General features: G+C 43.9%; 1 pseudogene; it reads left to right on the top strand.

The window, feature by feature from the left end:
- Positions 1-6,800: 6,800 nt before the first annotated feature.
- On the top strand, positions 6,801-6,918 carry LOC124555695 (annotated as a pseudogene).
- Positions 6,919-144,179: the final 137,261 nt, after the last annotated feature.

Below are 144,179 nucleotides of genomic sequence, written 5' to 3'. Positions count from 1 at the left end.
GAGGCCTGTTCGTATGGAGAATGTTTGGAACATGGTTGTCAATGATGAATATAAAGAGGAGTAGCAGGTTGAGAAGGAGCAGGTTTATGGTGCAAATGGTTTAAATGGTTCTGAGCACTATGGGACTTAACATCTGAGGTCCCCTAGAACTTATAACTACTTAAACCCAACTAACCTAAGGACACCACACACATCCATGCCAGAGGCAGGATTCGAACCCGCGACTGTAGCGGTCGCGCGGTTCCAGACTGAAGCGCCTAGAACCACTCGGCCACTCTGGCCGGCCTAGGTTTATGATGATGATGGAGAAGGAGGAGAAGAAGGGGCAGAATTATGATGATGACGAGGAGGAGGAAGATGATGAGTTTTGATGATCACGATGAGGAGAAGGAGGATGGGGAAAGAGATGGGTGATCAAGATTATGATGATGATGAAGAGCGGAAGGAGAATGATTTTAATGATGATGTAGAAAGAGGAGGAAGAGGAAGAAAAGTGGAGAGGGAGGAGGAGGAGGATAATGATGACGAGGATGATGATGGTGATGATAAGTACAAGGTACTCTCGACGAACCAGGTGGAGGTTTGTTAGATGTCGCCTGAGGAATTTGGAAGCGACGGGAGCCAGCCGCCGTTCATTCGTCGCTAGCGCAGAGCCGGCTCGTTACCGTCTGGTCTCGCCGCGACGCTGATGGATGGCAAAAAACGAGCAGCAGCGCTCCCTGCCAGGGGTGCGGGAAAAAGGAGCGCGGGGCGGAAGAGGAGAGAGCGCCCAGCACAGCCGGGCCGCGCGCGTGACGTATCGCAGCGCGCGTCATAAACCCGCGCCGGCGTAATTTTCTCGTCACTTTAATGTGGTGTTAAATGCAGTGCATCTGCCCGCCGAGAGATACGGCCGCCCATCGTCGCCGCGTGGGAAGCTGGGGCCAGCCAGCTACGCGCCGCGCCGCCGGTATATCGAGCCGTGCGATTGTTATCTTTGAACCGCGTCCGTCGCTTTGAAGTTACGCATCGTCGCGTCGTCGCGACCATAACGGTAATCGCCGGCATCGGCGTCGGAACATCTGTACGAGCGCGGCGGGCCTTCACACGAACGCCGTGATTTACGATCTGTGCTGAGACGTGTCTTCTGAAGCACGTGTGTCGCTCTGAGCGATCTGGTGGTGTGGTAATTTGTAACCTAAAGGAGCCAGGTTACGATAATTCACGCTACCAGACACACAACTTGGTCAAGAACTAAGCGAGGTATCACAGCGATTAACTCATTGTATTCACATGAGATTAGATCCCGTTCATATTTGCCTTGAAGTTATCGAATGTTTTTAAATTTGGAATGTGCAACTACCAGAAAATGAGCAAGTGAAAATCGAAACTAGCCGTTAAGTTGACAACACTAAATACACATAAACACACAGAGAAACTTTTAGCCAGAAGAATGTTAAGTAACGCTTCTGATGCTAGACTGTGCGTATTTCACATCAAGAAACATAGTGCTGAAAACTTACGTCAGAGTAGGCAAAAATATCAGAGCCAAACGAGGGAATACATCAAAAATGTGCAAGCAGACACATTTTTCTGGTATAAGCGGAGATCGGCAATAAATGCCGTGCCGGCCGGGGTGGCCGAGCGGTTCTAGGCGCTACAGTCTGGAACCGCGCCACCGCTACGGTCGCAGGTTCGAATCCTGCCTCGGGCACGGATGTGTGTGATGTTCTTGGGTTAGTTAGGTTTAAGAAGTTCTAAGTTCTAGGGGACTGATGACCTCAGAAGTTAAGTCCCATAGTGCTCAGAGCCAGCCAATAAATGCCGTAAGTAAAAATAAACATGTCAGCATACGCTGATAAGCCAAAGCAGTATGAACATTACCTACTGCGAAGTTGGATGCCGCTTGATAGCTTTGCGGGCACGTGACGCGGTAACAAATGTATGTAAGCGGAGAGACACGGACGGAGCATCACCCTAGCGATGCTATGGGCTGCAAATGGAGAAACCCATTGAGATAAATGACTCTGACAAAAGGCAGATTATTATTATGCAGAGCCTGTGAACGAGAATTTAGAAAACGGTGAAACTGGCCGAATGTTCAGGTGCTGCTGTCGTGAGTATCTACGGGAAGAGGTAGAAAGACAGTGAAACTACCACTAGGTGCTAAATCGTTGGACGTCCACAACTCTTCACAGAACGTGGGATTCCGAGGCTTGACTGCTCTGCAAAATCGGATAGATTGTGATCTGTGGCATCTCTGCCGATAGAGCGCAATGCTGGTGCATGCACAAGTGTTTCGGAGCTACCGTTCGTCGTACATTGTTGAACATGGAGCTCCGCAGCAGACCACCCCTAAGTGTTCACATGTCGACCCAACGACATCGTCTGTTATGACTGCTGTGGGCACGAGACCATCGAGATTCGACCGTCAGTCAATGGAAACCTGTCGGCTCTTCGGGTGAATTGCATTTTTGCTACACTAGGTCGATGGTCGTCTCCACAAGCGCCGTCATCGAGGTGAACTGCGGTTCGAAACGTGCATCACTAGACGAACACAGGCTGGTGGGAGCAGTATTATGGTATAGGAGACATTCTACTGCGATTCCATGGGACCTGTGGTAGTAACCGAAGACATGCTGATAGCTGCGAACCACCTGCATCCCTTCGTGCTTGATGTCTCGCTGATGGTGATGTCATCTTTCAGCAGTATAATTGTCCACGTCTCGGAGCAGAAACCGTGCTTCGCTTGTTTGAGGAGAAATACAGTAAACTCCTGTTGATGTCGAAGCGACCGAATTCGAGTGATGTAAATCCGGGTGGAATCCATCTGTGCCGTTAACGGGCGCCATCACTGCGTATGCTAATGAGCGGCCCGTTACTTAAGCGAATTACGTGACCTAATACCACATACCACCAAAAACCTACCAGCAAACTGTCGGGTCTCTGAGACGCAGAATCAGTGAGATGTTGCGTTCCAAAGAGGGACAAACAAGCTATTAAGCAGGAGGTCATAATGTTTTGGCTCATGACTATATTTTATAACGAACTGTTTTAGATCTAGTAAGCAAACCAGAATTGTCTCATTTCTGGCAGCTGAAGATGTTTTGCGTCAAGAAAACAATTCACCTACGATGATACAATTTAATAGTATTTTGTGGTAGTGATACAAACACAATTTAGATGCCCTTAATAATATATTTTATAGATTACATATAATTTTATACGATTAACTTATAGTGGGGACATCTTCAAAGAAATAAACAAGAAGTACATAAAACATATTTAAAAAAAGAAGAGATACGCTATAGTTTTTTCCGCAGATGCTAAGTGAACTCGTCATCATGGACGTGGACTAAGAGAAAAATAATTTTAAACATATTTATATTTAACGGATAAAAACAATACATTTTGTCAAGGTAGTGCTCCGCATATAACTGAGAAACGTCATTTTGAAATCGCCAAGAGCTGCTAATAAATACTTCGTCATTAACAACCGTTTGAGTTATAGATCATTCTCAAGTATCTTTAGGTTGTTTATTATGGCTTCTATAGTGATATTAAAACTAGGGCGTCGAATGAGCTACGAGCCATCTCACGTCGCTATCGCCAATAGTAAAATGCATTACACAGTTATTAGCAAAATGTTCCTCATTGTTGACCTTCATCTACATATGACATTCGGCTCCACCTTCCAGGGTAGAGGCACTTTATTCAGTTATTCGTTTTCTGTTTGGAAGGATATCCTTGGTTAAAAGTGATCGTGCACCCCCGTGGTTCACAAAAGGAGAATTCACTTCCCATCCGTATTCTTCCCCGTGGGGCCTCAGGAAATAGTCAGTTCGCAGAGTTTTTGGGAGGATGTACTGGGACGAGGCCCTTCGTCGTTTCTGTGACGGGCTCGGATATGGATCTCCAGGATGCAGATTTGTAAAGTCTACCTGAATAGGTCATTTGTGCTCTATCTAAAGACAGCAAACAGCTATCCGGGGCGGTAGAGTACGGCACCTCTGGAACGGGCGTTTGTGTGTGTGTTTAGGATAGGGAAACTAATATCCCCAGTAGAGAAACCATCTTCAGCTAAACCAGTTGCTACATAAGAGACGACAGCAAATGCGGAGAGTGTGTATCTTAAATATTGGACGTTAAGTGCCATAGCATTAGTGGCGAAGTCGTAGAGTTCATATGTCTCGTAGAAAGAAGGTCCAGAAATTCTCTAAACGCGGCGGCAAGCCTGGTGACTATACATCGCCTATACTGGTAGCGACGATCAGGGAACTGCGATATCTGGACAGATTCAGCAGTGGGACTGACGTTCATGCGTAAACTGATTACGTGTTGAACAGTCCCCGGCTCACTACGTGTCCATCACTTTCTTTCCATTTGCTGACTAAAGCTGAAGTGGCTGTCTGCAAGTTCAGAACTCGTGTAATTATATACGATGGCGAACATTTCTCTGCAGAAACTGATACCTTTCGCTGCAGGCAACGATTACTGCGTAATTACTGATAGTCACATATCTATACAATGCATTTTCATTTCCATAAAATTTACTTCATCCAAGGATTTTTTCTTTCACTTACCACTCCTTCCGCTTCTGGCAACGAGTTGTGTATGTGTGAAATATCGAGTTGCACGGTGGTTCGGAGTCCAGCAGTCTACGTCACAGTGACTAGATAAGTTGTTTCAAATTCCACTGCAGAGGCCTTCTCAGAGAAGTAATTCATGATATAGTTTTTATCCGATTTTATGACAGTGGGGATGGGAGTGTTCCGCAAATATATCACCAACATCAAAGAGGTGATAGGAAGCCACAAAGAACTTGCACCCTATTTATTTCTTGAGCGGTTAAAGGTGTAGAAACAAAATCGTCCACAAATGATGAAAAGCAATGGCGTATAAGCGACGTCAGCGCCTTAGCTGCGGTGGCAGATTGAACTAACAACAGTAAACAGCAGATGTGCTTCCGGCCAGTCAGCTGAGAGCAGGCAGTGTCAGGTAGTGGAGGTGCGACCGTAGTGTGTTGACGTTGTTGTGGCAAAAATCACGGTGAAACAACACTTTCATATTAAGTGTTCAAGACTTTCTCTGCGATGTTTTGAAGAAGAGAAAAAAGTGTGCGAATTTTGTCCCGTGTACCTTGACAAGAACAACGACGCTCGTGGGCAATTACCGAGCGAGGTGGCGCAGTGGTTAGCACACTGGACTCGCATTTGGGAGGACGACGGTTCAATCCCGTCTCCGGCCATCCTGATTTAGGTTTTCCGTGATTTCCCTAAATCGTTTCAGGCAAATGCCGGGATGGTTCCTTTGAAAGGGCACGGCCGATTTCCTTCCCAATCCTTCCCTAACCCGAGCTTGCGCTCCGTCTCTAATGACCTCGTTGTCGACGGGACGTTAAACACTAACCACCACCACCACCGTGGGCAATTCTTGTCTGGAAAAGCTATCATGGGTGTCGAGACTTTGCGTTATCAATGCCATCCTACTACAAAATGACGAAATGCAGCAATTTACGTAAAGGGTCAACACTTTCGGGACACAACCGACACTCAAACCAACGTGGCGGGCGAGAGTTGAGCAACTTCCCAAATAAAGACCTTTTTTTTTTTAAGAATTTCACATGGTTGCACGAAAATTATTTGCATTGTACTCAAACGGGGAAAACTGTCGTATTGTCCAAAGTTTGCCGTGCCACACCAAAATCGCCAACGCACATCGATATCACAGTCATCAGCGATGTCTCGTCGCAATCTGTAACGTCGAATGGGAGAGGATAAAGAAGAGACAGGCTCTATTTCAGCACAGCACTGCCCTTGCACAGAGATCAATACAGAGCCGAGCATGGAAGTTCTCTGCTCAGTTTCTGATCTCAGCTGAAGCAGTCAGCATCATCGAGTAGGATTAAAGAGTGAAATTTCAGATGGAAATGTGCTTTGTAAATGTTAAACATAGAACTTCAAGAGAAAGTTTGTTAATTAGTGCATCAAATGATGCTTAAATATTCAATGACAGTTTAAATTATCAATCACTCCTGTGGCAAGTAAAGTAAATCTTTCTATTCATTCGTGAAACAAAAAAATTATATTTCATATGTTGTAGTACCAGTGAGCCATCTCCCAGGCCAGTCAAAGAAGCCACAGTTCTGGCCGGACTATTGTAGTTTGTCTGGTCACAAAAAAGACTATGTAGAACACTTGATGCACTAAAACCACCAGTTTAACCTTTCTCTATTTTATATACCTGCAGTCTCAAAACTTTTAGGACTGACAGGGCACTCTTAAGTTTTGTATCAACTAAGATATTGATACAAATATTGATATTTAAAAACGGAATTATGTATTTTTTAAGGTATTCGAAAACCCTTGAAAACTCGACTACGGCGATGTTGTTAATTTTATCGCTCAAGCTTTCGCAAGGATATTTTTAAAGGTATTCGAAAACCCTTGAAAACTCGACTACGGCGATATTGTTAATTTTATCGTTCAAGCTTTCGCAAGGGTTTACGAGAATTGTGTCAAAATTTAAAGGCAAGGAGGAACGAAATCCGCTATTGCCTTGTAAACATCGCAAACCAAGGATCAAATGCCACCCTCCGCCGAAGTATCAACCCTTTCGGATGCTTGCTACTTTCTATAAATGCTATACGCTTATCCATGAGTAATTTACATGCGTTTGATAGTTTTCCTAGGCCCTTTCTGATACTCTGGAAGTTAGCATGTAATTATGTTTACAGCAGTCGTAGCTGGCCTTGAACCCATGTCGTATAAGTTCGGATAAAGAGGAAATCCGATGTAACTGAGTAGCGTAGATCTATCATGGGCAACGGCCTTGCCGCAGTGGATACACCGGTTCCCGTGAGATCACTGAAGTTAAGCGCCGTCGGGCGTGGACGGCACTTGGATGGGTGACCATCCAGGCCGCCATGCGCTGTTGCCATTTTTCGGGGTGCGCTCAGCCTCTTGATGCCAATTGAGGAATTACTCGACCGGATAGTAGCGGCTCCGGTGAAAGAAAACCATCATAACGACCGGGAGAGTGGTGTACTGATTACACGCACCTCCTATCCGCAACCACAATTGTTCAAAATGGTTCAAATGGCTCTGAGCACTATGGGACTTAACATCTGAGGTCATCAGTCCCCTAGAACTTAGAACTATGTAAACCTAACTAACCTAAGGACATCACACGCATCCAGGCCCGAGGCAGCATTCGAACCTGCGACCGCAGCGGTCGCGCGGTTCCGGACTGAAGCGCCTAGAACCGCTCGGCCGCACTGGCCGGCACCACAATTGAGGATGTCACGCGGTCGGTTGGTCCCGATGGGCTACTTGTGGCCTGAAGACGGGGTATTGTAGATCTATCTTCTTGCTGTGTATAGTGATGAAGCAGGGCGTGACAGCAGCAACTTGGCTGTATTTATAATGCACCAGCAAATCAGAGCCACCTTACCTTTCAACTTACACACATTTTTCGGATATATCTGCGCCAAAATTAATGAGCGTTTTATCACTGTACTAGTGTTTGCAAGAGCTCTTGAATGCTTCTACGACAAATAAACGACGATCTACGAAGGAATTATCCGAATGGTGTGGAAATCGGTAGATGTTATGTGCATGAACAGGCAAACAAATGATTACAGTTTCAGAAAAATTGGATTATTTATTCAAGAAAAAGAACTTCACAAATTGAGCGAGTCAATAGCACGTTGCTCCGCCTCTGGCCCTTATAGAAGCAGTTATTCGGCACGAGACTGACTGACAGAATTGTTGGATGTCCTCATGAGGGATATCGTGCGAATTTCTGCCCAATTGGCACGTTAGATCGTCAAAATCTCGAGATGGTTGGGTGATCCTGCCCATAATTCTCCAGACTTTCTCAGTTGGGGAGAGCTCCGACGAACTTGCAAACCAAGTACCACTGTATTGTAAGGGTACTCTGGATGACAACCAAAGGGTTCCTGCTATGAAAAGAAATGCCACCGCAGACCATCACTCGTGGATGTCAGGCCATATGGCGGGCAACAGCCACCCTGATATTCCACAGCTGTCCAGGACGTCTGCAGACCCGTCTTCGCTGGTCACCAGGACTCATTTCGATGTGGGACTCATCAATGAAGGCAGTTCTACTCCAGTCAGTGAGATTTCAGGCCGAAGACGTGTCTGGAGACGCCCTTGACGTGGTGGCATACCAACGTGAGTGTCGCCCACCATATGCCCCGACAGCAAGGAGTGACTCATAGCAGGACCCCTTTGGGTGTCATCCGCGGTACCTTACAGTACAGCAGTATGTCGACGATATTCTACGACTCTTTTATTGCTCTTCATGGTAAGCCTTGGCGGGCTTACGTTTAAGCATCATAATGCCCGCATGCACACGGCGGGAGTTTCTACATGTTGTCTTCGTGCTTGCCAAACGCAGCCAGGAAGGTCGCTGGTTCTCTGCCCAAATGAGAATGTTTGGAAAATTAGGGCGAGGTTCTGCAGAGAATTTTGAGATTTTGACGATCTAACGCTCCAATTGGAAAGAATGTGGCCCGATATCGCTCAGAAGAACATCCAACAACTCTATCAATCAAAGCAAAGGTGATTAACTACCTGTAGAAGGGCTAGAGGTGGACCAACGTGTTACTGAGTTGCTCAATTTGTGAAGCTCTTCCTCTTGAATGAATCATCCAGTTTTTCTGACATTTAATCTTTTATTTCCCTGTACATGTACACCACATCTACGTAATCCCGTCACATCCGTATAATATTTTAATCTTTTTCTGAGCATTTTGAATGTGTGAATACAACATTTGTTTCACACCGCTTCAAAGGCAGCAAAAGTTCTGTCGAACCACATCTCAAAATCTGCGTTTCAGATTTTTCCTTTTTTTGCTAGAGTTGATGGTACGGTGTGCAGGTGCGTAACGTCACAAATCGGGCACTAAGATATATATAAGGTGACGGTTATTGAAATATATGAAAAAAAACGTAAATCAGTTACATACTACGCCGTTCACACACTTTTATCAACATGTGAACGTCACTATAGATATTTGGGTCTAGGTTAAGACATATTCGATATGTCTGCCATCATTGGCGATGATGTACAGCAAATGAATACCGAAATTCTTCATGACCCGCTGAAGTGTCGGAACATCGATGCTGTCGATGACCTCCTGAATGGATGTTTTCAGCTCAGCAACGGTTTGTTATTGCTGTTCACCTTTTAATCTAGTCCCACAAAAAGGAGTCGCTTGTGTTCAGACCCGGAGAATATGTCTGCTAATTGAGGCCCATACCAGTGAACTCTGGGTATCCCACAGCCAGAATGCGGTCCCCAAAGTGCTCCTCCAGGACATCAAACACTCTCCTGCTTAGATGGGGTCACTTTGGATAATGGGGATGAAATCATCTTCCAAAACCTTCACGCACCACTAGGTACTCACCGTGCCATCCAGGAATATCGCACCAATTATTCCGTTGCACATCAGACAGTCACCCGTGGAGGGTGAAGAGACTTGTCGATCGCCAAATGCGGATTCTCAGTCCCCCAAATGCGCCAATTTTGCTTGTTGACGAACCCATCCAAACGAAAGTTGGTTTCGCTGCTAAACCAAACCATATTCAAATCAAAGTTCTGTTCCTCAATTCTGTGGACAACAGTGTTGGCGAAGCATAACCGCTGTTCCATCGCCGAGGCTTAATGGCTGATGGTTTTGAATTTTATATGGGAAGAGATGCAGGTCTTCAACAATAATTGGTCACAGTGTCTCCACGTTGATACCAAATTGTTGAGCAGCTCGTCTGATCTATTTTCTGGGGCATGTTTAAAACATAGCGCTTGTCTTCTTGATGTTTTCAGGCGTTTTCACCGTTTTTGGACGACCGATATGGCCAACACTGTCCTCACGAACACTAACTGTTCTCTCAAATTCTTGATTGTAAGCACGCTTGAACCGTTTGTTTCACCTTGAACTCGTTCGCAAACTTCCTTTGAGCCGCAGTTGGGCTGTTATTGCTCGCCAAGTAGGTCTTCACAAGTGTTATACGCTCAGGTACGCCATACCGTGACATTTTCACATGGAAGTGGCCGACAACAAGGCGAGTGCGCTTGTGCATACTAATTCCCATCATGCGCCATGGCCAGCCGTGTAGTTTGAACGTCCCGACGCAAACCGTTCAGAACTTATGACGAAACTGGTATAGGCGTGCGTATTCAACTACAGAGTAGTGTAAACAGGCAAAATACGACGCTGCGGTCGGCAAAGCCTGTATAAGGCAACAAGTGGCTGGCGCAGTTGTTAGGTCGGTTTCTGCTGCTACAGTGACGGGTTATCAGTTTTTAAGTGTATTTGAATGTGGTGTTACAATCGGCGCAGGAGCTATGGGACGCAACGTCCCCGAGGTAGCGATGAAGTGGGGATTTTCTAGTACGACAATTTCCCGAAAGTAACGTGAATATCAGAAATCCGGTAAAACATCAAAACTCCGACATCGCTGTTGCCGGAAAAAGATCCTGCAAGAACGGGACCAACGACGACTGAAGAGAATCTTTCGGCGTGACAGAAGTGCAGCCCTTCCGCAAATTGCTGCAAATTTCAATCCTGGGCCATCAACAAGTGTCAGCGTGCGAATCATTCAACGAAATATCAACGATATGGGCTTTCGGAGCCGAAGGCCCACTCGTGTAACCTTTATGACTACATGACACAAAGCTTTATGTCTCACCTGAGCCCTCAACAGCGACATTGGACTGTTGATGACTGGTAACATGTTGCCTGATCGGACAAGTCACGCTCATCTAGCGAATGGATGTGTACGGGTAAGGATACAACCTCATGAATCCATGGACCCTGCGTGTCAGCAGGAGACTGCTCAAGCTGGTGGAGGCTCTGTATTGGTGTGGAGCGTGTGCAATTGGTGAGATATGGACCCCTGATACGTCTAGATACGACTCTGACAAGTGACACGTACGTAAGCATCCTGTCTGATCACCCCCATTCATTCATGTCCATTGTGCATTCCGACGGACTTGGGCAATTCCAGCAGGACAGTGCTACACCCCCCCACGTCCAGAATTGCTACAGAGTGGGTCCAGGAACACTTGTGGGTTTAAACACTTCCGCTGACCACCTTGACTTCCGGAAGGCGCTCGATACAGTTCCGCACTTCAAATCAAATGGCTCTGAGCACTATGGGACACAACTGCTGAGGTCATTAGTCCCCTAGAACTTAGAACTACTTAAACCTAACTAACCTAAGGACATCACAAACATCCATGCCCGAGGCAGGATTCGAACCTGCGACCGTAGCGGTCCTGCGGTTCCAGACTGCAGCGCCTTTAACCGCACGGCCACTTCGGCCGGCACAGTTCCGCACTGTCGCCTGATAAACAAAGTAAGAGACTACGGAATATCGGACCAGCTGTGTGGCTGGATTGAAGAGTTTTTAGCAAACAGAACACAGCATGTTGTTCTCAATGGAGAGACGTCTATAGACGTTAAAGTAACCTCTGGCGTGCCACAGGGGAGTGTTATGGGACCATTGCTTTTCACAATATATATAAATGACCTAGCAGATAGTGTCGGAAATTCCATGCGGCTTTTCGCGGATATACAGAGAAGTATACAGAGAAGTTGCAGCATTAGAAAATTGTAGCGAAATGCAGGAAGATCTGCAGCGGATAGGTAGTTGGTGCAGGGAGTGGCAACTGACCCTTAAGATAGACAAATGTAACGTATTGCGAATTCATAGAAAGAAGGATCCTTTATTGTATGATTATATGATAGCGGAACAAACACTGGTAGCAGTTACTTCTGTAAAATATCTGGGAGTATGCGTGCGGAACGATTTGAAGTGGAATGATCATATAAAATTAATTGTTGGTAAGGCAGGTACCAGGTTGAGATTCATTGGGAGAGTACTTAGAAAATGTAGTCCATCAACAAAGGAGGTGGCTTACAAAACACTCGTTCGACCTATACTTGAGTATTGCTCATCAGTGTGGGATCCATACCAGGTCGGGTTGACGGAGGAGATAGAGAAGATCCAGTGAAGAGCGGCGCGTTTCGTCACAGGGTTATTTGGTAAGCGTGATAGCGTTACGGAGATGTTTAGCAAACTCCAGTGGCAGACTCTGCAAGAGAGGCACTCTGCATCGCAGTGTAGCTTGCTGTCCAGGTTTCGAGAGGGTGCGTTTCTGGATGAGGTATCGAATATATTGCTTCCCCCTACTTATACCTCCCGAGGAGATCACGAATGTAAAATTAGAGAGATTAGAGGGCGCACGGAGGCTCTCCGACAGTCGTTCTTCCCGCGAGCCATACGCGACTGGAACCGGAAAGGGAGGTGATGACAGTGGCACGAAAAGTGCCCTCCGCCACACACGGTTGGGTGGCTTGCGGAGTATAAATGTAGATGTAGACGTAGATACTCCCCAGACATGAATATTATTGAGCATATCTGTGGTGCCTTCCAACGTGCTGTACAGAAGAGATATCTCCTCTCCTCGTACTCTTATGGATTTCTGGACATCCATGCATGATTCTTGGTGTCAGTTCCCTCCAGCACTACTTGAGACATTAGTCGAGTCCTTGCCAAGTCTTGTTGTGGCACTTCTGCGTGCTCGCGGGGGCCCTACGTGATATTTGGCATGTGTTCCAGTTTCTTTGGCTCTCCAGTGTATATCGTTCTATATAAAAAAAAGAACATAGTTTCTTAATTATATCGGTTGATACATGAGATAAGATTAACCATGCCAGAAAACCTGTAGCTAGTAGTATGTGCCGAAAATGCCTTTTTTCTATATTCACGTGTTTCGAGGGCCTTTGGTAAACATAACGTAAAGATGAATTCGAGGTTAGCGGATGTCATAACAAGCCAGAGCTGTGTTAATTTAGCAATAGAAACCGTTCTTCTCTTGTTAAAATTTCAGAAAAACCAAGTCGTTCATGTTGCCGCTCTACTAAAATACACCAAGACAGGTTTCATGTATTACTCTAAAACTTGGAAGTAGGTGCTCATATCGTGGAACTTTACCAGTCTAGGGTTTCTTCTTCTCTCCTCAGTTAATTAGGTCGCTCTTTTCCGGCAGCCCTACTGCAGGAATTGGCAGTTAAGGAAGCTGCAAGAAAGCCGAGCCAAAAGACGCGGGACGCAGGTGGGTCCCGCCGGGCTCTTGAAAGCGGGCCCAGCAGCGGCATACCGCTACGCTACCGGCATCGGCCAGGCGTAAATGGAGCCGTGCCATTCCGTTGGCCGTCCCTCCGTGTCAGTGTCGGAGAACAGCAGGAGACTCGGACCTGCTGCAGGCGCAGGGAGGCTGCCATTACCTCTCAGCGGGGTGGTCCGCCGGCTAAGAGGTGGCCTGTTTCCGCGACAAAGGCGGCCGGCCGGCGGGAACGTGGCCATTGTCCGGCCGTCGCCAGCCGAACGCCTCAGTCGTCGCTGAGCATTAAGACCGGCGTCGCCGCTCAACCGTCACCACTAGGCGGGAAAGGGGTGGCGCGCCGCAAAGCGGTACCTGACAGGCCCCTCACCGCTCCAACATCGTGCCTGTCCACCCGCTGCGGCGATAAGCTCTCGCCTGAATTCTTCATACGCAGTCAGTAATCAAAATGACAATTATCGAAATTCTCCGTGCCTGGATATCAGATCAAGATATGGCTCCAAGCAATGCTGAAGAAAAATCAAACACGTTCGTAGGATTTTTCGAATGGAGAAAGCATTCGACAGTGCAAAATGGTGCAAGATGTTAGAAATCCTGAGAAAAATTGGGGTAACCAATAAGGAAAGACAGGTAAAACAATATATGTACAATAACCAAGAGGAAATGATAAAACAGAAAGACCAAGAACGATGTTCAAAAATTAAAAAGGGTGCAGGACAAAGATTTAGTCTTTCGCTCTTGCTGTTTAATCTATATGTCGAAGAAGCAATGACGGAAATAAAAGAAAGCGTCAAGGTTAGGATTAAAATTCAAGGTGGCAGGATATAAATTTAAGATTCTCTGATGGCATTGCTATCTGCAAGTGAAGAAGAATTACAGCACCTATTGAGTCGAATGAACAGTCTAATGAGTACAGAATATAGAGTGAGAACAAATCGAAGAAAAGTGAAAGTAATGAGAAGTAGCGGAAATGAGAACAGCGAGAAACTTAACATCGTGGTTGGTGATGATCAAGTAGATGAAATTAAGGAATTCTGCTAACTTGGACCGAGCCAAGGAGGTCATCAAAGACAGACAAGCACAGGCAAAGAGGACATTCTTGGGCAAAATAAATGTACTGGTGTAGAATATAGGCCTCCTTTTGTGGAAGGAATTTCTGAGATAGTACGTTTGGAGCATAGCATTGTATGGCTGTGACGCATGGACCGTGGGAAAACCAGAATAGAAGAGATAGAAGAATTTGAGAGATGGTGTTACAGAACAATGTTTAAAATTTGGTGCACTGCTAAAGTAAGGAATGAGGAATAGTCGAGGTAAGGAATATACGGAAAACACTGACAAGAAGAATGGATAGAGTGATACGACACGTATCGAGACATCAGGGAATAACTCGCATGGTGACAGGGGCAGCTGCAGAGGGGAAAAAACTGTTGAGGAAGACAAAGACTGGGATATACCCAGCAGATAATTGAGGACGTAGCCTGCAAGCCCTGCTCTGAGATGGAAAGATTGGCACAGGAGACGAATTCGTGGCGAGTCGCATCAAACCAGTCACAAGACTGTTAACTGAAAAAAGGGATAATAATAACTTAACAAATAATAATTATTTATTTGAAAGTGTGGTGTCTCTTGTTTCGGATCTTTTCGAAAGAACAGACACCACGCATTCGTGTATCTAATTCGCTTCGATAGGCAGCCCTCAGTGCGGGAGCATACTTACGCTACTGGCCACTAAAATTTCTACACCACGAAGATGACATGCTACAGACGCAAAATTTAACCGACAGGAAGAAGATGCTGTGATATGCAAATGATTAGCTTTTCAGAGCATTCACACAAGGTTGGAGCTGGTGGCGACACCTACAAAATGCTAACATGAGGAAAGTTTCCAACCGATTTCTCATACACAAACAGCAGCTGACCGGCGTTGCCTGGTGAAACGTTGTTGTGATGCCTCGTGTAAGGAGGAGAATTGCGTACCATCACGTTTCCGACTTTGATAAAGGTCTGATTGTAGCCTATCGCGATTGCGGTTTATCGTATCGTGACATTGCTGCTCGCGTTGGTCGAAATCCAATGACTGTTAGCAGAATATGGAATCGGTGGGTTCAGGAGGATAATACGGAACGCCGTGCTGGATCCCAACGGCCTCGCGTCACTAGCAGTCGAGATGACTGGCATCTTATCCGCATGGCTGTAACGGATCGTGCAGCCACGTCTCGATCCCTGAGTCAACAGATGAGGACGTTTGCAAGACGACAATCATCTGCACGAACAGTTCGACGACGTTTCCAGCAGCATAGACTATCAGCTCGGAGACCATGGCTGCGGTTACCCTAGACGCTGCATCACAGACAGGAGCGCCTGCGATGGTGTACTCAACGACGAACCTAGGAGCACGAATGGCAAAACGTCATTTTTTCGGATGAATCCAGGTTCTGTTTACAACATCATGATGGTCGCATCGGTGTTTGGCGACATCGCGGTAAACGCACATTGGAAGCGTGTATTCGTCATCGCCATACTGGCGTATCACCCGGCGTGATGGCATTGGGTGCCATTGGTTACACGTCTCGGTCACCTCTTATTCGCATTGATGGCACTTTGAACAGTGGACGTTACATTTCAGATGTGTTACTACCCTTGGCTCTACCCTTCATTCGATCACTGCGAAACCCTACATTTCAGCAGGATAATGCACGACCGCATGTTGCAGGGCCTGTACGGGCCTTTCTTGATACAGAAAATGTTCAACTGCTGCCCTGGCCAGCACATTCTCCAGATCTCTCACCAATTGAAAATGTCTGGTCAATAGTGCCCGAGCAACTGGCTCGTCACAATACGCCAGTCGCTACTCTTGATGAACTGTGGTATCATGTTGAAGCAGCATAGGCAGCTGTACCTGTACACACCATCCAAGCTCTGTTTGACTCAATGCCCAGCCGTATCTAGGCCGTTATTACGGCCAGAGGTGGTTGTCCTGGGTACTGATTTCTCAGGATCTATGCACCCAAATTGCTTGAAAATGCAATCACATGTCAGTTCTAGTATAATACATTTGTCCAATGAATACCCGTTTATTATCTGCATTTCTTCTTGGTGTAGCAATTTTAATGGCCAGTAGTGGACATACGACCTCCATACGAGCATGGAGGACATCGAAGGGGCCTGAGAATAGGCGCACAGAGTGGGAATGTGGGCCGGCCGCGGAGCGTATAGAGATAGTCTACGCATTTACAATAAACGCTGTGTGTGGGTGGTTCAGCAGTTAACACAACTGCCTAGCAAGCGCGATATACCAGGTGTGAGTCTCGGTCGGGCACACATTTTCACTCATCGCCGCTGATTCCGCATCAAGTCCCGATGTAGCTGGTATAATAAGTTCCTTCCCTTTACTTTTCTTTTTTTTCCCTCCACCTTCAAATTGCGTAATAATAATTATAATAGTCAGCGAACTATAGAACGGTAAAAAAAATATATTTCAAATTTGGTTTTCTCAGTGTGTAGCTGCAAAGACAACTCTGTCACTGCATGCTATAAGAACCTGATTGTCGCAGTTAACTTCAGATTCTGGCAGACAAGGGCATATTCTTGTTTGTGGCAGTCCGCATCAGCCATCTCGATGTAACCGCAATGGCTTCTCTTCTTGAAACTCCCGTCGTCAGTCGGCTAAGGACCCTACGAGAGAGATACGGAACCTAAATGCCACCAAAGGGAGCCTCCAGCAGTTCCAGCAGTGTGGCTGGTTCTTACTCTCGCAACAGTTCCACTCTGTGAGTGGCTGCGTCTCCTGTCTGCAGTGGCTCAGTTGTTGAAAAGTTTTTCCTTGATGTAAATATGGATGTTGGCATATCATGGTCGAGCAGCAGAAGGGGTATATATGCAGTTTACATTTTCTCCTAAGATTGTAGTAAGCAATCGGGCTTACCGTGGGCAACGTTGATCCATTACCGAAGTCTCATCATTCTAAAACGTGAGCACAGAGAGAAAATAACAAAATAAGTGACAGCAGGGTAGAAAATGAGCTAAAATCGCCCAACAGAGGAAAAATGATTAGAACAGATGGAGATCCTAAAACATTGCTTACTCTTTTTCTAGAAGCAATGTACCGTAGGGTAGGTCGCCGGAGGAATGGAGCGTTCCTAGTGATTGAAGAAATGAGCAGGACATTCCCTTTTACAAGAAGCGGCGTCGAACACACACGCACACACTTATCTATCGCTGTCTGTTGTGTAACTTTTGTGCTCACTTATTACGATATTTCTAGAGATCGAAGATCTTCCCTGTCGGAAGTAACAAGGCTTCCACAAGGGACAATCGCTTGAAACCCTGCTCGCTCTCTTTGTCCACGAGATCCCAAAGGCAGGATGCACCATGTTGATGCAGTCATCCCTAACTGCCAGAATGCGTTATATACAGTTCCGAACTGTCGTCTAATGAAGAAACTACGGACGAGTGGAATATCAGAACAGCTTTGTGACTGGAATAAAGAGTTCCTAGCAAACAAAAGACGGGAATTACTTAATAAGGGAGAGTTACACAACCATTACTTACACAATGTGTGAATGACCTAATGGATAGTGTCAGTGGTTTCACTAGACTGTTCGCTGGTGATGCTATTCTGTACAGAGAATTCGTAAAGCTTCGATTATTATATGATTACACTGTAGCAGAACAATCACTCGAAGCAGTCACATATATTAAATACCTTGGAAGATGTGTACAGAGTGATTTCAAATGGAACAAGCACACAAAGGTAATCGTAGGAAAGGTAGATGCTAGAATGATGTTCATTGGAAAAATCTTCAGCAAGTGTGGTCCACTCACAAAGGAGCCAGCTTACAAAATCTGCACTCGACCAACACTTGAAGGTTGCTTAGCACTGCGGCACGTTTACCAGACAGAATTGATAGAGGAAGTGGAGAAAGTCCAAAGAAATCAGAGGTCGCACACAAAGACTTATGTGTTCATTTTTACACACAGTGTTCGAAAGTGGGAAGAAATAGTCTGAGAGTGGTTCTAAGAACCCTCTACCAAATATTTAAGAGAGAATTTCAACAAAATCATGTAAATGTAGTGAGCTGTGTTGCAGCTCTCGTTGCCATTGGTAGGTTGGCATCGTGTAACAGGGATAGTGGCGTCTCGTTTTCTTCTCGTGTTCACTGGCGCCACTACGTTTGCTAGCGTTGTCTGCCCACGAGTGACAGCAGTAGCGGCTATCGATATCTAGTATCCTAGTACAATCTTTGGAAGGACATTAAGATTTTTCCGGATCGCAGTGTGTTGGTTAGTTTGGTTGGGACGGAGCACCAGTGAGGTTTGGCAGCACGCGGAGATGCCGGGACTGCTGCCGGCACTGCCGGATCGAGGGGCTGTAGTTGCGAGGGCGACAACCTCGTTCTCCAACGGACCCAGGACGTTTGAGTTGAGTGAAGACTAACCCAGTAGTGAAACCTCCACTATTTTGAGATCACGCCGTTTGTTCACGCATTGCTGCTCGCAGGGTTGCTGAGACAGAGAGCAACGAGTGGAGTGTTTGGAGTTGGCGAAATTAATTAGCCATCTTCCACCTTTTATTATTAACCATTGAATGCGTTGTGTTTATTAATGAAGTTCAACGAGCGGTATTTTTCTGCCTAGTGGCCGCTAACGCCCCAGTTACTCACCTTAGAGGTTAGCGTATTTTCGCGGCATGGTACCTTTCCTCGCCTTGCCGCTGATGTCTGGTAAGGCGTGTAGTTCGACGGCCTCCTTGATTGGGGTTCAGATATTTGTTTCTTTTGTACTACTTTGGTCATAGTGGTTCCTTCTGCTTCTGGATGTTCTAAACACAGGATTCTGAAGACGCAGTGCTGTCAACCGGTTCCGCCTTGCCTCGGTTATTCCATCGTTGTGTTGGTTATCAGATGTTAGATAGATGTTGCAAGAGTGTTGGCCTGTATTTAAACTGTAACTAGTTTGAGCTGCCATCCGGTTAAGTGAACACAACACTTGGGTTCCTGTCTCATCGTTACGAAGTTGAGTGACTTTCGCAGGTCGATCCTTGGAACACTGTCTTAGGCCCACTTCTCTCTTGATTTGGTCAGATTGTGATAATAGTCACGCCGGCCGCAGTGGCCGTGCGGTTCTAGGTGCTGCAGTCTGGAACTGAGCGACCGCTACGGTCGCAGGTTCGAATCCTGCCTCGGGCATGGAAGTGTGTGATGTCCTTAGGTTAGTTAGGTTTAATTAGTTCTAAGTTCTAGGCGACTGATGACCTCAGACGTTAAGTCGCATAGTGCTCAGAGCCATTTGAACCATTTTTTTGTGATAATAGTCAATAAGGCCGTCGGTGCAATTTGTCTTAAGATTTTTTAATTAGGTATTGTCTCTTAATAGTGAAAATTTGATGATTGTCCTTTTAATAATATTTTAGTATCTCTTGGAGAAGTTTAATTCGTTCTTAAGAATTTGCAATCCAGGCCTTCAGCCGTCAAATTGATTTTTGAGGTATTACTATTGGGGCCTTCAGCTGACATGTAAGTTGAATTTCTGGTCAGTAAGGCCTTCAGCCGTGAGTGCAACTTTTTTAAGAAATTTTTTATTAGACATTGTGTCCTTATAGTCAGATTTGATAATTGTTCCTTATCTTATTTGAAATTGTTTTCAAATAAAGTGTACGTGATTAGAAAAAACTGAGAAACCAACGGTAACTGAATGCAGCGCTGTCCGCACTGAATACTGCCTTTCCCTAAGTACCACGTCTCATGTAGGTATAGAAGAAGAGCCACACGTTTCGTCACAGGTTCGTTTAATTAGCTGAGATGCTCATCCAACTACACTGGCAGACAGTACAAGAGGGCCGTTCTGCACCCCGGTGTGATTTACTCTTAAATTTTCTAGAGCGTTCGTCCCTAGAAGAGCCAACCTAGATGTAGGATCCTCCTACGTATATCTCGTGGAAACACAGTGAAGAGATCTGAGCTCTCGGAAGCTTATCAACGATCGTGCTTCGCGCGAAGAGGAGAAGGCGGAAATGACTGCCGGGACAAAATACCCTGCGCCACGCATCGTAAGGTGCTTGCGGAGTACACACTACTGGCCATTAAAATTGCTACACCAAGAAGAAATGCAGATGATAAACGGGTATTCATTGGACAGATATTTTATACTAGAACTGACATGTGATTACATTTTCACGCAATTTGGGTGCGTAGATCCTGAGAAATCAGAACCCAGAACAACCACCTCTGGCCATAATAACAGCCTTGATACGCCTGGGCACTGAGTCAAACAGAGCTCGGTTGGCGTGTACAGGTACAGCTGCCCGTGCAGCATCAACACGATACCACAGTTAATCAAGAGTAGTGACTGGCGTATTGTGACGAGCCAGTTGGTCGGCCACCATTGACAAGACGTTTTCAGTTGGTGCGAGATCTGGAGAATGTGCTGGCCGGGGCAGCAGTCGAAGATTTTCTGTATCCAGAACGGCCCGTACAGGACCTGCAACATGCGGTCGTGCATTATCCTGCTGAAATGTAGGGTTTCGCAGTGATCGAATGAAGGGTAGAGCCACAGGTCATAACGCATCTGAAATGTAACGTCCACTGTTCAAAGTGCCATCAATGCGAACAAGAGGTGACCGAGACGTGTAACCAATGGCACCCCATGCCATCACGCCGGGTGATACGCCAGTATGCGGATGACGAATACACGCTTCCAATGTGCGTTCACTGCGATGTCGCCAAACACGGATGCGACCATCATGATGCTCTAAACAGAACCTGAATTCATCCGAAAAAACGACGTTTTGCCATTCGTGCACCCAGGTTCGTCGTTGAGTACACCATCGCAGGCGCTCCTGTCTGTGATGCAGCGTCAAGGGTAACCGCAGCCATGGTCTCTGAGCTGATAGTCCACGCTGCTGCAAACGTCGTCGAACTGTTCGTCCAGATGGTTGTTGTCTTGCAAACGTCCCCATCTGTTGACTCAGGGATCGAGACGTGGCTGCACGATCCGTTACAGCCATGCAGATAGATGCCAGTCATCTTGACTGCAAGTGACGCGAGGCCGTTGGGATCTAGCACGGCGTTCCGTATTATCCTCCTGAATCCACCGATTCCATATTCTGCTAACAGTCATTGGATCTCGACCAACGCGTGCAGCAATGTCGCGATACGATAAACCGCAATCGCGATAGGCTACAATCCGACCTTTGTCAAAGTCGGAAACATTTCTCCTCCTTACACGGGGCATCACAGCAACGTTTCACCAGGCAAAGCCGGTCAACTGCTGTTTGTGTATGAAAAATCGGTTGGAAACTTTCCTCATGTCAGCGTGTTGTAGGTGTCGCCAACGGTGCCAATCTTGTGTGAATACTCGGAAAAGCTAATCATTTGCATATCACAGCATCTTCTTCCTGTCGGTTAAATTTCGCTTCTGTAGCACGTCATCTCCGTGGTGTAGCAATTTTAATGGCCAGTAGTGTAGATGCAATAGATGTACGCTGTGGTAAGTCAACACTACCAGTCATTTATATCTCGTGACACATCACCATTATGTTGTATGCAAAAGTCAAGCTCGATTCTAGGATAAACAGCATTTAGTCGTAAAGTTTCTTCAGACATCTATTAGTTGTATAAACAACCAAGTGACTAAAAGCCTTCAAAGGCTTGGAGCGCCCATGGCAGCAAAAGAATCCGCGGCCAGAATCCACGCAGTCTTAGCAATATATGTGAGAATATACGCGAGAGGCAAATTACGTGACATTAACTAGAGAATCGTTACTGGTGGAACTGCACTGCTGCTCGTATGCAATACTCTTAACGAGGGTCTTCAGCCTCATTTTTACCCGTGACACAGGGTTAAACTTACTAGCACCAAAAAACCATTTGTTAACGTCCTGTAACTTTCTAACGATATTCAGAAAAATCCGAGATTCAACCACTGGTGTGTAAAGTTTACACCACTAACAGACAGTACACTGCCTACAGCTGGTTCTTAGTCAATTTATGCACATTATCTTCACGGAGAGAAAACAGGATAACAATTCAAAGTCAATAACTGAAGATTCGCAGAAGAAAGTCACGCTTCAAGTTTCCACGGAAACATACGTCATTTATTGTCTTCAGATAATCCCCGTGAAGCTCATTTCTTTCGTGAAGTACCACCTCCAGTTAGCTAATGGCTCCACCCTTTGCTGTGAGGCCTTTTCTTACTAAGCATGTACATGCTCCCTAAATCACTGAACTCGCCGAAAAAAACCTGAAAAATACCTAATCAGAATATAATGTCCTCACACGGATACGCAATTTCGACTCAATAATATGGAGCTCTGGTGATTGTGGTGGCCAGGGGAATAGCGACAATTCATCCTCGTGCCCACAAAACCAGTCCTGGGCGATGCGAGATGTGTGGGCAGCGGCACTGTCGTCTTGGAAACCAGCTAATATCGGATGGTCCTGATCAGTCAGAATGGTCACATAATCCTTGGCAGTTATGTGACCTTGCAGAGTAACCACGGGGCCATGGAATAATACTGTATGGCTGCCCAAATCATCATCGAACCCCCGCTATAGTTTACGCTGGCGGCGAAAACTCAGTCAGAAGTTCTTACACAGTCCAGGTTTTATGGCTATGGTACTACCTTTCCCTGTTACAAGCATTTGCATCACTGACGAGTGGTCTTCGAATTCCAATTCGCCCTACAGTTTCAAGCTTATGGAGCTCCCTTCGTATTGGTTTGGTGCTGACAGGATTAGCGAGTGCGACATTCAGTTATACGATTACTTTTGCAGCTGTCGTCCTTCGATACGACGCCTCTTGGAACACCGGACACTTGGCCTCCCTTGGTTACGGAAGCACCCACCATACGAGCACCGAAAGTTTGCCCACGTTTGAGTTTAGTTATCTTCCACACACAGAACTCGCAGATACAAAAGAACGCCGTTCTGACTATGAATGACACTTGCGACGTATTGATGACATTGTACAGATGCCGCTCGTGATCAAATACACACATCAAAACAAGTATTACATCGCCCCAGTACCAAGAACTCCTGAAGACAGACGTTTACTGTGGATATTGTATCACATACACAGTCCCTTTGACTGTTCAGAGACGTCACTAAACCCGCCCAAAGATGTAAACAACCAAGTACGAGCAGCGCCTATTAGACGGAGGGGGTCCTTTCAGTCGATCAGTTCCAGTCATTCCACCAGGAAGGAGGTACACTGCTCGTGTTGTCTGTAGTTCGATCATGCCTAGACGATCAGTACCGCGGTTCGATCGAGTCCGCACTATTACTTTGTGCCAGGAAGGGCTATCAACAAGGGAACTGTCCAGGCGTCTCGGAGTGAACCAAAGCTATGTTGTTCGTCATGGAGGAGATACAGAGGGACAGGAACTGTCGATGACATGCCTCGCTCAGGCCGCCCAAGGGCTACTATTGCAGTGGATGACCGCTACCTACGGATTATGGCTCGGAGGAACCCTGTCAACAACGCCACCATGTTGAATAATGCTTTTCATGCGGCCACAAGACGTCGTGTTACGACTCAAACTATTCGCAACAGGCTGCATGATGCGCAACTTCAATCCCCACGTCCATGGCGAGGTCCATCTTTGCAGCCATGACATCATGGAGAGCGGTACAGATCGACCCAACAACATGCTGAATAGGCCACTAAGGTTTGGCATCACGTTCTCTTCATCCAAGAGTGTCGCATATGCCTCCAACCAGGAAATCGTCGGAGACGTGTTTGGAGGCAACCCAGTCAGGCTGAACGCCTTAGACACACTGTCCAGCAAGTGCAAAGGTGGAGGTTCCCCGCTGTTTTGAGGTAGCATTATGTGGGGCCGACGTACCCCGCTGGTGGTCATGGAAGGTGCCGTAAAGGCTGTACGATACGTGAACGCCATATCGGCAGCATATTGACGGGGCATTCGTCTTCATGGACGACAATTCGCGCCCCCATCGTGCACATCTTGTGAATGACTTCCTTCAGGATAACGACATCACTAGACTAGAGTGGCCAGAATGTTCTCCCGACATGAACCCTATCGAACATGCCTGGGATAGATTGAAAAGGGCTGTTTATGGACGACGTGACCCACCAACCACTCTGAGGGACCTACGTCGAATCGCCGTTGAGTTGTGGGACAATCTGGTGGACCAACAGTGCCTTGATGACCTCGTGGATAGTATGCCACTACGAATACAGGCATGCATCAATGCAAGAGGACATGTTACTGGGTATAAGAGGTACAGGTGTGTGCAGCAGTCTGGACCACCACCCCTGAAAGTCTCTCTGTATGGTGGTGGAACATTGAATGTGTGGTTTTCATGAGTAATAAAAAGGGTGGAAATGATGTTTATGTTGATCTCTACTCTAATTTCCTGTACGGGTTCCGGAACTCTCGGAACCAGGGTGATGCAAAACTTTTTTTGATGTGTGTACAACAGCGAAACCTACAGGCTTGGCTAGAATCTACGTGTATGTCCAGTCACATATTTCTCACGCTGTTTATCCACATTTCTGTCCAACCCCTGTAAGTGCTGTTGGTTTGTGAGCTTTTAGCTGGCACCCAATGGCATTACAGATATATTCCATAACGTTCAGATTAGGTTAATTTGGTGGCCAATACATCGACATAAGTTCATTATAATAATCCTGAAACCACCTAAGCCACATTTTGGCCTTGTGAAATGGACAGTTATCCTACTGGAAAATGCCGTCACCGTCACCGTCGGGGAGGACAACAAGCGTAAAGGGTTGCAAATGGTAGACGTGTTCGTTTCCGGCTTACCGTCCACTGCATCACTCGACTGACGCTCTCTTCACCGGAAGCTCAGAACCACATTGCCTTAAAGGCAGCGTAGAACAAACGTCAATTTAGCAATTGAGCGCAGCCGCAGAGATTACTGGGTAGCTATAATTAAAGTGCAGCTCCTGCAGGGTATCATTGAATAACACCTCCTATGATTGCGAATACTGCTCCTATGGATAACACATAATGGAAGTGGGCTACTACATAATATGTATCATGTAATACGATGTCAAGTGATGAGTTTGCTAATACTAATCCTGTTAATCCACCAATTGTGAATAGAAAAATAAATCCTAAAGCTCATAATAACGGTGGATTGAATTTGAATTTAGTTCCATATAGTGTAGCTAATCATCTGAATACCTTAATTCCTGTAGGTACAGCAATAACATCTATTCCTACTGTGAATATATGATGTGCTCATACAATAAATCCTATTAGTCCAATTGATAATATAGCATAAATTATACCTAATGTTCCAAATGATTCAATTTTTCCTCTTTCTTGACATACAATGTGAGAAATAATTCCAAATCCTGGCAGAATTAAAATGTAAACTTCTGGGTGCCCAAAGAATCAGAATAGGTGTTGATATAGAATTGGGTCACCTCCTCCTGCAGGGTCAAAGAATGATGTATTTAAATTTCGATCTGTTAATAGTAAAGTAACAGCCCCTGCTAATACTGGAAGCGATAAAAGGAGGAGAAGGGCTGTAATAGCTACAGATCAGACAAATAAAGGTGTTTGATCTAGAGTTATACTTTCTGATCGTATATTAATTGCTGTTGTAATGAAGTTTACTGCACCAAGAATAGATGATACACCTGCTAAGTGAAGTGAAAAAATAGCTAGGTCTACAGATGCTCCCCCATGTGCGATAGCTCCTGCAAGAGGAGGGTAAACTGTTCATCCTGTACCAGCACCGTTATCTACTATAGAAGGTGTAAGAAGAAGGGTTAGTGAAGGCGGTAGTAATCAAAAACTTATATTATTTATTCGTGGGAACGCTATATCTGGTGCACCAATTATTAATGTTGTTGCAAGGATTATAACAATTATTGGAATAATAAATCTAATAAAAATTCTTGTAGATAAAATTAGGATTGTTTTTCTTGATTTATATCAAGCTTTTTGATTGGAAGTCAAATGTACTATTTATACTAGAAAAACAATTATCTACCTCATCAATAAATAGAAATGTATAAGAATAATCATACTACGTCTACAAAGAGTCAGTATCATGCTGCTGCTTCAAATCTAAAGTGGTGTCTTGGTAAGAATTGGTTTATTGAATGTCGAAGTAGACATGCTGATAAGAAAATTGTTCCGATAATTACATGTAGACCATGGAATCCTGTTGCAACAAAGAATGTTGATCCATAAACTGCGTCTGCAATGGTGAAGGGTGCTTCTCAATATTCATATGCTTGAAGTATAGTGAAGTATAGTCCTAGTAGTACTGTGAAGAATAGTCCTTGTAATGCTTGAGTATGATTAGATTCTATTATACTATGATGTGCTCATGTTACTGTTACTCCTGATGCTAAAAGAATAGCTGTATTAAGTAATGGAATTTGTATAGGATTGAAAGGTTGAATTCCTATTGGGGGTCATAATATCCCTAGTTCAATAGTAGGTGCTAGTCTTCTTCTAAAAAATGCTCAGAAAAATGAAACAAAGAATAGTACTTCTGATGCAATAAATAAAATTATTCCTCATCGTAATCCAATTGATACAAATCCCGTATGTAGTCCGTGGTATGTTCCTTCTCGTACTACATCTCGTCATCATTGGATTATAGTTAGTAGGGTAATTTCAAATCCGATTATAAATAAGTTAATGTTAAATAGGTGAAATCATTTTGCTAATCCTGATACTAGAACTATTGCTCCAATTGCTCCTGTTAATGGTCAAGGTCTGTAATCTACTAAGTGGAATGGGTGGTTTGAGTGAGTTGTTAACATAAGTTTAGTATACTTCTCTAGAATATAAAGTTCTTAAAATTGAGAAAACATAGGCTTGAATTATTGCTACTGCTGATTCTAGAATTGACAGAAGTATTTGTCCAATAATTAATAGTGAAATTAAGTTTATTGCTATAGATGGTCCTGTATTTCCTAGTAATGTTAATAGTAAGTGTCCTGCAATTATATTTGCTGCTAGTCGTACTGCTAGCGTACCTGGTCGAATGACATTTCTAATTGTTTCAATTAATACCATAAATGATATTAATGCAGGTGGTGTTCCTTGTGGAACAAGGTGTGTAAATATTTGATTGGTATGATTAATTCATCCAAATAACATAAATCTTAATCATATAGGTAGAGCGATTGCAAATGTTAATGCTAAATGTCTTGTTCTAGTAAAGATGTAAGGGAATAATCCTATGAAATTGTTAAATAATATTATAATAAAGATTGAAATGAAGATGAATGTTGTTCCATTAAATGATTTTGGTCCTAGTAATGTTTTAAATTCATTGTGTAATGTTAAGTTTAGTTTATTTCAAATAATATTAATTCGTGATGGTGTAAGTCAAAATATTGATGGGATTAATAATAATCCTAAGAATGTTCTAGTTCAATTTAATGATAAATTGAAGATATTAGTTGATGGATCAAATGTTGAAAGTAAGTTTGTTATCATTTTCAATTCAAGTTCTTTATATCAATTGTTCTTTTTTCTGCTCTTTTAATAAGGTTTGGTTTAAATGAGAAAAAATTTATTTGATTAAATAAAATTAATGTAGTCGAAAATATAATAAATAGGGAGAATCATATGAGAGGGGATATTTGAGGGATTTGGATTAGAATTTCCCCATCAGAAGTAGTCGTTAATTTACTATTTTTTTGGTTTAAGAGACCATTACTTACTTTCAGTCATCTGATGTATTTCAAGGTGTACTAATTATTTAGTTATTTTAGCAGGCGCTATACAGCGTCGCGTTGACATCTTCGGTGCTCTCAATGAACAAATCGCGTAAGCAGCTGTTAATAATAGAATTAACATTATGCCTTTCTTGCTTATTTGACCTTTTCTGACCACGTCGTGTGCCTAATGGGTTACATTTGGAAACATTTCTACACGTCTTTATTGCATTCACAGCGCCAGATTTGCATCTCGTGGCCAAAATTTCAACAATTTTTTCCGGCGTAAATCTGTTTGGCACTAAAGCATAAGAATATCTACCAAGTTTCGCTGCCATGTGATGACTGCAGCCCACTCTGGACCTCTAAGAGTAGCTGCAGTTTAATTATAAGCACGCAGTACGCAGAACGGACGCCATCTGTATTCCCTGTATAAGAAAAGATTACTCAAAGTATTACACAGTCAGACGTTGCATTTGGTTTTTGCTTTTTTTTTGCCAGAAAATCGTATTATGCCTCACGTCAGAAGGAGAAATTCACGAGGAGTGGGTTCGTGCCCAATCGAGACTGTGGTTTATCGTTCCGCGATATTTCTGATGCGTCGGCCTGGATCCCGTGACTGTCATGCGAATATCGAACCTATGGATTCAAGAGGGCCACACTGAAAGCCACACAGGATCTCGGCGGAGTCACGCGGCTAGCGCCCGAGAGGACAAAAAAATGGTTCAAATGGCTCTGAGCACTATGGGACTTAACAGCTATGGTCATCAGTCCCCTAGAACTTAGAACTACTTAAACCTAACGAACCTAAGGACATCACACAACACCCAGTCATCACGAGGCAGAGAAAATCCCTGACCCCGCCGGGAATCGAACACGGGAACCCGGTCGTGGGAAGCGAGAACCGAGAGGACATACAGGTTTGTTTGCAGCAAGACAAGTACCCACAAAGGCAGTGGGACGACGTCTGGAGCTCCACGGACTGCCAGCACGATGACGCAGCTTCAGAGCGAAGGTCGCACCGACGGAGGTGCGCCTGATGATAACACTGGACACATGAGTGGCGCAAATGCGTCTTTTCAGATGAATGCCGGTTCTGTGTACAACATCACAGTGGCCATATCTATGTGTAGAGGCTCCGATGCCAAACTGCGTCCGTCATCATTATATGGGCCCAATATCTGGCGTGACAGTTATCGGTGCCATTGGGGACACCACACTATCACCTTTGGTTTGTATAGGCTGTAATTTGAACAGCCGCCATTGCATTTTTGATGTGTCGAAGCGGTGGCTGTGCATTATCTTCGAGGTCTCTGAGACTTTAAAATTCGAAAAGATAACGGGAGACCACATGTTGCCCATGCTTTCCTGATCTACGCCGATGCGGAGGGTGTTCAACACGTACTCCAGACTGAAAGCCTTTGGCCATGGGTTACCGAGAGACTAGCACTGTACCTCTTGTCAGCCACTACAGTTGATGAACTCTGAGAGTTAAAACAGCATGTAACGGATCTGTATCTGTCATCCAAGCCAAGTTAGATTCGATGGAGAGCCGTATTAGATCCATTGCGGGTGCCAGAGTATGTAATGTGCAAGAAGGCACCAGCATCTTTCCACGACCTACAAATATATGAAAAGCTCTTTCCTCTTTACATCAAAAAGGAACTTGTACAAACACGTACGCTTCCAGTTATTGATGACAGCGATGTCATCCAGCAAGGCTTTCCCAGGAGAGCTCACTGCACCTTGAACTGGTGTTCGTTATATCTGTGACGTTCGACTCTTTAACCACATTACACCAACATATGCACAGCTATCCTGGCTGCTTGAAGACAAGTGCAGAATTTCCATATCCTCTATCCTCACGGCAGAAACACCCGTTCCCACCACAGCAAAATCCTTTCCGTTCCGCTGTGTCGGTGAGCCACTTTCTCCACGTCCTCGGCAGCAGGAAGCATCCTGCATTATATTAGAGAACTATGTAGTATCTCCAGCTTCAGAAGGAAGGTAAAAATATATCTACTAGAGCAAAACTAAGGACTGCCATTGACCCTGTACGCAATCGTTACCCTTACACATCCCACTTTCCAATCTGATCTTTCTCATTTCCCAGTATTCTTAGCTCATGCAGCTTCCTTAAATTTCCTTTTCTCAGAACTCACAGTATCAGAAAACACATATTTTGTACATCTACAATTTCTTCTCATATCTGCCACTATAATTATTCTTAGTAATGTCACAATTATTGCCATTATTATTATTATTATTATTATTATTATTACAATTATCACTATTAGTAACAGCAGCTGCAGGAGTGCACGTAATGCCATTATTAACTTTATTAGTTCATAGTCAGTGTTATTTACTCAGACTGCCACTTCAGACACTCAGATTATTGTAATACCAGTTGTCATCTTCTTTTTCTTCTTTCTTCAGGTGTTATGCAGGTACCCATCTTTGTCGGGGAGTTCCTCTATCTCTTCTTCCCTGGCACTTACAATTCCTAGGCTTTAAGGAGAGTCTGCTACTCTCCATTCTTTCTAGACGTTCGTTCCATTTTCTCCTGTAATCTAGAATTTTATCATTTAGATGAATGTTTTTTAGCTCTTCTCTAAGGTCTTTATCCCTTAGTCTGTCTTCTATAGTGCAACCTAAAACTCTTCTGAGGAATTTCATTTCTTGAGCCTGAATACGGCTTTTTCCTTTTGGTAATCACCCAGGTCTCGCTCCTAAATATGTAGAACTTAATTCGAGTGTCATTTCTGGTTTTATTGTTAAGGTTTCTGTTAATTGTTGCCCACACCCTGCTGAATTTACTGGGCTGAATTTCTACTTTTTTTCTGTAGCCATATACCATCTCATATACTATGTAACTGAAGTGGTTTGCTTGCTCTAAAATCTTATCTTCCATTATTATGGCTGTAACATGTTCTTTCCCTATGAAGGCCAATGTCTTAGTTTTTTTCTCTTGAGATCTCCATGTCAAATTTATCACTTACTTGTTTCAGGAAGATCGTCTTCTTGATCTGCTAGGATCACTGCATCATCAACATGTAGTAAGTTATTTCAATGAGTCCTCCTGTCTAGGTACATACCTTTTTGAAATACTGATTTTCACATGTGTTCTATGTTAAATGTTCTATGTTAAATGTTAAATAAAGTTATGGAGGTACAATAGCCTTGTCTACTCCTTTGTTAGTTGGTAACTCTACAGTAATTTTTCGACTGAGATATAGAGTGATACTCGTCTTCTGTTCCAAGTTTCTTATGGCATTTATTAGATGTTTCGTTTGTCCACTTTTCATTATTATCTTCCGAAGTTTGTGTCTATTGGCACTGTCAAAAGGTTTTTTATTTTTAAATCGATGAAAGCAATGTGTGTATATTTATTACATTATCTGCATTTTTGTATTATAAGCTCAAGCGCCAAAGAAACTGGTGTGGGCATGCGTATTCAAACAGAGAGATACGTAAACAGGCAGTACACGGTGCTGCCGTCCGCGACGCCTGTATAAGACAACAAGTGTCTGAGGCAGTTGTTACATCGGTTACTGCTGCTACAGTGGCAGGTTATCCAGATTTAAGTGAGTCTGAACGAGGTGTTATAGTCGGCGCGCGAGTGATGGGACACAGCGTATCCGAGGTAGCGACGAAGCGGGGTTTTTCCCGTATGACCAAATCACGAGTGTTCCGTGAATATCTGGAATCCCGTAAAGCATCAAATTTCCGACATCGCTGGGGCTGGAAAAAGATCCCGCAAGAACGGGACTAACGACGCCTGAAAAGAATCGTAAAACGTGACAGAAGAGCAACGCTTCTGAAAATTGCTGCAGATTTCAATAGTGGACCATGAAGAAGCGTCAGCGCGCGAACCATTCAACGAAACATCATATGGGCTTTCGGAGCCGAAGGCCCACTCGTGTACCCTTGATTACTGTACGACACAAATCTTTACGCCTCGCCTGGGTACGTCAACACAGATGCTGGACTGTTGATAAATGGAAACACGTTACCTGGTCGGACGAGTCTCGGTTCAAATTTTATCGAACGGATGGACGTGTACGGGAATGGAGACAACCTCATGAATCCATGGAACCTGCATAACAGCAGGGGGCTCTTCAAGCTGGTGGAGGCCCTGTAATGATGTGGGGCGTGTGCAGTTGGAGTGATATGGGACCGTTGATACGTCTAGATACGAACAGGTGACACGTACGTAAGCATGCAGTCTGACCACATGCATCCATTAATGTCCACTGTGCACTCCGACGGACTTGGACAATTCCAGCAGGAGAATGCCACACCAGACATGTCCAAATTGCTACTAGGAACGCTCTTTTGAGCTTGAACTCTTCCGCTGGCCACTAAACTCCCCAGGCATGAACATTATTGAGAATATCTGGGGTGCCTTGCAATGTGCTGTGCAGAAGAGATCTGCAGCCTTTCGTGCTCTTACGGATTTCTGGACAGCCCTGCAGGATTCATGGTGACAGTTCTCTCCAGCACTACTTCAGACATTATGGAGTCCATGCCACGTCTTGTTGCGGTACTTCTGCGTGCTCGCGGGGGCCCTACACGATATTAGGAAGATGTACCAGTTTATTTCGATCGTGAGTGTGTATTGTAAAACAAAAACTGCATCTGTAGTAGACTGTCCTTTCCTGAAATCCAGCTGTTCTTCATGCAATACTACTCCTGTTATTTTGTACTGGAATTGTCGTATTAAAATTGTTATTTAAGGTAACAGTGATGCAATAGGTACTGTATGTATGAAAACCTGGTCCGAAGAAAGAGAGGGCCTGATTGCCCCAATCAGATGATGTTAAACAAATGAATTTAAAAAAAATTATGGACCTTGAAATGGAAGTTGCGCATCGATACTTGTTTGTCTCTTAGTGGAAGCCAAATCCGTGTGCTAAATTTATCACCCTCTCCACTTCCGAAATCACCTACAAATTTATCGATGTACTCTACCCGGTATATCAGTACTGTTATACACAATAAGTAACATTTCGTTACTGCCTATACTCTCCGATGTAACAGCTTTAATGACCAATGGTGTACATCGGTTGTCCCGTGGTCGCAACCGAGCTGTCTTCTCGAATGACTGTACCATTTGTTTTCTGTCTGCTGTGCCACACAGAAGAGTCGGCGAGATCTAGAGTAAGAGTATCATTTCGGTGTTAATGAAGCTGAGACGCAGTCAGTGTAACGGTAGGCCGCTGTCGCCGCCGGGTGGCGTCCCGATTAATCCTGGCTGCTCGGGCTGCGTGCTCGGCCATTCGTCAAGGGGGCGAGCCGGGTAGCCGCCGGCGTCTGCTGTCGGCGCCACAGCCGCGGCCGACACTCTCCAGAGACACGGGTACCGCGCCGGCTGAGAAACTTTTTTTACGGCCGCCTGCGGGAGGCAGAAGACGCCGGGCTGGGTGATGCGCGCTGTTATTGTCACTTGCGATTGTGGGACCAGGCGGTAATCAGTGTCACCTTGCCTCAGCACTGCGAAACCTCGCCTAGCCCGTTAATGAAAATGTTCGGACTAGGACTGTCACCTACTGACTTTTCTTCGTAAACAAACTTTTAACCTTGTGAGATCTAATACAAAACACGCATTTAGCATACTGTAATGGCGGTCCTATGGTTAGTACTCAAACCTGAATTATATGAATTCGTTATGCCTGTTCCTTCGGACATTGAAGGGGGATCGGGGAGAAAGGAAAGGAAAGGAAAGGAAAGGAAAGGAAAGAACTAATGACAACAGCAGCACCTGGACTTTACATAATATGTATCAAAGCTACGGATTCCGTGACGTGTCTGTTCTTTCGGACATGTCCGAAAGAACAGTCACGACTCATTCATATAAGTGATTCGCCTCGGTAGACAATGAATCCACAACCTTGACTGCGCATGCACAGTTACGTTCGACCTCCAGCGGGAACCCAAAATTAGGGAGGATAAAGGACATGGGTGAGGACTGCAGATGGGTGGAGCTAGGTAGGATGGTGAGCTGGGCGGGGAGCGTGCAGAGATATTCCGCGCATTTGCAACAAACACTGTATCCGGTTGGGGCGGTGGTTAACGGAAGTGCTTGGTCAGCAGGAGATCCCGAGTTCGAGTATCAGTCCGGCACACATCTTCACCCTCTCTGCTGATTCCGCACAAAGTCCCGATGCAGCTGATATTAGTTTCTTTCCTATCCTTTCTCCTCTAAAAAATGGTTCGAATGGGTCTGAGCACTATGGGACTTAACATCTGAGGTCATCAGTGCCCTAGAACTTAGAACTACTTAAACCTAACTAACCTAAGGACATCACACACATCCACGCCCAAGTCAGGATTCGAACCTGAGACTGTAGCGGTCGCGCGATTCCAGACTGAAGTGCCTAGAACCGCTCGACCACGCTGGCCGGCTCTTTCTCCTCTCCCACCTCCTTTAAATACTTATTATATATAAGTTTATAAGTACTTAAAGCTGCAACATTATTAATCCTTTTTAAGAGTAAGACATAACAAATAAGTATCAAATTCTGTACACGCACAGTTTCGTATTCTGAAAGTACGCCCCGTCTTAGTAACAAGGGTACAGGTCATTTGTAAATGGCAGCAAATAAATAAATTCATATAAAACTACAGATCATCATTTTTGGGAAGCAACTGAGACGTTTGAGGGACTAGGAACTTCATCGTCGTTACGCCTTTTCTCTGTCATAGTGCTCATAAGATTCCTCTCTGAGTTATCCGGACTGAAAATTTCAGTTTGATATTTTTCATGAAAGTCGAGAAATATCTTTCAGAAAAGGTGGTGCATGACATTCAGCTTCCAGTTTCCTTCCCGCCGATTTATTGTCGATTGTTGCGCGTGCTTGTAGTGAAAGTGTTGCCAGCAAATTGTATTAGAAAATGAGTGAAATTAGTGAATCATAGTCAGAAAATAATTTTTTAAACATACTAAGAAGAGAATAAATGATGGTAATATTATAGAAATAAGAAAGGGATAATTTTTTTTCAATTCGTTTCGGCCTAATGGAGACCACGGGGCTCGTCTTAACTCTCAGCTAGTGTTTTCTGCTTTTTCTCGGCCCAGTATGCCTTCGTCTTCTGGCTGTGAGCCTGCTTCCTGCCATCCGTCCACTTAGGTCTGGTGGTGCCTGCGCAGGTCTTGCTTGTGAGAGACAGTGGAAAGACCCCCTGCAGGATGGCCTGTCGGTACTGAGTTCGGTTCTCGGTTGTCCTTAATGGGATCTGCAGTTCCTTTAAGTCTAACAGAGATGATCCACTTGCCTTTGGAGGCCTTTCCCCTACTGATCACTGTGAGGATTCTGTTGGTGAGCCTGGAGTGATTCAGGCGGGTCATAGAAAGTCAGTCCCCTTTCCCTCATACATGTGACTATGTCTAACTGATGTTCGTAGAGCTCGTTATTGTGCCCGATCCTGTAGGTACCGTCTTCCTCTCTTATGGGTCCTAGTGTTCTACTCAAGATATTCCTCTCTTTAAGTTATAGTTTCCTGAGTGGGCCCTTTCGATTCATCAAGAGGCTCTCAGAGGCATAGAGTGCAGAGGGTTTTACTACCGAGTTGTAGTGCTTCAGCTTTGTATTCTTGGATAGGTTCTTGAAGGTATAGATGTTCTTACAAGAATGATAGGCCCTCTCTAACTTGGTGTACCTGGCGTCAATGGTCAAGGTTTCGCTCTCGCTTGCTGAAATTCATTCTCCCAAGTACTTGACTGCAGGAACTTTACATACAGTATTGTTTCCTAGTGGGATTGTAGAAGAGGCCTGCTTGATATTGATGATGAACTGTCTTCTGTATGTTGACCCTCAAGCCGGTTTTTGCCGTAATACTTTAGAGGCTCTGCAGCTGGTGGGTAGCCTCCTCCATGCTGTTGGCCAACAGGGTGAGATCATCAACCAAGGCTAGACAGGGTACACTGAGGTTGTCTTTCTTGTACCCAAGCTTCAGTCCTGCTTCTGGAGACAATGTGGAAGTCCATTCTCTGACGATTTTCTCCAGAACACAGTTGAAGAAGATGCAAGAGAGGCCATCCCCCTGCCTGACTCCTGTCTGGATGGGAAAGCTCGTGGAGAGTTCACCCCTGAACTTGACTTTGGAGGTGGTGTCCTTCAATGTAGCTTGAACCAGTCTGGTAGTCTTCCCATCCAGGCCTAGTTCCTGCAGGGTAGAGAAGAGTGTCTGCCGATCTATTGAGTCATATGCCTTTTGGAAGTCTACCATAATGGCTACCCAGGGGTGTCCGCCTCGGCTACTGTATGAGAGGACGGTCTTGAGCTTTTGAATCTGTTCTGTGCAGGACCTACTTGCACGGAAAAATGGTTCAAATAGCTCTGAGCACTATGGGACTTAACTTCTGAGGTCATCAGTCCCCTAGAACTTAGAACTACTTAAACCTAACTAACCTAAGGACATCACACACATCCATGCCCGAGGCAAGATTCGAACCTGCGACCGTAGCGGTCGCGCGGTTCCAGGCTGTAGCGCCTAGAACCGCTCGGCACTTGCACGGAAGCAAGCCTGGTATTCACCTAGTTGGGAGTCTAGCTGTTTGGTGACTATTCTGCAGGGCTTTAGAGAAGAACTTGTAGGTTATAAGCAACAAGGAGATGCCTCTGTAGTTGTTGAGGTCGGTCTTACTTCCTTTCTTGTGTACTGGATGGATCACAGCTTAGGTCCATCGCTCTGGCAAGACCTTCATTCTCTAAATGTCCTGAATGATCTAGGTGATACTCTGCAGGGACTGGTCAACTACATGCTTTCACATTTCTGCAACTATACCAACTTCACCTGGGCCCTTGCTGTTGTTCAGGTCTTTGATGATCTTCTCTGTTTCTTCCCTGTTGGGTGGTATAGAGTCCTGATTCCTGACAGCAGGCTCGGCGAAAGCAAGTATTTATTTCTGTTGTTCTGCACTGAGGAGTTTCTGGAAGTGTTCTACAAAGGTTTTTGTGCAGTCCCTGTTATTCATTTGGAGTTTCCCATCAGGCCTTCTGAGATGTAGGGTTGGAGCCATGTATGAATGTTTCTTGAGTCGCTTGCAGATACCTCGTGAACAGTTTTTCTTTAAGTCTTCTGCTGCCTGTAGTATTTGAGACTGTTGCAGTTCATCTTGATTTTACGGATGATGCTTGCTGTCGTTTTTCTTTACACCGTGAAAGTCTGATGGTTGGGCGCATCTTAGCGTTGATTCCACTTGATCCAGGCTCTACGCCTTTCGTCTACAGCTTGACCAGATCCTGTGGTCTACCAGGGTTGCTTGCCTCTGTTCAGTGAAGCAGGTATAGTTTCATGAGCAGCATCCAGTAGAGCCTTTTGAAGAGTAAGCCATCCTTCTTTCTGTCTGTTCTTCTCAAGGGTGGTCTGGAAGTCGCAGTCCTTATTACTCAGCCGTTGGGTGTTAAACCTTGGTATTCTCAGAAACCTTTGGGCTACTGAGTGCTCTTCTCAAAGGTTGTGGGTTGGTCTTAACTAGGGAGAGGTAGTGGTCAGAGTCGATGTTTGCTCCCCTCAATATCTTGACGTTTTGTGTTTCCTTGTGGCATCTCCTGTCAATATCCACATGGTCTACCTGAAATTCAGCCAGCATGTGAACTTTATTCCTCCAGGTCATGGCCTTCCTTGGTAGTCGCTTGAAGGCAGTTGATTTTAGGACCTGGTTGTAGTTGTCACAAAGGTATATGCGGTGGTCACCATTTTTGTTAGTCCTCTTGTGGACTGGGTAACCGCCTACTATGCTGCAGTACTTCTTTTCCTTGCCAACTTGTGCACTGAAGCTACCCATGAGTATGATGGTGTGGTGGTTAGGGATCTTGTTTAGAATCTCTTCACGGGTGTTCCAGTAGTTTTCTACTGCTTCCAGATCTTCCCTATTGGTGTCATTTGTAGGTGCATGGAACTATTGTGTATGTTCTATGGTGAGACCTCAAGGATAATGAGGAGGTTCTGCCATTGGAGGATTGAAATTCTAAAACATGGTAGACTATTCTATGATGAACAGCGAAGCCAGTACCCACGTGTAGAACTGTCTTCATCACTCTCTCACCTGATTTTCCTTTGTAGGTCCGGTATCCTTGGGATTCCATTGCATCCACATCTGGGAACGGAGTCTCTTGTAATGCCGATATCTTGATGTTATACTTCTCCAACATATCAAGTTTGTGTTTGAGTTTACCAACATTTAACAGGGAGTTCATGTTCATTGTAGCTCGGTAAGTGATGTTTCTTTTCTTTTTCTGCTCTTGTTTATGCGAGGTCAATAGTGGTGGAGTACATGAAGGTTCAGGCTGCCCAGAATCCAATGACCTGCTTGCCCATCATGATTGGGATGGATTGGTTCCCAATTGGGGTATTATTTCTGTTAATATTTTTCTTCATGTTGATTCTAACGAGTGCGTGTATGGGGTCACCCTAGTGGATTAGGAAGTGGAACTGATGCTGTTGGCGTACCGCCACTGACATGTGGAAGCGCCATGCCCTTGGTACTAATTTTGGTCCACCCCAGGTATTTTATTTCCTCCGTGCCCGCCATATCTGATGAGCATCTTCCTATCCACCACCTGGGGAGGCACTCGGTAGGAGACTAGCAACTCCCCCCAGAAGAAAGAGATAGTTGTAATAAGAAAATTTCAGTATGTCATTCACTGCTGTCGAAAGGAGTGTAGCGCAGCAGTGACTTCCGATGTCCAGGAAACTATGTTTCATCTGTGATGCGTACAGACCGTCTGGGGCAGAACGGCTCGCGTATGTCATATTAGGTTTAGAGGCTCCGGCTTGGACAGTGGAACCGTGACAGAACAAACAAATTAGTGACACACAAATATACACTTTACTGCCCTGCGATACTTCAGTTGCGCAGCAACTCATTCGAGTGTCAAGGCGTGCGTCACTGAATACAAAGTCAATAAGACTATGTCCGTCCTGGTAGCCACACTGTTAATGACTCTGGTAAACACCTGTCCCTATGCGAAGGCGATAGGCGACTCGATTTGTGTAAGTCTTGCAAGCTGACCTCGACTACGAACTACAACGCTAGAACTCCGTCTTGAACTGTCGTATGACAGCGCCGAACATGAACAGTCCGTTACTGCCTGTGGGCGCCGCTTCTCACAGTACCGAAGTCCATCTCATTGGCGGCGGCGCGAACGTTGTTGATTGGGCCACGCTTGTGATTGGCGGTGAACCTTAAAGCATCGCCTGTGATGTCAGTAGGAAACTGTCTCAGCGCACCAGCTCTAGTTGCGTTCATTGTCGAGGACACAACAGTCAATTTTATAGTTCAAGTGCAAACTCAACAGGATACATTTATATCAGAGTGTTATCAGAGAAAAGAAATTAAAATGATTATTTTAACTGCACTCAACATATCAGAAATGAATTTGAGAACTGTCCAGGAGAAGAGTATAAACAGGTGTCTTTGAGGACCCAAGGGGTAAGCATGAAAACAAGCCCTATAAAATAAAATATAATATTTGGTAGTGTGTAAATGAGTGTTTATTGACTATTACCCTCACAATTGCACATTATTCTGCTACTAAATCAAGCAAGTTGTACTTCGATAACCAAGATTTAAATGTCAATATATTGTTTACACTCTTTAAGGAGTACTACAAGTTAAACTATGGCCGTAAGGTCAATATCAAATAATATGCATACTTTGAGTTTCTTAAAACATTGAACTATGCACTGAGACGACCAAGATCTGACATTTGTGACTGTTGCTGTGAAGTGGCTACAAGGCTTTAACTGAAAGAAAATAAGGGGACCTAACATAAGTCACAGTTTCACAAAAGATCTGCCGAGGCTCATTTCAAAGGAAAAGTAGGATATCATTGTACAGTGTAACATAGCTCATAGTTTACTATGCTTGGAGTTTGACTGCGCCCAAAATTTGCCATTTCCAAAACTTGTTAACGCATAGATGCATAAAAGACTCCATTGGTGGATTATTTTCAATATATACTGTCATAATCATGGTCCGAGTGACTCATACTATTTCACGGAATTTGATGGTCTGATCATTCCTCCATAACTTCATATTAAACAAGCTTCAAGAATCACCATATGTCAAGAAAATAAGTCTTTTTTTACTGATGCAGCATGAGGCCAGGAAAAAATTTGTTATGATTTCCTTCTGCACTTGGCTAGCAAAACAAAAATTATTACGATAGAATAGATTTTTCAAGGGTGTGGTCACTATCATAGTCAGTGCAATACAAACTCCGGCATTTATCGAAAAAAGTTAAAGAAGACACTTCAGAAGCTCCGACAGGCACTGGTGCAAGAGTGGGAGGCTATACCCTAGCAGCATCTCGACCACCTGATCCAGAGTATGCCAACCCGTTGTGCTGCCTGTGTACGTGTGTATGGTGATCATATCCCATACTGATGTCGGGGAACATGAGCAGGAAACAGTGGCGTTTTGTAGCACATGTGTTTCGGGATAGCTTTCTCAACTTTTCACCAATACCATGGACTTACAGATCTGTGTCGTGTGTGTTCCCTATGTGCCTATGCTATTAGCGCCAGTTTTGTGTAGTGCCACGTTGTGTGACACCACATACTGCAATTATCCTTAATTTATGAGCGTGAATGTATTTCGTACGAGCTGTAAATAAATAGTTACCACTATTAAAGTTCCAATCCTCGTAAAAACCTTAAGATCTTGTGCTGTTTAGGAAATATTACAGAGTATGAAGCCTTTGTCGTGAAACTTCATTACGACGAATTTTCTAGACTATCATATGGCGTACGACATGTAACAAGGAGAACTTAGTTGAAAGAAGCTTTATTACACAAGTAAACGATTATACCGACGTACACAAAACATAACATAGTTACAGAAAATACGTAAAAGTATGTAAACCAGTCTCCAATCTTTTTTCGAGATACGTGCACGCAGTTATACCCTGAGTACCCGGCAGCCACGACCCTGAAAAGAAATTCAGCAGCCCAAAAAAGCGCTAGCAGAACCACTACAGAACGTCTGCACAAAACAGGGCTGCCAATAGTATGACGTGGCAACGGAGGAAGCACTGAATTACGTGCCACAACATCTCTGTAGGTTCGTTCGAGATACAGTTGCAATCGTTCGAAACATGCGAACGTAGGGATTCTCCCAGTTCCCGTGGTTTGTGACTTGGTGAAAGCTGTTCGAGTGGTTGCCAACTGACGCTTGCAGCTAGTTTAGACTTATCAGAAAAAACTTTTCTGACTGGCTCCAAAGCGTTTAATAAGCCTGTTCCAAAGAGAGCGCAGAGCTTTTTGTGTTCAATCGCGCAGCATTCGCGTCGAAGAAAAGAAGTTCTAGGATTCTGCTAGCCTTTTAAAGGAACGAAACATCTGAACCTCGTGAAAATTTAATACATCCTAGTGTAATTTTATTCCCTTGAGGGATTGTTCTGCAGAAATTTTGTGGTATCAAAGCAAAAAGATCTCACTATCCTCTGTTTACTTTCAAAATGAATACATTTTCTCTCTTCCTACAAGCATCCGATCATAAGAGCCAATAATTGAGAGTCACACACTATGCTCATTACTATAAATGACTATATACTTTAACTTGGTTCACATCAGAGACGAGGTGGCAAAGACAAAAGTAAGCATGCTATGCTGTTACACTTATATAAGTGAAATTAAGATGGATACCAGATTTATAACAGTGGGCACATTACAGCCACTTCCTACCGAGTAAACCAATGATAATTTTTCTTCAAATGGGACAATTTCCACCATTTGTCATGTTTGGACATTTACTACATTGCAGTTTATTAACTTCGGTACCAATTATCTGCAGTGTATTGCCAATCAACAACAAAATTTGTGTTGCGAAAATCAGTGAGACAAGCTTATATAATTTGTCATCATGTGCAAGTAATCAAAGTATGCAAAAGAAAACAGGATGCTGATGAGGAAAATGGTATCAAGAACAACTAAAAACATCTTCATTTAACATTTTCCATCACTGCTTCTCCAAGAATTGCTGATCACAAATAGGAAGCGGAAACGTTTGACTCAATTTCATTCATCATAATCGATGTTCTTGGAAAGTCTGCAACTGATATTCCTTCTTTAAATAATGAAACGCTGCGCCACTGACGTATTTTTTCAATGTTAAACATCACATTCCCAGTATTTCTCTTTGGAACGATCAAATATTCACATTTGTATTTTGTATGTTGTGGTGCCTGTCTTGCACTGGAGTCGTCTTTTTGAGGTTATAAGTTACTGTGCATCCTCCATTATGTACAGAAGTACACATACGCAAATCACCACACATACTGTTCGTGAAATTTTACGCTGTGTGTGTCTATTTTTCTGCATAATGTAGGAGGGACTGTACCGTTTGTTACAACTTCAAAAGGACGACACAGTATAGTTCAAGAAAGGGACGACACACATACAGACGGCACCCAAAATATTAATGTAAATATTTGCACTTGAAAAAGAGAACAAATTAACGAAGCACATAATGCTACGTACGAAAAAAAAAGACGTACCGAGTGCACTGTTTCATTATTTAAATCAGAAACATTTGAGCATCACGAAGAGAGCAAAGATGTCAATTAGTGATTACAAGTCGCCAAACAACGAAACACGCGAAATACATGTTCGAGAAAACCCAGCCACGGATCTACACTATTTCAAAACCGAGGTAAAAACTCGATAGTGACGCCGCCCCTCCCCCCATCCCCCACCACCCCGCTCCCAGCCTTCCACACCCACACGGCAGTTTGACATAGTACGAAATCGATTTTTCAAAGATATGTTCATTTTGTAGCTCGCATCTTTCTGAAGAGTTTGATATATTAAACATATATGTTCGAGGAAATGTTAGACATGTTATTTGGTCGTAAGTGTGCCAAAGTGCAGTGCCGCTTCTCTTCGCACAGCATTCTTCTATCACCCATCACTGTATTTAGCTCTGTGGAATTTTTAATGGAAGCCATCAAACCTATATTCAGGATAGTGTAAATTAAAATGTCCCATAGTGCCTCTCTACTCCCAGTCGGCCAGTTTGATATCCTGCCCGTCTTAAAAAATACTTACAATTACAAGATTTGTCCAGAAAGTAATGCACCGCTTTATTTCTTCAACAATTCTTTATAGAACATAATGATAATTACACACATGAAAGAGTGGTGCTTTATCTACAAATCCTATTTTTCCACGTAATTTCCACCCAGTTCTATGGCCAGCCTCCAGCGCGAAACAAGGACTTGTATGCCCTGTCGGTAGCGATTCTTGTCCTGGTGGCGGAGCCAGTGCTTCACTGTGTGAATCAACTCCTCATCGTCCTCAAAATATCTTCCATGAATGGCCCAAACAAGTAGAAGACCGAGGGGGCTAGGTCAGGTGCGCCAGGCGTGACAGCCGTGGTTTCTCTCCCCGACCGCTCCAAATCGTGGAGCTCCGCCGAACCGCCTTCTGATGACCTCACCCTCCGTGTCCAGCGACTAACTGTACTTCTTTCGACAGCAGATGCTCCGTAGGCTTTGCACAAACGTTTGTGAATATTCCCCACAATTTCTTTCCCTGCAGTGGGAAATTCAATAACGGTACGTTGCTTGTAACGTACATCACCTACAGGTGCCATTTTGAAACTATCCTGCAGCTATGCTATTTGTTGGAAGTGACGGAAAGTTCGAGAGCTCACTGGGGAGACTTCAAATAATACATAAGCAACGTTTCACATTCGTAGCGTTGCTTTCGGCTGATAAAACAAATGCCTTGCGCTACTTTCTGCGCAACCTTTGTAATACTGGTTGCGATTATTTGTGACCGGGAGAATAAGCACTCTTCAGAAAATCTGCACTCTTTGTTTGCATATTGGCTAATAACTTTCTCTTCTCTGTGACATAAAATTAAATACAGGAAACATAAAACTAGTAAAGACAAGAGACAATCAAGACAGAACACATTTCTTTAATCCTTAGGTCCCAGGATGTTTTTTTTCTCTCTAATCTTGCTACACCTTTACACGGCGCGCTTTCGTTTCTGCGAAAGAATCTATTACTTCATCACAGTTCGTCAAATGTTTTGCTACATGAAAAATCAAAATGTCCGTGTCCGATACTGAAGAAGTTGTTAATACGAATAGTATCCAAGAGTGGTGTGGTTTCTCGATTTGACAGCGTCGTTTTTCTCGCTGTCTGAATAGGCCTTTCTAATATTGCAGCAATTGTAGCACACACCAAATACACATAAATAGCTCGGCAGAATATAATTCACGAAGTACGAGTGTCAAATGTCTATTAGGCCTATTATTAACAATGAGTTTTATGTTAGTTAACAGTTCCGCATTTCATTCATATGCTCCAGTTTTTCAAGCGTGAAATCGAAAAGCAGTAGCTGTACGAAGTTTTTATATAAATTTGGAATCGTCGTATTCTTCCATACAATTTGTGAGATGTCCCCTTTTCTTCTCCTTCCCTAATCTAACAAACAATCTCGTCACCTCCAATTCTGTGACAGTTCCTGCCATTGTCAAAACTTATTCTTCGGTTAACTTCACTAACCATGCCAGAGTCACCAGATTGGTTTTCCCGCGTTTATTCTCCACTTAGGCGTTGTTACGTGTTCGTACAAAGCGTTTTTCGCACTATTCCGAGAGCGGAACTTAAGCGGCTGCTAACCGGCGACTCTACATTTGCCGTCCGCGGTGGCCACGCGATTCTAGGCGCTTTAGTCCGGAACCGCTCTGCTGCTACGGCAGCAGGCTCGAATCCTGCCTTGGGCATGGATGTGTTTGATGTCTTTAGGTTAGTTAGGTTTAAGTAGTTCTAAGTTCTAGGGGACTGATGACCTCAGATGTTAAGTCCCTTAGTGCTCAGAGGCATTTGAACCATTTGAACTCTACATTTGCTCCATAGTAGTGTAGCGATCAGCAAAAATTTTCTGTCAAAATTTCATTTTCTAGGATACACAGAGGAAATAATATATAATCTATCTTACCTGCCATTCTTGTTAGTCGTTTATTTCCATTCTAGTAGACTGAAACTATAGATTTCACTAATAATTGTAACACAGCTTATCATTCGCACACCCAATCAACCACATGAACGAACAGCGATTGGTATTCACCCGTTCGGATTATTTCGGCTCAGATCGTATAGCCCCGTCCTTTTTTCTCTGCGGGAAAGTTTTTTATTTCTTGAGGTGAAGGGGATTCCCCTGGCAGAGACATGACGTACACTTCATGCATTCAAAAATCAACTTAGAATGTGTTCAAAGATGTTCAAAAGCCAACAGCGATGCGTTTCAAAATCAAATGAATAATCGATAGAATAACGTGCGCTGGACGCTAGGCGCTTTGCGAAACAAGTTGTCTTTCTTCAAGAATATGTCCCTCCACCTACCGTAGATTCGGGCTTGACTAAACCCAAAGTGCTCTGACGATCGAAACTAAGGCAAAGTTACGCATGCGCGGTAGAGACCATTTGAAAACGGTTTCATTCGGTTATGATACCTTTACTCGAACTAACCTTGTGTATTATCTATCACTTTTTGTGCAACCATTCGCCATGCATTAGTCACTTGTTTCCAGAGAGTATCAATCATTAGCGAGTTTCAGCTGCTAGCGGAAGTGTCTGTTTATAAGCCATCGTGAAACATAATTATCTTGATAATCTGTGCCGCTTTGACCTGCGTCAGCCATCAGCACTCTAGCTACCAAAATTCGTATCTCTGCAGAAAGCCTCTTGGTTGGGGAAAGCTTTTATTCTTTTTCCTGGCAGTTCGTCGAATGGATGTAATTTAGAAATTGTATTTTTTTTGATGGGCTCTTTCAGCCTGCTGGCTTAGTGCACTCGCGTTCTGTCGACATTGCTTCAGCTTGCGTACATTTTCAAACTGTGCCAAAATCTAGATCATTCTTTGCGCTCCATTTTCATCCGTACTGCTCCATGGAACTTTATGCATTTGTAGATGTTAGACTTTACGTGAACATTTGGTAGCCAGTATCTGTTTCTAGTTCAGGCGTCTTTTGATTTAAGTGACTTACAGTCATTCTTTGTCACTCGTAAATCTGCAGCTTCGTAGTGCTACCTTGATTTTTCCATTGTGTGATGATGTAGCTTTGGTATGTTAAAAAAAGTTACATTATAACTACCCATGAAGTGAATTCGTGCTGGACTCTACTGACTGTTGTATTACCATTTCAGTATTTCTGGAATTAGTGGATCTGTTACTATGGTTCTGTCCGCGTGTTCCTCACCTACATGTGTGTTTACTTAAAATGCTCTATGAAATCTTGCTCCATTCACTTACATGGTATTAGAATCAGCGGCAACAACATATAATTACGCAGCGATGCTGCTATTGGGATCTAACTTGCCTCACCACACCAGTTGATAGCTTGATAGGATATTCAGTCAATATAGGTCACAAATGGCAAGCAAATTTGTACTCCACTAGTCAAGTCTACAAAAGAACGGCTTAATACACTATCAATATCCATTATTTGTGATTTTTAATCAGTATTCCAATTCGAATTTTTCTGGATCACGCCAGATTAACCCGATTAGCAGCAGCTACAAGAACTCCGCCATCTCTAAAGAACATGCTCTATATCTTGGCACTATTGCGTTAAGAAGGATCTTATTCATTGTCTTGGACTAAAACGGGTGAATTTCATAGTGAAACTAGGTTCATAATTGTTCGTGAACACATAGGTTTTAACTACACGAAGATTGGTAGGCTTTTGCGATGAAGAGTGCTCTCGAATGGAAACAAAAGGATAAGGAGAAGAAGGAAAAGCGAAGGGAAGAGTTAAAAAGGAAACAAGACCTCCTGAAACAGAAAAATTATCGTTCTGCCGAAAGCAAATCGTTCAAAGCTGCTCAGTATATTGATTCTGCAACAAATGTATTTGTCCGAGGTGCGAATGTGATTTGGCGATGACTGGATGTGGTGTGATGAAGGAAAATAGCGACGGCTTGGGGACTATATGGACTGAAAAGGTGTGACGGCATCTCTGTGACTCTATGACCACTGCTGAAGAATTTCACGTTGAAGCTCTTGCTCAACTAAATACAGACTCTCATCCGCCTGCGCGGGTAAGAGGACGCAGTTATAGGTCTTGCGCTCTCGCTTTTAATATGCCCTTCTTAAGAGTAAACTACATTTATCTTTACATTGATCACCGTCGAGGAGCTTAAATGACAGGCTGGTGTATGTTAAGCATGCAATAAAGGGTTACAGAAATATCTACATTTTTTTCTTAAATTCTTACCTATGCCCGAAATACGCTCATTGTTTCAAGCAAATGCGTGGCTTTTGGCCAAATAATAGCTCATTTATGACCATTGTGACTTTCATGGCCTACCTGACTGTAATTAAGTATTGGTTCTTCAGCGTTTTGTGCATTTATAGTCTTGAGATTCGTTAACTTCCAAACCTCACAGACAAACTTGGTCTAGCTGATAAATGTTTCTAATGGGTGGTAGAACAGGCATATCTATATCTACATCATACTCCGTAAGCCACCTACAGGTGTGTGGAGGAGGGTACTTTCGATGCCATTATCTGCTCCCACCAATCCTGTTCCACTCGCGAATAGTGCGTGGCAAGAACGATTGTCGGTAAGCCTCTGTTTTGGCTCTAATTTCTTGAATTTTCTCCTCGTGGTCAATACGTGAGAAGTATGTGGCGGCAAGTAATATGTTGTCTGACTCCTCCTTGAAAAGTACTGTCCAAAGATTTCAATAGTAAACCTCTCCGTAATGCACAACGCCTCTATTGTAACGTCTGCTAGTGGAGTTTGTTTAGCATCTCCGCAACGCTCTCTCACCAGCTAAACGATAACATTCCTTATAGGACTTCTCGTGGTAGATGCTGTCACAGCCTTGTGATCGCTGATACGTTAACTGATTCGATAATTTCAGGTCTGTTTGTTGCTAGGAGGTCTAAGATGTTACTCTCACGAGTTAGTTCTGTAACTATCTGCTCAAGGTAATTTTCGGACAAGACATCCACAACAATTCCACAAGATTTCCTGTCCCTGGCACCAGTTTTGATGGCATAACACTCCCGATTTATACCTGGCAAGTTGAAGTCACCCCCTATTACAGCGGTATGATAAGGAAAATTACTAATGATATTCTGCAAGTTCTGTCTGAAGCACTCTACAACTACAGGCCCTGACCCAGGTGGTCTATAAAAGCTTCCGATCATCACTTTTTACTGTTCTTTGATACTCAATTTCACCCAGATTAATTCACATTCGGAATCCGTGATAACCTCGCTCGATTTTATCGAATTTTTTACTGCAATAAACACTCCGCCACCATTGGCGACTAACCTATCCTTACTATAAACATTCCAGTCTGAACTTAGGACTTCTATGTTATTGACGTCTGGCATCAACCAGCTTTGTATTCGCAATACCATCAGTGCATTATAACCATCAGTAAGTGATACTAATCCTGGGACCTTTCCTTGGATACTCCTGCAGCTTACTGAAACGTCCCCTTTGAACAATTATACATGACTGTGTTTAAACTGACACACAATATTTTTAGCGCAACGCAGTCTGACTTTCAAAAATCCCTACAAAAGAATGGCCCTGACTAACATTAACCTATACCTTTCACAAATCACTTACCTCACAAAAATCTTCGTTACTCGAACTACTGCAATACAGCGAGCGCCACTACTGCCAGCTAAATAAAAGATTCAAACTACGGAAGGCACTAACTACTGATAGGCATAGTTAGCAAATGAAAGATTTTAATAGAGAACAAACAATGTATTTACGTTAATAGTGTTGAAAAATCATAATATACATAGCAGTTCATGATATCCAGTCTTACATCCACCACTGCTGGCGGCTCACCTCCAACTGCGCAACACTACGCGCTGTTAACATCCAGCTGCCCAACACTACAATGGCAGACAACAATGCAAACTAGCCACATACTGCACACAGCACAGCCAGTGATTTTCATACAGAGCGCTACGTAACGTTGCCAATAAGAAAACAGAAACAACCTACTTACATTACTAAAATCATATTAATCTTTTCTCTCTCTGATCTGCGAGTACCAAGATTCTCTGAGGTCGCTGTGGCTGATTTAACAGGCAAATCGTCTTTGCTCCCAAGGGAGGGGGTTCTCTAACCTAAAAAAGCCCCATGTGAACGCCACACGTACTCCGCTACCCTAGCAGCCGCTTCCTGCGTGTAGTACACCCTGACCTATTGAGGGGAACCCTACAATTCTGCACCCGATAGCGGAGGTCGAGAAATTCGCATCCAACCCATCGCAGAGCCGTCTGAGCCTCTCCTTATTTTGAAAATTTTTTTTATTCGGTTTTATCCGTTACATGTGGGTTACTTCCCTCGCAAGCGCTCTCCACTCTTCGCTGTACAGTGTATACACAGGGTGTTTCAAAATTACGCCGACGAACTTCGAGGCTGTGTAGAAGGGGTCTCGAGGAAGAAAATGTGGGAAGGAAGTAGTCATCCAACGACACGCAACAGAGCGTCGAAGTTAAAGACGCCAACACCTGCTTGTATGTATATACTGGGTGATTCTGTGACGATGTTACAAACTTTCAGCAGTTATGGAGAAGGATAAATGTTTTAGTCTGAGGTAAGGGACCCTGGTCTTGAAACGAACTACTCGAAAGTTATAATCTTTGTGATACTTCTGTATGTGTTCCGATGTCAGAGGTATCAGAACGATTTTTGCTTCTAGGCGTAACTTTCTACTCGGCGGCGCCTATAACTTCAACGCTTTGTAGCGTCGCTGGGTGAAATTTCCGGACAGGGGTTCCTGTCCTCATTTGGTTCCTCAAGACATTTTCTACATCACCTCGAAGTTTGTCAATGTAATCCTGAAACACCCTTTAACTAGGTTATTCAAAATGCTGCTCACAAATGGATGGAGCTGACAGGTGAGCAGAAATACAACAACTCTGAAGTAGGAACTTGTAATCTTGGAAGTGATCCCGAGCAAGTGAAAGGTTTAATGTTAGGACCGAAGACAACAAATGCACATGTGCCTTAAGTTCAGCAAAGGTAATATATTGTTTATTCAACAATACGGTACATCATGAAGCTTTTTAATAAGGCGACCACCACATTCAATACTATCGTAACATCTTCTTAGAAATAGGTGCAGTCTACTCTGACAGTATCTTTTTTCTTCTTTGGAACTGGTGCAGCGTTCACGAGGTTTCTGATATACCGTCACTCCCTCCCTACCAAGACCACACAAAAAAAAGGTCGTGAGGCTATGTACTCGTCTGTAACTCCCTTTCAGATCCAGCACATGGCATGCTCGAAAAGTGCGCAATTGCTCCGTCTAGTTCATCCACTTTTGACAGCCCATGTTAAGTGGTACATCCAATAAGAGTTTTGGAAGAACTTGTTCGATGAAGACCACATAACTTACTTTCGCTCACTTGTTTTCACAGGCTCGGAATTACGTTTTAGACCATAAGATTCTGTTCCACAGCTCCTGTATTTCCTCTCCTCAGTTACCTACTTCAATCTGTGAGCTACTTTCCGAGTTCCCGAGCCTATTAAGGGTAAGGTCGCGCAGTGTTAGCTTACTGGACTCGTTTTCGTGAGATCAGAGTTTCGAATCCCCGTCTGGCCGCCCAAATTTAGGTTTTTCAAGGTTTCCTTAAATCGCTTAAGGCATGTGACGGGATGGTTCCTTTCGCACGATCGATTTCCTTCCACCTCCTTTTCCCAGTCTGAGCTTATGCTCTCTCTCTAATAACCTAGTCGTCGACGGAACGTCAAAGACTCATATTTCTTCTTCTTTCTTCATCCATTGTACAAAAGGAATGTGCAGTATATAGAGTGTGTTAAAAAGAATTCCATATTTTGAGAGGTAGTAGTATGGACCAAAACAAGATAGAAATGTCTCGTAAACATGGGGTCTAAAGCGCATACCCTAAGAGCTAAGAGGACTTGCTCTTCTTGGTTACTGTAAAACAGATATCTTCTACTGCAGTTTATTTGTTATTACGAAGACCTACAGAATGCAGCAACTAAATGCCTAAACACATGAGAACACATTATTTTTTGTTTCTAACGTGGTCTGCTTGCTGCTACAAACGACCTACATTTGTGAGCCATTGCTAAAGGAGGTTCTCAGTGTGGTGTTCATTCACAGTAAGGCATGCTTCTGCCCCATGTCTTATGGAATCACACTCTTTCTGGAAAACTCTAGATTACTCGCGGATGCATTGGCAGGCACTGATGTCGCGTTATGGTAGTGTTTGTACATCATTAATGGGGCTTGCATACTCCAAACATATCAAGTGTTCCCACAACCAGAAATTGGGGCAACGAGCTGATTAATGTATTGGACCTCCTCGACCAATCCATCGCTCAATAAACGTGTGTTTTCGGACATTTCAAAGAAAATGGGCAAGTGATCCATCGTACATGAACCACGTCTCCAATTGTTGATGGAATGATACCACCTCTAGCAGTACGGCCAGTCGTTTGGTAGGAACTGACGATACGTTGCACCTGCTAACCAGTTGTTAGTATGAGCATACATTAAGTGAAAATCGGAGATTAGAACTTGATTTTACAACTGCGTGTGGATTTCCATCAGCCAACATATGCCCATTATGAAAATTAGCAGTCTCATCTCACGCGAAAGCAATCTCTTTTGTGAACAGTACGTGTATTGTAGAAAGTAAATTACCACCACATCTTTGCAACAGATATTGACAGAACTGCAGTGTGGCTGGCTGGTCTTGTGGCTGATGGGCGTGGACACGCTATACATGGTATGGGTATAATAACTGTTCATGCGTTCTGCATATGTTTCAGCGTACATGATGAGGGCTCGACGTTTGCTTATATTTGCCAGACTATAACACAAGATCATATCTGCCATTTGCCGTATGGAATAACACGCTTCCATCATGCGGGTAAGCGCAGACAAAAAACGAAAATCTAAAAGTATGTCACCGACTTACCGAAACACAAACTGTTTCCACAGGGACTAACGTAGGCGCTGCACTTACTCGGAAGTATGAGTAGTGTAGCTGCTCCACAGTTGTTCCACGACACCGACAGATGTTTAGTGCATGCTTTATCTATGGGCAGTAACAGAGGAATTTGTCGTCATTTGTTTACTGCATTCTGTAGGCCATTTGTAATAGGAAATAGGTTGCAGTAGCTGATATGTGTTTCACAGTAGTGAAGAAAAGAAGTGCTCATAGCTCAGAAGGTATGCATTTTACAGTCGATGTTTATTGGATATTTTTATCTTGTTTTAGTCCACGCCATTACCTCTCAAAATACTTGTTCTTTAAGCGTATGCTAATAACTAACCCGGCAGTACCCTTTCCATCGCTTTCAGATGCATGTATTTTTAAGAAAAATATACTGACGTAAACAAAATCCCAACACCAAGAAGGAGTTGTGTGACATAAACGAAAGTTGGTTGGAGTGTTTCTATACCTGAAACATGATGTCTATTCAGATTTTGCTCCAGTCCCATAATAAATGGTTCAAATGGCACTAAGCAGTATGGGGCTTAATATTGGAGGACATCAGTCCCACACTACTTAAACCTAACTAACCTAAGAAGATCACACACATCCATGCCCCAGGCAGGATTCGAACCTGCGACTGTAACAGCACCGCGGTTCCGGACTAAAGCGCCTAGAACCGCTCGGCCACAACGGCCGGAGTCGCATAAGAGTGGCGTTGATTTGCCCCACTATGAGGAGCAGATCAGATTTGCTTTAAATACACGCTGTAACGGTCGTGAGCGTTAGTTGCCTATGATATTGGACGTAGTTAGTTGATATTAGTCAAGAATGCCTTTAAGACGACGAAGACGGCATTATCAACAGCTCACTGAGTTTGAACGAGGTCGTCTAATAGGACGACGAGCTAGATGTCCCTTCCAAGATATTGTAGAAAGACTTGGCAGGACTGTAGCCACTGTACATAACTGCTGGGAGCAGGAGAATGTACGGTCGCAGTAACACCGAGCTCCGGACATCCACGTGGCCCTACCGAGTGGGAAGAACGTTGTGTTCGGCGTACGGCTTTGGCGCATCGTAGTGCGTTTCTAGCAGCAGTTGGCACCACAGTGACACAAAGAAATATTACAAATCAGTTACTTCAAGCACAGCTCCGAGCCAGACTTCCTATAGCCCACTCCTGACCACAGACCACCATCATATGCGACTTCAGCGGTGTCAAACGAGAGCTAATTTGAGGGCCGAGTGGAAGTCTGTTCTGTTTTCTGATGAAAGTCGTATCCGCCTTGGCGCCAGTGATGACAGTGTGTTGGTTAGAAGGAGGCCAGGTGTGTGTCTACAATCAACGTATCTATGGCATAGACACTGTAGACCAACACCTGGAGCTACGGTCTGGGGTGCGATTGTGTATGACAACAGGAGCAGTCTTGTCGTTATCTCGAGCACACAGACTGCAGATTTGCACATCAGTCTGGTGATTAGTCGTACCGTGCTACCATTCACGAGCAGCATTCCAGGAGGTGTTTTCCAACAGTATAGCGCTCGCGCACATACCGCTGTAGTAACCCAACCTGCTCTAAAGAGAATCGACATTTACCTTGGCCTGCTCGATCAACAGATATATCTCCAATCGCGCACATGTGGTACATCATCGGACGACAACTCCAACGTCATCCAAGACCAGCATTAATCGTCCCTATATTGACCAATAAACTGCAACAGACACGGATCTGCATCCCACAAACTGACATCCAGCTCCTGGACGACACAATACGTGCATGTCTGTATGCTTGCCTTCAACATCCTGGCGCTTACACCTGTCATTTATGTACTAGCATTTCAGCTTCGAATGGGTTTTCTCGCGCTTACCGTAACCAGTGGTATTTGCAATGTTAATGACCTAGGTATGTTATTTACACGAATGTGTTCCCGAAATTTTATTACTCTTCATTAACTATTTCTTGTTGTTGGGATTTTGCTTTCCGTCAGTGTATGTATCCGAAAATGTACCCGGAAATGTGGCGCAAGAGCTGCTCCGTTTCTGGCCGCATACAGCAGTCTAGACTGAATGTGAGCGGCGGCGTACATCAAACAGGAGACAGACACTCGCGGAAGTGTGCTTTCCGGGGCAGTAGTTACTGGCGAGCAGAACACCTCGCACAGCACTCCCTTAACTCTATTTCCGACAGAGCGCCGGAAGCGCTTAATCATAAACAACAAGGAGAACGGCAAGTGGAGAGGGGCAAACAAACAAAAAAGCCAGCGCGCAATATTTCTCATAAAGCGCGCGGGGGCGATGAGAGACGCGCCAGAGAGGAGCAGTGTGGGGGAGGGGTGGAGGGGGAGGGGCGGTGCAGTAAATTTAGAGGAGCGACGAGCTCGCTGAGCGGGCCAATAAAGCGCTTAAATATAGACAGGGCGAGCGCTGAGGAATGGCGCCCATCCATCCGGCCATCCACGGCGCCCACGGCTCAATTAAGGGACACCACGGCGCGAGCCGCAGCCGCAGATGCAACCGACACGACGACGGCCTTAATTGGCTTTGGCGAGGCCGCCGTGACGGATACCGCGCAACGATTACGCGCTGGACGAGGCAGGTGGGTATTCAACTTACACCAGAGGTGACACATCTACATCTGCTTCTAATATACCCGCTACATTCCATGTCTCATGGAGGAGCAGAGCGAGCTCAGTCCATACCTACTATTTAGCGAAGACTGGTCCACACCAATCTCACTCATGGCACCCATCCATGTGCATATATATATCCAGAAAAGAATGATTTATGCATGATGGAGCTCCAGAAAGACGGAGTTCGAAGCATTTTATGTAAATCAACTGTGCTATCAATTCTAAAGTATTGTTTAGTGTTTGGGGTCAGTACCAAGATGGTGTCACCATGAGAGACCAACACAGACACTACTAAGGCTACATATTTCTTAACTTAACCACGCTATAGTATTGAAGCCGTGTGATTTCCTAAATATTGGTCACGCAGAGGGCAACGCTCTTAATACTCTAATGCAACATCTCACATACATCCCGTGCACAATATAGTTTTTCAGACGTGTATAGCACCCACTGTTCACGTCTGATTACATCTTCATCTACATCTACATCCACATGAATACTGTGCAAGTCACTTTTAAGTGCCTGACAAAGGGTTCATCCAACCACCTATACAATTCTCTATTATTCCAGTCTCGTATAGCGCGCGGAAAATAACGAACACCTGTATCTTTCCGTACGAGCTCTGATTTCCCTTATTTTATCGTGGCGATCGTTCCTCCCTATGTAGGTCGGTCTCAGCAAAATATTTTCGCATTCGAAGGAGAAAGTTGGTGATTGGAATTTCGTGAGAAGATTCCGTCGCAACGAGAAACGCCTTTCTTTTAATGATTTCCAGCTCAAATCCTGTATCATTTCTGTGACACTCTCTCACATATTTCGCGATAATAATAAACGTGCTGCCTTTCTTTGAACTTTTTCGATGTACTCCGTCAGTCCAGTCTGGTAAGGATCCCACACCGCGCAGCAGTATTCTAAAGTAGAACGGACTATCGTAGTGTAGGCAATCTCCTTAATAGGTCTGTTACATTTTCTAAGTGACCTGCCAATAAAAGGCAGTCTCTGGTTAGCCTTCACCACAACGTTTTGTATGTGTTCCTTCAAAATTGTTCAAATGGCTCTGAGCACTATGGGACTTAACTGCTGAGGTCATCAGTCCCCTAGAAAGTAGAACTACTTAAACCTAACTAACCGAAGGACATCACACACATCCATGCCCGAGGCAGGATTCGAACCTGCGTTCGTAGCGGCCGCGCGGTTCCAGACTGTAGCGCCTAGAACCGCTCAGCCACTCCGGCCGGCTGTGTTCCTTCCAATTTATGTTGTTCGTAATTGTAATACCTAGGTATTTAGTTGAATTTCCGAGTTTTAGATTAGACTGATTTATCGTGTAACCGAAGTTTAACGACTTCCTTTTAGCACTCATGTGGATGACCTCACACTTTTCGTTATTTTTGATGAGCTCCCCCTTTTCGCACCATTCATATTTTTTTTCTAGATCGTTTTGCAGTTTGTTTTGATCTTCTGATGACTTTATTAGTCGATAAACGACAGCGTCATCTGCAAACAACCGAAGACGGCTGTGACCTCTCTGAGAGGAAATCACAAATCCAGTCACAAAACTGAGACGGTATTCCATAAGCTCGCAATTTCACTACGAGCCGCTTGTGTGGTACAGTGTCAAAAGTCTTCCGAATATCCAATAATACGGAATCGATCTGAAATCCCTTGTCAATAGCACTCAACACGTCATGTGAATAAAGAGCTAGTTATGTTTCACAGGAACGATGTTTTCTAAAGCCATGTTGACTGTGTGTCAGTAGACCGTTTTCTTCGAGGTAATTCATAATGTTCGCACGCAATATATGTTGTAAAATCCTGCTGCATATCGACGTTAACGATATGGGCCTGTAATTTAGTGGGTTACTCCTACCGCACAGGCCGCGTGTTTATGTTGAAACCGACATCTCGATCAGTCTGTTGGTGGCGGCATACGTCTGCAGACTACTGTTTACGCACTATGTCACGTTATTTTTACCTTAGTTGTCCTATTTTAATTAAGTTTTCTTTAGTACAATAGCGTCAAGAACTCGTGCTCTAGTGGTCTAGTAGTTAGCTGCCTGTAGATCAAGGGGAGCGGGTTCGATTTCCGTACGGGTTAGAGACTTTCTTCGCCCGGGGACTGAGTGTCTGTGTTGTCCTCATCACATTATTTTATCTGCATCGTTGCGCAATTTGCGACTTGCACCAGACGGTCGAATGTCCCCATACCATTAATTTCATACGATTATTTTTTTTTTATGTATTTATTTGTGCTAGTAGTTAAATCTTGTGAAGCTTATATCTATCTCCTAAAAATACCTGTAGAAATTTATGAAATTTTGATTTCAGGAGCTTTATTTTTTCTGTTTTTTGTTCAACTCCGTAACGTGTTTATACGTAATTTCAAAGCCTTTGTTTCGAAAAGGGAGAATTTTAAGGCAAACGACTCCATAAAGCTATCTAGCAAAGATGTAAGCAGTCTGCTTATACGAGGTGCATTCAAGTTCTAAGGCCTCCGATTTTTTTTTCTAATTAACTACTCACCCGAAATCGATGAAACTGGCGTTACTTCTCGACGTAATCGCCCTGCAGACGTACACATTTTTCACAACGCTGACGCCATGATTCCATGGCAGCGGCGAAGGCTTCTTTAGGAGTCTGTTTTGACCACTGGAAAATCGCTGAGGCAATAGCAGCACGGCTGGTGAATGTGCGGCCACGGAGTGTGTCTTTCATTGTTGGAAAAAGCCAAAAGTCACTAGGAGCCAGGTCAGGTGAGTAGGGAGCATGAGGAATCACTTCAAAGTTGTTATCACGAAGAAACTGTTGCGTAACGTTAGCTCGATGTGCGGGTGCGTTGTCTTGGTGAAACAGCACACGTGCAGCCCTTCCCGGACGTTTTTGTTGCAGTGCAGGAAGGAATTTGTTCTTCAAAACATTTTCGTAGGATGCACCTGTTACCGTAGTGCCCTTTGGAACGCAATGGGTAAGGATTACGCCCTCGCTGTCCCAGAACATGGACACCATCATTTTTTCAGCACTGGCGGTTACCCGAAATTTTTTTGGTGTCGGTGAATCTGTGTGCTTCCATTGGCTGACTGGCGCTTTGTTTCTGGATTGAAAAATGGCATCCACGTCTCATCCATTGTCACAACCGATGAAAAGAAAGTCCCATTTGTGCTGTTGTTGCGCGTCAACATTGCTTGGCAACATGCCACACGGGCAGCCTTGTGGTCGTCCGTCAGCATTCGTGGCACCCACCTGGATGACACTTTTCGCATTTTCAGGTCGTCATGCAGGATTGTGTGCACAGAACCCACAGAACTGCCAACTCTGGAGGCGATTTGTTCAACAGTCATTCGGCGATCCCCCAAAACAATTCTCTTCACTTTCTCGATCATGTCGGCAGACCGGCTTGTGCGAGCCCGAGGTTGTTTCGGTTTGTTGTCACATGATGTTCTGCCATCATTTAACTGTTGCACCCACGAACGCACTTCCGACACATCCGTAACTCCATCACCACATGTCTCCTTCAACTTTCGATGAATTTCAATTGGTTTCACACCACGCAAATTCAAAAAACGAATGATTGCACGCTGTTCAAGTAAGGAAAACGTCGCCATTTTAAGTATTTAAAACAGTTCTCATTCTCGCCGCTGGCGGTAAAATTCCATCTGCCGTACGGTGCTGCCATCTCTGGGACGTATTAACAATGAACGTGGCCTCATTTTAAAACAATGCGCGTGTTTCTATCTCTTTCAAGTCCAGAGAAAAAATATCGGAGGCCTTAGAACATGAATACACCTCGTAAGTTTGTATGTTGGCAGCGCTATAGACTTTAATTAATGTCGCTGATAGCGCTCTGCGCCCTCTGTAAGAGACTCTGTGGTTGGACGGACTAGCAGTTAGCAGTTAGTGAGCGGATGGCTTGGACACATGTCCTTCATGGACAATCAGTATTCGTAGGACATGCATTGTAAAATGAAGATGGATGTAGTTGGTAGTGTTTGGGTAGTGGAATTGTTGACGACTGTACAATTTTTGGAACTGGATGTCACTTGAATGAGGTAAAATCTGCTAAATACATTGCTTGCTCTTCAACCAAATCTTTCTTTTGCTAGCCGTATGCCTCCTAATACTTAGGGCCTATGCTTGATAGAATCTTTTTATTTAACTGGCAGTAGTTGCTGCTTGCTGTAATTGCTGTAGTTCGTGTTATGAAGATTTTCTGTGAGGTAAGTGACTTGTGAAAAGTATAGGTTATTGTTAGGATTTCTTGCGATTCAGGGCCATTTTTTGTGTTAGTTATTTGAAGTCATGTTGATATTGTAGAGCAGTTAGATTGCTTTGGGCTTGTATAATGTGGGTAATAAAAGATCAGGTTAAGTTTGTATTGCCTTTGTCAGGTTAAATTCCGTAGGTCAGTGTTGAAATGATAAAAATAAGTGGCGAGACGGTAGGTTCAGTTGCACTCAGCAGGTTAAGTAAAGACAAAGAAGTTTAAGTAAGCACAAAAGAGTTTCACATACTCAGTTATTTCAGTAGACTCACACAAAGAAGTTTCAAATATATTTCAAAATTGTTGCAGGTACACTACCGTGGGTTAAAAGTTTTGATGCACATTGTCTCCCACATCTAAAATTCGATGAATGACGAAGTAGAATGTTAATATCTAACTCATGACAAGAGTTTTTTCCATAATCAAAATCAGCTGATCTTCAATGGTGTGCAAAACTTGAGGATAAAAGTAACTTTGGCATGATGTGTTACTGCCGAGCAACATAACTCGACAAAACTTGAACCATGCACAGAAAGAGCTGACACAATATAGCGCAGAAGATAACTGGAAAATGTACGCAATGAGACGAACAGCAATGAAACTTCTATTCAATGGCAAAAATACTCATTTCACTAAGGTTTGAAGTTCCTCTTTCCGTTGTCCCGTGTTTGCGATGGAGAACTGGGTTGTTTTGGAAATCAGCCTTATGCAAACACGATTAGTTTATTTTTATATTTGCCCAGACATGTTTTGACACCGGTGTGTCATCTTCTGTGGGTCAAATTTTTATTTCTTAAAATTACATCGCTAACTGAATAGTTTTATTGTATTATACAGGTAATAACACAATTCAGTTAGCTATGTAATTTTAAGAAATAAAAATTTGCCGGTGGCGGTGGTCTCGCGTTTCTGGGCGCGCAGTCGCAGGTTCGAATCCTGCCTCGGGCATGGATGTGTGTGATGTCCTTAGGTTAGTTAGGTTTAAGTAGTTCTAAGTTCTAGGGGACTGATGACCACAGCTGTTAAGTCCCATAGTGCTCAGAGCCATTTGAACCATTTGAACCAATTAAAAATTTAACCCACAGAAGATGACATATTGGTGTCGAGACACGTTTGGGTAAATATAAAAATAAACTAATTGTGTTTGCATAAGGCTGATTTACAAAACAACCCAGTTTTTAGGCAAAAATACGATTACACGGATTTCACCGCGGTTTATCATGGTCGCCTGCACATTACAAGAGGCGGGACATTGTCCTTAACAGGGCGCATAATCACCACTGATGGCAATACATGCTCTGCAAAGTCTTCCCATTCTTGGCCACAGGCATTATAAGGAGTTCATATGGTACGGCACCCCATTTCTCTATCAGCGAGAACGACAACTGCTTCATGGCCATTGGAGCAAGTGGACGTACTGCAATACGCCTTCTGGACGCATCCCACTAGTACTCGGTGGAATATAAGTCGGGAGACGGACAGGCAGACAGTTCGCCGAATATCCATTCGTTCCAAGAGCTCCTTCACCTGCGCAGTTCGATAATGTCACGTATTCTCATCCACAAAAATGAAGTCAAGGCCATATGCACCACTGTAAAAACGCACATGGGGAAGGTGTACAACGTCACAGTAACGTCGACGGCAGAGTACGCCGTCTTCAAAGATATGAAAGTCAGTCCGGTCATACAATGTTATGCCTCCCCACGTAGTAACACCTCGACCACCAAAACGATCACGATCCACAGTGCTGGACGTATCCTCATATTGCGAGAGAAGGGAGCAGGTATTGCACTCAGTACCCTGTCGAACATGACTGTTTTGGTTTTCCAAGTGTTATGGTGTGGTGATGATGTTTGGTTTGTGGGGCGTGGTTATTATTTATTATTTATCGTATGGCTTTACCAGTGCAAGTCCGGCATTGACTTCGTAAATTTACATAACATAACATATAAATACAAATATACATACACACACATACACAATAATATAAACAGAAAAAAACACCAGTCATTATTAAATCTGAGCAAAGTTGAAATATAATCACAGCTACAATTCGTCAAAAAGTTAGGTCCAAATGTGACAGCCATTTAATGGCAGCAGGGCTGGCCTCCACGAAGTCTCTCCAGTCACCACAGAATCTTCACAGTGAGCAATCTTGCACTAGATGTTGTAATGTTTGTTCATCAGTTTCACAGTCACACATTGGGTTATCATTGGCACCCCATTTGTACAGCATGGATTCAGCTCTCGCGTGTCCAGTTCTCACAAGGTTAAGCTGGCATCAGATTTTACGAGGAAGCTGCATTCCTGGGAGTTGTTGGCTGGGGTCCTCTATATTGTGTCGGTTAATGCCACTATTGTTCCACTTGGTTTTCCAGGATTTGTGGCAGTCATAGGTATTTCCTTGGGCAAGTGTTCTGTCTTCCCATATTGGCGCTCTTGATTTAAGGCGATATCGACAGCGGTCATCGAGTACTTGGTGTGTCGGTAGTACTCTTGCCTTATCTGCATGATTTCTTTCTTTCCAATCTTGAACTGTTGCCTGCTGTCTGTGGTTTTGTGGCTGAGTGATGTTTGAGAGGATGTGAAGCCATTCTAGAGGTGTTGACTTTAGTGTCCCTGTTATTTTCCTCATGGCTTCATTGATCTGGGCGTCAATCTTCTTTACATGGACACTCCTACTCCACACAGGGGCACAGTACTCTGCCACGGAATAGACGTGTGATATTGCTGCAACAAGTAGTGTATTTGCATCCGCTCCTCATGTGGCACCTGCTAATCTCTGGATGATGTTATTTCGGGTTTTCAATTTCTGGCTAGTTAGTTCCAGGTGTTTCTTGAAGGTAAGTGACCTGTCAAGACTTATGCCTAAATATTTGGGAAATTTGTTAGGTTTAATTCGTTTTCCGCAGAAAGTAGTATTTAGTTCTCAGTCTGCTAGTCTGTTATTTAAATGGAAGGAGCAGGTCTCTGTTTTATTTGGGTTTGACCACAGTCTCCATTTTTTGTAGTACTGGTTTAGTACTTCTAGGTCAGCAGTTATTCTTTCACCATCTTCTAGCCATTTGCTTTGAGTGGCTATAGCCATGTCATCAGCGTAGCAATACTTACTTGACCCAGTGTCTATCATGTCACTGATGTAAACATTAAAAAGCAGTGGAACCAATACAGATCCTTGGGGAGACCGTTTTTTATTCTTTTTGACTGGCTGCTTTGTGACCCCAGGTTTACGTTGAAATATCGCACTTTCAGCATTTTTCCAACAGATTTGTCAATAGAATCATGTTGGCAAATTTCAGGATAGAACCATCTATCCATACAGTATCATAAACTGCACTGAGGTCGACAAAGACTGCTGATGTTTTCAATCCTTTTTGGAATCCCGATTCTATGTATGATGTGAGGGCTAATACTTGTTCGCAGCTACTTCGATTAGCTCTGAATCTGTCTTGATCCTGAGACAGGTGTTTGTCTATCGTTGGGTATATCCTACTGTACATCAGTCTCTCCAGCAACTTATAGCAAATGCTCAATAATGCTATTGGGCGGTAGTTTGCAGGGTTTTCACCAGATTTCCCTGGTTTAAGGATGGCCAGAGTAAGAGACATTCTAAATTCCTTCGGGATAACTGCGCGGTTATTAGCGCCCGTACAAATTCCAAACCTTTGCTCAGTCCAAACTCGCCACTTTTATGAATGATGATGAAATGATGAGGACAACACAAACACCCAGTCATCTCGAGGCAGGTGATAATCCCTGACCCCGACGGGAATCGAACTAGGGACCCCGTGCTCGGGAAGCGAGAGCGCGACCCCGAGACCCCTAGCTGCGGACCTGTGTTATGGTGTGGAAAGTCATAACGTTGTGTGGACGTACTGACCTCCAAATATTTGAACACAGTACACTCATCGGCCGACGACATTGCTACATATTACTCCTTCCCAATGTGGGTCTTTTCAGTCCTTCATTCGGCCGTGACTTCATTTTTATAGACGACAATGCGTGACAGCATCGAACTGCGCAGGATATTCTGCGAAAGCTGTTGCCCTGCCCGTTCTGGCGACTTAAATCCCAACGAGCACATGTGGAACGGCTTGGGGAGACGTACTGCAGCATGCCCATAGGCACCAAATACCATCCACCCACAAGACCTCCTTGTCAGCCTTGTAGCCAGCGTGGCAGCAAGTTGCAGAGCATGCACTGTTCCGTGGCGATGACGCACCCTATTGAGAACCATGTCCGGGCTTTTGTAATGACCGGGGGACCACCATAAATCGCTGTGATTTCGGCGTAATCATTGACTTTGACTAAAAGTGTCGTTTTTGGTCGTCTAATTGCCTGCTTTTTTTTTCAGTAACCTAAACTGTAGCAGTTCCTTCTATGTACGGCTCAAGTTTCATCGCACTGTTACTTGGTAGAGAAACATCATGCGCAACTTATTTCTGTCCATAAGTTTTGCTGTTACGCTTTTTGTCTTGATATTGTTTTGTTACCTAGGCCCATACTGGATTAAGGGAAACTCATGAAACATAAACCGTTCCGCAATTAATTTGAACTAACATTTCAGAGTGCTAGGGACCTGAAATATAGCTCAGAACTTTGTGACAATACAATATTAGTTCACTTTCTTACCTGCTGTATGGTGGAGGGTACTTTCCTTTTCTCTGTCATTTCCTGATGAACCAGAGATTTGTAACTTTCAGCACACCTGAGAACAGGAAGCCAGTGCAATATTAACACGCTTTCTTGTCTCATGCGTACGACTGTCATTTCTCCCTATGCCTTTTCTATTCGTAAATGGGTCATGGGAAGAACAATTGCTGGTAGGTCTCCAACTGAGCTTGAATCTTCCTAATTTTTACCTTCGTGGTAAAAAGCATTATATTGGTTGAGTTAGGTGAAGATAAATTGAAAGAAAACTGAAATTTACCACGTGTCCCTGTTGTAATCTTGCCAAAATATTTCAAATCAATTCAATAATTTCACATATGCAAGACTAACAAGCAGGATACAATTATTTAAAAACAAACGAATTTTTAATATACCACTTGGTATATTTTTATACACGTACTTCATTTATTGTGCTAAACAAAGCTAACATAACTAATTCTTCTGAAATACGACACCCATAACACATGTCGGAGCGACTAAGTCATCTTTAGTGACGGATCGCCTTGCTGAGCTCGTTGGAATTTGAAAATCAACTTACAAAGCCTTTGTAGCCTCTGAAGATGCCTCCAGCATTAGGAGCTGAAACGTTAGGCATAGGAATATGCGTTAGGCAAAGATCTAATGTTTATATAACTAAAATAATCAAGAATTATAGTACACCATATCAATGAAAAGTATGGCAATACAGGCTATTTACATATGTTAAGAATTGTCTTCCTTTTTTTTTTTAAAAAAAATGGACTTGTCAAGCAGACATAATTTCAGTTTGTGTTTGAGATAATTTCAGTATCTAATTCTTTACATAACTGGATAATGTGGCCAAACATTTTCATGACTGAACAATACACACCCTCCTGTGACACACTAAGGCTGAGCAATGTGTAGTTTCTCCTTTCTCCTTTTAGCAATATGTTTTTGAATGTTACTATTGGTTTCGATTTACGATCTAAATTTTTGCGATAAACATCATAAGGGACAATTATTCTGTGTGGCTGTTGTCAGTAATAGGTTAAGAAAATACCAAAGATCCATCCACTGGTGAACCACGGGGAAACTGCAGTATACTAAACACCAGACACAGTTAACTGCCTACCTGAGATCCTTCTTTTTCTGGAATTACCAAACTACTCAAAAAAAGTTTTTCAAGCACTGTCAACATGTGTGGGCATAGATACAAAAGGAGCAGTAAATGGGAGTAAAGTCATAGAAATAAAAAACCTTAATTATAGAGTAATAATTAAAATAAAAGAAATCAGTTCGGTTGCGCTTGTTACTTTCCACAACCGTGTTGCTCCACCCTATGCACCGTAACGTCTATGCGTTCTCACTGGCCTGCTGTGCTTCAGATATTCGATGCGATGCCGCTCTGGTCTGTTCCACATTTCAACGACGACCGTCCTGAGATGATCCAGTGACTAAGATGTGTTCGTGTGGCAACGTGCAGCAATTTTGGAGTGGTTGTAAGCGTTCTCAATCGAGTCTAAGTATGCATACGCTATCCGATCATTCGGAAAGAGGAGCTTGTAATGGATTTCCACTGGCCAGCATAGAACCCCATACGAACAAACACTAGAGGCTAAGTTGGACATAGCTACTGTCTTGGCCAGAAAACGCTCCTGTCGCGACAAAGAATGGAATCATATAACACAACGGAACACCTACAGACGTCCTTATGGTGCTATAAATTACACTGAAGAGCTAAAGAAACTGATACACCTGCCTAATATTCTGTAGGGCCCCTGCCAGCACGCAGAAGTGCGGCAACTCGACGTGGCGTGGACATGCCTGAAGTAGTGCTGGAGGGAACTGACACCATGAATCCTGCAGGGCTGTACATAAATCCGTAAGAGTACGAGAGGGTGGAGATCTCTTCTGAACAGCACGTTCCAAGCCATCCCAGATATGCTCCTTAATGTTCATGTCTGGGGATTTTGGTGGCCAGAAGAGTGTTCCTGGAGTCCCTATAGCAATTCTGGGCGTGTGGGGTGTCGCATCCTCCTGCTGGATTTGCCCAAGTTCGTTGGAATGGACAATGGACATGAATGGCTGCAGGTGATCAGAAAGCATGCTTATGTACGTGTTACCTGTAAGTCTCGCATCTTGACGTATCAGGGCTCCAATATTACTCCAACTGAAATTTCCTGGCAGATTAAAACTGTGTGCCGGACCGAGACTCGAACTTGGAACCTTTGCCTTTCGCCGGCAAGTGCTCTACCAACTGAGCTACCCAAACACTACTCACGCCCCGCCCTCACAGCTTTACTTCTGCCAGTACCTCGTATCCTACCTTCCAAACCTTACAGAAGCTCTATTACTCCAACTGCACACGCCCCACACCATTACAGTGCCTCCACCAGCTTGAACAGTTCCCTGATGACATGCAGAAACCTTGGATTCATGAGGTTATCTCCATACCCGTACACTACATCCGCTCTATACCATTTGAAACGAGACGTCCGACCAGGCAATATGTTTTCAGTCATCAACAGTCCAATGTCGGTGTTGACGTGCCCAGGCGAGGCGTAAAGCTTTGTGTCGTGGGGTCATCAAGGATACACGAGTTGAACATCGGCTCTGAAGCCCATATCGATGATGTTTCGTTGAGTGGTTAGCACGCTGACACATGTTGACGATCGAGCATTGGAATCTGCAACAATTTGCGGAAGGGTTACACTTCTGCCACGTTGAACGATTGTCTTTAGTCGTCGTTAGTCTCGTTCTTGCAGGATATTTTTCCAGCCGCAGTCATATCGGAGATTTGATGTTTCACCGGATTCTTGATGTTCATGGTACGCTCGTGAAATCGTCGTACGGGAAGAGGCCCACTTCATCGCTACCTCGGAGATGCTGTGTCCCATCGCTCGTGCGCAGATTATAACTCCACGTTCAAATTCACTTAAATGTTGCTAACGTACCCTTGTAGCAGAAGTAACTGATCTAACAAGTGCGTCAGACACTTGTTGTTTTATATAGGCGTTGCCGACCGCATTGCCATATTGGTCCTGTTTACATACCTCTGTATTTGAATATGCATGCCTATAACAGTTTCTTTAGTGTTCTAGTGCACATGGCTACAAATTTCGGTGCTTCATTACACCATCTTCACTCCTTAACTATCACTGATGGCTTCACTCCAGTCGTATATTCATCAGTGACCAACATCTATGAACTGGTTTTCGTAGACTACCTGTAAAAATGATGCTGTATCTCCAACCATCAACTACCAAGCAGTAATTGGTGGTTGGAGACACAACAGTGTTGTTACGGGTAGTCTGCGAAAACCAGTTCATAGATGTTGGCCACTGATGGAATCGGGTATACGATTGGTGATAACTCGGTCAGCGTCAGTTAAAGCCAGAAGATGATGTATTGGAGCACCGAAACTGGTAGTCACATAATAAATAACATCGTAAGGACGGCTGTAGGTGTTCCATTTTATTAGGTAAGCGAACGCCGAAGTCCCTCAAACCTCCAATCTATGGCATGCACAAAAAAAGGAAAGAATAAAGAAAGAATGAATATACCATGCGAATGAGATGTGATGCATAATTTCTTCTTGGCGCCCAGAGTATGGAATACTCCTTCTCCGAGACAGTATATATACTAGATTTTGTACGGCGAGGAACCCAGATGGCACACACCTTCAGAACTACCAAGAGAGATGTCCATCTGAGTAGGATGCGTCTGATTGTGATCCATCGATCACTTAGAATGAGAATATCCACCGTGTCAATGTTATAGGCGTTACAGATGTATGTGAGCGGCCGGCACGCGGGAGGTCGGACAGGTTTGCGTAATGTTGCGTAATAACATACGCCTCGGCCAACGACTCCCCGTGCTTTTGTTCACTGCCAGGTCTCCGTAAATATTCTGAAAGAGCCTAGGAAATGTTTACGATAGAATAGTTTTCCGCCAAAAGAAACTCAACAATAGCTCTCTGTTTGGAAGGCACCTACGGGACAGACCGCATTTTGAAGTTTGCGTATAGCGCCTCCACCTACTGGAATGTTACGAAACTATAAGGGCTGAAGCAGGGATTTTCCACAATGTCCCACAACAAAGTCCACATTTTTTTAATCCTAAGCTGGCCGAGATAAAGAAAAAAACGTGTAGCATTACTTGTTGAACGTCTCTGGTATAATAAATAGGCGGAGCAGAGATGAATGAGAAACCATTCTAGCGCGATACGGGTCGCAAATGGGGAAATCCACTAAAAAGAGCTAATTCGAGAAAGGGTAGACTGTTACAGTCCAGTGCCTCGGAACGAGCACCTCATTGGCGGCGAAGCTAGTTGGCCATTCACCTGCTACCGTTGTAGTCAACTGTTTCCACAGAATGTAAAGTGTTCGAACAACGGTGACACCATGAATAGGCGACTATGTGTTGGACGTCCATGTCTTATGACAGAAAATGGAAGTCGGAGGCTTGCCCGATCTTGTAAAGCAGGATAGGTGGCGGTGTGAGCCAGATGTGACGACGGCGTATATTGCTAGTGGCGGCACAAGTACTGCAGAGCACACTGTTCACCACACAACATCGAATGTTGGGCTCCACTGCAGACAACCACCGATTGTTCCCATACCGTCCGAACGGCATCGTCAATTCCAGGGAGCACGGGCTCATTGAGATTGGACTGGAATCAAGGGAAACATTTCGCCTAACCAGATGCATCACGTTTCTTGTTGCACCAAGTCGACAGTCGTGTCCAGATATGATGCCATTGAGGCTATTGGCTGCTCAGAAAATGCACAGCACTACGGACTCAGGCCAGTGGTGGGACATTCAGTTGAGCTTCCGTGGGATCTGTGTTGCTATTCAAAGGTACCATGACAGCTGAGGACTGCGTGAACATCACTGTGGACCAATTGGACCAGTTCATGTTTCAGGTCTCCCCGGCGACAGAATGATGTTCCAGCGGTATAACTGCCGGTCCCATAAGGAAAAATTCATCTTACAGTTGTTTGAGGAATATCATAGTGTCGTTTATGTCTTGGCCATCAGACTCCACTGATCTGAATCCAATGGAACACACGTGGGACGCTATCAGGCGTCCTTTCCGCGCCCACAAACTACCGGTCTATAATTCAGGTGACTTGCATGGCCTGAGCGTTCACATTTGGTGCCACATACCTGCGGAAAGTTCCAAAGACTTTATCGAATCCATGGCACGGAAAACCGCTAGGTACTATTGTGCTTTCTAATGGGACACTGCCACGTTATTAAGCAGGTGCCCAAAAACTTGTGGCACACCAATGTATATTGTAGAGTTATATAAGAACTGTATGATACAAAGTAGCAAGTTTTAACTGGTTGAACTGTAGCCAAAATAAATTTATCCAGAAATAACGTACAGAATAGCAAACACTTTCATCACATTACTAAAGGAAGGAGGAGATTGTGCCTATAACCAAGTCGGATGCTAGGCTCCATGTAGTTTTCGAGGAACTTGTAATTTGTCGTCGCTGTAAATACCAACGAAAATCAGATTTGTCGTAGCCTTATTACACGTTCCAATCACATTAATATGATCACCAAGTATCTTCAGCATCAACGTACAATGACCAGTCACAGACGGCAGTTCGTAGTACTGGCAATAGTAGGCATAAGAAGCGTGGCTGGGGACGTGGAAAATGGTGCAACCGGGTAGGACGTGTATATTTCTATTGTCTATTGTCAAACCACAATTTATGAAAGATGTTTATATCTTATTAATAGGATTAAGTAGGAATAATTAATATTTGTCATGTTGGAAATAAATGTGGTAGCAGGGAATATCTGCACCAAAGTATTGTTGATATAACTTTAAAAAGGGCTGGAGAAACATTTTAAGAAAACAGCGGGAAAGACCGCGCATTGATGCATTTTGTAATGGTAGCAGGGATTGTCTGCACCAGAAAGTATTGTTGACAAGAGAGCCCGCACTTTAGCGTTCGTAGGAAGTCAGTAGTAAGCGAGATGTGAAGCGAGTTGGTAGCAGGTCTCAAGCGAGAGGTTGAGAGGAGTAGTGTGCCTGCCAGCCACCAGCTATAATTTACAAGAGATTATAAACGGATGTACAGAGACATCAGCTAACTATTATCATAAGAGGAACTTATATTATTGAATTATTTTCTTTGCGAAATTCAAGACTACTGAAGGTATGTTTGCGCAATGCTAGTTGTAAGATTATTGTAAAAAGTAAGTCCCATTTGAACGTTTGTAAAATCATTTTTTTTTTTTCAGAGTAGCACTTGCAACCTACGTCCTCAATTATTTGCTTGACATATTCCAATCTCTGTCTTCCTCTACAGTTTTTGCCCTCTACAGCTCCCTCTAGTACCATGGAAGTCATTCCCTCATGTCTTAGCAGATGTCGTATCATCCTGTCCCTTCTCCTTATCAGTGTTTTCCACATATTCCTTTCCTCTCCGATTCTGCGTAGAACCTCCTCATTCCTTACCTTATCAGTCTACCTAATTTTCCTCATTCGTCTATAGCACTACATCTCAAATGCTTCGATTCTCTTCTGTTCCGGTTTTCCCACAGACCATGTTTCACTACCATACAATGCTGTACTCCAGACGTACATCCTCAGAAGTTTCTTCCTCAAATAAAGGCCGGTATTTGATATTAGTAGACTTCTCTTGGCCAAAAATGCCTTATTTGCCAAAGCGAGTCTGCTTTTGATGTCCTCCTTGCTCCGTCCGTCATTGGTTATTTTACTGCCTAGGTAGCAGAATTCCTTAACTTCACTGCCTTCGTGACCATCAATTCTGATGTTAAGTTTCTCGCTGTTCTCATTTCTACTACTTCTCATTACCGTCGTCTTTCTCCAATTTACTCTCAAACCATACTGTGTACTCATTAGACTGTTCATTCCGTTCAGCAGATCATTTAATTCTTCTTCACTTTCACTCAGGATAGCAATGTCATCAGCGAATAGTATCATTGATATCCTTTTACCTTGTATTTTAATTCCACTCCTGAACCTTTCTTTTATTTCCATCATTGCTTCCTCGATGTACAGATTGAAGAGTAGGGGCGAAAGGCTAAGCCTTGTCTTACACCCTTCTTAATACGAGCACTTCGTTCTTGATCGTCCACTCTTATTATTCCCTCTTGGTTGTTGTACATATTGTATATGACCCGTCTCTCCCTATAGCTTACCCCTACTTTTTTCAGAATCTCGAACAGCTTGCACCATTTTATACTGTCGAACGCTTTTTCCAGGTCGACAAATCCTATGAAAGTGTCTTGATTTTTCTTTAGCCTTGCTTCCATTATTAGCCGTAACGTCAGAACTGCCTCTCTCGTCCCTTTACTTTTCCTAAAGCCAAACTGATTGTCACCTAACGCATTCTCAATTTTCTTTTCCATTCTTCTGTATATTATTCTTGTAAGCAGCTTCGATGCATGAGCTGTTAAGCTGATTGTGCGATAATTCTCGCACTTGTCAGCTCTTGCCGTCTTCGGAATTGTGTGGATGATGCTTTCCCGAAAGTCATATGGTATATCGCCAGACTCATGTATTCTACACACCAACGTGAATAGTCGTTTTGTTGCCACTTCCGCCAATGATTTTAGAAATTCTGATGGAATGTTATCTGTCCCTTCTGCCGTATTTGAGCGTAAGTCCTCCAAAGCTCTTTTGAATTCCGATTCTAATACTGGATCCCCTATCTCTTCTAAATCGACTCCTGTTTCTTCTTCTATAACATCAGACGAATCTTCACCCTAATAGGGGCTTTGAATGTATTCTTTCCACCTATCTGCTCTCTCCGCTGCATTTAACAGTGGAATTCCCGTTGCACTCTTAATGTTACCACCGTTGTTTTTAATGTCACCAAAGGTTGTTTTGACTTTCCTGTATGCTGAGTCTGTCCTTCCGACAATCATATCTTTTTCGATTTCTTCACATTTTTCCTGCAGCCATTTCGTCTTAGCTTCCCTACACTTCCTATTTATTTCATTCCTCAGCGACTTGTATTTCTGTATTCCTGATTTTCCCGGAACATGTTTGTACTTCCTCCTTTCATCAATCAACTGAAGTATTTCTTCTGTTACCCATGGTTTCTTCGCAGCTACCTTCTTTGTACCTATGTTTTCCTTCCCAACTTCTGTGATGACCCTTTTTAGAGATGTCCATTCCTCTTCAACTGTACTGCCTACTGCGCTATTCCCTATTGTTGTATCTATAGCGTTAGAGAACTTCAAACGTATCTCGTCATTCCTTAGTACTTCCGTATCCCACTTCTTTGCGTATTGATTCCTCCTGACTAATGTCTTGAACTTCAGCCTACTCTTCATCACTACTATATTGTGATCTGAGTCTATATCTGCTGCTGGATACGCCTTACAATCCAGTAACTGATTCCGGAATCTCTGTCTGACCATGATGTAATCTAATTGAAATCTTGCCGTAGCTCCCGGCCTTTTCCAAGTGTACCTCCTCGTCTTGTGATTCTTGAAGAGGGTATTCGCTATTACTAGCTGAAACTTGTTACAGTGCTCAATTAGTCTTTCTCCTCTTTCATTCCTTGTCCCAAGCCCACATTCTCCTGTAACCTTTTCTTCTACTCCTTCCCCTACAACTGCATTCCAGTCGCCCATGACTATTAGATTTTCGTCCCCCTTTACATACTGCATTACCCTTTCAATATCCTCATACACTTTCTCTATCTGTTCATCTTCAGCTTGCGACGTCGGCATGTATACCTGAACTATCGTTGTCGGTGTTGGTCTGCTGTCGATTCCGATTAGAACAACCCGGTCACTGAACTGTTCACAGTAACACACCCTCTGCCCTACCTTCCTATTCATAACGAATCCTACACCTGTTATACCATTTTCTGCTGCTGTTGATATTACCCGATACTTATCTGACCAGAAATCTTTGTCTTCCTTCCACTTCACTTCACTGACCCCTACTATATCTAGATTGAGCCTTTGCATTTCCCTTTTCAGATTTTCTAGTGACTCGTAGAACGTTATCCTTTCGTTGATTATTCAAACTTTTTCTCGTGGTAACCTCCCCCTTGGCAGTCCCCTCCCGGAGATCCGAACGGGGGGACTATTCCGGAATCTTTTGCCAATGGAGAGATCATCATGACACTTCTTCAATTACAGGCCACATGTCCTGTGGATACACGTTACGTGTCTTTAATGCAGTGGTTTCCATTGCCTTCTGCGTCCTCATGTCGTTGATCACTGCTGATTCTTCCACCTTTAGGGGCAATTTCCCACCCCTAGGACAAGAGAGTGCCCTGAACCTCTATCCGCTCCTCCGCCCTCTTTGACAAGGCCGTTGGCAGAATGAGGCTGATTTCTTATGCCGGAAGTCTTCGGCCGCCAATGCTGATTATTTATCAAAATTTAGGCAGTTGCGGGGATGGAACCCAGGACCGAAGACGTTTTGATTATGAATCAAAGACACTACCCCGTTTTTCTCTTTTTTTTCTTTTTTCTTTTTTTTCATTTTGTTCGTTATTGATCGTTGCGTTTGGTCGTTGCGGACGTCGCAAGACAGCCTGTTCAAGTTCGGTGGTTGATCGTTCCACTCAGTTTTTTATTACAGAGGCCAACCGGCTCTCTAACCGAACACGCTGAGCTACCGTGCCGGCTACCCCTAGACCACGAGTACAGTAAATACTTGAAGCGTTTTCAGAATATAATTAATTTTTGCCAGGAATGTCGCACTACTGATTATAATCCATCCCAAAAACCATCAACATAAAACTTTGCAAAAAATTTTATTGTTGTCAAGAAAAAGTGTAACTATGAATTACGTAACTTGAGTCAAAATTAATTAAAGAATAACGTCAGCTGTGGTAATAAATAAAGCCACTTATTATGACAGCCCACCAGCAGTTAATAGAATATAGTAAACCAGAGTAAGTATATTCATGTCGATGTAGCAGTCAGATGGCGATCCAGTAACAGTAAAAAAGGTAAGGAACAGTTTTGGGTTATTGCAGATAACGACTGAGGGCCACGACGACGACACATTATATGTTTCGTCGAAATAATCAGAAAATCACTTTTAATAAGAAGCAATTAAATTTGTTTTCGAAGATTGAGAAAGAGAATAAATTTCAAAGGGAAGATTTGATTTGTTATTATTAAGCAAGAGATAGAAATCCTAAGGGAAGGTTACATAGGTTATTATAAATGGGAAGGTTATCATTAACAAAAGAGAGGAGACGGGAAGGTTTCAACCGTTGTCGTGATCCTGAAACGGAGCGATTTATCTGACATCAAAAGGAGTATCAGCATTTGCTTTCGAGGCAAGGATGGAAGCATTTACAAACCGGCTAGGTTTTTAAAATGTTCACGTGTGGTCGTGATTAAAGCAAACCATGATTGCAAAATGGCGCTATCCACATCCGGCACCGAGGTAGCTGTCGTGCATCACGGGCCATAGAAGACAGGGTTGACGACGGCCGAATAAACCTGCAACTGTTGAGCAGCTGACCACCTAGGTGAACCAAGGGGCTACCAACAGTGTCTGCTCAACGACCGTTCAGCGAATTTGCTGTGAACGGGCCTCCGCAGCCGGCGCCTGTTTCATGCACCCATGGTGACAGCTGTTCATCGGCGACGAAGGCTGGAATCTGCACACCAATACCGCAACAGGATGCGAACGGAGTGGTGGCAGGTGGCCTTTTCAGGTGAATCGGGTTTTATGCTCTTTCGGGATGAAACGTCTGAAAGTAAACACCATCCAATAATTGTAGGAAGGGTCCAAGCCAGGGTGTTGGGAGTGTTTTCATAGGTGGTCTCGTCATTCTCGAAGGTGCAGTGTATCAACACAAATATGCATCTATCCTTGGGGGGTCTGTGTCCACACCTGACTGCAGTTTGCTTTTCCTTGGCACGATGGCATCTACCAGCAGGACAATGCAACGTGTTACACAGCTTGCAGTGTATTTGCATGGTTCGAAGAGCACCAGAATGAAATTTAACGTACTCCCCTGGCCACAAAACACTCCTGATTTAAACCTAATCGAGAACCTATGCGGCCACATGTATTGGACTGTTCGGGCCATGGATTCTCAACCGAGAAACCAAGTGAAGCTGGTCATGGCATTGGAGTAGACATGACTGCACATCCCTGACTATACGTTCCAGATTCTCACTGATTCTCCTCCTGGACGTCTCGCAGCGCTTCGGGCAGCAAATGTGGTTATTCGGATTTCTGACAGGTGATCATCTTAATGTGACAGGACAGTACAGTTGGTTATTTGAGATTTTTTCACGTGGATCTCGAGGTTCTTTGAATATTCTTCCTTTCCTCTCTAGAGTCACTGATCTCTTGAGGTTTAGCAGCGTGCCAATGTGCGGACCTTAGTACACATGACATCATTAGGGATGGTTCGAGTATTATTTGTCTTGGGCGTCTGCATGGCTCTTCTGACACAAGAAGGGTCTATATGTGCCAGGGTCGGATGCAAGGCGCATGTGTGGACTTATGCGCTCCAGACAGTATGCTCATTGTCTGTCCTAGTTGGATCATTCCAACCTAGTGAGCTGTACTAGACTGGAGCAAAAAAATATTCTGCCACACAACTTACGTGGAAGAATTATTACCTAATAGAGACACAATAAAATGTTGAATGCTGTCTTGACTATTTAAAAAGAAAAACGGGACATCTCCACAATCCCGCAGTGGCTGACACTGGTATTTTGCTTGAATATATCAGAAATCTAGCTCTGGCTGGCACCTCAGGGAAGTGGATATTTATGTGCATAATTAGGACACTTACAGAGGCTACGGTGGAAAAGACCGGCAACCAGTTCCGTAGAATAGATTCAAACAGAACGACGGAGACTATGGACATTTTGTCTCACTTTTCTAGTGAGTAATACAACCAGTATAACAAAGGAGTCGACAGTGTACCTATGATTCCGAGCAAAGGTAAACAACGGGTAGCTGTAAAACTGGACCTTGAAGACAATGAGGATATTACTGGATTCGATGCAAAGAAACAATCCTAGGTAGCAACAGAACACACTTCGCAGTGTGTGACTGCAGGCTGTCTACTTTCTCTGTAGGGAAGATAAATTTTTATTACGCCCTTGACTTTGACTATTAGATCTTCACTAATAAACTAGTCATTTGTAACTGCCTGTCAACTCTATTCTTCCTGCTGCTCTTTATGTAGATAACTTGTTTTTTGCTATACAACAGTTGACGATCACTGAAACTCAACCTTTTTTACTATGAGACAATATTTTTTCGTCACATTTTTAATCCATGTACACAACACACCCACTTGACTATTCACATGCGCACCCCTTTGCTCAAAGTTGAACCATTCTTATATCTAACAGCGCATGGCGCTCGTCTGGGCGCTAAACATAATTGCAAGCAATTCACGAGACGCCAAAAAAAAAAAAAATGGCGAACCATCCTGATCCATTACCGCTCAACCCTCGTCCATACAGGACTGCTATCAAGTGAGCTATTGTCCAGCATTTAGTTAGCGAGTGCTTTAGTGCACCGTGACCGACCACATATCCGCCATCGAACCCCCGTTACACTGGCGAGAATCGAAGCGACCTCTACCGAATGCACATTCGCAGGCAGTTCGTCAGTCTTCAATATCATGCATTTGTATCCGCAAACAAGCGTTTGGACTAGAGGGAAGACGAGATTACGAATATAACCGTTGAACGCTGCGTTTTTTTTTTTTTTTTTTTTTTTTTGTCTTGGCGTTAATAAGCGCCACATATGATGCAACAGCCCATAATGAGAGACACAACGAAGAACTTTGGTATTCATAGAGGATTATTTTGAATGACGAACACACTGTTTTTAACAACGTAAGCAAGAAGACGTAGGAGAGGAGGAATTTAGGTGTCCCAGTTTGGTGTTGTTTCCCCTGACCTTTTATTACGATTAAGGAGAAATTTTGAAGCAGAGCACTAATCACAAACAACAAATATAACCTAAAGAAAGGCTAGCATTTACACTCTGGTTATTAGCAACTGGAGTCATTTACGTTAGTGATTGTTTCACATTTGAGTAGCTGCTATATAGTCTCTAACGACTATAGTGACATATTTCAAGCATTCAAGGATTTCATTAAGGTATGTATAAACAAGATAATAACAGTACAAGATGATAAATGAAATTCGAAAAACACATGCGACCTGTCAATTTGGTTCTTGATAAAATCTGCTATACAGTTGGTAGAGGGAGACTGGTGTAACCCTGGGTAAACTATTTTTATTTATCATCGGAAATCTAACATATCGGTATAGGTCAGCCTTATAATTATATCTTCTTCTTCTTCTTAGGTCTTCAATCATCAGGTTGGTTATCAGCAGTTCGCCATGCATTTCTCTCTCCCGCCTTCCTCTTGAGAACAGAATAGGTAGTGCAGCTGGTATCCCCCATGATCTGCTTGATGTATTCTAGTCTCGGTCTGCCTCTTCCATTTTTCCCTTCTACTCTCCCTTCAATGATACTTTCAATGATACCATCATGTCTCAGCAGATGACCGAACCATGTATCCCTTCTGTGGCCGATTACCTTCAGGAGACAAGGCATCTCTTTCTCCACTCTCTGGTGCACCTATTCTTGTTTGCTCAGGAAATCTTGAGCATTCTGCCATAGTACCACATCTCTAAGCCTGTTATTTTATACCTTTGTGCATCTCTGAGTGTCCATGTTTCATTCAGTGCAGCAGCAAACACCAGATAGACGTCTTCATGAGGTCTTCCCTGAGATGTTTGTCTATGCTGCTGGACATGAAAAGGGTTCTTCTCTCGTTAAAAGCAGCTTTTGCCTGCTGCATTCGGCTTGCAATATTCTTCTTTGACCTTCCGTCTGATGTAAGTTCACTCTCTAGGCAGGCAAAGGATTCGATGGTCTCCTGTTTTATCTGCTCACCACTAGGATTCTTGTTTTACCTTTATTAATTTTCATATTGTGGGAAAAGCTGAGGGTGGTTTCCATTTGGGCCAGCACTGTTTCTAATTGTTATGCATCTTCACTTAACACAACGATAGCATCAGAAAGTTTCAGAAAGTCTTTTATCTTACCATGAATTTTAATTCCTCCTCTATCTACTAGTTTCTTCTAGCCTTGTCTATTGCCCTCTGAATGCAACTACTGAACGAGACAGGAGAGAGTGAGCAGTTCTGTCGTACACCCTGCTTAATAGTAGTTTCTTCTTGGTGTTCTTTACACCTTATCACAGCCACCTAATCTCTATGCAGTCTCTGCGTTACTCTTCTGTACTTATACCTTATGCCATTCTCTCTCAGTATCTTAAAAGCTGTTGCCAGTCTATCCCGCCAAACGATTTTTCTAAATCGATTAAGGCAATATATGTGTCTCGAACCTCCTTTAGTTTTTTCTCGACAATTAATCGAAAGCCGAGTATTGATTCTCGTGTGACTACAACTCTTATAAAGTCAAACTGGTCATCCGTGATCATTGCATCTACCCTGCCTTCTGTGTTCCTCGGATGTTAGTGCTCAACATCTTCGATGCATGTTACCAAACTGAGGGTCCTATATTGTTCAAATCTGTTTCTTTGGTAACGACATTGTGATAATTTTTTAAAGCCTGTTGGGAACTCCCCTGTTTCGTATATAACTTGTACGAAATGGAACAGTTCCTCAAGTAGCTGCCCTTCACCAGCGTTGACGAGTTCTGCTGGTATATCATCAACTCCAATGGCTTTACCAGGTTTTAGCTGCATGACTGCTATGGCGAACTCATCGTGCAAGATTTAGCCTCCCTCTTCTTCGGGATCGATTCCTCAGCGTTCTCCAGTTCCAGATATTAATCATTTCCTGTGTAGAGTTTTGCAAGGTATTGTTTCCATTTTTATACTACTCATGCACACTTCAAAAAAGCTTTTGCATTAGCCCAGTTCCCAGAACTCCTGAAGATAGACGTTGACTGTGGATATTTTGTCACAGACACTATCCCTTTGACTGTTCAGAGATGTCACTAAACCCGCCCAAAGATGTAAACAACCATGCAGGAGCAGCTGCCTATTAGATGGAAGGGACACGACAGCAGATGAGTTCCAGCCATTCCGCCAGGAAGGAGGTACATGGCTCGTGTTGTCTGTAGTTCAACCATGCCTAGACAGTCAATACCGCGATTCGATCGCGTCTGCATTGTTACTTTGTGCCAGGAAGAGCTCTCAACAAGGCACGCGTCCAGGCGTCTCGGAGTGAATCAAAGCGATGTTGTTCGGACATGGAAGAGATACAGAGAGACATGCCTCGCTCAGACCGCCCAAGGGCTACTACTGCAGTGGATGACTTCTACCTTCTGATTATGACTCGTAGAAACCCTGACAGCAACACCACCGTTTTGAATAATGCTTTTCGTGCAACCGCATGACGTCGTGTTACGACTCAAACTGTGTGAAATAGGCTGCACGATGCGCAACTTCACTCCCGCCGATCATAGCGAGGTACAGCTTTGCAACCAGGTCACCATGCAGCACGGTACAGATGGGCCCCACAACATGCCGAATGGACCGCTCAGGATTGGCATCACATGCTCTTCACCGATGAGTGTCGCATATGCCTTCACCCAGACAATTGTCGGGGACGTGTTTGGAGGCAACACGGTCAGACTGAACGCCTTAGACACACTGTCCAGTGAGTGCAGCGGGTGGTCTTGGAAGATGCCGTAACGGCTGTAAGATACGTGAATGCCATCCTCCAACCGATAGTGCAACCATATCGACAGCATATTGGCGAGGCATTCGTTTTCATGGACGACAATTCGAGCCTCCATCGTGCACATCTTGTGAATGACTTCCTTCAGGATAACGACATCACTCGACTAGAGTGGCCACCATGTTCTCCGGACATGGACCCTATCGAAAATGACTGGAATAGATTGAAAAGGGCTGTTTCTGAACGACGTGACCCACCAACCACTCTGAGGGATCTACGCCGAATCGCCGTTGAGGAGTGAGACTATCTGGACCAACGGTGCCTTGATGAACTAGTGGATAGTACGCCACGAAGAATACAGCCATGCATCAATGCAAGAGGACGTGCTGCTGTGTATTAGAAATACCGATATGTACAGCAATCTGGACCACCACCTCTGAAGGTCTCGCTGTATGGTGGTACAACATTCAATGTGTGGTTTTCATGAGCAATAAAAAGGGCGGAAATGATGTTTATGTTGATCTCTATTCCAATTTTAAGTACAGGTTCCGGAACTCTCAGAACCGAGGCGATGCAAAACTTTTTTTGATGTATGGATAATACTATTCCATCTTAATCTTGAAACTCCATTCCATTTTATTTGTATGTTTCCAAAAAACTGTTTAATTGATTTATAGGCGGATCCCGACTTTCCTACCTTGATCATTTCATTCACTTCTTTGTACCGGTTCTCCAAGTATTTGTTGTTTATCCTTTTTCTTACTCTCCGTTGATTTTATTGCTCAATGGTCTACATTGCCTCTGTCCTTCCTCAGTACTGGCTGTTCTTGGGTTACGTCTTTAATTTATTTTTGTTAGTGTGCTTTCTGGAATCCATTCTTTTTTATGCTTTGCTTTCTGTCTCCCAACTGCTTCGTTTGTTGCTCGTAGAATGTTGCTTTCCAAGGACTCCCACCATTCTTCAACATTTCTGGTGCTGTTCATACCTGTAGCCATGTTTGTTTGTTCCTCGTATGCTGAAATAATCATATCATCCTTTAGTCTAGTCAAATCACATTTCACAGAAGTTCCTTTCTTAAGGTTTTTGAATTTCAGATTACATGCTCCTATCACTATGTTCTGGTCACTATCAATGCCTGGGCCTGTGTAACTTCTAAAGTCCCGTATTTGATTGCAGAACCTATTTCAAGCTAACATGAAGTCAATCTGATATCTGTTCCTATGTCAAAGGGCTTTCCATCTATAGCCTTCTCCTTGGATGGTGTTGAAACCACGTGTTACACGTTGCTAATTGATGTTCTGTACAGAATTCTGTTAAACTATCTCCTCATTCAGTTCTTTCTCCAAGCCCAGAAGGTCCCACTACAGTGCCCTCTCTTCCTTCTCCACTGATTCATTCCAGTCTACCCTAACGATAAAGTTACCTTGTCCTTTGACCATGTTTACAATACCTTTTGTGTCACTGTACACTGTTTCCACTCCTTCTTCATCGTACGTTGATATTGGCATGTAGCGTTGGATTATCGCTGTCTTGTTCGGTTTGTGTCCAATGAACAACTAGTATCATTCCTCCTATTTGTTGGTAATCATCCATTCTACATCCGAGCTCCTTGTAAAGGCCAATCCTACCCCTCCTTCCACAGGTCGCCCCTCCATGCACCGCGTGTCTATGCCTTTGTAGTCGCCACTCCAAAGGTATGCACTAGCTGGCCATCTCATCCCGCTCATTCCTAGTATTTCAATTCTCATTCCTGTCATTTCCAGCCTGAGTTTCCCTAGCTTGCTGCGCCTCAGAAATGTTGGGAGATTCCATGTTGCAATTAGTTTTGTCGTATTCTTCATAAATTTTATTTTATCGGAAGTGCAGGGATTTGCAGTCCACTTCGGGAGATCCGCATAGGGGATTATTGCGGAATCTGTTACAAAATCACGCTTCAAATTCATTTCTCAAGCGAAACGAAACTGCTGTTTCCTCGGATATCCTGGGGACTTAATGTATTGGTTTCCCTATAGCTACCACGAAAGTAAGCTACAAGAATGACCAGGTATCGTACGTTTTGAGTTTTAATCAGTGTAGCAGATACGTATTATGATCTGTCATCCCCATAATTTTAAGATATATGGTCATTATCCAAATCATTGACTATCGGTCCTTAGCGAGTGAGGCTTACTTCAGCCACGATCGTATAGGAAACTAAACTAGAGAACAACAGTGACTGACGTGATTGTTACCATTTAGTACAAAGTTTATTGTTGAAGCTGATGAGCTAATCCTGAAATAAAAGATTATGTCCTATTGTTTATTCAACTTCCAAACAATTGAAAACAAGCCTAACAGTATCACACTCATTCTTTTGATGATACTGAAAAATTGTAGAAGTCATTCAAGTCACGGACGATTCAGCAGTCCTATTCTAACGAAATACTTCCTTCATTGCGCTTTTAACCTTTATAATTCAACTTCGCGTGTTCCTGAGCCTCGATTCTTTCATTACATGTTCACTCGACCGAGTCCTTCTCACTAGCCACTATTTAATACACGCTCTCGATACTACCTCTCATTGTTGACGCAACACGACAATGCCCTATCCGCCAAAAGAGGCGGGAGGCTACAGAAAGCTCTACAAGCTAATGCTCGCCAGCTGGCGCCTTCCATTACGACGCTCGCTGCTCATGCATATCGATCTCGATATTCTTACCAAATTCGTACTTATTTGCATCCAAGGAAATGTATTGTGCTTTCCCATTTTAATAAAAAGAATTACAAAGCTCGTGCTTAAAACTTCATTCCCGCCTGATACAAGTCTCTAATACAGTGGTTTCCAACCTGTGACCTTTACCCCTGACGAAGGAGTTATCCGAACGGGACGGAAATCGGTAGATGTGATGTACATGTACCGACAAATAAATAATTACAATGTCAGAAAGAATTAGTTGATTTAGTCAAGAGAGAGAGCTTCAGAAACTGAGAAAATCAATAACGCGTTGGTCCACCTCCGTTCCTTACGCAAGCAGTTATTCGGCTTGGTATTTATTGAAAGTGTTGTTGGATGTCCTGAGAGATATGGGGCTAAATTTCGTCCAATTGGAGCATTAGGTCATCAAAATTCCGAGCTGGTTGCGGACACCCGTACTAAATGCTCCAAACGACATTCTCCAAACGTTCTCATTTGGAGAGAAATCTGACGACCTTGCTGGCCAAGGTAGGATTTGGTAAACACGAAGATGAGCAGTAGAAACTATCGCTATGAGCGGGCGGGCACTATCATGCTGAAGTGCAAGCCAAGGATGGCTTGCCATGAAGGGCAACAAAATGGGGCGTCGAATGTCGGTGACGTATCGCTGAGCTCTAAGGGTGCGGCGGATGACAACCAGAGGGTCATGTAAGGAAAAAAATGGCACATCAGACCATCAGTCCTGGTTGTCAAGCCGTATGGTAGGCGACAGACATGTTGATATCAGACAACTGTCCAGAGCATCTCCATACACGTCCTCCCTGGCCATTTGGGCTCAATTCGAAGCGGCATTCTTTACTGAAGACAATTCCACTCCAGTCAATGAGATTCCAGGTCTAAGATGTGCCTGAAGATATGTTGATATCAGACAACTGTCCAGAGCATCTCCATACACGTCCTCGCTGGCCATTTGGGCTCAATTCGAAGCGGCATTCTTTACTGAAGACAATTCCACTCCAGTCAATGAGATTCCAGGTCTAAGATGTGTCTGAAGAAGCCGTGTCAGCTGTGGGATACCAAGCCGACATAGCTTTTCACAACAGCACCCACTTCGTTGTCATCCGCGGCACCCTCACAGCACAGCGGTATCTCGACAATATTCTACACCCCATTTTATTGCCATTCATGACAATCGACCCTGGGATTACATCCCAGCAAGATAATGCCCGCCCGCAATCAGCGAGAGTTCCTACTGCCGGATCCCTCGCAAATTGAGAAACGTTTGGTGCATTATGTGCAGGACGATCCACCCAGCCCGGGATTTTGGTCATCTAATGCGTCGGTTCGAGAGAATTTGGCACGATATCGTCAACGGGACATCCAACAACTCTATCCATCAGTGCCAAGCCCAATAATTGCTTGCATAAAGGCCGAAGCCGCCCCCATGAACCATGGACCTTGCCGTTGGTTGGGCGGCTTGCGTGCCTCAACGATACAGATAGACGTACCTTAGGTGCAACCACAACGGAGGGGTATCTGTTGAGAGGCCAGACAAACGTGTGGTTCCTGAAGAGGGGCAGCAGCCTTTTCAGTAGTTGCAGGGGCAACAGTCTGTATGATTGACTGATCTGGCCTTGTAACACTAACCAAATGGCCTTGCTGTTCTGGTACTGCGAACGGCTGAAAGCAAGGGGAAACTACAGCCGAATTTTTTCCCGAGGGCATGCAGCTTTACTGTATGATTAAATGATATTGGCGTCCTGTTGGGTAAAATATTCCGGAGGTAAAATAGTCCCCCATTCGGATCTCCGGGCGGGGACTACTCAAGAGGACGTCATTATCAGGAGAAAGAAAACTGGCGTTCTACGGATCGGAGCGTGGAATGTCAGATCCCTTAACCAGGCAGGTAGGTTAGAAAATTTAAAAAGCGAAATGGATAGGTTAAAGTTAGATATAGTGGGAATTAGTGAAGTTCGGTGGAAGGAGGAACAAGACTTTTGGTCAGGTGAATACAGGGTTATAAACAAAAAATCAAATAAGGGTAATGCAGGAGTAGGCTTAATAATGAATAAAAAAATAGGAGTACGGGTAAGCTACTACAAACAGCATAGTGAACGCATTATTGTGGCCAAGACAGACACGAAGCCCACACCTACTACAGTAGTACAAGTTTATATGCCAACTAGCTCTGCAGATTACGAATAAATCGATGAAATGTATGAGGAGATAAAAGAAATTACTAAAATAGTGAAGGGAGACGAAAATTTAATGGTCATGGGTGACTGGAATTCAAGCGTAGGAAAAGGGAGAGAAGGAAACATAGCAGGTGAATATGGATTGGGGCTAAGAAATGAAAGAGGAAGCCGTCTGGTAGAATTTTGCGCAGAGCATAACTTAATCATAGCTAACACTTGGTTTAAGAATCATGAAAGAAGGTTGTATACATGGAAGAACCCTGGGGATACTAAAGGGTATCAGATAGATTATATAATGGTAAGACAGAGATTTAGGAACCAGGTTTTAAATTGTAAGACATTTCCAGGGGCATATGTGGACTCTGACCACAATCTATTGGTTATGAACTGTAGACTAAAACTGAAGAAACTGCAAAAAGGTGGAAATTTAAGGAGATGGGACCTGGATAAACTGAAAGAACCAGAGGTTGTACAGAGTTTCAGGGAGAGCATAAGGGAACAACTGACAGGAATGGGGGAAAGAAATACAGTAGAAGAAGAATGGGTAACTTTGAGGGATGAAATAGTGAAGGCAGCAGAGGGTCAAATAGGTAAAAAGACGAGGGCTAGTAGAAACCATTGTGTAAAAAAAGAAATATTGAATTTAACTGATGAAAGGAGAAAACATAAAAATGCAGTAAATGAAGCAGGCACAAAGGAATACAACCGTCTCAAAAATTGAGATCGACAGGAAGTGCAAAATGGCTAAGCAGGGATGGCTAGGGGACAAATGTAAGAATGTAGAAGCTTATCTCACTAGGGGTAAGATAGATACTGCTTACAGGAAAATTAAAGAGACCTTTGGAGAAAGGAGAACCACTTGCATGAATATCAAGAGCTTTGATGGAAACCCAGTTCTAAGCAAAGAAGGGAAAGCAGAAAGGTGGAAGGCGTATATAGAGGGTCTATACAAGGGCGACGTACTTGAGGACAATATTATGGAAATGGAAGAGGGTGAAGATGAAGATGAAATGGGAGATATGATACTGCGTAAAGAGTTTGACTGAGCACTGAAAGACCTAAGTCGAAACAAGGCCCCAGGAGTAGACAACATTCCATTAGACCTACTGATAGCCTTGGGAGAGCCAGTCCTGATAAAACTCTACCATCTGGTGAGCAAGATGTATGAGACAGGCGAAATACCCTCAGACTTCCAGAAGAATATAATTATTCCAATCCCAAAGAAAGCAGGCGTTGACAGATGTGAAAATTACCGAACTATCAGTTTAATAAGTCACAGCTGCAAAATGCTATCGCGAATTCTTTACAGACGAATGGAAAAACTGATAGAAGCCGACATCGGGGAAGATCAGTTTGGATTCCGTAGAAATACTGGAACACGTGAGGCAATACTGACCCTACGACTTATCTTAGAAGGAAGATTAAGGAAAGACAAACCTACGTTTCTAGCATTTGTAGACCTAGAGAAAGCTTTTGACAGTGTTGACTGGAATACTCTCTTTCAAATTCTGAAGGTGGCAGGGGTAAAATACAGGGAGCGAAAGGCTATTTACAATTTGTACAGAAACCAGATGGCAGTTATAAGAGTCGAGGGGTATGAAAGGGAAGCAGTGGTTGGGAAGGGAGTGAGACATGGTTGTAGCCTATCCCCGATGTTATTCAATCTGTATATTGAGCAACCAATAAAGGAAACAAAAGAAAAGTTCGGAGTAGGAATTAAAATCCATGGAGAGGTAATAAAAACTTTGAGGTTCGCCGATGACATTGTAATTCTGTCAGAGACAGCAAAGGACTTGGAAGAGCAGCTGAACGGAATGGACAGTGTCTTGAAAGGAGGGTACAAGATGAACATCAACAAAAGCAAAACGAGGATAATGGAATGTTGTCGAATTAAGTCGGGTGATGCTGAGGGAATTAGATTAGGAAATGAGACACTTAAAGTAGTAAAGTAGTTTTGCTATTTGGGGAGCAATATAACTGACGATGGTCGAAGTAGAGAGGATATAAAATGATAAAATGTAGACTGGCAATGGCAAGGAAAGCGTTTCTGAAGAAGAAAAATTTGTTAACATCGAGTATACATTTAAGAGTCAGGAAGTCGTTTCTGAAAGTATTTCTATGGAGTGTAGCCATGTAGGGAATTGAAACATGGACGATAAATAGTTTAGACAAGAAGAGAATAGAAGCTTTCGAAATGTGGTGCTACAGAAGAATGCTGAAGATTAGATGGGTAGATCACATAACTAATGAGGAGGTATTGAACAGAATTGGGGAGAAGAGGAGCTTGTGGCACAACTTGACTAGAAGAAGGGATCGGTTGGTAGAACATGTTCTGAGACATCGAGGGATCACCAATTTAGTATTGGAGGGCAGCGTGGAGGGTAAAAATCGTAGAGGGAGACCAAGAGATGAATACACTAAGCAGATTCAGAAGGATGTAGGCTGCAGTAGGTACTGGGAGATGAAGAAGCTTGCACAGGATAGAGTAGCATGGAGAGCTGCATCAAACCAGTCTCAGGACTGAAGACCACAACAACAACAAGGCCAAAGGTGGACCAACGTGTTATTGACTTCCTCACTTTGTGAAGCTCTTTCTCCGGCATAAATCATCTAGCATTTTTCTAAAATTGAGATCATCTGTTTGTCTGTGCATGTACATCACATTCACATATTTCCGTCCCATTAGAGTCTTACTTTCGTGTGGCGTCTATTTTTTCCTTACAGTGCATATCAGCTAGCAACCCCCGACGCACCCCCCCCCCCCCCCCATTCCCCACTACCATCAACATTAGAAACTAACTAAACCTTAGAATAAAAAAGAATTCTCTTTTAGGACCTGCATTTTTAAAACGACGAGAGCTAAACGATATTTTGGTGTTTTGTTAAATCACGATCTAATGAGTCAATGAGACAACTGTACTAGTTACTTCTAACAATCTTTTTTTGTAGAGTGGTGAATCAATTCGCAACGCATCGTAAGTACTACCTACGACACCCCCTCAGAAGAGAAAATTAACTACCCACGTTGAGGATAGACGCTTGTTACAGAACATGCTTCATCTGCTCTACTTCTCTCCCACCGAAACGTGCTTTACTCACACTCTGCTTCCCCATTTAAAACCAACTGAGATCCATAAAATACTTGATTGCTGGACTCCTTACTTCTGAACTGGCTCAAATCAGAAGACTTTGGGACGCTAACGCTTCCTGTCTAACCACTGTCATTATTAATGTTAATAATAATAATAGTAACAATAATAATAATTGCAATAATACTGTGTAGGCCCTACAGCAATGTTGTTGCCATTACATAGTTACTGTTGTGTTCTCAATTAGTTCGTTTGTCTGTTGCGAAGTGAATGAGGCAATTTCTGGTGCCATTTATTTACTTTACGTTTAATTTAACACACTGAAATGCGTTTGGGGTATCTTCTGCTCATCATCAGGCAGATATTACCTGAAAGATAAAGTGTCTTAGTCTAAATTAATCTACAAATGTTTTGTTCAATTTTTCTGCTGCTGGAGACGCTATTGGGGTATTTGTGGGGAGGGAGGGAGCAGCGCGGGCCAGAAATCGGTGTCAAGTTTTGTTTTTTGCTGGTGTGGAGCCTCGCCTCATTCTTGTGGTTGAAAACACAGCCTGTGAAGGATGGAGATACTTTTGCATCACGCTTAACAACTCATCCAAACCATGGGGGGCTTTGAGTGCTTCTGCAATTTTTTACCAGACTTATTTCTTTCCCTTTGGGATTTGTGCTGCAGAACTCTCCGATCCCAGAAGCACTTATGGTATCCATCAGCAACAATATGTTCTCTTCGGACCACTCTGTCGTCCAGGCAACGCATGTCAACATTAAAGGTAGACATGATAGCAGGTGAAAGCTTTCCGTACTGCCAACACTGAAGCGGAGAGGACTCGGAACATCCTTATGTTGTTCGCTAAACCAGCGGAACACGTGTGAACACAAGCTAAAGCGATTCGAACACGACCGAATGTCTATTACTCATGCACACCTGTGCATGCATCGGAGAGAGTTCTCGTTCACTGTTGCACATCCGGTTGCGTTTGCTTCGATGTAAAGCGTCTTTACAATCCATGATAATTATTCGACAGTGACCTCAGTCATAAGCTCGTATTTGTCTACGGTAGTTTAGCGGCAGCAGGATTATCCGAAGCTACTATCGATACACTCATTCATCACTTGCCTGTTCTATCCAATGTTTTCTCTCCGGACGAGGACAAGCTGCCAAGCTACAAATTCTAAAGACGAGAGACTTACCTGAGCTCTCATTCCGAGTAGCGTTCTCCAGAATCCACCAACTGTACACCTGAAGTCATGCAAGCCGACTTGAGTCGATCTTAGGGTCACACAGGTTTTCGATGTCACCGAGAAGTGGAAAGAACACTGGAATGAACAACCATCTCAGAACGTCCACTTAATTCAAAACCCAGTGCTGAAGGTTGCAGTCTTTGATCTTATTCGTCACGAATGGTCGAGACTCAGCCGCATACATATAGAACAAAGGACATATGACCACGTCTTCAAGAGATGAGGTTACTGTGAAAACGCTCCGTGTGACTGTGGTGCGAAGGAACAGACAATGAGACACATTGTGAGGAACTTCCCAGAGCCCACTCCATGCTTTGAAGATTGTCTGAGGATTAGCATGAACTGACACTGAGTGCTGTGATGTAGTTATCAAATTTAAACAATAACCTTTAAATTTACAGTGTGTGTATGTGTGTGTGTGTGTGTGTGTGTGTGTGTGTGTGTGTGTGTGTGTGTGTGTGTTTTCTGTAACGTGATACAACAATAAAAGTAATAATAATGACCATACTGCAGGTAAGAAATCCCAGCGACTGCACGGCTTTGGAAGTCGGGTGTCTCATGTACTATGCTTTGGTGATCTGGTCACTATAAATTGCAGTGATGTGGAACGTCTAACCTATGGTGTGAGCGTCCGTTACACCGACGACAGAAGCAGTTCTGACATGCTAGACACATGACACTCTGATGTATTCCGTTTGGCCTTTCGGCAGGAGTAGTCTCTCTCCAACAAGGCAGTTGTCTCTGATTCATTTGCTATATGATAATGCTCCATACGGAAAAAGACAAAATGATTTCCAAATCCGCATGGCATCCCAAGTCCATATTCCGCATTCGTAAATCTTTTATCCCCAACGGCATCCACGAGTATTAAAATCCAATACCCCTTGGGGTCTTTGGGGGTATACTTGTAACTTGTCTCACTTTTACCATAATCTACTGATACTGGGCCTCATAATCTATGTTTCATACATTATGAGCTTAGAGACCAGTCATGGCTACATTTAATACAACATCGGCTGTCATTCTTGAAACATCCAGTAAGCAAATATTGTCTGATGTAATTCTTGATACGGATTCTGTGATTTTTCTGCAAAATTGGGAATTGAAATGAAACCGTGTCATCATGGCTTGTATAATTCAAATCTTAATCACCTATATATCACTTATCAGCTCTATGTTAATTCACCATAATGTTAAATCATGTTAACATACTTATCTGCTCAGTGTAATTAGTATTCCACTGTGTAGTAACAAATACATTTAACAGAAATGTTCACAGAGTCACCGATCTTATGCAGAATATTATTCATGTTATAGATTAAACAAAACCAGGAACCAGACCACGAAGCGAAACTTTCAGTGATCACATAAGTGATATCTCTCACTGCAAATGAAACAGGAACAACTCAGATGTAACACAGTGACTGGTGAGATGGAAACAGGATTCACTTATGATAGTAACGGAGAACCAGGAAGAACAACATAGTGCTATCTTTAGCCCAGAAAACTTAACCTTCTCCTGCTTGGCTATCTTCCCCCCCCCCCCTCTCACGGCACATTTATTGGCTATTGTAGTAGTAATTAGGATGACATTACAGCCAAACACGAACCTGAAGAATAGTTCAACTGATTTTGTGCAACAGAATAATGTCTTGTAAGCAAACAGATGGTGAAAGGTGACCTAACAGAGCGCTCACAATATGCAGACCTATCCCACATAATTCAGTTTCGATGTGGTTGGTCACTGGGAGGACATTACTATACAGCCCCTCATACTCCTTCTTATTAGAATAGTTGTGGGCTGGAGAAAATATCGGAAACTCTCTTGATATTTTTTTACATAAACGGTGAAGTAATCAATAGTGACAAATTTGTATTGGCTTTCTTAGAACGAAGACAGACGGTTCAACACGCCTTTACATTAAAAATCAGAATACTAGCATAAAATATCAAGTAGTTCCCTAACACACCACGGTTTCGATTTAGTAGGGGAGTAATTTAAAAAGCCAGGAAATGTAATGATTGCCAAGGATCTGAGTTAATCGTTTGTGATGAAGGAATGGGTCTTCTTCTCTCACATTTATTTAACGTTCACATGGAAAGCATGCTCCACTGTCATATACTGTTCATCACGCAAAGGCACTGGAGACAAACTAGGGAATGAGAACTGCCCGTTGGAGGGCAAGAAAGAAGGAGGTGGAACTGGAGTTCCAAGAAACTCAAAAACATTCTGAACGTTATTGTTATGCCGAAATCCTCCCATCAGTCTGATCAATATCCGAAGGTCCATACAGGGCTGACATGTCATCAGATCTTCCTCTGGCTGTCAGCCTGACGGTTACTCAAAAATGGCTCTGAGCACTATGGGACTCAACATCTTAGGTCATAAGTCCCCTAGAACTTAGAACTACTTAAACCTAACTAACCTAAGGACATCACACACACCCATGCCCGAGGCAGGATTCGAACCTGCGACCGTAGCAGTCCCGCGGTTCCGGACTGCAGCGCCAGAACCGCTAGACCACCGCGGCCGGCCTGACGGTTACTCTTGGCCAGGAAACCTCTTTGTCCTGTGTGGCATTGGTTCCTTCAATTTGTCCCTATTTAGCAATCGCAGTGTATGTTTCAGTGATAGAAAGCACACACGAGAATATACCAGACAAGCGGGATGTTCGGTCTGTATTAGTGCTTTAGTGGTACGGTGGCAGTGAACTGTCAGCACTGGTTCTGCCTCAGTGTGTGGGTAGAGACTACTGGTGACTGCCTTGTGTGATCAGTCATCGTTCCACATCGTACTACAAGACGCTACGGACTATAACACGCATCTTAATTTTAAGATTTTTTTTTTTAAAAGAACGCTTTACGATTTTTCTTATTAGATTGCAAACCAGACTAAACAAAATCTTAGTTTATAAAACCGAACTGACCTTTAACTAACTAACTGAAAGTAACTCCGTCAGAACAGGCCATGAAGGCCCAATGGCACCGACCGGCCGCTGTGTCGTCCTCAGCCTACAGGCGTCACTGGATGCTGACACGGAGGGGCATATGATCGGCACACCGCTCTCGCGGCCGCATGTCGGTTTACGAGTCCGGTGCCACTGCTTATCGATCAATTAGCTCCTCAGTTTGCCTCACAACGCCGCTTTGCAGACCCATCCAAGTGCTAGCCCAACCCCGACAGCGCTTAACTTCGGTGATCAGACGGCAACCGGTGTTACCACTGCTGCAAGGCCGTTGGCGAACTGACCTTTAAAATTCCCGAAAATCGCCACCTGAACTTTCTACTTCTTCTTCCCCTTCTTCTTCTTCGTATTCTTCCTCTTCGTCGTCATCGTTGTCCTCTTCATATATACTGAAGAGTGAAAGAAATTGGTACACCTGTCTAACATCGTATAGGGCCCCTGCGAGCATTCAGAAGTACCGAAACACGACGTGGCGTGGACTCGACTAATGGCTGAGGTAGTACTGGAGAGAACTGACACTATGAATCTTGCAGAGCTGTCCACAGATCCGTAAGAGTGCGAGGGGGTGGAAATCTCTTCTGAACAGTACGTTGTAAGGCGTCCCAATTATGCTCAATAATGTTCATGTCTGAGGAGTTTGGTACCGGCGGAAGTGCTCAAACTTGGAAGAGTGTTTATGGGGCCACTGTGTAGCAATTCTGGACGTGTGGGGTGTCGCATTGTCCTGCTGGAATTACCCAAGTCCGTCGCAATGCACAATAAACATGAATGGATGCAGGTGATCAGACAGGATGCTTACGTACGTGTCACCTGTCAGAATCGTGTCTAGACGTATTAGGGGTCCCATATCACTCCAACTGCACACCTCAACACCGTTACAGAGCCGCCACCAGCATGAACAGTCCTGTGCTGACATGCAAGGTCCATGGATTGATGAGGTTGTCTCCGTTATGCTTAATAATGTCCATCGGCTCGATAGAATCTGAAACGAGACTCATCCGACCAGGCAACATGTTTCCTTCCATTCATCAACAGTCCAATGTCGGTGTTGACGGGCCGAGACGAGGCATAAAGCTTTGTCTGGTGCAGTCATCAAGGGTAAACGGGTGGGGCCTTCGGCTCCGAAAGCCCATATCGACGATGTTTCGTTGAGTGGTTCACACATTGACGCTTCTTGATGGCCCAATATTGAAATGTGCAGGAATTTGTGGAAGGGCTGCACTTCTGTCATGTTGAACGATTCTTTTCAGTCGTCGTTGGTCCCGTTCTTCCAGGATCTTTCACTGCCCGCAGCGATGTCGGAGATTTGATGTTTTACCGGTTTCCCGATATTCACAGTACAACTGTGAAATGTTTGTATGGTAAAATACCCTCTTGCTCGCTACCTCGGAGATGCTATACACCATCGCTCGTGCGCCGACTATAAAACCACGTTCACACTCACTACTCACTTAAATCTTCATAACCTGCCGTTGTAACAGCAGTAATCGATGTAACAACTGCGCCAGACACCTGTAGTCTTATATGGGTGTTGTCGACCGAAGCGCCGTATTCTGCCTGTTCACGTATCTCTGAAACTGAATATGCATGCGTTTACCAGTTTCTTTGTCGCTTCAGTGTAGAATGTGAGTAGTGTTTGTTACAGGCTTCTAGTGCGAGTCACTTGTGAGATATCGTATTTTAAAAGGTATTCACACCGACACTTGTACAATACCTGTGCTAGTGCGCACTAAAGAACAACACAAGTGCATACGTTAGTTATATGGATTATGACCAGTAACGAAGCAATTGACCATTACAGGTCGTGTTCATTATGACCACCGGCAGCGGCAATACACGCTTCCTGTCTGTTATGGAACGACTGCTGCACACGTGCTAGTATTTCAGTGGAGATGTCCAAGCAGGTTGCAGTAATATGTCGTTGTATGTCAAGAGGTGTAATTGGTGTGGCTTTGTAGACAGCGTATTTCGAATTTACCCACAGAAAAATATTATAGTCATCAAATCCAGAGAACGGTCCAGCCAAGGTATAGGTCCTTTGCATCAAATCCAACGATTTGGAAAACAGTTCGTGAGGACATGCTGTGTTGCCTGTTCGGACGAGTCTCGTTTCAAATTGTATCGAGCGGATAGACGTGTATGGGATGGAGACTTCTTCATTAATCTATGGACCCTGCATGTCAGTAGGGGACTGTTCAAACTGGTGGAGACTCTGTAATGGTGTGGGGCGTGTGCAGTTCGAGTGGTATGGGACCACTGATACGTCTAGATATGACTCTGACAGGTGACACATACGTAAGCATCCTGTCTGATCACCTGCATCCATTCGTGTCCATTGTGCATTACGACCGAGTTGGGCAATTCCACCAGGACAATGCGACACCCCACACGTCCAGAATTGCTACAGAGTGACTTCAGGAACACTCTTCTGAGTTTAAACACTTCCGCTGGCCACCAAACTCCCCAGACATGAACATTATTGAGCGTATCTGGGATGCCTTACAACGTGCTGTTCACAAGAGATCTCCATCCTCTCGTGCTCTTACGTATTTATGAGCAGCGCTGCAGGATTCGTGGTGTCAAAACCCTCCAGCATTACTTCAGACATTAGTCGAGCCCATTCCACGTCGTGTTGTGGCACTTCTGCGTGCTCACTAAGTCCCTACACGATATTAGGCAGGTGTACCAGTTTCTTTGTCTCTTCAGTGTAATTTAGCCTATTTTTTGTTTGTTAATGTCAGTAGGTATTGTTCCATTAAAAAAAGTGGATGTTTGCACAAGAAATACATTTTCCAATTAATATTAGGATCTGTTGATTGGCCCTCAATACGAGCGCCCTACTACCACTCCATTCAGCGCTTTCCATTTCCGCACTATTTGTACTGGAAAACTTTAGGTTAATTACCCCCTATAGGATACATGTTGAAACAGGTGAAGGCGTGTGGTAGCAGCAAAAGTCCTGCAGTCCGTACATTGCCGTCACTAAGAGCCATGGACCCTGACAGAACCGCCCTGTCAAGCTGTCTTCGATACACTGTTCTGTCTGAGAGCTCCTGAAACTGTGAATACACTTTACGGCCAGACACAGAGTGTAACAAATGCCACTCTTCGATGCGTCGGGAAACGACACGCAGGCTGTCAGGATCTCCCGGAAAATCGGCGCGGGATGCAGGGGGCAGGGCGGCCAACACCGGCGAGGCGTTCGCGACAGGTCTGCCCGCCTGCGGTGGGCGGCGGGCGGTGGGCGGTGTCGCCGCAAGCCAGTGGGCGGCGCGCCCGTCCCATACATTTCTATTAGCGCTCGCGGGGGGTCCAGCACTTGCGCTGATTAAAAGCCGGAATTTATACGCCGGCGCTCAATTTGTCGGCCGCGTCTCGCGGGCCCGTCTGCGCTGCAGCAGCGCGGCACTCGCCCCGGTCTCGTTACTGGCGCTGTTGCCAAGTCGCCGCCTTCATTATTCCGCCCTCGCGCGGCTGCGACGTGGTGCGATCCCGTTGCAATTAACCCCGCGCGCGGGAGCGGGTGCGCGCAGCCCCCCGCGGCGAGTGGAGAGCGAAAAGGCGGACAGCGCCGCTTGCTTTTATAGCCAAAGTGCGCGAGCCGGGGTCATTGTGCGAATGAAGATTGATAGCGGTGCGCCACCCCGCGCGAGGACACCCGGCGCGCGATATTCGAGATTTACTTATCCTCAAGAGTGCGGGGGATGAGAGTAAATCTCTTCCTTCCTCCGCACCCCACTCTCCTCTCTCTCTCTCTCTCTCTTCTCTCTCTCTCTCTCCCTACATCCCCTCTTCAACCCCTCTGCCACTCTCTCTTAACCCACAGGGCAGGGAGCCCTGCGGAGGATAATTCAGCGGTTGCTCCGGCGGCAACGATGATCATCTCATCAGTCGCCCGAGGAGTTCATCCCCAGCCAAATGGCGGCCGTGGTGGCGGCGCGGGATGGAGGATTGGGTTCTCGGGGGCGCGGAATTGAATATCAATAACGGTCCCCAGACGGCGGCAGAAACCGGCGCTTAAAACATCAAACACCGACGCCGGAGGGGGGGGGGGGGGGGGGGACAGCGAGGGTACTAGCTGCCATTTCCATAGCAATAGGCTTTTATGCAAACACGTCGAGTTCGGTCACTTTTCTCTCCTCCCGTGTGTATTGTACGACTAGGCCTGCCGTGGGGGAGTCACGGCGATTCGTGTCACGAGTAAGGAAGACGCTTGTTTATGACACGAGGGACGGCGAGCGGAATTGGTTTCGAGCTGCCACAAGCGATTGGTTGACATCTTCGAATGAACTGCGATGTTGCGCAACGGCATGTAACAATCTGATAAGACGCTGATTCAGAGAAGAACGATTCTTGAATTTGTATTGAATCCACAACATAATTAAGACTGTTCTATCCATTGAACTGAAATTAATCACGATTTGTGCACAGTCATACACAAAAAAGATTTATTCATGTACCATTTTCTTTTAGCCTGTTAATTAGCTTCATAAATGCCGTATGTTGCACATGAAGTTGTATGCAGGGTGTTCGGAAATTCCCGTTACAAACCTCTAGGATTTGTGAAAAGGAATGGCTGCATACCGTACGCCGACTGCATGCCATTTCTATGCTACAGCTGTTTGCTAGGTACGTATGCAACGGAATAGTCATGGTGGTGGGAGGGGAGGTTATGTGAGTAGGCTGATATTAGGTGCCGGCCGGTGTGACCGAGCGGTTCTGGGCGCTTCAGTCTGGAACCGCGCGACCACTACGGTCGAAGGTTCGAATCCTGCCTCGGGCATGGATGTGTGTGATGTCCTTAGGTTGGTTAGGTTTAAGAAGTTCTAAGTTATAGGGGACTGATGACCTCAGATGTTAAGTCCTATAGTGCTCAGAGCCATTTGAACCATTTTTTTAAATATTAGGTGACATGCATACTACTTCTCCGATCTGGTCTGAGCTGGTCCACGTGTCTGTGAGTGTTAGAGCAACATTTTTGAGCTCATTTTTGCAGACTACACCGACATGATCTCTCTGAACGGTCAAGCTCACTGTAATGGAAGAACTGCTCGTCATCTTTATCATGAACGTTCTGCACAATGACCGACTCCATGGCATACTCTTTCCGCCACAATTATGCAACGTGTTCGAGAAAGTGTATCTTCACCGTCAGCAGGTGTGACTGTAGTGCACCAAGGAGACGCCGCACATCCCCAAACTGGAAGAAGCCGTACTGCATCACGTTGAAGAGAACCCGCCAGCGAATACACGAGCAGTTACTTTGGTTAGTAATGAGGACAACTGTAAAACTAATCATGTACTGGGTCACGCCTAATGAACAACTTATATAAAATGTCGCGCTACCAACATGTTTTCAAACGGTTGTAGCAAGTATCTGGAGATTCTTTCTGTTCTCTTCAGGTTCTAGAAGGTTATAATGGGAATTTGCAAACACTCTGTATATGAGGATAACATACAATAGAGTGCTCTGCAAAACTTAAGGACGAGTTAGACAAAGTAGCATAACATTAACTACTCGGTAGAAATGACTGGAATTGTGAAAGTATGTTGCCAAAAGTCTCCCATGGTGCACAGAAACTTGGACGTCACGTGACCAGCGTGTCTGTATTGCTAAATGTGGCTGGCCCTGCAATACGAGGCAGTTAAGGTGGGACATTCGAGAAAATACACGTGTACATATAAACTAATGTAACTTTTACTGTTCGAGAGATGATTGAGTAAAATTTTGCACTTATTGTCATTATGTTATTGGCTATAATCTGGATTTTTTCAATTTTTTGTCAAACAATTTGAACAGGATGTCGCGGGATAATTTTGGAATACACACGATTACACGAGGAGCATCTTTTCGTAGGTTACTTATGGCTCAGAAAATGTGGTAAGTTATTCTGAGTAATTAGATAAACAAATTTATGTACTCGTTTTTTAATATTATTATTAGAACTTTCGCAATAATTTTTTAATTTGTGTGTATGGTATGTATGTATTGAACTGGGGACCTAGAAACGACGGAGAGGCTTCGTCCCCGCCGTAGCCCGCAGTGGTTCTCAACACCACAACAGGCCACAGCAGTCCACTCACCCCACCGCCGCCCCACTCCAAATCCAGGGTTATTGTGCGGTTCGGTCCCCAGTGGGAACGTCTCACAACAGACAATGCTTGCGTGAAAGAGTAATTATGCTGTACGCGTACAAGGAGACAGTGTTTGCGCAGCAATCGCTGACAAAGCGTAACTGAGGCGGAATAAGGGGAACCAGCCCGCATTCGCCAAGGCAGATGGAAAACCACCTTAAAAACCATCCACAGGCTGGCCGGTACACCGGACCTCGACACTAATCTACCGGACGGATTCGTGCGGGGGACAGACACGCCTTCCTGCTCGGGAAGCAGTACGTTAGACCGCGCGGCTAGCCGGGCGGGCCCATGTATATGGTACTTAGCAATTTTTATTGCACAACAGTTTGACTAAATTTGACAAACGCACTTTGGAAAATTTTGTATCACAGCGTGCTGTGTTATAGTACGTACGAAGTCCGTAGAAATTTTCACCCTTTTATTTCCAATGATATAGCAGAAAATGTTCCTTACACACTGAGAGATGAAAGTTGTGGGAAATGCAGAAAAAAGATTTTATTAGCGTTTATGCCAGAAGCAAATATATTAATATAGGCCACAGCCGTACATTTAGCCTCTATGGTCTTCATGTAGCTCTTTTCTTCCAGTCTTGTCCTTCTGGCGTGTCCTTCACTGACATTTCAGAATTACTAGTACGCACATCAGTCTCCTTAAATAGGTTGGAAGCAACCTACATCAAATCCCTGTCTAGTGAGGGTTCTGGTTCTTCCGGTGTTACCATCATTAAGCATTGGACAAGCATCATATGTGAACATTTTAATGATAGGAGATGAGCAAAATACTGCCCTCGGACGTCTCTTCTAAATGAGGTTATTGAAGCTTTCGTTCGGATTTTGTATTCCACCATGGGTGAATTTCTGTAATAAATCGTAATTAATCGCATCATAAATGGGTTCATAACCTTCTATACTCTACAGATGTCTTCTCTAATGGCAGGAAAAAATAAAATATCGCAAAAAAGGACAGAGACGTTTAGAGAAGACGGGCGTGGCACTGCGCATTGGTTGGAAGAACACGGCTTTTACATTATTTCTAGCACGAATTAAACTCTGAAAATTGGAGAAAAGAATTTTCTATCAGGCGGGAAAAAAGATTTCAACATTTCTTGACAAATTTTACATACATCCCTCCTTAAAGGATCGGGGACAAACAGCTTTGTCACTAAGTGAGCAGTTACCGTGCACGCTGATGGGTTCTTCATTACAACATGGCCCGGAGACAAAAAATCTGGATGTCTTCATACGGGGAAGAATAATCGAGAAAGTGGAACACGGGCTAAGTGTGACGAGTGTAGCGCAGAAGTTCTGTATAGCTCACAGCACTGGTTCATGTGCACGCGGAGCGTTTCGAACCGCACCCACCGCTGCTCGAAGAAGAGGGGAAGGTCGATCATTGTCAACTACAGCGTCTGATGACCGCTACAGTGTGCAATAGCCAAAAAGGGACTCAAGTCAAACGGTAGGTGCCATTTCAACCACATTTAACAGGACTGCAAGGAACGCGATCTCACGGTCCACAGTGGTATGCCGTCTCTATGGGATTATTCTCTTTGTCCGAAGACCAGTACGTTATGTTCGGTTGATACCCACATATCGGCGGCACCTTCTGCGATGATGAAAAGTGCACGTGGATTGGACCGACGAGTTGGGTCGCGTGCACTTCTCGGATGGGGTCAGATTCAGTCTGAGTGGTGATCCTCGACATAGCCTAATATAACGAGAGATGGAAACACGTAACGCACGCAGGAACATTGTCGAACCTGATCGTTTTGGTGTTCAGATGTTATAGTGTGGGGAGGCATAAGGTTGCATGGAAGTTCTGACCTCCAAATCTTTGGACACGGCACACTCACCTCTTTTCAGTTGTGTATCCGGCCCTGACTTCATTTTTATTGATGACCAAGCGCGACCGTATCGAACAGTGCAAGTGAAGGAACCGTTGGAAGAAGAGGATATTCGGAGTATGGACTAGCATTCTCGTTCCTCCTACTTGTCCTATCGAGTATGTGTGGGAGACGTATTGCCGCTCGTCCACACGCACCAACGACCACCCACCAATTGTCAACAGCGCTGGCAGGAAAATGCAGCGCCCTGCCATAAAATCTTCTCACCAACCGTGTATGGGAGCACATTCCAGAGCTTGCATTGCTGTTCGTGGAGATCACCCATCCTATTAAGAAACACGTCTCGCCTTTCGTAATGTCGAGGGGACCATCATAAATCGGAGGCATTCTAGTGTCTCTGATTAAAATTGTCATTTCTGTTCATCTAACTGCATATTTCTTTCAGTTAGCTTCTGTACTGTACTGTACTTTACTGCAGTGTGGCAGGTCTTTCTATATAGGTCCAAGTTTCATCGAGCTGTTTACATAGCAGTGACACATCATGCGAAAGTTTCTTTCATCCTTAAGTTTCGCACGAAAAGTATATGATGTATATTAACACCAGGCACACCCATCCCCTATCCTTTTAAAGAATCAAACTCAGTGTATAAAACAGCTTGCAAAATCTGATAATGGTTGAAGACGCAAAACGCCAACTACGCAATGTTTTTTCTAATTTTGGGTCATTCACCCACAGACTAACGAAATATATCTGAAGAAAAGCTAGTAGTAAAGAATTAAAAAATTAAAAGGTCAAGCCTAAAACTGAACAGAGAAAGCATATAAACTTTTTTCATTTCATTATTTTGTGGAGGCGTTGGGGGGGGGGGGGGGGGGGCAACAATGACAAAAAGTTTTGGAAAGGTTTGACATTGTGCTTGAAGTTTACTGGAAGCCGCTCTGTTTCTTAATATTGGATGAATATATTCTGGATAGTTTCCGTGCTGGCTCAAAATATGGATACTGTTTCTGACTTTAGTACTTCATTTATCAAATTATTTTCTTAAATCTTTAACATTAAGATCATAATGAGTAGAGTATGATAACATTTTAATTTTCTGGGGTCGTTCAATAATGACACGAAATACTGAAAATCAAAAATTTGTTGCCCGTCGAAGCCGATACACAGGCAATCTGTCGCTGGTACATTATGTGATCAAAATTATCCGGACACCCCATAAAACTTACGTTTTTCATATTAGGTACATTGTGCTGCTACGTATTGCCATGTACTCTATATCAGTGACCTCAGTAGACATAAGACATCGTCGGAGAGCAGAATGGGGCACGCCGCGGAACTCACTGACTTCGAAAGTGGTAAGGTGACTGGGTGTCACTTGTGTCATAAACATCCATAGGTCCACTGCTTCCGATGTGATTGTGAAGTGGAAACGTGAAGGCACACGTACAGCACAAAAATGTACAGGCCGACCTCGTCTGTTGACTGACAGAGAGCGCCGACAGTTGAAGAGGGTCATAATGTGTAATAGACATACATCTGTCCAGACCATCAGAAAGGAATTCCAAATTCCATCATGATCCACTGCAAGTACAATGACAGTTAGACGGGAGGTGAGAAAACTTGGATTTCATGGTCGATCGGCTGCTCATAAGCCACACATCACGCCGGTAAATGCCAAACGACGCCTCGCTTGGTGTAAGGAGCGTAAACATTCGCCAACTGAACAGTGGAAAAAACGTTGTGTGGAGTTACGAATGACAGTACACAATCTAGCGATCCGATGGCAGGGTGTGGGTATAGCGGATGCCCGGTGAAAGGCATCTGCCAACGTGTGTAGTGCCAACAGTAAAATTCGGAGGCGGCGGTGTTATGGTGTGGTTGTGTTTTTCGTGGAGGGTGCTTGTACCCCATGTTGTTTTGCGTGACACTATCACAGCACAGGTGTACATTGATGTTTTAAGCACGTTCTTGCTTCTCACTCTTGAAGAACAATTTGGAGAGGGCGACGGCATCTTTCAACACGATCGAGCACCTGTTCATAATGCACGGCTTGTGTCGGAGTGGTTACATGACAACAACATCCCTGTAATGGACTAGCCTGTACAGATTCCTGACCTGAATCCTACAGAACACGTTTGGAAAGTTTTGAAAGGCTGACTTCGTGCCAGGCCTCACCGACCGACATAGATACCTCTCCTCCGTGCAGCACTCCGTGAAGAATGGGCTGCCATTACCCAAGAAACCTTCCAGCACCTGATTGAACGTATGTCTGCGAGAGCGGAAGCTGTCATCAAGGCTAAGAGTGAACCAACACCATATTGAATTCTAGCATTACCGATGGATGGCCCCACGAACTTGTAAGTCATTTTCATCCAAGTGTCGGGATACTTTTGATCACATAGTGTATATGGTGATTTTAGCCATACATATAAAACTGAAATTTTTTTAGTGTAGCTCAGCGTTATACCGTTTAGAGAAAGAAAGTGAAATACGTAGGAGAGAAGAGGAAGTACAGTAAAGATACCGACGTATTTACTGCTGCTGGAAGCCTCCATCAGGATTTTTTTATGTACGCCTTCTTTGGCATTTGCCAACCAAGGGCGTCATAGGTTTAGTATGACTGCCTGGAAAATAAGTCAGCTTCCTGGGGATCTTGGGAAACGGAAATGTAACCTGCTGCAGAGCAGGCGTAAGCCAGGTCTGTTCTGGAAGCCACCTCAAGCAATCACCGTCAGCTACGCTACACCATCGTCTCCTCATTGCAATTGCTGCTGGACTCTGACTACGACACAGCTCGGCTAAATCTAAATCTGCATACGTACTCTGCAATAAGGTCTGTGTCGGAGGATAACTTGTTTTTTATAAGTCGTCTCGCAACCTCCTACAATCAATCGCCCGTACACTACACCGTCATCAGCGAACAGCCGCAGATTGCTGCTCACCCTGTCCATCAGATCAGGGAATAGTGGCGATCCTGTTACACTTGCTAGGGGCACTCCTGAAGATACCCCTGTTTCTGTTGAACACTCGCCGTCGAGGACAGTCTACTGGGTTCTACTACATAACAAGTCTTCGAGCCAGTCAGATGTTTTTGTTGTGGACTTCCGTTCGAAGACTGATTTGAAACAGCTCTCCATGCTAATCTTTCCTGCGTAAACCTCTTCATCTCCGACTAACTTCTGCAACTTACAACCTTCATAATCTGATCACTATATTCATCTTTCCCTTTCCATCTACGATTTTTACCCACCCTCTTTCCTCAAATACTAAATTGGTGATTCCTTGATGTCTCAGAATGTATCAACAGATCCCTTATTCTAGTCAGTTTTCGCCTCAAATTTCTTTTCTGCCCAATCTATTCAGTATCTCCTCAATACTTGCGTGACCTATACATCTAATCTTCAGCACTCGGCGCGTATAATGTCACGGCGTTAAGTCAGAGCCGGCATGCCAGTCGGGAACGACAGAGAAGACAAGGCTGTGACTACGGGTCAGCCAATCACACGCTGACCGACCTCTCTCCAGGACGACAACGCGGCAGCAACAGCCCCTGGGTGAAGACGACTGGTGGCACCCACTTTGATAGCAGCCTCAACGTTTCCCACATCGTGATCCGAGGCATCGTAGCCTCTATCATTAGCAATCTCTACGTAGCACAGTTAGAGATCAGCAGTCACTGCAGTTCAGTTGACAGACTTTTGTTAGAAGCAGTCGCTAGGACCTGAAGTGACGAAGACTGATTATTTTGTATGTCGCCTTTTACTTGCGACACATCTGTGTAACTGCACTTGTGGATGATCATGTATAAACGAATATAAGAATTCTGAGAAAAAAGTTAAGCATTTGTACTTTTCCTGTTGTAATAAAACTTATTAATACGAGTTGTGTGATTGTTTGTCCAGCGCACCGAATAGGCAGCATTCCTAGACGCAACAACATTGCCACGAGATGTACGAATAACATGGTGCCGATGATATAGGAGCAATAACATAGCAACATCCTGTTAACGTTTCGAACCCAGAGCCACCAACGGCCACACATTGTCTCTGTTTTGATTTGTTGTGGACTTTTGTGTTTTGCTGCCGCCTTAATTCTACCTTGTCTTTTTTTGCGGGGCTGTGTTTGCTTGTTTTAACAGTGTCTCTTTTAGTGTTTTTTCTATTCGGTGATCCCAGGTGGGCATTGCAGAAATTTTCTTTGTTCATGTACTTCTTTCATTGCTTGCATTGTCTGTTTAATGCATTTGACTATTCCAACTCACCTCTTCCACCACCTGCTCAGTCACCTCAGCTGCACGTGGTAGATGCAATGCATTTAACATGATGTTTCAGATTGAGACGCAGCAGACTGCAACCCTTCTAAAGACGGTACAGCAGTTACTGACCAACCAAGAAAGAAATGCAGCGCGACCACCCAACCAACATGCATCAACTGTAGCTCCGAGTGCCGTACTGCCTTTTCGCCAGTTTAACGAAAAGAGGAATGGCTCGAGTGGTTGCAACAGTATGAAACCCACATCATTGCTCACAAAGCGTCAGATACTGTGGATGTACATTACTTTTTGTCAACGATAGGAAGTGCAGTCTTTCGCCTCATTCAGAAATTGTTCCCTAACACTACTCCGGTTGTCATGATCAGGTTGTAGGTTCTCTAACTAACTATTATAACCAAAAGTTAATGTGGTGGCAGCTAGGTAACAATTCTTTCATTGCAAGAAAAGGCCAGGACAAACCTGTCGTGAGTGTACATGCAGTAATTTTGCCCCCTCAGGGAAATGCAAATTCAAATGTGCTTGTGCTGCTTTATTTTCAGGTGTTATGTTGCTTCATGAAATCGTGTATAATGTAACTAATGTCAAACTCAGAGAACAGATTTTGAAACAGTCAGATCCGTCATCTCATCACGTAGTGCAAATTCTAGATCAGTGTGATGTAGGTGCTGTAGCGGCCGGTAAATTTGATCAACCACCAGTTAGTGGGTTGAGTCGTCCCTTGTTCACGATCGGCCCAATAGACCCGTGTAAACCTTTCTCTAAACAGACAGCTACATCAGTGAATAGAATTAAGTCATGCCCTTGGTGCTATTCACGGCACAAACGTCAAGATTGTCCATCCAGACAAGCACAGCGTTACGCTTGTGGCAAGAAAGGTCACGTACAATTCGTATGTTTGAAACGGACCAAACGTAAGAATTTTGCCCCCTCACAAAAATCTAGTCACAAGGCCCATGTAATCAATCCGGTGTATTCAAAGCCTACTGCAAGTATTATCAAAGCTAGGAAACGAACTGTTTCTTCAGTGTTACGCCAGTCCAACAAACTTTTTGTTCATTTGCATCTTAGAAGAAAACGTGTGAAATTTCAGTTGGACACCGGTGCCTCTGTTACGTTGCTGAATCGTAACTCATATGAACTGTTAGGTTCTCCACACCTATCTAAAACTAGCATGCACTTGACGGCTTGTAATGGACAAGACATTCCCATTCTCGGAAAATGTACTTTGCCTGCCTTGTATCGCTCACATACGCGAACTGTGACTTTCATTGTAGTACAGTCACGCGACTGTGAGAACATATTTGTTTGGCTTTCAAATTCAGGACAACGGTTTGTCAATAAGTGCATTCAGTGGCAAAGACAGTGTAGCTAGCCTGCTGAAGGACTTCCCTGGACTCTTTTCTGAAGGTTTAGGCAAGGCTAACAATTTTTTAGCACATGTTACTCTGAAAGATAATGCTCAGCCGAAATTTTGCCGGGCGAGAACTGTTGCCATTGCATTACCGAACAAAGTCGCTGCTGCAGTTAAAGAATTGCAACATAGCGGAGTTATTGCGTCCATATCAGCTAGTCAGTGGGGAAGTCCACTGGTTCTGCTCCCAAAACCTTCAGGTCTCATTCACTTCTGTGTTGACTTTAAGTCTGCAGTCAACCTACAAACTGTGACTGATACTTATCCATTGCTACGCCCAGAGGATCTCATGGACAAATTAGGCGCTAGTCGCTACTTTTCAAAAATTGATTTGCGCTACTCGTATCTTGCAGTACCACCAGATGAATATCAAACCGTGTGTTTTGTGAACACTCATTTGTGCATGTTTAAATATTTGCGTTTGCCTTTAGGATGTGCTTCCGCACCCGCCATTTTCCAACGGTATTTGGAACAACTGGCTGCCCAAATAACAAACTGTTCAAACAATTTGGACGATATTGTCGTACCAGGTCGTACACCTGAAGAACACATTGCAAATTTCCGTGCTTTGTTTCGTGTGTTATCTGATGCTGGACTAAAGTGTAGACCGCATAAGTGTGATTTTTGCAAACCTGAGTTGCAGTATCTTAGTCATGTCATATGCAGTCAAGCTGAACATCCTCTTCACTCATATTTGCTAGCCATACGTGACCTGCCAGTTCCTCGTAATGTCACAGAATTGCAGTCAGCCTTAGGGAAAGCAAACTTATATTCGGTTCATACCGAATGCTTCACAAATCGCTGCTCCATTGTGTCGCTTGCGTCGCTAGAACGTCCCCTTTGTTTGGACAGATGAGTGCTAAGAAGCGTTTCAAAAACTTAAAGATGTATTGCTCAGTGATTGGTTCACTTTTATCCTGACAAAACCATTTGTGTTGCCAGTTGACGCTTCCTCTTACGGAATCGGTGCAATACTTTCGCACAGATTTGATGATAAAGACAGGCCTATTGCTTTCACATCAAAAGTGTTGTCCAAAGCTCAGTATAACTATTCACAAACAGAGAAAGAGGCATTAGCTATGTCACCAAATTCTACCACTATTTGTGTCGCAGAAAATTCTATTGCAGCACTTATTTCATCCGATTAGGCCGGTTCCCATACGAACTGCCCAAAAATTGCAAATATGGGCTTTGTTGCTGTCTCAGTAACAATACGAGATTGTGTACGGTCCGACAACTCAGCATGGTAATGCGGACGCACTTTCATGTCTTCCGATTGGCCCTGGTACAGACTTTGACGCTTCTGCTGCATCTTGTTGTCACATCGATGTTCACGATTCGGAATTGCTTCACTCCTTTCCTCTGAACTATACGAAAATTGCACAACCCACAAAAGTTGAATCAGACTTGCACATTTTGCTACAATACATTCCCACATCTTGGCCTCGCACACTGCGTAGTATAAAGGACTGTGTATGGCGTCGATACTTTGCCCGTCAGCGTATCCTTGCTGTACAGCAAGTTGTGCTTCTTGTTCAAAGTGACAGTGAACAGTCACGTGTGTTGATCCCCAATGCTTTGCAAAAAGAAGTGTTGCAGTTACTTCACCAAGGACACTGAGGGATTGTTCGTACGAAACAGCTAGCACGTCGACACAGTACTTGGCAGGGTACGGCCACCCAAATAGAACACATGACGTCAGAGTGTCACTTACATGCGGACAATAAGCCCACTCTTCCACAAAAATTCTCTGCTTGGACTAAGTCGCAATCACATGTGCACATAGACTTTGCGGGTCCTTTTTGGAACATTCAGCCGGCCGGAGTGGCCGAGCGGTTAAAGGCGCTACAGTCTGGAACCGCACGACCGCTACGGTCGCAGGTTCGAATCTTGCCTCGGGCATGGATGTGTGTGATGTCCTTAGGTTAGTTAGGTTTAAGTAGTTCTAAGTTCTAGGGGACTTATGACCACAGCAGTTGAGTCCCATAATGCTCAGAGCCATTTGAACCATTTTTTGGAACATTCGTTGGTTGACTTTGCTAGACTCTTATAGCAAGTTTACTTTTGCTATGTCAATGAACTCGACAACATCTCGTAGCACAATTCAGTGCTACTCTGAGATGAAGAGGTTACCACAGGAGAGGAACTCGGGGCTGGCCGCATCAAACCAGTCAGAAGACTGATGAAAAAAAAAATGCATCACTTGAGTTCAGTCGGCCATCCTATGTCATTATTTGCACGTCAAGTCCAATGTCTTCCGTCCCACTACAGTATTATTTACAATATTTATTTAGTTGCTCATTCTTTTTCACCAGTCTCAATATTAATTTTCGAATCTTCCGTTTCACTACAGGTGCACCTCAACGTTTTCCACTACTTTGTATATCTTATACTGCTGATAAGCAAAATCCTTATTCTAATGTCCCTTTCATCCCGCATGGCGATTACATAGCTCAGCCCCCGAGTATTCACAACAGTCCCTCCACATCCATCTGATCCAGGTGGTTCCTCAAGGTAAGCCCTTCCAAAAGCCATGCAAAATGTCGTAGGGCAAGCCACCCTCAACTTTCGTCTCTATTTATTAATAGCCGTATATTACTGTTGTAACCAACCAACTCATTAAAATATCTGTAGCTAATCCCTGATTGTTGACTAACAAGAAAACTGCAACTATTAACATTTCAATAGAAAGCGTTCGCCATTGCGATAAGCATTATTACATCCATGATAAGAAGTTCCATACGGTGTTCCTTATTCGTGGACGACTTCTCCGTCTTCAGCGCGTCCTCTAATCTTGTGACAGCTACACGACAGTTCCACTTGAAGATCAGACGGTTGGAGAAGTGGGAGAACACCACAGGTTTCAAGTTCTCTTTGGAGAAAACTGTTTTTCTTTATTGTTGTCCCTTCTGCTCGCTTACCAATGATTTAAAATTGGGTGATGCTCTTCTCTTGTCTAAGGGAAACTGGAAATTTATGAGCCTTACCTTTGATGAAAGACTTACTTGGCTGCCACGCCTTAAGGAACTGAAATTACGATTCCTCAAGGCATGAAACATTCTCAAATGTGTCATAGATCTTCTGGAACCTACAGGGCGCATTTGCTCCAATTTTATAAAGCCTTCGCGCGACCCGACTTGAAAACGGATACGATATTATGACCAAGCAAAGCATTCATACCTAAAAAAACTGGATGCGGATCATCCCGAGGGCATTAGATTGTGAACAGTAGCTTATTTCCCGAGTCCAGATGCTAGCTGGTGAGCCTCCAATGTCTCTTCGACGTTTTCTACTTGTGGTATGCCAAGCATACAGGGCTCTGCCTGTTAGAAACTCGGCAGCAGCCATCTACGTTCCGTAACTGTCTGTGGACAATCGAGGCAGTTGGGATCCAGTCTTGAGTTATTACTCGTACATGGGGAAGGCGTAAGGCGTAAAGCCATGGATGGAGTATGGATTCCCCCTGGTCACTAAACACCCCCCCCCCCCCCCCCGTTAATTTTGAACTGAATGGTTACATGAAAAAGTGTACTCAGGATTATATTTTTAAAATTAAATTTTATGTGAGTTTAAATCGCCACCAGTTTTTCATTAGCGTTTACACCGATGGGTCTGGGGACTTTCTCGGTTGCTGCGTCGTATTCCACGAATTTGCTCTCAAGGCAGTTTCCCTTTGATTATGCGAGACTGTTGGTTATCCTAAAGTCGCTGAACCAGATGAAACGACATCATGGGAACAAATTCCTCATCTGCTCTGATTCCTTTTTGCTATTGATGCAATGTACGCAGCGGACAGGATGGTGCAAGAAGTCCAATACGCTTTCCTTCTCGTGCAAAGGCAGGAAAAGAAAAGAATTTTCTGCTGGGTTTCAGAACACACTGGGATCCGGGGAAAGGAACACTCGATGCGGTTCCCGTGCAGATTTGCTCCCATCCAGCTTGTGTTTGCTTTTCAGCCTCCAGTAAAATCTTACCACGTACGTGACCCGGAGACAATGTGTTGGTGGAAGGCTCAGTTACTGTGAGTGAAGAATAATAAGCTGCAGTCAGTGAAACCATCAGTGCGACGGTGGCTTACGGCCACGACGAACTGAAGAAGTAGCCCTCACAAGGTTTCGAGCGGTATATTGCATATTGACACGGGACTTTCTCTTAGATTGTGCGGAACCACCAGTGTGTCACAGACGTGAAACACAGCTGTCGATAAGACACATTTGAATGAAACGAGTTTTACGAGGGGTGTCCAGTTGGTAACGCAACACAATTCTTTTCTTGGCCAATTTCGGCAGAAAAATCTGAGGAGGAATTTTTTTGTGAGACGTCGTGAAATATTCCGGCTTCAGCCTCTACAGTGTCATGAAATTCCGATAGGTGACGGCGCTATACATAGCCTTCAAATTGGCATCTGTAATGGAGGTTCTTTTCAGGCAGAGGGCTGTCACTGAGTATCTTTTGGTGGAAGACCACAGCATTGCTAATATTCATTGACGCTTGTGGAGTGTTTATGGAGACCGGGCACCCAACAAAAGCACGGTCAGTCGTTGATGAGGCGGCTGTCATCATCGCAAAGAGGCCGCGCAAGCCTGTCCGGTCTCTTGGTCGACCGCACACCCCAACTGTGACTGCTGGGATGTTGGAGGGTGCGGACATATTTGACGTGATGGGCGGAGCTCTATCAAACATTTCACTGCTCAACTAGACGTCTCTCTTGGTTTTGCAAAAAAAAAAAAATGGTTCAAATGGCTCTGAGCACTACGGGACTTAACATCTATGGTCATCAGTCCCCTAGAACTTAGAACTACTTAAACCTAACTATCCTAAGGACATCACACACATCCATGCCCGAGGCAGGATTCGAACCTGCGACCGTAGCAGTCGCGCGGCTCCGGACTGAGCGCCTAGAACCGCTAGACCACCGCGGCCGGCTTGGTTTTGCAGACACATTCGTCCACTAGCTGGTGTATTTAGGATATGAACCCGTTGAGTTCTTTGCCACCTAACAGAAGATCGTAAACAGTGACGAACGACCATCTGTGCGGAATTGCTTTTGCGCTACGAGACTGATCGTGACAATCTTTTGTCGGACATCGTCAGAGGAGATGAAACACGGGTTCATCACCTAGAACCGGGAACTAAATGGAAGTCCATAGAGTGGAGCCACACCATATCCCCTCCTCCCTCAGCCGGTAAGGTCATAGCGACAGTCATCTGGGACACTGAAGGGGCTATTCTTTTTCATGTCCTCCCTCATTGTGGAACGCTCAAAAGTGTGTTGTACTAATCTCACGACACTGAAGAAACGACTTCAGCGTGTTCGTCAGACAAAAACGCAAATGAACTTCCCTTCTCCAAGACAACAAGTCCGTGCACCAGAGAGGAGTTGGCAAGAATTCATTGGAGTGTTCTTTCACAACCATCCTACAGCCTGGATCTGACTTCTGATTGGCCGAATGAAGCATGCACTCCGCTGGAAGCAGTACGTGGATAATGGTTCACATGGTTCAAATGGCTCTGAGCACTATGGGACTTAACATGTGAGGTCATCAGTCCCCTAGAACTTAGAACTACTTAAACCTAACTAACCTAAGAACATCACATACATCCAAGCCCGAGGCAGGATTCGAACCTGCGACCATAGCGGTCGTGCGGTTCCGAACTGAAGCGCCTAGAACCGCTCGGCCACATCGGCCGGCCGTGGATAATGGGGACGTTATTAATGCTGCAAGACGTTGCCTCCGACGTCGACCAGTGGAGTGCTACCGCGAAGGTACACAGGCCCTCCCAGTAAGGTGAAGTAAGGCCATCGCACTGTATGGAGATTATGTTGAAAAACAGGGTTTTGTAGCCATAGAGTGGGGACTAATGTGGTGAATTGGAATCCTCAATAAAGCCAACCTGAGCTAGCCGGTGTGGCCGAGCGGTTCTAGGCGCTACAGTCTGGAACCACGTGACCGCTACGGTCGCAGGTTCGAATCCTGCCTCGGGCATGGATGTGTGTGATGTCCTTAGGTTAGTTAGGTTTAAGCAGTTCTAAGTTCTAGGGGACTGATGACCTCAGATGTTAAGTCCCATAGTGCTCAGAGCCAAAGCCAACCCGCTTTAAAAAAAAGTGAGCCACGCTACCTGTTTAACGTTCCTCATATATGAAGATCTGCGGGCAGGCGTGGATCCACCACATGACCTGTCATCTATTTTAACAGTTAATGAGTTGAGTGTGGTTCGAGCTTTAATTTAAGATTTTGTGAGATGTGAGCACACTTTCCCAAAATATTGGGTGTGAGATCTTAATGTGTCGCTGAGTTACTTGATCACTCATTATTTCCAAGGATTCACGCAGTCCCAATAATCTGGAACCGTTCAATTTATTTGTACTGGCATGTTACCCTTGATCTTATCCTTTTATTCTGTTGTGATTTATTTGCCTTTTACGAATCTTGAAAGGTCAAACTTGTATTTTAAATTCATGTTTGTTGATAGAGCTCGCTTTTAAAACTTATTGTTATTTTTAACAGATTTTCACCATCCTCTTCTCTATGTATTTTATGCAAATCATAATCATCTGTGCTTCAGCATGCTGCTTGGTAAAACCGGCTGAGATGGCTGACTTTTGTAGGCTCTAGATCCGCAACTCATTCGCGCTGCATTTGCGATGAGTGTGTCAAGTAAAGTTTACTCAGTATAGCTTCTTGTAAAACATGTTTGTTGATTTGCAACGGGACTTCAGTATTCGTTTACGACCCATTAGAAATGACGTAGACACATGGACGACAATATCCGTTTGTAATTGTTCTGTGTGAATAGAAATGACTTCCAATATCTCTCTTAAAAAGCCTAGGAATCGTTATGTTGCTCTCGTTATGGGTTTCATGAACTGATTATGTGTGAATTTGTGCATCACATATGCTGATGATTAATATTGTTCATGTGGGACAGCGTTTTCCGACCCTATTATTTCGAACATTAAAGCACACACCCCTCACATTTTTTAACATGCACATTTATTGCCAGAGACCATCCATTGACCACGTACATAGGCATGTGGCTTAGCCCATACGTATCGACACTAGGTGGCGTCATGGTATCTAGCGCCATTTCCCTGTGTGGTTTATTTTGAAAACAAAAAGCACCAAGCCGAAATGAAATGTACATACCAGCTATCTTTTGTAGTATTTTGCAACAGTCAGGTAAGGGTGTCGTGGCGCGGTTCCTGATATGCAGCTTGGAGCATGTGCTGCCGTTCACTGGCGCCAGCACACCATGTGGCATAGAGGTTACGAGAGTATCGATAGAGGCCAACGACAAGACTCGCAGGAAACGTGCCGCCAACGCGCTCTCAGCCACCAGTATTTGGGATTGCCGCCGCGGACTGGAGGGCCAGTTCGAGCCTGTTACGCCAGTTAGTTCGAGTCTGTACGGCGTCGAGTACCAGCTTGTCACCGAGAAGGAGCCACAGACTTAGTCTCTAGCACATAGACAGGAAGAACATAGCAACCTTACAGTTAACATACCGAACTTCAACAGCGCTGAGGCTATGTGGGCTATATAGAAGGAGCCTTGTACCACTGCACTTGGAACTTAAGTTAAGTTGCTCCTTGTTTACGAATAAAGAACTCATTTGTTAACTGCGTGCAGTTTGTGTTATAGAACAAGGATACTCGCGACCGACCAACATTCTCTCTTATTTCCTATGGTACAGCTCTACAGAGACAATGAGACGACATAAAAGCGGCTAAAGATGATACAGCAGAGCAGTAGTTTTTATTTTCAAATCCACCACGGCTCATAGCCCTCCATGACCCAAGCTATAAGGGAAAGTTTATTAGACGTCGGTCGTTGCTTAGTCAGTGTGTATTGGGTTCCTGAATAAAATCAACCTACTTTCAGAAAAAAAAAGTTAGCTGCATTACTTACGTAGCGTCCCTCAATCTGTCCCAGTTAAAAGTGCTTGAAGGATGCCCTGTTGTGCTTGCTAAGGTGATACCACGTCAGAACAAATTTTCGAATCAGTCTGTGCTCTCCCGGCTTGATTATTTGAAAATTTGGTATAAACATCAGGAACGCGAATGTCAAGTTTTACAAGACGTGTTTGGTTTTCAACATCAAGTACGAGACTATACAAAAGAAAAAAAGTCATATCTCCAGAACTTAGAGGCTATATCATCACACAAAGAATTAAAAATTTAATGTGCTAGTACTATTGCCAGGATAGCCGAGAGCGCTAACGCGCTGCTTGCTGGACTCGGGTATGCGCGCCGGCCCCGGATCGAATGCGCCCGGCGGATTACCGACGTCGGCCCGTGTGTCGGCCAGCCTGGATGTGGTTTTCAGGCGGTTTTCCACATCCCGCTAGGTGAATACCGGGCTGGTCCCCACGTTCCGCCTCAGTTACACGACTCGCCGACATCTGAACACGTTCGCACTATTCCATAAATTACACTAGACACAGACAGCTAGGGTACACTTATTCCGTCCCGGGGCGTACAGGGTGGCGGCAGGAAGGGCATCCGGCGACCCCTTCATCCTAACCTTGCCAAATCCGTTCCTAACAATGCCGACCCTGCGTCAGTACGGGACATGGCACCAGTGAAAGAAAGAAAGAACGTACTATTGCTAAATTGCAAACTCACTGTTCATTACCTGCCGTTATTGTGAACTTCTTTTTTTTCCTTTTCGTGTCGTGAATCGTCTTAGATTTTCCGTCCCCTTATTTATTATTCACCCTGTGTATCGAGATGCAGATAACGACCTCAGTGATGAAAAAGAATCACTGTTGACTCATACATCTAGGGTCGTCGAGATACGTCGTATTAGATATCGTATGAAAGTAATAAAATATTTAGCCACTCCCAGGGAGGACGCTATCGAGTGGGGTCAAGTAGGGGTCCGCAGTGTGTGGCGGTGTCGCGCACGACGCGCTGCCGCGGCATCTGGCACGCACGAGCCGTCCGCAGCCAGCTGACGCGGACGTAATGTGATTCCGCAGTGGGCCGTTACGGCGCGTTTGTTTACGCTGGCGCCGTTCGGCGTGATCACACCCTGATTGAACGAGAGTGATCTAATAAAGCCGGCGGGCCGCGAGGGGAGCCAAAACAAGAGCGCCGGCCCCCGACCCGGCCGCGGCAGCGCCCATTGTGCTGCGGTTTGCCTCAGCAGCCAGCGAGACGCGACCCCAGGCGCCGCTAATGCGATAGCCTGGCCGCAGAGTCGCAGGGGAGACACACGAGACGACCCGCTGACTGCCGGCGCCGTCGCCGACTGTGTCATCGGCCGTAGCCACCAGAAGAGCACCGCAGATCGGCGTCTACTCCAGCTACCAGCACTAGAAAACATCCTGCCGAATCACTCTATTATGACCTACTCTATGTGATCAAAAATATCCAGACACCTGGCTGAAAATGACTTACAAGTTCGTGGCGCCCTACGTCGGTAATGCTAGATTTCAATATGATGTTTGCTCACCCTTAGCCTGGATGACAGCTTCCACTCTCGCAGTCATACGTTCAGTCGGGTGCTGGAAGGATTCTTGAATGGCACTTCATTCATCATGGAGTGCTGCAGTGAGGAGAGGCATCGATGTCGGTCGGTGAGGCCTGGCACGAAGTCGACGTTCCAAAACGTCCCAAAGGTGTTCTATAGGATTCAGGTCTGCGAAGGCCAGTCCATTACAGGGGTTATTGTCGTGGAACAACTCCGCCACAGGCCGTGCGTTATCATGTTGACGATCATGTTGAAAGATACATTCGCAATCCCCGAATTGCTATTTAACAGTGGGGACCAAGAAGGTGCTTAAATCATCAGTGTAGGCCTGTACTGCGATAGTGCCACGCAAAACAACAAGGGGTGCAAGCCTCTCCATGAAAAACACGACCACACCATAACACCACCGCCTCCGAATTTCACTGTTGGCACTACACACGCTTGCAGATGCCGTTCACCGGACATTCGTCATACCCACACTCTCACACGCTGCCATCGGATGGCCCTATTGTGTACCGTGATTCATCACTCCACACAACGTTTCTCCACTGTTCAATCGTCCAATGTTCACGCTCCTTACACCAAGCGAGCGTCGTTTGGCATTTACCGGCGTGATGTGTAGCTTATGATCAGCCGTTCGCCCACGAAATCCAAGTTTTCTAACCTCTCGCCTATCTGTCATAGTCCTTGCTGTGTATCCTGTTGCAGTTTGGCATTCCTGTGTGATGGTCTGGGTAGATGTATGCCTATTACACATTACGACCCTCTTCGACTGTCGGCGGTCTCTGTCAGTCAACAGTCGAGGTCGGCTTGTACGCTTTTGTGCTATACGTTTCCCTTCACGTTTCCACTTCACTATCACATCGGAAACAGTGGACCTAGGGATGTGTAGGAGTGTGGAAATCTCGTGTCCAGACGTACGATTCAAGTGACACCCAATCGCCAGACCACTTTCGAAGTCCGTGAGTTCCGCGGAGTGCCCCATTCTTCTCTCTTACGATGTGTAATGACTACTGAGGTCGCTGATATGGAGTACCTGCCAGTAGTTGGCAGCACAATGAACCTAATATGAAAAACGTGTGTTTTGTGGGGCGTCCGGATTCCTTTGATCATATAGTGCATATAGTTTGACCCGTATCTGTAGAGGAGGCCGCTTAGCTGGTTCGTATCTTACAAGGAGAGTGGTATCGACTTTTTGAAACTATTTATGTGGTGATGTAGGTTAAGATACCGGGTATCACACCCAGCAGCCATTCACCCTGGTGGGTCCTCATTTGCGAGTAATCGACGGGAAAAAAATTCTGTGTGACGCTCAACAGCGTTAAAAGAATTGTGTAACAGTGCATGCTGAAATATCTACGCTGAGGACATCAAATGCTGAAGGTCGTGGGTTCGAATCACGTCGACTGCCTAAAATTTTTTTTATTTCTAAGTCTCTATAAAAACTACGTCGATCATTATTTTTATTCAATTAATTGGTTTAAATATATTTTTTTTAATTTCTATCCCTTTGTTACGCATTTTATGAATTTCTTCATATGTTCTAGTTTTTTGTTTACGTCATAATTTTTTCACTTGGAATTTTCGTGAAAGTGACTGTGAATACCTACTATAATACTTAAATATTTGAAAATGCCGATCTATTAGTTAAATAACAAAAGACGAAATAATCTAATAGCATCAAAAACATATTTTTCTATACAATTTCTTTGTGTATTTGGATGGTAATTGTCGCACAAACATTTGAACATACCCTAAATTCCTATTGCATTAATGACAAAATAACGGAGATGAAGATTTAAATGAAAAAAGAGACTAAAAGTAATTGTTGTTGTTATTGTCTTCAGTCCTGAGACTGGTTTGGTGCAGCTCTCCATGCTACTCTATCCTGTGCAAGCTTCCTCATCTCCCAGTACTTACTGCAACCTACATCCTTCTGAATCTGCTTAGTGTATTCATTTCTTGGTCCCCCTCTACGATTTTTACCCTCCACGCTGAACTCCAATGCTAAATTTGTGATCCCTTGATGGCTCAGAACATGTCCTACCAACCGGTCCCTTCTTCTTGTCAAGTTGCGCCACAAAGTCCTCTTCTCCCCAATTCTGTTCAATACCTCCTCATTAGTTATGTCATCTACCCATCTAATCTTCAGCATTCTTCTGTAACACCACATTTCGAAAGCTTCTATTCTCTTCTTGTCTAAACTATTTATCGTCCATGTTTCACTTCCATACATGGCCACACTCCATACAAACACTTTCAGAAACGACTTCCTGACACTTAAATGTATACTCGATGTTAACAAATTTCTCTTCTTCAGAAACGCTTGCGTTGCCATTGCCAGTCTACATTTTATATCCTCTCAACTTCGACCATCATCAGTTATTTTGCTCCCAAATAGCAAAACTCCATTACTACTTTAAGTGTCTCATTTCCTAATCTAATTCCCTCAGCATCACCCGATTTAATTCTACTACATTCCATTATCCTCGTTTTGCTTTTGTTGATGTTCATCTCGTACCCTCCTTTCAAGACACTGTCCATTCCGTTCAACTGTTCTTCCAAGTCCTTTGCTGTCTCTGACAGAATTACAATGTCATCGGCGAACCTCAACGTTTTTATTTCTTTTCCATGGAATTTAATACCTACTCCGAATCTTTCTTTTTTTTTTTCCTTTACTGCTTGCTCAATATACAGATTGAATAACATCGGGGATAGGCTACAACCCTGTCTCACTCCCTTCCCAACCGCTGCTTCCCTTTCATGCCCCTCGACTCTTATAACTGCCATCTGGTTTCTGTACAAATTGTAAATAGCCTTTCTCTCCCTGTATTTTACCCCCGCCGCCTTAAGAGATGAAAATTAATACGAAATACAAGAAAAATGAGGAATAGAAATAATGACATCAATAATGTGGACGAAAAAATAGGATGACAAAAGGAAAGAAATTAAATTGAAATTAATACATAAAATTAAGTAAAATCACAGGAACAAAGATTTCAAGTCTAGGAAGATTGATAGGAAGAAAAATGAGAGAAAATGAGGAAGCTGATACGATGAATAAAATGTTGAGACGAAGGAATAGAAATATAAAATTACATTTAAACAAATTAACTGAATAAAAATAATGTTCAAAGTAATTTCGATAAAAATTTTGTATTAAAAAATAAATTAATGTAGCAGACAAGATTCGAAGCCACCAACTTCTCCACGTCAACGCCTTGTCCCATCCATTACACCACTCAGACCGTCAACGTGATGCTTATTTTAAGGACATTGAGCGTGGCGGGAAATTCCGAAATTTATGTTGTCAGTAACTCGCAAATGAGGGTCTACCATTATGAACGGCTGCATGGTGTGATAGCTGGGATCACAGCATAGACGGTTTCAAAATGTCAGTTCTATCGCTGCGTACGTCTCCTTGTTAGTGCTGAAGGAAATTTCCGCCGCCGATATTTAGTCAGCATGCAGATGAGAGGTTGTGGCCTTTAGTTCTTGATCACTAGACGTTGTGTCAGAGTCCTGGGCTAGTTCTGAAACCTCTACGCAGCTGCAACTAGATATTAATAAACATATTCTCCACGTTGCGTTCAAGGAACGATATCGCCTTCAACTGCTCTCTGTGCTTTAATTTTTGTCTGCTCAAGTTAGAGGAAGTAATCGTTCATTCGACTAAGGTGCACCATCCACTGTAACTATATGAGACTTATTAATTCTAAAATGTATTATTTGGTTTATATTGTTAAAACATGCAATTCGCATTTTGGAAGATGTCAGAATATATGTTGTTGTTTGTTGTTGTGGTCTTCAGTCCTGAGACTGGTTTGATGCAGCTCTCCATGCTACTCTATCCTGTGCAAGCTTCTTCATCTCCCAGTACCCACTGCAACCTACATCCTTCTGAATCTGCTTAGTGTATTCATCTCTTGGTCTCCCTCTACGATTTTTACCCTCCACGCTGCCCTCCAATGCTAAATTTGTGATCCCTTGATGCCTCAAAACATGCCCTACCAACCGATCCCTTCTTCTAGTCAAGTTGTGCCACAAACTTCTCTTCTCCCCAATCCTATTCAATACCTCCTCATTAGTTACGTGATCTACCTACCTTATCTTCAGCATTCTTCTGTAGCACCACATTTCGAAAGCTTCTATTCTCTTCTTGTCCAAACTAGTTATCGTCCATGTTTCACTTCCATACATGGCTACACTCCATACAAACACTTTCAGAAACGACTTCCTGACACTTAAATCTATACTCGATGTTAACAAATTTCTCTTCTTCAGAAACGATTTCCTTGCCATTGCCAGTCTACATTTTATGTCCTCTCTACTTCGACCATCATCAGTTATATCAGAATATATAATAATTCATTATTCCAAGACTGCTTAAGAATCACGATGTTCACGTGTCTATCTTCAGTAGTTCCTTATCGACATCAAACAGACTAATCCACTGACAACTTTGTCAAGATACATACAAATCCCAATTAACCATTCTGAATACCACGAAATCTTAAAATAATATGTCAATGATTTCTAGTTTGTTTCGACATGTGACGATGTGATGTATAATGTAATGTGAATTAATCACATCTAAAGATAGAAAGAAAGTCCTGCAACCAGTAAAGTCAACACTGCAAGTTTTAAGTGATTTTGGATTTATATAAACAATAAAAATATCGCATATTCCCTTTAGGAAATATATCAATAAAAACAGTCAGAAGATAACTTCCTTTAAAGCTCAGTCATGCTAATGCTTTTAATGAATCGAACTGTTTTTACAATCAGGAAACATTCACTTGTCTCATGAGATCAGAGGACACAAACTTTTAAATCCAGCAGACTATCATTTGGCTTTGCTTCACAACACAATGTAGATGGATATCCTTCCTGTCATTACACTGGGCGAATGTAAGCTTTGTTTGTCATCTCCTATTCTGCAAAACATTTATACATCCATCATATTATACAAGGTCCGATCACATAAATATGACCGCCGCCTATGTTCGATGTCAACGTTCATTAACCTCTCGCAGACGGCAGGTGCTAGCACTAGCAGCTTGTTAGTTGAATGTGGCAAACAGTGCAGTTGTTTTCGTAATCAGAAAACGGAGAGATTTATCTGACAATGTTTGGTTTGTGGGGCGCCCAATTTTTATGCAAAAGTCCCAATTTTTATACAATCCAATTTTTATACAATTCATTCTAGCCACTGTCACGAATGATGATGGTGACGATGAAATGATGAGGACAACACAAACACCCAATATCTATCTGACGTCGAAAAAGTCATGATCATTGGCTCCCGGGCGAAGGGCTGTAAACTGTTCACGTGTCGTCGTGGTTAAGGAATATAGCGCATGGCAAAATGGCTCTATTGAAAAGTGGTTGCGAGGCAACTGTGGTGCCCCAGATTCCATAAATGACAGTGACGAACGACGGCTGCGGAGATGCGTACGGGCAAATAGATATGCAACTGTTGAGGAGCTGGCCGTCCAGATCAACCAAGGGGCTACTAATAGCATCTCTTCAACGAACGTTTAGCGAACGCTGCTGCGTATGGGTCTCCGCAGGAGGCAGCTAGTTCATGCACTCATACTGACTGCTGTTCTTCGAGGACGACGGCTGCAAATTCCAATGCAATACCGAAAGTGGTCGTTCAATGAATGGCGACAGGTGGCCTTTTCGGGCAAATCACACTTCATGATTCATTGCATGGATGGCCGTTGGCGAGTACGGCGCGAAACGTCTGAAAGAAAACACCCTATAAGAATCGTCGGAAGTGTCCAGGCCGGAGGACAATCCCTGAATGAGCTCGTCATTCTGCAAGACACAGTGGACCAACACAAGTATGCATCTATCCTTGGGCAATATCTTCAACCCTACACGCTGTTTGTTTTTCCTCGGTACTGTGGTATCTACCAGCAGGAAAACGCAACGTGTCACAGAGCTTGTAGGTACATGCACTGTTCGAAGAGCACCAGGATGAGTTAATCGTACTCCCTTGCCACCAGACTGCCCCTATTGAAGCCGTCGAGAAGCTGTGAGGCCACCTCGACTTGGTCTGTTCGCGCCATGGATGCTCAACCGAGAAACCTAGTGGCCACGGTAGCTGGAGTCGGCATGGGCCCATATCGCTTTCGGTACCTACCAGAACCTCATTGACTCTCTTGCTGCTGTCTCGCAGTGGTCCACATCGCAAAAGGCCGTTAGTCATACTTTCGACAGGTGCTCACGGTAATGCGACTGGACAGTGCATATTAACAATGCCAGTTTCAGATAGACTTGAAAAAGGTATGAAGTACATATTAACAACTGGAGCGCCGTGTTATTAAACACTTTCCGTATGCGGAGAAACTAATAACCCCTCCTCAGCGTTTCATGTGGAACGTTCCCTCCCGTCTGTCGTCTCGGAGTTTCCATAGCGTCGGGCTAAGTTCCACTTTTGCCTGCGGCAAGAATCCACACTCTCTTAGCACCATACAGTGCGCGAGCCGAATCTCGCAACATATCGCTATCGCTCCGTAGACTTTCTCCGAAAATATATTACCGCGCTAAGTAGGGGTCGCTAACCTCGCTTTTTCTCGCGGTACATGGATAAAACGGTAACTTCCAGCGCAGTAATCAACGCTCTGTAGTAACTACTTTCAAAAGACTCTCAGATCTGACCACTGGACGAAATCCAGTATCGCAAACGCTCACAACACCGCCTCAAGCAGGCTTATAGTATCTACTCCCTGCACAAGACGGAAAAAAATCTGAAGTTAAAAGGGAGAAGAAAAAATCACAAGTATCCACTGGAACAAATGAAAATCATTGTCTTCGAAATTACAAGGCTTCGCCAAGCTTGCCTCGTTGTTATCAAACGCTGTCTTCTGATAGCTCGCATGACCTGGCTCTGAGACCACTCTCCAGAGTCATAATGCTAGCTGATTAAAAAATATAAATAAATAAATAAATAAATAAAAACAGGAAACGACTGAGAATCACTCACTGTCAACTTCGTAAACGTAGCACGCTTAAAACCTCAGCTCCTTCTCCCAGAACCCACGACTCTCGTCCTACCCTCGTACGTCATACGCAAACGCTTTTAACAACTCTTCCCCATATGACCCATGACTCCCGTCATGCGCGAGGGCTGCCGGCTGAGTCCCGATTTGCGAGCTGCCAAATAGCTCCATGAAATTACGCTCTAAGGTAAAAAAACTAGGCACCATGAAGAAATTATTAATGGGATAGATATCGTTAGACGTGATGTACTTGTACAGACAAACAAATGGTTACAGTTTTAGAAAAACTGGATGGTTTGTTCAAGAGAAAAACTGGATAGTCCGTTCAAGAGGGAGAGCTTCGCAAACTGAACAAATCAGTAACGCGTTGGTCCGCTTTTGGTCTTATGCAAGCAATTACTCGGCTTGCCATTCATTAAATGAGTTGTTTCATGGTCTCCTGAGGAATATCGTACCAAATTAGGCCCAGTTGTAGTGTCAGAGCGCTACTCATAATGGTTCAAACGGTCTGAGCTAGGTTGAGATCCGGCGACCCTGCTGGCGAAGGCAGGGTTTGGCAAGCACGAAGATAAGCAGGAGAAACTCTCTTTCTGTGCGAGTGGGCATTGTCTTGCTGAAATATAAGCCCAGGATAGCTTGTCAGGAAGGGCCACAAAACGGAGCGTAGAACAGAATAGACATAGTGTCGTGATAGAAGGGTGCCATGGACCACAATCAAAGGGTCCTGCTGTGAAATGAAGTGGCACGCCAGATCACCACTCCTGGTTATCGGGCTGTATGGAGGGCGACATCGAGGTTGCTAACCACTGCTTCCCAGGGCGTCTCCAGACGAGTCTTCGCTGTTCGTAGGGGCTCAGTTCGAAGCCGGACTCATCACTTAGAACAACTTTTCTCCAGACAATTAGATTCCAGGCCGAACACGTGTCTGAAGACAGCCCGGAAAGCGGTTGGATGCCAACCTGACACCGATGCGCTGTACGGCCCGAATACCACGAATGGTGGTCTGGCGTGCCATTTCCTGTGATAGCAGAACCACTTTGGTTACCATCCACGTCATCCTTACAGCACAGCGGTATGTCCAGAATATTCTACTCCCTGTCTTGCTCCCCTTCACGGCAAGCCATACTGGACTTACATTTTAGCAGGATAATGCCTTCTCACACACGGCGAGTGTGGTATCGATAGCTACGATGACACGGCGTAGGTGAAAGTTCTTAGGTTGACACTACGACACCGACACCGACGACAGCGCCCTCTAGCCGGCGCTGTGCAGCTCTACCGACGCCGCTCCATATTCTGCCCATTTGTTCGCGACCTGACGACCAACCAACATAGTTTCATCTTCATTGTGGGCGAGCCACTACAGATTTTGCCTGTGTTAGCTTTGATACATCCGGATTCGAACCTACGTGCTCATCTTTACCAAAAGTTACGTATACATCATTGACTAACATTCTCTATTAAATGTACTTTTACGCTAAAAGCAGTACCGAGATTCTTACCTCACCTGCTGCTACTCGATTCCTACATTGGGCCTACCCTTCAGTTTATAGGAGCAGATCCACACGCCGCCTTCCAGGCGGTACACAAAAGCGAAAGTTCCTAGGGCCTGTTTTCGTGCTTGCCAAACCACACCATGGCTAACGAGGTCGCCGTAGCTTTCGCCGATAGAGAGCGTTTGGAGCATTATGTGCAGGGCCCTCCAACATGTTCTGGATTTTGACGATCTAACGCTGCAGTTCGACAGAAGCAGGCAAAACATTCCTCGGGAACATATCCAACAGTGCCAAGCTGAATAACTGCTTGCATAAAGGCTAGAAATGGACCAACACGTTAATGACTTGCTCAGTTTGTGAATCTCTTTCTCTTGAATTAATACTACAACGTTTCTCAAATAGTAACCGTTTGTTTGTCTATAGATTTACATCGCACCTACAGATTTCCGTGGTGTGTCTTTTTTTTTGTTTTGTTTTTAGAGTGTGTTCTAATATGCAGTCCTACCCGTCAATTAGAGCGTAATGTAAGCATTTCTGCTGGCCATTTCCTGCTAACGCAGTACTTGCTGTAAGGTGCTGCCTCGTGTCAAACCCTCTCAGAAGTTTCTTTTCCAAAAGGTCATCCTTTGAAAAGTACTCAGCTTTCAAAAGGACATCGTCACCACTCATGTAGACGGATTGAGGGAACTCCGGCCCATTATCTCTAATTCGGGGAACAGTGGCTGTCCCTAGAAACCGGAAATCAGGCGCTAGTGTTCACAATAGCGACCACCACTGGGCAGTGGTCGCGGCATAGCATGAGTGCTTATGGCGCTATTTATGGCCTAACACGTGCCTTAAACTTTTTCTTGCTTCATTTTCACTTGTTGGATGTCTGGATTGGATCCGCAGCTTCACTGATACTTTTGTAGAGGAAAATAACACACCACTAGCTAACATTGTTCCTCGAAGTTTAAATGCTTGTTGCTTTAGGAGGGTTTATACAGCGTTGAGTTTGGATAAACTTTCCCACTGAGAATGGACAGAAGCTTTCCGAAAGTGGTCTGTAAGGGAAGTTCAAGGAAAAATTTCAGCTACCTGGTGGCTGTTCCTTCAGTGCCGATCGACAGGAGTTGCCTACGTGCCTCATCCATGCTATAACTCCACTCGGCATAGCTCCTGAAAACGTGGTAGTGTGGGCTGGTTGTAACAGCCAGACCTTTCACTCTAGAGTTTCGGATGGTCACACAGTGAATGTTCTTCCAACTCACCTAGGGTCCTCATTATGTTACCGATACATCGATATGGAAATTTCGAAATTTTTCATTTATATTATATTTTTTCGCAATTTTCGGTAAATATTTGAAACTGAGCTTTTGAAATTGTAGGAGAACATAATTTTACTTTCGCTGTGTGACGGTGTCTTACTACTTTTTGAGCTTTCATCACGCCTAGTCTTTCTGTTTGAGTGTGTAACGCAAGTATAGGTGGTACAAAGAGGAAATTCGATTGCACTGGTGGGGGGGGGGGGGGGGGGGGGGGGAGGGGTGAATGGACTAACAAGATTTCCGATGTGAAGGAATGTCACACCAATTGCTTTAGAAAAACAATTTTTAACACAACTAGTGTGCTATTTCTTCACATCGGCATTCTTCAAAAACAATTTCTGAAAATACTGAACAAAAATCTATATGAAAAGATTCGTGACCGGAGACGCCACCAACAGAAACTGCGAAGTTTAACTTCACCAAGCAGTTTTGACACTACAACTGCTAGGTCCCTGGCGTTTGCAGAAATGAAAAAACAGGGACATCGACATGAAATGTTCCCAAGTTAATTATTTCAGAGTGTTCTAGTCTTAATAAAGTGATCTAATATTTTGTGTGTGTTGTAGTACCTCCTCAACCCAGAAGCAAACCGATGTGTGACGAAACCGAACGACGTACCCATCAGACACCTTTTACTGTGTCTCTTACACGCAGTTACTACTGTTAGCAAAATTGTTATCGCCAAGCGTGAATGTACGTCGTTTTCCTTTCATTTCTTGCTTCAAGGGGGTAAGCGGGCTGCTAGATTGTTTATGTATAGAATATCTACCTGTAATAATAAATTAATACTTAATAATACGTCTTTAAAACCGGCAGTATACGGTATTTATAGTGTGCAGCCGATATTTTTATAGGCCGCTATCTCGATATATTTTCCGTCGATACATATATACTTTTAATCGATGTATACAGTCAAGTAATGACAGTTTTTAAATATCGATATATCGGATTCCCTATATTTTTAAAAATATCAACAGTCCTAGTCCATTGAAGTGGTATTGTCAGAAGAACCAGGCTCTATGGCATAGTTGGTATCTCACAATGGAACCACAACTCAGGGCAGTCGCTGCAGAAGTGGATGGCGGACGTCGGCGTAGATAAGCCCTCAGTAGGTTCCATACGCAGCCACTGCTGGAAGAGTACTTACGCCAGAGCCCAGCATGCATTCATCGTTTACGGCGGCAGCATCGTCTTACTGCAGATCCAGCAGCGTGGGTTGTATTAGAAGTCAAAACTGTATCAATGTTCACATTCAACTGTACGTCGACAGGAGCCTGTTATTCCGTATTGTGTCAAGTGATACAATTCAGTGACAGTAACACATACACAGATATTCTTGTGAACGTGAAATGTTTCCAAGTTAAGTGTTTCAGATCGTTCTAGTCTTAATAAAGTAAACTAATATTTTCTGTGTGTTGTAGTATCTCCTCTACCAAGAAGTAAATCTAAGCTTGCTTTAGTTCCGTCGCGATGATCGGTGCCGCGTTCCAATGCATTCGATTTCGCCCTGGTATTTCCTACAATCGATCTTAGTTTCGCTATTCTCAGCTGCCAACATACTTTTGCTATGTATTTATGTATGCTCTAAAGTGTTTAACCATGTCTGAGTCCCCACGGGAAATGTCTCTAGCCGGCTGGGGTGGCCGAGCGGTTCTAGTAGCTACAGCCTGGAACCGCGCGACCGCTACGGTCGCAGGTTCGAATCCTGCCTCGGGCATGGACGTGTGTGATGTCCTTAGGTTAGTTAGGTTTAAGTAGTTCTAAGTTCTAGGGGACTGATGACCTTAGAAGTTGAGTCCCATAGTGCTCAGAGCCATTTGAACCATTTGAACCAAATGTCTCTAAATGAAGGTACTCAGTTTAATGTGCGGCAGATTGAACGACTGCTGCTCTGTGTCCAACAGATGATAACATTGTTGTCAGAACAAGCAGCTCCAGAACTAGCAGCTGCTCCCAAGTTTCGCCAGTTTAGCAGTAAAATTGCCAGAATATTGTACACAACTACACGGCCCAGTCACATTGATGTGTGTACCTCCTATGTTCGACGTCAGTGTGCGATAATCACTCACAGACAGCAGGAGGCAGCACTAGCGGTGGAGAGTGTATAAAGTGTGTCGAGAGGGACGAGGAAAGCAGTGCAGTCGTCGTCGTCGTAATGTGCAAACGGAGCGATATATCTGACGTCCAAGAGGACGTGATCACTGGCTTTCGCTCCAAGAGTGTAAGCATTGCCGAAACGGTAAAATTTGTAAACTGGTAGCAAGCCGCCATGGTTAATGTATACCCTGCATGACAAAGTGACCCAATCCAAAACCGACGCGGAGGAAATTGTGATGTACCGTGGCCTATAGAGGACAGTAGTGATCGACGGCTGCGGAGATGTGAACGGGCGAATAGACGTGCAACTGTTGAGCAACTGTTCGCCCAAATGAATCAATGGCCTAGGAAGAGTGTCGCCTCAACGACCACTCCTCGACAATGCTAGCATGTGGGCCTCCGCGGCAGGCGCCTTGTTCAAGCACCCACGCTGAATACTGTTCATCTGGTCCCGGCGGAGGTTCGAGTCCTCCCTCGGGTATGGGTGTGTGTGTTTGTCCTTAGGATAATTTAGGTTAAGTAGTATGTAAGCTTAGGGACTGATGACCTTAGCAGTTAAGTCCCATAAGAATTCACACACATTTGAACATTTTTTGAATACTGTTCACTGGCAATGAAGCTTCAAATTTGCACGCCAATACCGTAGCTGGACGTCCAATGAGTGGCGTTAGGTGGTCTTTTCAAAAAATGGTTCAAATGGCTCTGAGCACTATAGGACTTAACATCTGAGTTCCCTAGACTTAGAACTACTTAAACCTAACTAACCTAAGGACAGCACACACGTCCATGCCCGAGGCAGGATTCGAACCTGCGACCGTAGCAGCAGCCCGGTTCCGGACTGAAGCGCCTAGAACGGCTCGGTCACAGCGGCCGGCGGTCTTTTCAGATGCGTCACGTTTTATGCTCCATCGGACAGATGGTCGTTGGCGTGTATGGCGCGAAACGTCTAAAAGCAAACACCCTGCAACAATCGTCGGAGAGTAATGGTATAGGGAATGTAAGATGAGTTTACTCTTCACGCCTTGTCACAAAAGTTCTCGGATTTAAACTCAATCGTGAGTCTGTAGGACCACATCAAGGGGGCTGTTCACGCCATGTATCCCCAACCGAGAAATCTAATGCACTTGGCCACAGTACTGGAGTCTTCCTGCATATCTCGCACTAACTTCTCCAAAGCATTTAACTGTGTGAACCATGACATTATGTTACAGAAATTACAATTCTGTTGTATAAATGGATTAGAATATGAGTGGTTTAAGTCATACCTACAGAACAGGAAGCAAAAAGTTTCCTTATATAAGTCAACTTCATCTAACTGCGGTGAAATTACATTGGGTGTGCCACAGGGTTCAATCATGGGGCCCCTTCTGTTCTTCATATATCTGAACGACCCCCCTTCCTATCTGAAACAGGAAGTTGAACTGACACTGTTTGCTGATGACACAAGCATCATTATTAATCCAGTAAAAAAAAAAGTCCAACTGAAAATGATACAAGTAAGGTCTTTGGAAAAGTCATTAATTGGTTCTCTACAAATGGGCTTGCTCTAAACTTTGAAAAAACACAGTACATCCAATTTTCTGCTGCAAAGAGCACAGTTCCTTCAGCAAATACAACAACGGAAGTCAGTAGACAGGGTAGAGCATACTAAGTTTTTGGGTGTACATATAGGTGAGAATCATAATTGGAAAATTCTAGGTTCAGAAACTTTTGCGATCAGAATAATTGCCAATTTTGAGGATATAGAAATTAGTAAGCTAACATACTTTGCATAATTTCACTCTCTGATGTCACACGAAATAATATTTTGGGGTAACACAACATTTAGACAAAAAGTATTCACTGCTGAAAAGAAAGTGTTAGAATAATGTGTGGGGTTCATGGTCGCGCATCTTGTAGGCATCTTTTTAAAAGATTGGGAATTCTTACAACAGCCTCACAATACATCTACTCACTAATGAAATTTGTTCTCAACAACATGGACCAGTTTAAAAACAACAGTGATATTCATGATCATAATACCAGCAAAAGGAAAGACTTACACTATCCTTTGCTCAGCCTATCTTTGGCACAGAAAGGGATAAAATATGCTGCTATATAAATTTTCGATAAATTACCAGATGAAATAAGGTGTCTGACAGACAGGAGTAATAGCTTCAAAAATAAACTGAAATCATGTCTGCTTGACAACTCCTTCTATACCATAGATGAATTCTTAAATAGGAATAAATAAATCTATAAATATAGTATATGCATTCTGTGCCATTTAAGGAAATCGGGTAAATAACAGAAATATTAATCTTTAACTCTGTACTGTAATATATATACATTACAAAATTTTGTTTCATATGTGCATTTCTTCTGCACTTGACACGTTCCTCATCATAACGGCTACCGTACCGTATGACTGATCAATGGAACACGTAACCAGCTAACTAACTAACTAACTGAAAAAGGCGTTTTCAGGCTTTTGACAGGTGATTACATTATTGTGGCTGAACGGTGCACTTGCACACTTCACGGCATACAACACTGCAGGTATGGCGTGCATTGCTTTTTACATATAGACAGTCAGAGCCGACGAATACAGACTATCTCTTAAATTGTGTCCCGAACTGGGTCCAGAAGACGTTGCTTATAAGGAACTCGTCCGTAAACTCGATGAACATTACTAATCACAGATACATGTCGCTGCCCCGAGATTTAGGTTTAATCGTTTTAAGAAGAACCCTGAATAGTCGTCAAAAAGTTGGTTGCTGAAATTGAAGGTAGAACAAAATATTATTGGTTGAAGTGTTCTTGTGGACTAAATTATACTGATATTATGTTACGCGTTGCAGTCAGGCAAAGTGTGTTAGACGCATCCATTCGCACTGCTGTCTTAAAACTGCCAGACCTGGATGTAAAACAAAGATATGTCTACTATAGAGTCTCATAGTATTGTAGACAGGTCTGATGTTGATTTTGAGGCTCTGTCTACCTCTCCTGTTGGTAGTACGCAAGGCTCTCAGTCTCAGGTTCATGTCCTTGTTCGAATCCTGCCTCGGGCATTGATGTGCTTGATGTCCTTAGGTTAGTGCTCAGAGCCATTTGAACCATTTTTTGTCCTTGTTAAAGTGATTAAAAGTAGGGGTAACAGTACACGTAAAGATAAAATCATTGAGTCTTGTGGTACGTGATGTGTACATCAGAATAAGACGAAGAAGTCTTGTCCTCAGTGCTTTCCAAATTGTGATAGAAAGGCATATCCTTATCGTGATGCAAAGTGTTTCCAGTGCGGTAAGCAGGCCATTCCAGACAGTCTGTTTACGAGGCAGCCGGGGCAGGCACCATCGCGAGCGCGGCTTCAGCGTACCGGTGCCTTTCAGTAAGTGACTGTTGCGTCGTCACTGCCATTATCACCAGTGCCACCGAAGACTCTCATTTCCGCGTTGCAGAAATCTTCTGCTGTAATGCACAGGCAGAAGAATAAACTCTTTCCCTAATTGGGACAGTCCCAGAAGACAAATTTCATTTAGACACGAGTGCGTCTGCTGTTCCCCTTATCAATAAAGACTCCTATGAAATGATCTGTAGTCCATGGCTGCAGAGCCTACTTATGTTTTGTCTGCTAATAACGGACACGAAATTCCAGCACCTGGAATGTTCAGTTTGCCAGCAAGTTAACATGATGTTACAAAGAGGCAATCTGTACTTAGACTTGTCTGATGTGTTCAATCTGCATATAAGACGGTGAGATACAAATTAGTTATTTCAGTGCCTCAAGGTAATGTCTCTGACTTGCGTAACAAGTATAGTGAACTTTTTGACCGCGATTAGGAAGTGCTAAGAGTTTTGAGGTGCATATTACTATTAAAGACGATGCACAATCACGATTTTATGCTAGGCCTCTACCCCATGCTATAAGTGAGCAGCCTGGAAGACTACTTACGTCAGATAACAGTGCCACTCAGCCCAGTCTGCAGTCATCGTTTATGACGGCGGTCTTCCAGCAAGACAAGTTGTATTAGAAGTCAGAAATGTACTGAAGTTCGTAATCAACTGTGTGTTTAGAAGCGACTATCATTCTTCATTGAATCAAGCGATAGAGTTCAGTGACAATAACAAATACATAGACATTCCTGCAGACATGGTTTGTTTCCAAGTTAAATGCGAGTATTTCGGAGTGTTCTAGTTTTAATATTGTGATAAAATATGTTTTGTGTCTTGTAATATCTCCTCGACTTCTTCCATCAGTAAATCTAAGATTGCTGGAACCCACTACAGTGGCGTCGCGAATGTCTGAAGCTTTTTTTTTTTTTTTTCGTCGGGCGCTGCAGTTGATAGTACTGACATTGACTGTAATTAGGATCGCTGCACATAGGTTCCTTGGCTATTGACAATGTGTACTGAAGTAATATATGAGAAATACCTCTATTCTTTTTATTTATCACAATCACCAACCATGCGGAATGCGTATCGATCGTAATTGTAAGCACTTGAAAACTATGACACACAATTAAAATAGAAAAAGCTCTCTCGCTCTATGTACGTCTTTCTCCATACATACTCACATACTTCGTGTCAGGCAACTCTGAAGTCCCTGTTCACGAATCCTGCCAATCAGGGGCCAGAAAATACTACGCTTCCTTATGACGACGTGTTCTGGATAGCAAATGAGGAAACGTATCTCTGTATCATTTCACGAGATCCGCCATGCACCCAGTGTGTGATCACAACGCAGTATGTGCCGTCAAGTAGTGTTTATACCATATTGGTCAACATTACAGTTTCCACATTCTGTATTATGTTTCTGGAATAACTGTCTCCCAATAAACCAACCTCAAGCTCGAGATTTGGCAGATCTCAGTGTAGGGCTAAATAGCCAAGTACATTGTCATCGAGTTCCCTCCCTGCGTCCTATTCATCCGCACACCGATCAGACAGAACGTAATGACCACCTACCTACTATCGATGCGATAGCAGCGTCACCTGGTGAGGAATGACTGCTAGTCAGACACAGCACGGTGCATGTAGCATCGGTGAGCGTGCTGTCCATGTGTAGAATGAGGAAGGTTCTAAACATTCTGCGTGGTGTCTGTTTGTTCTATATTGTGTCTCCCTACCACTTTCGCGCAACGACGCTCTGAGCGTGTTTTTTAGGGAATTGACTAGTTTGAACCTGGGACCTGTTGCTGGTAAGGAGACGCCAGACCACACATGACATGTAGAATTCAGAGGAGTTTAATGAGACTAGCGTTGATATAACCAAATACTTAATTAATTCAGCGTCAGCTCCACTGCACTCCCTGTAAAAGAATCTTAATACTAACTAAATTTAGTGGAAGCGGTTCAAGGCTTTCCTATTTTTAGTTAGCTGGTAAAATAACGTCGAAAAATCAGTCAAGTTTACCATTGGAAATTTTATTCTACTCACAAAACATTGTTTATAAATTGCACTATTGATAAAAGGAAATGTTTTAATACAGGATGGTAAAAACCTACTGCGTTCAACAAAAATGTGAACGAATATTCCCTGAGTGGGTTTCCGAGTTCTACAATGGATCGAAGGATGACCTATGCCATATCACATCTATAACCTAGGTTTAAATTAAGTTTCACAAAAGAGAAAATTATCAAAATGGTCTACAGTGACCCTCAATTATCTTTAATTACTTATCTAACTTGTTGTAAATTACAGTGGCTGATGTGGCTTCTCAATAACTATATAACAGAAAAATCATTGCGTTTCAGATTTTTACTTCGAGTGGCAAATGTGAACACCATGAGCTTTAATTGACGATCGACACTAGTATTACGCAAAAAGGGGATGTAGCAGATGAGACTTCTGCAGTTCTGAGTGAAGCTTTATGCGCTGTTATGCGGCATCGCATGCGTTCATTACCTTGTCGGTGTTCGTCAGGGGGCGGCGGACAGCACAGCCCTGTTCACCTCGCCGTCTCGGAAGCAACTCACTCCTAACTTCTCCTTACTACGATTTACCGAAGTTGGTTTAAAAAAAACTACCTGGCTGTGTTTTCATCTGACCAATCAGGGTCTCAATGTTAACCTTAAGCTCCGCCTACAAAAATTCTGTCTATCCAATGAGAAACGTTATACTTTTTGTGGTGGGGCAATGTTTTTAAAGTTTGCAACGTAACAGAGAAGCGAAAAAGTCTCACGCTAAAACTTGCAGCTGGTGTGGTCCTTTTAGCGTTATCGTAAGATCTATACTGTTCTTCTGGAGGGCTCTATCTTTTAACATGGGCTGGGGGGTGGTCCTAACGTAACAGAGGCGCGAAAAAGTCTCACGCTAAAACTTGCGGGTGGTGTAGCCCTTTTTGTGTTATCATAAGATCTATACTGTTCTTCTGGAGGGCTCTAGCTTTTAACATGGGCTGGGGGGTGGTCCTAACGTAACAGAGACGCGAAAAAGTCTCACGCTAAAAACTTGCGGGTTGTATGGTCGTAGCGGTTAGCTGGCGACGTGGGTGTCTGTCCCTTATCGTAGGGCCTTCTCGCTTAAGACGGTTCTGCTCTCGGCTTCTGTTCTCGTTTCTCCCCTCGGAACTGCGTCTGTCTCACGGTGGGAAGGTATGACATGCATTTAGGCATTCTTGTGTTAGTCTATGGTATTCCATTTGCTCACTCGTTACTCGTATTACTTTGGTTAATTTAATGTCACGATTTATTCGGAGCTATGTGACATACTACTGGATTTGCTTATCATGTCAGGGTTTTCATGGAAGCTGTTGGATTTGCCTGACACCTTACAAGGTGCGCGATCTATCTGCATTTGATCGAGGGTAGATTGTGATGACCCGGAGGCTCGGCACGAGCATTTCGGAAACTACACGGTCTGATGTTCGACGAGTGCTGTGGTGAATGTCTTCAACGCATGGCGAAACCAAAGTGAAACCACGTCCACACGTCGTGGGGCTGGGCGGATATCATAAGTTGGGCAGACGGGTGAAACAGGACAGGCGGCGAACTGTGGCGGAACTAACACCAGATTGTAATGCCAGGCACAGAGAGTATAAGTTTATCGAAACCCATAGTGCGCCTAACACTCCAAACGATGGGCCTTCACAGCCGACGATCCATGCATGTGCCAATGTTACCATCATGACATCGGCACCTACGAGTGAAATGGGCACATGACATCAGCATTGGACGTTGGCACCGTGCCAGAGTGTTGCGTGTTCTGATGAATCCCGACATCTTCTTCATCACGCCGATCGGAGGGCGTAAATCCGTCGACTTCCAGGGAAAAAGGCTCCTTGAACACTTGTACGGTGGGACATAGACAAGCTCGCGGCGGATCCAATATGCTTCGGGGTATCAATTGTTCAGGTGGAGCTCGTGTAAGGCACCATGACAGCCCAGGAGTATCGTCCTCTGTGTTGCAAAACACGTACACCCCTTCCTGACGATCAAAAGAATGGGTTCAAATGGCTCTGAGCACTATGGGACTCAACTTCTGAGGTCATTAGTCCCCTAGAACTTAGAACTAGTTAAACCTAACTAACCTAAGGACATCACACACATCCATGCCCGAGGCAGGATTCGCACCTGCGACCGTAGCGGTCTAGCGGCTCCAGACTGCAGCGCCTAGAACCGCACGGCTCCTGACGATCATGTTTCTCGACGGCAGTGGGATTTTTCAGCATGATAATTCGCCACGTCACAAGGTCAGTAGTGAAATAGAGTGGTTCGGGGAACACAGTGGCGAGTTTCAGTTGAAGTGCTGGCCCCCAACTCGCCAGATCTCAACCCAAGCGAAAACTTCTGGGATGTGATTGAACGTGGCGTCAGAGTCAGTCGCCCCTCTTCCCGGAATTACGGGAATTAGGTGACTTGTTTGTGCTGATGTGATGCCAATTTCCTCCAGCGACCTACCAAGGCCTCATTTCTTCCACACCACGACGCGTCGCCGCTGTTATCCGTGCCGAAGATGGGGGGTTACCACCTATTAGGCAGGTGGTCATAGTGTTGTGGCGGATTAGTGTATCAGTACAACAATAAACTGTACAAGCACTCATCCCCATAATCCACACGATACTTAATAACAGAGGAAGACAAGGGGAAAGCACCCTCACTAGGACTTTACCCAACGTGGTATTTCCTCCCCTGCCCATTGTGATCATTCCATGAGTAATGGACTGATTTACACAGATCGATATGTTATTTCACCCTACACATAAGAGTTGGTTATTGAGGCAATGCTTAAGTTTCATTCGGAACCATTTTCTGGTTCTTGTGATAAACCGAGAAGGCCATCTACTGTACGAGGGCAATGTAAAATATTTTTGCCAGGCTGTGAAAAATTGTGCTTTTAGTGCAAACATGAATTTCTTTTCTATTGTTGTCCTCTTTTAGCTCAATATGATTTGTTTGGCGTATTAACGGCAGCCATTATTTCTCCATTAGACGCAAAACATTTTGCAGCTACACATTTCTTTGGACGTAATAACTCTACTGCATTGCATGAACAGCCAATGACTTGTAATTAAATTTTCATTTTCACTTATACAAGAACTTTATTTACTATCAGACTGCTGCAAGTCTTCCGATTTGTCGCCATTTCGGCAGCATGCATGTCAGTTTCACTGCTCACTTATTCAGGAGCTCATTAATTGCCTTCGTCACGTTCAATAGCCTCGTGTTGGCAGGTGAGATGTCCCAATAAAACAGTGATTCATTTTCACAATGAATTTTTTTTTCTTTTAAATTCAGGCCGTTACATTCATTCATATACGTGGGCCAGAAGACTCGCGTAGTCTTCAACGAGTATTCTCGAATAATAACAAAATAATAGTTATGGAACATTATCACATTTCAAACGCGTAAACATAATTAATAAACTTATACCGTGATAGGTAAAGTACAACATTGTAACTTGTTAACATACGGCTTTTAAGCGAAATATACTAATACATTAACATCAGCTGGAAAGTATCCAAACGCTGTTTGAGATCTATGTATACAAGGGGTATTCGAAAAATAAGGAACTTTTCCTTGTATTTAAACGTTGCAAGAATTAGGCGCCATATGTTGACTGATGAAGAAGCCACAGAAGTAACTGATTCAGTAGTCTTTTGATTGCGGATCAATGCAAACAATGCTTTCGAAAATCATTGCTCACGCCACTTGCGAAGTGTGTGCTGTAATTCGATTATTGTGTGATAAATCATATGTAAAGATTCAGATTCATCGACAGCTGTACCTAGTTTATGGACATACAGTAATGATTGAAGCAAAGGCAGGACACTGCTTTCGTAAGTTTAAAAATGGCCATACAAAAGGTATATTCGGATGACTCACTTCCCACAGGCTACCGAAAGGAGACACCTGTCCGGCAACAACTTAAGTACTATACTCTTAAACAAAGCGTCTCATCTTTAGCTAGTTATTCCAAACTTTAATATTTCGAACTGCATTATAGCCGCTGTCCGAAACATACACAGCTGTTTCCTTGCTGAACTCTGGCGATAACTTCTGTTTACTGCAGGGACGACGAAGGACACTGCTTTTATGCTTGTACGTGTGTGCCAGTCTCTCTCGCCGAAGCGCACACTGCTCACTCGATCACACCACGCTGAGTGGAAGAGAGACACTGTCACCTCTCCCCTCCCTTCCCCCCCCCCCCTTTCCCATCCTATTCGAGTCGCGAATGCTTCGCGGGGAGAATGATTGCTGTTAAGTTGGAACTTTAATAGTGAACCACATCATGGTGTAGAACGACTCTCTCGCAGCATCTGCCTCTGGAGATGGTTGATCATGCCTGTGGTACTTTCGTGATTACTAAATGAATCTGTAATGAAATGCACTGCTCTTCTTCGGATGTTCGTTATTTCCTTTATCAATCCTATGTGGTAGACATCCTGTTCTGGGGAGCACTATTCAAATTTAGTCGAAAGAGAGTTTTGCAAGCTACCTTTTTTGTTGATGGACAACATTTCCTGACGACTCCTCCAATGAGTCTCAGTCACAATTTTTCTGTCTATGTATGCGCAGTAGGTTACATTTGAAAGCTGAGGGTCAAATGCCACTCCCTGCACCAAGCGTCGAGCCTCTACAGGTCTTCCTGGATATCTCTACAATTTCCTAGCGTCGCGACTTCTCCGTATACAACATCAACATCAACGAAAATCCTCATGGGAATTCCAACGTTGTCGACTATTTCATTTATACGTATTGTGAAAAGTGATGGACATATAACTCTCCCTTCGTACGCGCTCCTAGTTTATCCTCAGGGTTAAGAATGACTTGCTGTGTTATGTTTGTAAGAATTCTTCAATCCAGTCACACAGTTGGTCTGATATTTCCTGCGCTCTTATTTTGCTCATTAGGTGGCAGTGTGGAACTGTATCGAATGCTTTACGGAAGCCAGAGGACATGGTCTATCTGGGCGCCGGTATCCACTAGCTGCTGAGTCTCGAGGACGAACACAGCCAGCTGAGCTTCACATGATCCTTGTTTTCCTACAAATAAGATTTTCGGGCAACACAAATACCATAACACGCCCAGGTATAAAACATATTCCAAAATTCTACAACCAACTGACGTCAGTTTTGTGGGTCTTTTCGATGACCCACCTTCAAAACGGAATTGACCTGTGCTTTTTTTTCCCAATGATCAGGAACACTTCGCCCGTCCAAAGACCTAGGGTACCCTGCCCTGCGGAACTGTTGATTGTGTGGCGACGTCTGCATATTATAAGAACCTCCTTTTGATTCCAGCTTTGCAAGAACGCAACTGAATTCTCACCATTATTTTCATGGAACATAGGACGACACTAGATGTCACTTGCCAGGTGAAAGATTTGCTTCTAGAAACCTTCGGTAACGACCACGTCATCTACAGGCAATTTCAAGATATGAGGCCTTCCACAATCCCCTAAGTGCATACAAGTGACCTCTAACTGAGGGATATCGGAAACATGGTGTCTTTCAGGCATGTATCCGGACTCTTCCTGATCTAAAGGATAGCACACAATACACATCACTCGGATTATATTGAATGTGCTGCGAGAAACTGTCGACAATGCCGTGTTACGGATGTAGCATGTTGTTGAGTCAGGAGACCATAATGAACACATGTTTTAACTTGACTATATCCTAATAAATGTGCCACAGCGACTGTTATCACGTGTTTGATAGTTCCTACCCTTTATCTGCACCCATACCACATTCTGACTGTTTGCAGCGCCGTATCTTCACCTGGTGGCAGAAAGTGGAACTTCTATTTTTCTGCACACTCCGCGAACACACCGATCAATGGACGTTCCTACGATGTTTCAGCATCCTGCGATGTATACAGCCCGCACTGCAGCACCCGGGGCACTATCAGTTTCATTACAACCACCCAGCATATGTCCCCATACTTTTCGTTCATTTCCATCACAAACTGTTTCAATGGACAACATAGTAACGCATGTGACTTCAGAAAATATGCTACTCGTGCCACCAATTCCCTTATGTGTTCCGCACCTGCATATTTAACACAAAGTACATCTTGCTGTACAGAACAATGAATCCCGTTATAATTTTTAGGTCTGTCACTGTGAACTATCTTTGTATTCTTTCTGCATGGTGCTGTAATGCTGTTTTAATGCTGTTTCATACAAATTTGCGGTACCTGTCGATTATACGGCTACATAGTAGATAATTGAGAGTTCTCACCCACCTTCTGTGTGATTCCCATTAATTTTTAAAGGATTGCGATGATAGATAGCTGCCTCATTTTGAGGAAAAAGCTACTGGATCCGTGTACTTCATTTATACCACGAACAAATAGTGAAGGATATATAGGGCTTACAGCACGGTTCTGCCGAACTGAAGAAAGTTGTACCGACCTCAATAAGCTGCACCAAATGCTGCAAGAAAGTGTCGCATCACACTGCTACATAAACTGTCACAATATATCGAGAAGGATAGAGCAAATCCGAGACAGCAAGGACCACACACAGACAGCACCAGACAGCACATTGTGTATGTGTGAAGTTTAGCACGCCTTGGCGTCCCTGGTGTACTGATGCCAACCAAGGCGATATAATAGCTATCCTACGGCATACCCATCCCAAAAGCTACTTAATCCTTGATTTTGTATTAGAATTTCCCAATCTACTGGAATGCATTATTGCAGAAATTCTTGATCCCACCGAAAGTGATCACTTATCCATGGTACTCACTACCTCCTACATAGCACCTTTATTCCCACTCTGAACATCAGCCCAAAATGTATCCAAGATTACTTCTACACAAACGGAAAGACCTACTTTCAATAAACAGAAAAGCAAATAAGAAGCCGTCTCGTAACGTTTGAACAACCGGATGACATCCCTAATGCCTCTTCCTTCCTTCAGCAACATTCCACGCCACATCGCAACCAAACCTGTCTGTTCTCACTGCCCCACATTCCCTGTGCTATGCCCCCTCCGTGAGTGCTGTCGACTGTACCTCTAATTTCTGAAGGCTCATGAACGACATACTTTCACACATTAGCAGCAAATGCAGCGACACACCAGAAATGTTATCAATGCAAACAACTTCCAGAACTGAAGACCAATATGTACCAACCTCAACACTATACTGCCGTGTGAGTTAACGAGCATTTCTCTCTCGTATATGGCCGAAAGAGTCAGCCTTCAGGAATTGTGAAACGAACCCTGTCATCCAGGACCGTGTGCCACGAAGGGCGCAGATTCACCACGAGATGGGGAAACTCACAGGGGTCTATTGTCTGTTGAGGCTTAAGCGCTGTAGTGTGCGAATGAGACAGACGAGAACCTACATCGTAGGGAAACCCAGTAGAAGGTGTTTGTGGCCAGGGAGACGTAGCAGTGTTAAATATGGCGGGCCTAAGATCGGCCATAAAAGGAAACATTTGTGGGAACTACTTAATTCTGTAGTAATTCAGGGAATTAAGCCACAGTAATTTTAATCTGCCATCCTCCATAAATTTTCATGGTGATCCCAATAAAACTTGAATATTGATCATATCTACAATAGTTAAGGATTTACTGTTAAAGTGAAATTAACAAGTTTTGTAACAAAGACTCAAACGCTAAAATCTGAACGCTTTGGTCGATTTTAACGATCGACATTTCATATGCAGGGTGTTACAAAAAGGCACGACCAAACTTTCAGGAAACATTCCTCACACACAAAGAAAGAAAATATGTTATGTGGACATGTGTCCGGAAACGCTTACTTTCCATGTTAGAGCTCATTTTATTACTTCTCATCAAATCACATTAATCATGGAATGGAAACACACAGCACCAGAACGTACCAGCGTGACTTCAAACACTTTGTTGCAGGAAATGTTCAAAATGTCCCCCGTTAGCGAGGATACATGCATCCACCCACCGTCGCATGGAATCCCTGATGAACTGATGCAGCCCTGCAGAATGACGTATTGTATCACAGCCGTCCACAATACGAGCACGAAGAGTCTCTACATTTGGTATCGTGGTTGCGTAGACAAGAGCTTTCAAATGCCCTCATAAACGAAAGTCACGAGGGTTGAGGACAGGAGAGCGTGGAGGCCATGGAATTGGTCCGCCTCTACTAATCCATCGGTCACCGAATCTGTTGTTGAGAAGCGTACGAACACTTCGACTGAAATGTGCATGAGCTCCATCGTGCATGATCCACATGTTGTATCGTACTTGTAAAGGCACATGTTCTAGCAGCAGAGGAAGAGTATGAAATCATGATAACGTGCTCCATTGAGCGTAGGTGGAAGAACATGGGGCCCAATCAGGACATCACCAATAATACCTGCCCAAACGTTCACAGAGAATCTGTGCTGATGACATGATTGCACAATTGCGTGCGGATTCTCGTCAGCCCACACATGTTGATTGTGAAAATTTACAATTTGATCACGTTGGAATGAAGCCTCATCCGTAAAGAGAACATTTGCACTGAAATGAAGATTGACACATTGTTGGATGAACCATTCGCAGAAGTGTATCCGTGGAGGCCAATCAGCTGCTGATAGTGGCTGCACGCGCTGTACATGGTACGGAAACAACTGGTTCTCCCGTAGCATTCTCCATACAGTGACGTGGTCAACGTTACCTTGTACAGCAGCAACTTCTCTGACGCTGACATTAGGGTTATCGCCAACTGCACGAAGAATTGCCCCGTCCATTGCAGGTGTCCTCGTCGTTCTAGGTCTTCCCCAGTCGCGAGTCATAGGCTGGAATGTTCCATGCTCCCTAAGACGTCGATCAATTGCTTCGAACGTTTTCCTGTCGGGACACCTTCGTTCTGGAAATCTGTCTCGATACAAACGTACCGCGCCACGGCTATCCCCCCGTGCTAATCCATACATCAAATGGGCATCTGCCAACTCCGCATTTGTAAACATTGCACTGCCTGCAAAACCACGTTCGTGATGAACACTATCCTGTTGATGCTACGTACTGATGTGCTTGATGCTAGTACTGTAAAGTAATGAGTCGCACGTCAACACAAGCACCGAAGTCAACATTACCTTCCTTCAATTGGGCCAACTGGCGGTGAATCGAAGAAGTACAGTACATACTGACGAAACTAAAATGAGCTCTAACATAGAAATTAAGCGTTTCCGGACACATGTCCACTTAACATCTTTTCCTTATTTGTGTGTGAGGAATGTTTCCTGAAAGTTTGGCCGTACCTTTTTGTAACACCCTGTAGAAACGCATCAGTAAAATGACAAACGTAGGAAATATCAACTCTGTAACTTAATTTGTTTAAAAGATATAGTAAATTTAAATTATCTGTATTTTCAGTTAAGCATCAGATCATCATTCCCTCCACACAAAACACACTGACTGATGACACCTTATTGAATCATTACATAATAGAATATTTGTTGTAAAGTTTAGTTGATGATAGCTAATTTTGTTGTTTATTTATTTATCATAAAGCACTTTGGTGCAAGGCTACTGGCTGTGGCATTCAACGCTAAGAAGGAAATTGTATTGGTTTTATGTAAAAGAATTTAACGTTTATTATGTAATGGATATTATCGTTACTTTATTTAGAACGTGAAAGTGGTCAAACTCTGATTATTTAAATATGTTAAAATGTAAAATAATGTAGAATAAGCTGTAGCCAATCAGATGGACGGCTTCAGGAAAGGGAACTGCACTAGTCAGTTGAGCGAGGATATTCGAAGCGGGGGAAACGCGGCCGGGGACAGGCAGAGGGACAGTGCTAGTGCAGACTCGAAAGCGGACAGTTCTGCTGGAGACACTAAAGTGGACAGTTCGGATTGAGATGCGAAAGGAGATAGTTGGTCTTTAGGCAGCTAAGAAGTGAAACGACTTAGAAAATTTCGCGCCGTGTAGTATGCCGGGACTTTGTCTCGGAGCGGTGAGCAGCTGCGCACCTGAAATGGACTCTAACTTTTCGTGAAAATGACGAAGTGGAGTATCGGGCTTGTGTTTCGCGATAATACTGTAAGTGATCGAACTGTGTCAAATGTATATGCGCTCGAGTGTAAGAGTAACTCTAAATACGACCACTTTCGCTATTAGTTTTCTTTCTGAATAAACATTTTTCTAACCAAATAGCAACTGTGTGGCCTAATCATTTATGGGTCGTAAATTTAGCTCTCGATATTATTATTACTGTTGTTATATGTTATTTTGACTTTGTATTTTGCAAACTTGCCATAAGGTAGACAATTTAACCAAACTGTCAAAAGTGTCTAATTTAGGGCGTGTAATGCAATATGTGCGGTTCGACGCCTAGACGAGTTTGACGGAAACCGCATGTGAGCCCGGACATCTTTGGGATGTTAGCTTGCAACCGATAAATTACATAAGTATTGATAAGCCTTCCACCAAACCATTAGCAACAAACCTATTCCCTACTTCCCATTACTACAAAATAATCACCCATTCCCTAAGAACCTACGTAAAACTAGGCGCAGGTACCTAAAACAGTTTTCATTTTCGATGCAAATCATCTAGAAGAACTCGAACGGATCGAATCAGCTAGTTATTGGCCTTGACTTGTATCTGAAGACAAGAAGTCTTAGGTGCGTCCCACAATTCTGCAAGGTTGAATGGTGGAGAACGTCCAGAGGCCCATTGCGTTTCTTGACTTTCTCCTTCGAAATATCAAGCTATACGAGAAATCTCAATTACGTCTAGGAGACAAATTATGTGAAGTATAATAGGATTGATTAGCGGGGAAACGTTTATCAGCGTACTAGGACAAATCGCTTTTGCCTGTGACACAGACTTAAGGTATTCACTATTTCAACGTGAATGATACATGCACCGTAGCAGCATAACCGAAGCAGGGAAGATTTCAAGGCCGCTGCTGTCAGCACACTTACTTTTCCCTCAGTTTCTCTTAAACTGTCACAGAAATCGCCGCAAAGGTAAACAGGAAAACAACACAAAGCAGTATAAATCAAACGTCACACCAAAATCAAAACTCTTTGCGAGCACTACATCCCTCTGCACCATACACTAGATGCATGTCTGGAAGATCCTGTAATGAGTAATGCTCCTTCTTCGACAACCAATTATGAACTCCATAGCGGACACCTCAGATAATTGTGTATTATTCAAAAAATAGTTTCCGAACGTTGATTCCTCAAAAGACTCTGTTTACCTTTCTCTAACTTCTCTATAATTTTGCCTCTGACGGTTTAGGACCACCTCTTTATTGACAGAAAGCTGAGGTGAGAATATCTCAGACAATATGAGCTTTGCGAAGTAATTACTCCACTTTCTGTGAGTGAAATTAAATGAAGTTAAGCTCTGAATGACTCGGACACTGCTACTCTATCGAGAAAACACACAGCAGTGCGACATTTTAAGACTCAGTCTGCTTATTTGTACACAATGAAGTATAACTGTGATTCGATGAAGTGCTACTTATTTTAAACTATAGTAAAGTCAAAGTAGAGTGAAATGTTCTAAGGTCCTCGCTTGGTATTATCAACTGATTACCTGTGACAGTAAGTCTGGATATCCCCGGAATTAAAAGGTTAATGCCATCTGATATACTACGTTTAAATCCATGGATGAAATTAGTAATAAAATCTGACTGCAAAGAGCCTGCAGAAAATTTTCTAGGCAATGAACACTTTGTTACACAACGATTAATTGGCGCAGCAAAGGGAAACTACATCGACGTGAACCAATATAATAAAAACAAATATCTCACATTGCGTGAAAAATGTGCAAAACAAAGTGACTTAAACCACGCACAGTATTGTGTGCTTGTTGACCCAATCTGTTGTAATAGCTCACAATTCCAGCACAGCAAATAATCACACTTTATGTAGAATGAAGAACAACTACTTTGATAACTGCGTCATCGTCAACATCTGCTTCCCTGCTGAAAGATCACGCATAGAAACGCAAAGTATAAATTCACAGAGATTGAATCTAGGTTCCATATTAATTGCAGTGAGACATCTATAATATTCTAGCAATTGAAGAAGACAAATTATACGTTTCGCAGCGAGTGATTGTATGCTGGCTGCTGAGCAGAAGTCGACGTAAACTCTATTAACTAGGAGAGTGATTGGAAAGGAAAAATTGCTTTGAAAGAACGTTTGAATATAAACCAATATAATTGTATCCAAAGTGAGTTAAATCACTATAGCACAAGTAACGTCATTGCTCATGAACCATATGGGACACAGTGTTGCAACACGCGAGAAAAATTAAACTAAGCAAAACCTATGCGAATCCCAAAACAATTGCAAAGGTACATTGATGGGGAATGTGACAGACTTAAATGTTCAGAAATTCAGTCGAATTAGAAACAAAGAGATTTTGTACCAAGCAGTGAAACCTACTCTTCTCACTAAAGCACAGAAAACAGATCTCTATATGGGAGCCGTGACTCAAGCCATGAAAGTTTCCGTGAAATTCTCTATATTCGATTCCTCAGCTTCGGCCCCCAAACCAAGAAAATAGTTACCATGAACCACACGATTCCCGCGAACGAATAGCAAACTCGTGCTACAAAATTGCCTAGGA

The sequence above is a fragment of the Schistocerca americana genome, chromosome 1, assembly GCF_021461395.2.
Source record: "Schistocerca americana isolate TAMUIC-IGC-003095 chromosome 1, iqSchAmer2.1, whole genome shotgun sequence".
Lineage (NCBI taxonomy): Eukaryota > Metazoa > Arthropoda > Insecta > Orthoptera > Acrididae > Schistocerca > Schistocerca americana.
This window is presented reverse-complemented; position numbering and strand designations above follow the sequence as displayed.